Genomic DNA, 122,760 nt, shown 5'->3' on the forward strand with positions numbered 1-122,760 from the left:
CCCAGATCACTTCGCACCCGACCCCTATGGCCCCTCCCATGGGTGGTGAGCCCATTGGAGGGGGGACCCACGTGCCTTGTTCGGGCTGCGCCCGACCAGGCCCCATGGGTGTAGGCCTGGCCGCCAGGCGCTCGCCATCGAGCCCCACCCCCAGGCCTGGCTCCAGGGGGGGGCCCCGGTGACCCGCGTCCGGGCAAGGGAAACCGTGAATCCAAGATTTTTCTCATCATAAGGGGTTTTTGAGCCGTACTTCGTCTGGTTCCTCACCCAGGACCTGTTTGCCTTGGGTGACCCTACCAGGGGCATAAAGCCCCAGACAACATAGCTCCTGGGATCATTGTAACACGCAAACCCCTCCACCACGATAAGGTGTCGGCTCCAGGAGGGGTATCATTATTATGTACAGTCTTAATATTTTTCTGATTGACCTAAATATTTGACTTATATACTGACCTAGAGAACAGATCTAGTTTGTAATCCAAAGACTGCCTGTGTTTTGGTTACATTTTATGCATCAAATCAAATGCTCCGTCTGCTTACAGCCTGGTGACAGACAAGCAGGGGCCCAGGTATCTTGTCCCTTGTGCTCCCCAGGATGAGCTTCAGGCTGCCTACCTCCCTGTGCTTGATAAGCAGTTCCATTATAGGAATGAGAATAATAACATTGGTGTTTCTGCCCAGCAAGCCACCAACCCATTGACATATTTAACCGGTACTCTCTGGGGCCTAATACCATATGCATGTATAAAATGATACAGACTTTCCTCTGTAATTAATAACCAGTTATCTATAATAAACTGCTAAGCACTCCAGGAAACCAAAATCACTGTCCGTTCTGTTTTTCCATAAATAAACTTTGTCGTTTACAGTAATTCTATCCTATGAAAGCACAATTATTCAAGTCTGCTGTTACTCCATGAAGAAATGCTCTCCCCCCATGAAGGAGACATAGAGCTGGTGGGATGGAGTATCAGTTTAAGGTATGAGGAGTAGCACCTGAAGCCATTTAACTCATATAATTTTAGGAAGCTCTATCTGATGATCTTTGAGCAACGACTCAACGACTTTTGGGAAACCTGACCCTTGTTTTTAGTTAGTTACCCCTGTGTCAGACTTGGTCGATACTGCCAGCCAATGTTTAAGCTTTATCAAAGTTAGCAGGTTCAGAGAAGAGACAACTACTAAAATAATGGAGATGACTGAACTGGAAAATGGATTTTGTCAGCTCATTCCACGACATCTTTACAATTCAGTATTAAATCTGGCCTGCAGGTCGATCTCTTCTTTTCTACAGAAAAAAACAACAATATAACATTATTCTAACCTGCCCCCCCCCCCCCCCCCAAATCAGATAGTCCTTCCTTTATGTGTTGTTTTTCTGTACAGTTCTGTAATTGGCTTTTTTACTATTTACTTGTTCTCTGTGTTCAACTATAACAATAAAAATTCAAATTTCTTCATATTGCATTAATTGTGTTTAAGTAAGTTTCTATGGTAACACGTGATTTTTTTTTCAGCTAAAAAAAGATTTAAATTTAGGTCAAAATAATCAAAATAATTGAAATTATTGAATTTAATCATGATAGAAAAAGATTTCCGATTATCAATAATCATAATCAAGTGACTTACTTTTATAAACCTCCATCGCTTGATAAGCCTACATCCATCCATCCATCCATCCATCCATCCATCCCATTTCCAGGAAGCAATGGGCACAAGGCAGGGAACAACCCTGGATGGGGGGACCAGCTCATCGCAGGGCACACTCACACATCATTCACTCACGCACACCTATGGGCAATTTAGCAACTCCAATTAGCCTCAGCATGTCTTTGGACTGTGGGGGGAAACCGGAGTACCAGGAGGAAACCCCACGACGACATGGGGAGAACATGCAAACTCCACACACATGTAACCCAGGCAGAGACTCGAACCCGGGTCCCAGAGGTGTGAGGCAACAGTGCTAACCACTGCACCACCATGCCGCTCTATAAGCTTACATATTTACCAAATATCATACCCATCCTCCCTGGGTGCCTCTGACAGCTGCCTGGTAGGAATTTCTGATTTTGGATGGTTGCAAGGACAATGTCAGGGCTGCAGGGGGCTCACCCTCAGGAAATGTGCTGACTGGGGCGGGTCCCCTTGGCCAACCAACACAAAATTTGACTGGGTTACAGTGATTGTTGATTGCAATGATTGTAGAACCACAAAAGGGGGGGCACTTTCAATCGCTTGGGTAAAAGGGGCAGAAGTGCCCCCCCCCCCCCCCCCCGTTGTCCCTGGTTATGGATAGCAGCAGCCTGTCAGGAACTCTTATGGTCTTAGAAGAAGGTTCCTCTTTCCAGTCCCAGGCCCCAGCCCCACACTCCTACAATTCATGCTGCACTGAGATGCTCATCTAGGTGCTGCATCTATAACATGCTCTTCAGGATCCACCACAGCAATAAACGGAATCCCTTAGCAATATGCCTGGAAGGAAATGATAAAAAGCAATAAAAGATAAAAGATCAAAGTGCCTTTTAAGGATCTACCAGATCTGGGTCCCCAGGGAGCATCTGTCAACACAGGCTTCCCGACCTCCAGGTACAGTCATGCTGCACCCTCAGGAAGTCACTCTGGAGATGGTGGGGAGGTGAGGGGAGAGGGCTAGAAATGCTGAAGTACACCTCAGTCCTCAGGTCCTCCAACAGCGCCAGTGAAGGTCAGGACCTAGGATGTCTTCATGCACTGGTTTTCCAACATAAGGCACAGCACAAGCAGGAGGCAGCCGGGGACTGAGGTGTAGCTCACTACTGCCATGGACATCAGGTCTTCAAGTACTGATTCATTAATTAATTGATGATTAGTCCATCTGCTGTCTTGTTTTGAAATTCTGCCTCATCAGTGTCACCCTGTATCTCCCTGTTTCTATGACAATTTGGACCATTTATTGTGTCAATAGCATGAGGGGGGGTCAGTGACATGTCCTTGGAGAGATCTGTAGCTTGGGGACTGTGTGCAAAGCATGTCACCTCTAAAGGTCATATTATTGACATTAACAATCACTTTCCAGCATGTACGTATGCGTATGTGTGTGTGTGTGTGTGTGTGTGTGTGTGTGTGTGTGTGTGAGCGGGTATACAATGTCCCCATAACGTGATAAATATCCGTTTTTTTTCCCTTATGGGGACCGGTTTCCTGGTCTCCATAAGGGAAAATGCTATTTTTATAAAAAACAGTGACTGAAAATGCAAAAACTCTTGTATTTTGCTTGGTTACTTATGGTCATGGTTAGGGCAGGGTGGGGGTTAAGGTTGTCATAATTAGCATTAGCATTTTTCCCATAGAAGTGAATGAGCGGGCCCCATAAGGATAGGTATACTCTACATGTGCGTGTGTGTGTGTGCCTATGCCCTGCAATGGATTGGCCTGCACAGGACAGTGACTGGATGATGGATAGATGAAATATTAATGCTTAGTCAGTGACATGGATTTTCAGCCTGCCTGGGTTTTTATGTGTCATTGTGACACCTTGCAGAAGAGCAGAAGACCTGAAAATATTTCAGTCTACCTTAAATGGCACCATGTGCCAACCACCTCATAACTATGCAGGACTTGGGTGTTAGGGGGACTAAAACTGTTCCAGTTTTCCAACATCCATCTATCCATTACCAATACTGGGAGAGGACTGTGTTGCCCTCATCTCCTGAAGCACATCCTAGCACTCAGAGGTGATGAGGTCAAACTGACTAAGGATTTGCATCCATCTTTATGTGTCTATTAGACCAAGCTTCACCTTAAAGAATAAACTGCACACTAATGCTAATTGCATTTTTATTCAAAAATCAGACCTGCAACCAGTTTTACAAGTATTACCTAAAACCATAGAAAAGTAATTTCTAAAACAATTAAAATGACAGTTAAGGCACATACTGTTGGCATGTAATAAGGCTCAGACTGATCCTCCGTTAAAAGGAGCTCTCCATCTCGACAGCGTTGCTTGTTCTAATAGCCATTGTATCCTTGGCGCCCGGTTTGACGGACAGCGCAATCTCCGTCTCCGGGGAGCTGCACTCCACCCGGTTGATCTTGGAGAAGCTCTGGCTGATCTCCATGAAGGTCTTGTTCTTGGTCTCAGGCAGGATGAAATAGAGGTAGCCAGCTCCCAGAAGGCAGAACACGGTGAACACGAGGAAGCAGTAAGTCTGTAGGGCTTCCTGTAGCGGCAACATTAGGGCAGCAGAGGGCAGAATGGTTATGGGCTAAATATGAATATATTTATGAAGATATGAATCAGTTAACAATTACGATATTAAAGGACTGGCCTCATGAATTTCAGGGTTAAAATGAACAAGTATTACATTATGGTTTACGGCTAAGCACTATATTTAAAACATATGAAATTACAAGACGGTTCTCTGCCCCTTCTCCATGTGTGGATTTTGCAGGTTCTCCCCATGTTACCATGGGGATTCCAGATACTCCAGTTTCCCCCCACAGCTGAGGTGAATTGGAATTACCAAACTGGCCATTGGCGTGATTGTGTCTGTGTGAATGGTGTGTGAATGAGCCCTGCAATGGGTTGGCGCCCCATCCAGGATTGTTCTCTGTGTTGCATCCACAATGCTACAAATCTGTACAGGAGAACCGGATATAGAAGATGGATGGAAATTACGAAATGGAAAATGTTCAGCTGCAGCAGTGATACCAAGAACTTACCAAGCGAGAGCAGTTCCCTCTGGTGGCATTTGTTTTTCATTAAAATATTCATTATATACTTTTTCTTAGTTTTCAATTAAAATCATAACTGATTTCCATATAAAAATCCAAATGTAAGTTTATGTATAAGAGCCAGAGGATATATTCACGGGAATCTATTCAGATTTCACATTCCTCTGCTTTGTTGAGGTTGTCCTTCTTCATCAGATGCAGATTTTTCACGTTGCCCTTCCCTGCATCCCATCCCCACACCAAATATCATGTATGTTTCTGCTGTGTCTCCCAGTATTCCTGTAGCCCTGGAATGACAGATGTGGAATGACTATGTTTGTGAACATCTACTATATCTGCCCTTACAGCAAGAAGGACACTGAGGTTTTACATCTGCCAAATCATCCCACACACTGTCAGAACAGAGTTCCCTTTTGGTACCTTTGCTTCTCACTGGGGCTGTTACCCTCAAGAGTCTGAAAATTGTACCCTAGTTGTAGGCAACATTAAAAATTAGGTGAATCGAGACGAGTGACTCCTGTCTGACACACTCCCCTCACAATGTGCCCCAAAACACCTGAACCTGGGGGTTGAAATGATGAGGTTTAAGGTCCTACGTCTCCCCATCACAGGCCTGAAAATTCAGCAATGTCAGAGGCACAGCCTGCCTCAGTGCAAGAAAAAGGAGCAGGAATCACATCCTCCATGTGCATTACTATCGGAAGATCAACTCATCAAACAGCCCTGTCCATATAAAAATGTGTGTCGTCTCATTGTCGATCCAACATCTTCCTGATAGATTATATCATGGTAGATTACAGACTTGGGGGTCAGTATGATCAATCTTGAGCCAGTGGATTTGCAGATTTAATTGAAATGAATGGATTTAACAGCGGCCTATCAGCAGCTGGCTGCTGGTTGAGAATGTGATGGGTCGTTCCATCATGCGACGTGAATCATGTTGGGCTGACCCACAATGGCTGACCTCATGGGGGTCATGCTATGGGGATGCTGGTGGTCAGCTGGTCAATAAAGGGGGTCGTGGGCCAGTGATGGGTACAGTCTGGCAGTGATCTGGGGCGGGACTGTTACCATGACACCAGGAGGAACAAAGTGGATCAAGGTCCAGGCACATTTAATTTAGTGTGCCTTTCCACCAATGATCTGCCATGAAAAAGTTACTTCAGCCTTTGTCTGCCAGAATTAGGCTACAATTTTCCAGCAAATTCCATCTCGAGTCAGAGTGAGTGTAAACATTTTGGCTACTTGCTATTCCACAGAGGTAACTGAGGAAAGAAGAACAATTCATACCTGACCTGAAGCCTGTCATGCTTATTAACATCAGACATTTCTTTGCTAATTTTTGGCACAATGCTTTAAGCCAGCCTCCTTCAGTCAGCTTGGATGCGGGGCTGATATCAAATCACCAAGCGCTGTGCCCTCCAAGAAGCATTGGCAAAATCAGGTGCTATCCGTTCTGGATCTTTGAAATTTTCATCAGTCATATAATTAGCAGGAAAATACAGAGTGACACACCTTACATGACATTCATCTTCAATCTATTATGGCCCTTAAGGGGACAGTTAAAGGGGTGTTCAACCATCTGGTTGAGAACTAGAGTCATCCAGCTGTGTCAAGACGGGAAATGGGGGCTGATGTAGCTGGCTGGACAGAACCGGGTCCATTCGGATGCTGTTCAAGGACAGACCCAGATTTAATTCCGCACCCCTGAGACACTCTAGCTGTGGCTGCATTTTTCATGGCCGTCCCCAGCCAGGTTCCATGGTCAGTGGTGACATTTCCCCGTGCTCTCCATCACCACCCTGCTGTCGCGTCTCCGGGGATTTTTCTTTTTAATTCATTTTTTTTCAGGACAGATTCACCTCTCAGTCTTCATTAAATGCAAACGTCAGATGCACTACAGCCGTCTGGACGTCCTTAGCACTCCTTGACATTCCTCTGCTTGCCCAGTTGCTAACCCCCACAAAAGGTTCCAAGCAACCCCCCCCCCCCACCCTTTTCGAGATAAATAAAGCTCATGCCGATCCAACTCATTTCACTCCGATCGCTTTGCCATGCCAGTATGATGTACCTTCAATTTAGGGAAAAGGGAAGCCAACAAGAGTTTCTTGGACAGTGATTCCTGACATAACTTTTTTCTCTTTTTTTGCTTGTGTGCCCCACCGAAGGTCGTCTCCTGTAGGTCTGACGGTGCAGATGACCATCCGCCTCTTTTATACAGCTCAGCACTTTTTTCCATTGGAATGCCACCAGAAGCACTTTACATAAGTAATTCATTATCTCACAAGGGCAGGAATAAACAGGAACAAAGCAGACTATTGACAGTCCGGCTGATATTAAGGATGGTATTAAGCTGGCAGGATGGCTGCAGGGATTTAGGCAACATTCTGGGCAAACTTTTTAACAGAAAGACCTGTCATTCACCGGCCTATCAAACAGACAGAGATGCAGAAGATCAAACTACAGGATAAACTATCTCGGAACATCTAGGAGTCCAAGGAACAACATTAATGGAAATGGAGGCTGAACCTTCTGACATAGTCAAGTTAATGTTAACTAGCTGCTGTTAGTGGTTGCTGTGTTATGATATACTACTTAAGCTTAAGTATCTTGCTAAAATGAAATTTCTTCAGCTAAAACAAATTTAGCTAATAAGTGTGCAAAATAAAAAACACAATAATTTCTTAAATTACTCAGTAATTATGGCATTGACTGGTATATATTTATGCGATTCTGCAGACATGTGTGCACTTGGAAAAACTGTAATTCACATCGCTCAGAGCCAATGAAAATCAGGAGGCTAGTGTCACTCTGTCTCCCTATTGGCTCTGCCACTTGCCACTGGCCTTACACCCCCTGCCCGCAGCACAAGATGAACTGGATGTCTCCACCAGCTGGCAGCTTTACAAACACTAATGACAGAGCAATGAAGAGTAGCCGATGTCTCATTACACGTGACAGGGATAACCACCTGAGCCTCCAGCACAAAGGTCCAGCCTCACTACCACCCAGTTTCCAGTCCTCCCAGCTTCCATTCCTTCTAGCTTTCCAAAGTTACAAGTTTCCCAGCCTCCACTCCTCCCTGCCTCCCAACTTCCACCCCTCCCAGCTTTCCAGCCTCCTTCCCTCGCAAGCAGCTCTGCAATCTCTGCTCTTCCTTTCACCCCATTTGCCAGCCTCTGAGTCACTGATATTTTTACCTTATTTTTCCTCTCTTCTCTGCCATTAATCACAGCCGGATATGGAGAGCAGGTCCTTCTCCAATATTTCCGATAGCAACCTGTTACCAAACTTTACCAACAGTAAAATCCGGAGTGGGAGTCTTATTGTATTCTGAACATCATATTGAGTCCCCTGCTAATTATCTGGCAACCCTGGTGGAAGGCCCACAGTTTGAGAACCACTTCTCAGGAGTTACTAAATGGAACTTTGGTGCCGTGAGCCTCAGACAGCATCCCCATCAGCTTCCTCTAGGATGGACTCCCAATAGGAATATATGTTCATGAGGATAAATCCCAGCTGGGTCTGCTGACACGTCCCAGGGCACTTGACATCCCCATTGCTCAGTAACTACATATGTAGCCTAGGTGTCACAAAGCCATAGCCTCATGCATCCCAGACATTACAAGGTCAGTCAAACTGGTACAGCACTTCCAGCATGAGATCTGAGAAACAAAACATTAATTATACTGGATTCACCAATTCAAAAAGTAGGTCCATTAGTCTGTGGGCAGTGGTGGTTTAATGCTTAGGGAAACACACTTGTAATTGAAAGATTGCTGGTTCCAATCCCTGACCAGCAAGGCACCACTAAGGTACCCAGAGCAAGATGCTGCCCTCAAGTACGGTTTCCTGGGCGATGAATTAACTGCCCCCTGCAATGTCACATATGGGTTAAATGCAGAGGACACATTTTGTTCTTGTGTGCTGTGGTGCGTCAACAATGACCACTGATCACAAAATTTTATTTGTACATCTATGAGATTCAGACACTCACCTCTAGAAATATGTCTAGACATCCCTGTCCTAGTGTAGTTTGTGTGATGATGGCACAGGGCCAGGTACTTGCCCACCCCTCAATGGAACACTGCCTTACACATATTATGGTGAGCTCACAGAATCTGTCTTTTTCAGAGACAGCTCATGACTGCAGATCCAGTGACTGCAGATCCAGTGACTGCAGATCCAGTCACGCAGCACGGAGCATAGTGGCAGGAGACAGAAATCAGAGACCGGGGCCTCACACACCTAACAACCACAACCCTGCAACCGGTCATTGCTGATATTCCCAGCATCCTTTCCCACTTCGCAAAGCATGTACAGAGTCATAACGTAAACCACAAATAAAGTATTACTCTTTAGCACTGATCCACTCTTTAAATAGATACTTGTGCCCTTTGTGTATGCCACCTGGGGACACAAGTCAAAATAATACCAATTAGCTTCTGCCTAGACACTGCACTAACAGAGTAACAAAGTTACTGTTTTTCTCACAGCATGACAGTCTTTGTTTGCCTCTCCTCCTGTTAAAGGAAACTGAGGTTTTATTATATTATACATGCTGGGAAAGTCACCCAGCCAGGTGGTGAGTTTGATATTACAGGCCGGCACAGCGGCATCCTGGGAGGCAAGCCGCAGGCGATCTGCTTGATCTCCGTGTCCAATGAGACGTGTCGCTTTTCCCCCTAATTTTTAAATTCTTTTTGTTTTTTAAATTAGCCACTGTTCCTTCATCCTCTGTGTCCCAATGGCTCACTGCACAGGGTCAGAGGTCACGGTTGGCATCGCTTTCAGTCCTCCCACTTCCTGGGGATTTGTTCAGGCATGATCAGTTCCATGAAGGCAAAGGACCGGATGAGCAGGATATTGACAGAAGAGTCTGAGATCAAGGAGGGGAGGCTCTCCAAGGTGCGTTTTTCTCAGAAAACTCACCGTAAGGTTGTGTGATTTAACCCCAAATGGGCAGGGAATGTAAATTAATGGACATTTAATAAAAGTGAAGGTGCATGTCTGGGATGAGAGTAGGAAGTCAAAAGAAAGATTCATAGCCTGAAAAAAGACAGGCTTAACTTAAAAGGGACATTTTTAATTTTTCAGAGGGGGCAGGAGGTGTGGGGGGGCTGGGCCTTCTTGGAGCCCTCGGGGATGTGACTGAGGCGGTAATCTTCACTGTCTGCTCTATTTTTGGCCATGCCAATTAGGAGTCAGACACACGCTCCAAACGAATTACAGATAAGTGCCTTTTATTATACCCAATTTGTGTACCTCTGCATGGGAGGGCTTAATTAAAACTGGGGTTTCACAATTGGGAAAATGGAAAAGGCTCCCTTCCTGTTCAGCGCTGGAGCAGTGGGGGATGGGGAGGGGGCACGTCTGACTCTCCTTCATCAAAGCGGGTGGGGGATTTAAGCGAGATCCCCACAGAGGAAATCCTCACTGACGCATCAATACCAAACTGACAGAGCGGTTGAGTGTCTGAAGGGCAGCAGACTAATTAAAGCTAAAGTATCCAAAAACAGAAGCAATGGTGGGTTTATGGGACTGAATCTGGATATCTGACAAGTCTGATAACTATAACTCTGTCTGAAAGACTCATTTGTAAAGGTCACCATGGTTTGCATGAGATTAGAACCCATATTCAACTCTAACTGGTCTTGACCTGGATGGCTTCACACATAACATGACCCAGAGCCAGATGGCATGTTAGGGGCATCGATATCCTTGTGAGTAGAGCACTCAGCTATGGGGTCCCCTCCCCCCACCCCCACAGGGATAAACGATTTCCATTCCCTACCATGGAATCATTACATATTGAACAGAGAATCCCAGGAAATTCGGAATGGCAGGAAAAATCAAAGTCCAGTCGCAGCTGCCCGTCACACGGCTGGATCACAGCCTTAAGGGGACCCGACACCTGCCTTTGACACAGAGGATAAAGTGGGTCAGACTGAAGCCATTCGTTCCAACGTAAGTCCAAGTGTACGAGGAGGCTGTACCTTAACCCCCAACAACTTGTGGGCCGGTAGGGGATAACAGCATTTTCCTAGCTGGTATTTCTGCTTATTCATTTGGCAGCTGCTTTTAAAGCCTTATGCCTTTATCTACCAGGCAACCCTGGCATGTCTTTCCCAGAAGTACACAAATCATACCTGCCCTGTGTGGCCAACTGATTTCTCTGCCCAGTCGGCATCTGACTCTCATCCTGAATCTCATCATCATTTCCAATATACGTCTAGATCTGCCCAGGCAAAGAGAAAGACTATTTGTTCTGTATTTGATGAGACAAATCTCTGTACCGGAAGCAATTATACACATGAATGCATCCATTCATGGCTGATAGTTAAGCAGTCGTGAGACAGAAATGACCTTGACACAGGAACCTGTCTTACATTTAGTAGTGGGGCAGGCTGTTGTCTTTCATATTGTATGGGGAGATAGAGTTAGACTAAGGTGAAAAGATTCCTACAGTGCATTTTCCTGTTAATGGGGGGGGGGGGGGGCAAATATGCAGAGCTTTTGCTACCAAGTTATAAAGGAAACACCTCAGTCATGGGTATAGGAGAGTGTTTGAGGTTGGACACAATTTAATAATTCAAATGCAAAGGTTTAATTCTCTGAGGCGGAAAACCAATCCTGCCATTGCATCCCGCCACATTTACAGATACTCACGACGCGCAAAAAGATATAAGTTATCACAGAGAGCAGGGGGGGGTCTGCAGAGCAATACGGGGAGAGAGACAGAAAAAGAGAGACAGAGATTATTTTTAGAAAGAGAATAGGAGATGAAAGAAGATGAGATGTTTCAGACAGACAGATATAAATATGAGGGAAACATAGAGGGGCGTGTGACATCATAAGAGGAGCGACACCCACGTCACCACTGCTATTATCCTGCTGTGCTCAGCTTCATGGGGACACCTTCAGAGGGCATGTACTGTAGGTACAAATAATGCAGGAACGAGGAAGACAAAAGGAAGATAGAAGGATATGTAAATTCAGATGGAAGACTTATCAGGATGGATCTCTGTCTGACGCGTCAGAGATGCCAGGTGACGTCGAGCATTTCCCGGGGGGCGGCTGTTTTCATTTGAACCCCCCTTCCTCAGTTAAGGCCCCAAAGGAGCATGAATGGCTGGTGTTTTTCAGCAGGAAGCTCCAGAACATCGCTTAACAGTAGCCATTTCTTCCTGTTGCTCAATCTTGCTCAAAATCAACCTCTCGCTGTCAGGAAAAGTTGCGTCACTGATGTTTTATTGGGAGATGGGCTGCAAATATACAGTTAATGGTTATTTAATTGTAAGTCTGCTCCCCCTCCCAATCTCTGGATCAATCTCAGCTGCTCTCTGCTCGACCTGCTCCACCCCGTTGGCCTTGAAGAACCTCCCTCCCCTATGGAGGGAGCTGTGGGGCTGCAATGTGAGATCTTTTTTTAACTGCCCTGTGCTTTTTAAAGCTGCCCCAGGGTTTGTAGTAATATAAGTTTATGGTGGAAACTGCAATACGTGTGATATACAGGAGATTCCAGTGAAAATTTAGCCCAGCATTAACAAAACTCTGAGATTTTTCTGCACATATAGGAGGTGCCGTTGGGTAAATCTATGCAGGTCAGGTAATCATAAAAAAGCAATTTCACCTCTATCATCTTCCAGTATGTATGACTAGTCCTGAGCTCTGTATGCTTTCCTTGGACTGAGCTAAGCTAATCTGTCTCCCAGAGAAAACACCGGTGTTGCTGTCTATGGGACAGAGAAGGCATAAATAGGTAATTTCAGCTCTGAGAGCAGCGAGCCGGCTGACAGGCTCTGCAGAAACAGGAATGCAGCCAGGCTTCTTTATCTGGTTATCAAATTATGCCACTGATTTAAAGTGAAAAAATTTCCGCTGTCTGATCAGCTCTTTAAATACATCGCCATCTGCTGTCAGATGGCCGCAGTGTCACCGTGTGCTGTCTGAGATGGTCCTCTAGGCAGCTCAATCAAAAATCATGAGTGACCAAGTACACTAAGGACTTCACGGGAGATGGGATCAGCTAGAATCTGCAAGGTTCTGGGGCAGGACCAAGGGGGTGGAGAGAGACAGTGACAGTCCAGACATTTAGGGTGATGATGAGAATCCTAAACATACAGTTTTTTTCATGGGTTACACATTTCAATGTTTCTGCAGTGTCATTGAAACATATTTACAGTGAGCCCCCGCTAGATGCTCATTGGCTGCGATGGCAACACCGGCGGACTCAAAGCACAGAGGTGGAACAACCAGGTAAATCATTCCTGTCAAACAGTGAGACTCATTGAGCAGAAAAACCTCAACACTTGCAGTGGGGGCTTTTGAATGGTTTAGCATTGGGACAGACACGATTCCTGGGTCAGTATGTCATGATCCAAATTTACGATAAAGTTTTGGGGGGTGGCAATGATAAAAGTTCATTCAGTAATCATGTTATGTTTCAATACACCTTTCAACAAAGATTTATATAGTCATGGTCATGGAATATAACTCACATACTGTAAATAATTCCAGTGCCCAGTTTTTGGATGTAAGTCAGGTGCCTGACTACCTGCAAGTGCATGGTTCATTGATGGTGGATGTTTTCAGAACCGTGCTGCCTAGCAGTACATCTCTGTTCCCTGTTCTCACTGAGGCATGCATGCTCTTGTCAGTAGAAGATCAGGCCTAACATGTATTATCTGAAGCTGCCTGATCCTACACGCTGGTACGTTCTTACAGTATTTCTGTGTGCTTTTATGAGTGTTCCTGCAGGGCTGCATCTCCTGAAACACAACAGGCCATCACTGCTGTTTACACATTTCAATCCCCCTACCTTTCAGTTAGGGAATCCATGGTATTGTTATCTGTAAGCTGCATGAATGTAGAGAGCGCCTGAAAGGTGTTCATAACCACACATGTGTTCATCCTCAAACTCCTCAAACTCTCACTCTAACAACCAAACAAAAAAGCTCTATAAAGCCAGTTTATATGATGAACACTCTGTTGTAGTGAAAGAGAGAAGTAATCTGAATTAGCTTGAATGATGCCGGATTTTTTGGATACTCATAGCTCATCTGACAGCTGCAGATGCTTTGGTTGCACAGGGTACAATCTTTGTCCTGAGGGGAAACTTTTTTCCAGCACATCAGAGTCAAACTCAGGATCTCTGTGAGCAAAGCACGCAGACCGGCGGTGAGCAGTGAGCCTCAGATGGTAGCTTGAAATCCTGTCACTGTCCCCCGACGCATCAGGAAACACCACAAACCTTAATGTTATGTTCAACAGCGGATGCTGTTTTTGTCCACCCACTGTGAAACTATCTTTTGATTCATATCTGTGAGTTTAGCTTCCTCCAGAAGATACATGTCGCACTGCCTCCTGCTTTACGAGGGAATGCCTGCACCTCCAGAGCATTTGCCTGAGAACTCGCCACCCCAAAAGGCTTATAATGTCTGTCCAAACATCCATCCAATCATCCATCCATCCATCCATCCATCCATCCATCCAATCATCCATTTTCTGAAACTGCTTGTCCTAGTCAGGGTTGCAGGAGGGTCCAGAGCCTATTCCAGAAGCTATGGGCGCAAGGCAGGAAACAACCCAGGATTGGGCACTATCCTATCGCAGGGCACACTCAACACTCAACTCAATATTAATAACATCAACATTAGCAATAAGTGCAAAATGACATTAAATTCATGTAACTGTGACAATGACATTTCCTACACTGACTCTTTGTGGCTCACACCTGCTTTAGTGTATTGAGTTCTCTTGGTTATGCAAGAGAAACCATGGCAACATTAAGGCAACCGTCACCGACCATAGCGACATAAGGACGACTCTCACCAGCCATAGCAATGTTAGAATGACAGTAATGCAGCCAGGAGCATGACATGACGCGTTAATTACGTGTCTGTTTCTCTGAGACTCAGACGATGTGCAGACTGCGGTGAACATGAAGCACCCGTGGACAGATAAATCCCACCAACACATACTGCACATCAGAGGGGCCCCTGTTTCTGTGTATGACACACCAGGTACAACGGAAGACTTATCCCATTGGCAAAATAACTGTGTTATATTAAACATCTGGCGGACTGAGGGACCTCTCCCATTAGCAGAATAATTGTGTTATATTAAACATCTGGCTGATTGAGGGACCTCTCCCATTGGTAGTGACTGTGTTACATTAAACATCTGGATGATTGAGGGACCTGTTCTGTTAGTAGAGTGACAGTGTGATATCAAACACCGGTATAATTTAGGGAATGTGTGATATTAAACACCTCCGCTGTGGGTGGAATTCTTTACAGTATCTGGAACATCGAATATTCTCAGCTGTCTTGGATGTTGCATCAGGCCCAAGGGGACAGCATACGCACCTGGATGAAGGGAAACAGCAGGCCCACAGAGAAGTTGGACAGCCAGTTAACGGTTCCGGCAATCATGAAGGCAGCAGATCGATATGACTGCTCAAAGAGCTCTCCCGTGAGGATGAAGGGGATCCCACCTGAGGGGGGAGGGAGAACAAACACTGTGAGCTCACCAGGCACCTGCATTCTGCTCAAACACCCCCCAGCCAATGTGAAAAGTAGGGTTAATTCAACACCCCCAGCCACCTCCTGCAGATTCCCAGCATGAGAGATAGTCTACCAGGGGACAACAGCTCTGTCAACGGTATTTGGTCGCAAAAATTTTGAACTCTGCACCTTTTCCTTGTACTCATAAATATTCATGAGCAGCCTCGCCCAAAGCACATTTACATTCCTCTGATTGGTTCCTTGCTTCTATAATTCACCACAGACTACAGCAGTAATTAAGGTCAGGAGCACACAGACAGTCATGCTAACAGCTGTCCTGGGTATAGCGTCACAACCACATACAATTACATGGCTTTGAGAACTATCTGTACGTAGATACAGGGCAAGCCATGCATGACCATCTCATGGACTTGTCCTATATACAAAATGTCCACAGGTGTGATTGCCTGAGGCCCAAATATGATAACATAGATAACAAACAGAGTGACATCAAGATACTGCATTGGGAATTACATATGCACACCCCAGGCACTGGGCAAAACCCCGTCACTGACAGTCAGTATTGGTCCTGATGTGGCCTTTGGGGCCATACTTTTTGTACGTACGCACATTTTACCGATTTTTTGGACCCCCCCCGTACGCACACATACGCTAGGTAGTTGACCCCCCCCCCCCGCGCGTACGTACGCATGGGCGATAGCTAGTCAGTAGACTTATGCACTGCTTTTTGGAGCTACAAACATTCCTGTTAACTTTAGGGATAACAAAAGAATAATCATGAGATTTACTGTAATAAAATCACTTTCAAATAAAACAAAATGGGTCGCCATTTCCATAACGTTACAGCGCCTTTTAAAGCAGATATTTCGGAGATCCGTGGTGCATTGCAAACCTGTTTTTTTAGATCATTTATGAGATATTGTTTAAACAGAGACCGATCGTCCTAAAAAACTTATGTCGCACTCAGGAGCTGTGGCCGTGTAAAAGCTAAACATGATGTGGGGAAGCCCCGACCGTGGTCGTTTTGTCTGACGGCGTTTGCACTTCCCACCTTAAAGTCATAAACTCGGCCCCATTGTCATTTGTTACATTGCATTCAGGGGCAATGGGGCTCGGCTGTAAGAGAGTGGTAATTTATAACAGAATAAAAATAACGTCAAACTTTCTATTCAACTTGTATTTATTCGACTATGTATGTCAGGCGAACAGTTGTTACAGACATTAATAATAATGGTTAGTGTTGCATGCTTATAATTCTGCTTTCGCGTTGATTCGATGTTGATGGACTATCCGCCGGCCGGCCGGCTGATGATCGGGAGATGAACTAAAGACGTTTTGAGTTATATGCACGTATGGAATGCAGTCCAGCAGGTCAGGTATCGTGAACGAAACACTTAACTTTAAAATTTCTCAAGTTGATTAACCCCCCCCCCCCCCCGCCCCAGCATACCGACACGTACACAAAATTCTGTGAAATTTTTAGACCCCCCCCCATCCGTGCGGTACGTACTAAAAGTATGGCCCCTTTTCAAGTTCATCATTTGCAGTAAGATAGGCCAGTGATGAAAGAAGTACAATGTCGACGCGGGATACCTTGGAGCCAAGACGAGTTCCCTGCTTCTATAATTCACCACAGACTTCAGTAGTAATTAAGGTAGCAGCCACAGCTGCATACTTCTTACTCAGAGGATTTACGTGTATTGGACTTGAACATGACAATTATGTATGGAAATGCTGAACAGCTGAGCTTCATTTTCAGAGGAACTGATGCCTTCGAGATTAACTTTGCAGTAAAAAAATCATAGTCATGCCTTTCATTGACTTCAAATTCCTGCTTTTTTATCTTATAACGGGAAATATTAACGATATTAAAGCCGACTCAATGCTGAAACCTCAGTTTAATAAGTGATGTAATAAGAGCAGTGAAAGCCAGTTCCCGAGGTCAGCATCTATACCAAGCCCCCGCATGAGGCTGCCTCATGGTCTTTGAACTCGCCCCCCGGACGCCCAGGGCCCCTGCTTATCTCTCAGCTTCAGTTTTAGAAAGGACCTGACTGCCAGGGAAGTCCAAGTCGCAGTAGGATTACTCAGGGCAAATGAGACAGCCAGCTTGTTTATTGTAAACCAGGGGATTCCATTTAACAAAATTAATGATTGGGGGTGGGGGGGGCTGTTTAGGGTGCAAGAGGATGGGCATGAGATTGTTAACTTGCCAGATTGATGGAGGCAAGATTTGGGGACATGATGTGATGTTATCTTTGTTCAGTTTGCTGCTGAAGGAACTGCACCCAAAGCCTGACATTGCTGATCCCATGGAGGATACTGTGTTTGGACCCTAGAGTTCTGGGAAGGTCAGACATAAATTCTGCATAAATGAGTAATGCTATGTAAATTACCTTTCCTACTAGTGACACTGAATAACTATAATAATGTTAAACTGCAAAAAGGATAAATAATAGATGGTGAGCAAGTGGCATCATTCTCCAGCACAGGACAACTAAGATATGTGTCATATGTGATAATAAATGCGATCACACTGCAGATGTGCGGCTGCCTGCCTCATTATTCAGTCACCTGGAGCGCTGTCACTCCCCCTGCTGGGGACACACCACAGTGGACCTGGCAGCAATGGGGAGTGGGGAATGGCAGGTAATGGCTGTGGGTATACAAACACACACACACGCTGACAATCACATAGGTGACGGGGCTTTGAATCTCAGGGGAAATGGTGAGTGCAGGATCCAAGCTGCCTGCATGCATTTTTAACAGGAAGTGCAACTTTGTTGTCATTTTCAGCACTTCCTGTCCCAGAGGCATCGACTTTACGTCAGCAGCTGTCAGGTCCCCACTCTGGCTCCTGGAGAATCTCACCCAGATGATTTTCCCCGTGGAACTGAGGGCTACTTCAGTGTTTTACCACGGGGCAAAATTCTCAGAAAGTTCCAGCCACCTTATTTTACATCCCTTTAAAAACTTTCCATCTTTATCAATTTATTATTTTTTCCAATTTTTCGGAAAGAATGCCGTCATATCCTCCGTTTTATATGAGATGTTTTAATTCATTAAACTCTATTAAATTCAAGCTTTTCAGACACTGAATAATACATACAGTACTATTAAATAATAAATGAGATATATTTTTTGCCTCAGTTTATCTAATGCCATTTTAAATTTAAATAAGACATTCAGTGATCTTACAAGCTGATCCAACATTTGATTTACAAAAAAGATTATTCTTGCATGCACAGATCAAACACCCATTCAGTCAACTACAAGCGGAAACTATGAAATTAAATTTGATGTTTAGCTATTCCCAGTGAGAATTACACTTCTTTTAATTGTGCCCTCTATGTCTGCATTGCTGCGCCAACTCTTTAGTCTTTTGAGTAATTAGAGCTGTTGTCTATAAATAGCTATGACGTAATAATAAAAAAAGACTCACAATACCTTATTTGGGTTGAGCTTCCCAGAACAGAGGTCAAACAAACTGTCTCGCTACATGTAACCGTCAATCGTAGAATGAGAAAACCTCACGGCAGGCCTGGCTTGTCCGCTGCAAAGGCCGTGTATTCAGTCACCACTCACACGATTTGGGGCAGTACTCCAAAGCTGAGTATTGTTCAAGCTCGGGGTAATGCTGATGACCCCCCTAGTGGCTGTAAGCTGCTATGACGCTGGGAACAACTGTTGCCTGACTGAATGAGTGAACAATGTACTCATTGTATAAGCAGCACCATGTGCACCAATGTCATGGTGACTCAAGGTGTCCTTCTCTGTACCTAACTTCAGACAGCCTCATTAGACTCAACTCCTGTTCCTAATCATTCTGATTTGCTCCTGACTGACCTGAGCCCGAAAGAAGCATGAGGGACAGGAGGGACCTGCATGTGTGTGTGTGACTATGTGTGTCACTATTACAGTCCCTCCCTAATAGTGTTCTCGGGGATCTCTGATAGTGAGGGAGGCTTCCGCTTGGGGGGCAGTAGCCTGGCAGGACTCTGGATGTCAGAATGCCTACATTCAGGGAGATGGATAAGAGCTGTGACTCCTTTAAAAAGCTTTGTCCTTCCTGACATCTGTCCATCCAATCATCCATCTTCTACACTAACTGCTTCTCTGAGTCAGTGTCACTGGGTCACCCCGGACGAGAGGCTTTTATTTACCATTTTCCAGCCCAATGCCAGGACCTCCTGGACCTAGACCAAGATACACAGTTGGAAGATAAACGAATGAATAAATGTTACATTTATATAGTGCTTTTCAAGACTCTCAAAGAGCCAGTGGGGAGCCACTTCAACCAGAAGCACTGTGTAGCAGCCACCTGGATGATGCGATGCTCATCACATGGTAGCTAAGGTGGTGAAGGGGCAGGAGAGAATTCACCAATTAGATACAAGGGATATAGGGGACTAGGAGGCCAGATTTGATAGGGCCACAGTGGGCAATTTTCACCAGATCATCGGGAAGCACCCCTACCCTTCTGAAAGATGGATGGACTGATTATCTACTGTATGATACTCTAGTGAGCCCTGAATGCACACATAGCTGGATGAATCTCAGCAACGTGAACAACCTCTTATCACACAAAATCAGAAAATTTACCCTTGAAATCCTGACAAATGCACCCAGTCAGTTTACTCCTACGACTTTTTGAACCTACTTGCCTGGCATCAAAACCACTTTTGCTTTCTTCCTGCCACTGAGATGATAAGATGTTTCAGCTCAAGGAGCAAATCAGAATGTGACCTTGAAGAGAAACAGTTCCTACAAACGAAAACCCTGAAATCTGCAGCCTCCGCCTGAGCTGCGGAGGAACCCTCGCCCGTTCACGGCTCCTCCAGGAAATTTCAGGGCTTTGAAATTACACACAGAAGCGTAGCCTAATAGACCAAGCGTGGCTACAGAGGGACCCAGCCCGCCTACCTCTGGGTGAAACGGTCCCTCTGTGGACTCACAGCTCCACTAAAAGCAAGCGCTTTTGAAGAACTCTGAGTCACTAGAAGGGAATGGCGCAATCAAGCCAGTCTGTCACCATTATGCAGTGGGGGGCAGGCCGGTTATCAAAGTATCAAGCATACAAAGGTGAAAATGGGTGCTTAAAATGCTTTAAATTCAGATTCACACCTGGGGGAGGGTGGTTTGTAGACGGTGGTTTATACTTCTGAGTGTCTTCGCAGAGGGGGGACTGCGAATGCTGAGAAGCACAGGGGAGGTGACCTACAGGTCAATCCACACACACCAAGGAGACACGTGAACAGTGGAACGACTCATGGGGAAGGTCATTGCACTGTCTGTCCCGCAGTGCCTGGAGTGGAGCGGAGGGGGGGGTCTGTAAACAAATAAACAGACAGTCTGGTGGTGCCATCTCCAATCTCCCTGTCTACCAGCCTGTCTGTTCATCCACAGCAAACCGGCGATTCTTCATCTCTGGTCCGGAGTCTAAGATCCACAGCAAAGCTGCTAGGTCTTCTTTCTCCGCTGAGAGACCCCTCAGTCATCCCCCTTAATCCCCATCTGTTCCACACTGTCCATTTCTACTCTACACCATCCCTGAACCTTCCTCTCATACCACTGGGAATGACCCAAATGAACAGAACTGCCCATGAGGCACTTGTGAAAGAAGGGACCACATCTTACTGCTGGCAATGGAATATTACTGAATATTATTGATTGAAATGAACTTTGCACCACTGACCTCGAAAGGGAAAGGTCTCCCAACACTAATTCAAGGCTGTGACCCCTGGACTAGTTGTACCGTATTTCTGCTGACCAGACATAAGACCTTGAACACTGTGGTGCAAAGGGCCACCAAGGAGCAGAGTGACTGAGTGGGACATGCCATGCAGTGGGAGAGGCTGAAGCTGAAATGATTATGGGCTTAAACAAACGTCTTATCAAATGGACCATGACCGGAAGGGTGGGGGGTGGGGGTGGCACTGTCTCACAAAGCTCTAGGCAGAATATCTCTCTAGGACGCTATCGCGAGCCCCCCTCTATAAAACTTCAATGTCTCTGTACGAACCCTAGCAAAGAGGCACAGGAGGACTCCAAGTCGTCTGGCAGGTGACTGGTGAAGCCCAGCAGCCGCATTTGCATTTTATGGGTATGTGGGGTCTGTGCTGTTAAGGTCTGTGCCTTTCATATTAACTGTTGCCTTCAGTTTTGCCTTCTACAGTGATTAGTACCAGTCAAGAAGCCTCTTAAACTAATGGTGTCTTAAACCAGATACTGGATAACTGTGACAGACAACAAAACAATCAGCCTCAGATATCAATTGATAATCAGAGACAGTCAGACAGTGGACAAAGGGATTTGGTGGGTCACAGAGGAGTAGCCACCCTGCAACAATATAACTGTGAAAGTGCTTAATCAGTGGTGCTGATTAAAAACCTGAGGAAATTATGCTAATTTCGCAAACCCATTGTCTGATGACCATTGTTCGGTTTTAGCTGTGTTTTCCTGTCCTGTGTGTGGCCAGAGTAAAAGGGAAAACAAAGTAAGGTGCTTATCAGTATACATTTGACAGCTTATAATGGATTCCCTGCAAATGCAGATGAGTGTTTTTATGAAACTCAGGTATTTCAATGAAGCGCAAACACCATGAAAGCCTAAACATTTATATTGACTAACTGTTATTATTGTATAATGGAAATCTAACTGAGAAAAGGCAGTTATAATAAAGTTTGGTGTGAAATTTCCTTTAGCATATTGATCCCACTAAAAAGTTGATACGTTTTCTTATCTACAGACTGATTTTTCTTTCTGTGAATCAGTGAAAACTTGTATATTTCAAGCACCTTATAGGGTTCAGCACCTCACCTGCACCCAGGTGACTGAGTGAGAAAGGTCTGAATAACACGACCAGTCAAAGGGAATGATATCCCTCTGTATGTGTGTCTCATAGGAAACTAAGATGGGAAGCCTGGATTTCACTGCACTTGCCACCTGTACAATGACAATAAAGGAATTCTCTACTTTATAATAGTGTTAACATTCTGCATACGAAGGTACACTGAGTCAGGATCAGAAACTAAACACATTAAACCTTTAGAGTGCAAATCAAAGACAACTTTTATGAAGCATCTGTTGCTAATTGTAAATGTGCATGTTGCCAGTGCTCTGAAGGTGTTTCAGAAGCTTTATTTATGACTCAGTTGTGCATTTTAAATGCTGTTAGCATCAGACCTGTGACCCGATAATCTGATTTAAAGTATAATTACTGTATTGCTCTGGGCAGGTAGCAGCTCGCAGCTGTAAGGGCTCTACGTTGCCTCACTGTCAGGATCCTGAGGGCGGTTTAAGGATCTAGACGGTGGGAAACCACTTTACTCCATTATCTGTCCTTATAATCTGTGCAGATTTTATTCTCGTCTAGGGACAGTGATAGGAAAAAAATAGCAAATTACTTGTACCTAGAGAACTTCAGATCATCATGAAATACGCCAATGTTTTTTCTAAGAATTCAATAAAAGTTACTCGAGTGGGAAACAAATCTCTCCTGATGTTAGTGTTAATCGTTTCCCAGATTAAATGTTATTCTGAAAGCAGCAGGGCTTGTGACCTCTCCGGTCAAAATGCCCTCTGCTGAGATGGGAACAGGCGTCTGACGTTTTCGCACAAGCAGACAGGCTTATACCCCGAGTGCTTTTAAAGCCCCCAGAGAGTGAAGCACATTTTTGATGAGTGTGTGAAGAAAATCTTGGCATGTGTCACAGACTCAGGTCACACGTTGCTATGTACAAGGGGCTTCAGTTTCTTCATGAGTGGATCTTACTCAGCCCCTCCACAGAATGGCCTCCCATGCAATGAGCTTGCAAAAGAGAGACCTGTCTCTCATTGCACCTGTCCTGACTGCCCTTACACTTCATTTTATTTATGTCTCTCTGCCCATTTATTTAATTTCCCATTGAAGATTACATGTTTTATTTATGCTTTATTCACCTGTTCACCCTGCCCCTGCCCAGCCTCTTGGGAAATGCCCTAGGTCCCGACCTTCATGCAAAGGGCCACCAGCACAGGCGAGGGGGCCACAGCGGACACGACACGACTGAAGGACTGCGAGGAAACTCGCAACGGGTTGGGATTTGCCTCTGAGGCTTGCTCCCATTTAACAGACAGGGAAGAACATACGATAACTGGTAGCACAGCAGCTCGGATTGCACCCATTACGCAGCCAGCAGGTAGTGCGACACCAAGGAACCTGGGACACTGGGAGAGTACAGAGGACAGTAAGGCCTCCATCTGCTGGGGAGAGCAGAGGGTCTGAGGCGATTACTGATCCGGCACTACTGGATGCTAAGCAAAGCTAGAAACAGGCTGTGGGAGATAAAGGCCCCCTTCATGGAGGCTAAAGCTGTTAGCGGTTTGCTGAACATGTGGCAAAATAGACCATGTATGGAGGGACGCCTTCATCCAAATTGAAAAACTGTAGACAATACTAAACTATTAATCTGATTATATTATATGCTGATAAAATCCCCACTGGGAACCTTCCTTACCCCACTGCCTAACCACTGCGCCCCCTTGTGTCCGTGCACACAAGGCAGTAGCAGGATTCTCACAACAGAAGCTGAACCTGTATCTCTATCTGTATCTGTACTCCATCACAGTGTTATATCAGGTGCAGGATGGGGGGTGGGTCATATTAATCATATTGATTTGGGAGACATTAACCTGTTATATTGTGATTATATTGCTATAAATTGCACCTGTATTTTGTAATCTGAAGTAACATTTGGGGTGTTATGTGAAACATAACAGGCACCTTTATCTCCTATTACACAATTTGTACTAATTCTGCATTTGCTGTTATTTTTAAAGCATCTTTCAGATTTATAAACCTGCCAGACACTTTGAACTTGCAGATGTTCTGTCTTACAATATCTTTGCTTATTTCTTGTACAGGAAGGGGTAACTTAATGTTTGCACTGGAGATACACCGTAAAATGCTGACCCATTAGCCGTCAGATCACGGAGAGGACATCCCACTCTTCAAAGAAGAAACGGGAGGCCTGGCTGAGTCTCCCGTGAAGAGGCACAGCCTGGGCCATCAAAGGCCGTTTTATGCCTTTTTTCCTGAATAAATAACCGGCATCTTTATTTTAAAAGGTTTGAAATCATTTTCTGTGGTCACGTTGAAATATTGAAAATAATTCAAAAAGGATTAGCGGATTTTGAATTTCACAAGGCCAGCCCATGTACTCGTTCTCTTTTAGGGCTTCCCGAATCCTCTTGGAGCTAACCCGTGTTCAGCCCCCCCCACCACTGGAGTTATCACACTGCCACATCCTCATTCATTCAGAGGATGTCAGATGAAGCACAGGGTCACACTCCCAATCCAATCATATCACTTCCTGCAGGTCGTAATCCGACTGTCCAAGCACAGCAGTGCGGGAGACCGTATCAATAGAGTCTCCCCACTGGACGCCCTCATTACATGTGGCATAATCCCCCCCGGACGAGCAGGGCATCCACGGGACCCTGATCTGGCCTCATCCATTTATTTCCTGCTGAGAAATTAGTTTTGGGATTTCATAGGGGCGGAAGGGGGATAAAATTACAATAAAGCATGTTACCCCGAATTGCTGCGAGACTCTAGGATGGCAGGAATCGGGGGGTCCGGACAGAATTGGGAGGCTATTTAAAGGCCTTGTTAAAAGGAGCAGAACAGCACACAGTGGGATGGGGGGGGGGGTTCACAAGCAAACTGTCGGCTACAATGGCCCTACAGGCAAGCTGCACTCGGCTGGGGATCTACCGCTAGGTTTTAATGATCATAGCCCCATCTTCAGGGGCTTCCTCCCAGCATGTAGGGGCTGCTCTGCTTCTGCTTCCAGCCACTCTCAGCAGTAAGCGACGTCAGCAGGTCACGCTCCTCCAGCTGTGACAATTTAAGGCCCCCTACCAATGCAGCTGTTTCAGGGCACCCCAACGCTGAGTTTAAATCACAGAGACCTCCCACCCTCCTTTGACCAAAATGAAAGGAAATCCGGGTGATACTGTTCCCTGATCCCCTCTGCACATATGACTTTGGTGTAAATCAAGGTGTCTCTGAATAGACACTTCTGGAACATCTCTCTGCTAAACTGGTCGACCTGCTAACAAGCCAGCCTCGTTAAAACTGATCCTCCAGTTAAGGAACATATAAATCACTAAAGAGCACTGAATCCTCTGTGTCATTCCATCACAAAGAGCGACTCATTTCAGAATTCAATTTTATTTATATAGCGCTTCTGACAACAGTCATTGTCACAAAGCACTTTACATTTAACTGGCCCGAACCCCACTGAGCAAGCCTGAGGCGACAGTGGCAAGGAAAAACTCCCTCTAGCAGGAAGAAACCTTGAGAGGAACCTAGACCCAGAATAGGACCCCATCCTCCTCTGGGCGAATAAAAAGTCATCCATCTTCTCACTGCTTCTGCAGTACAGAGTCATGGGCGGATTAGAGCCCATCTCAGGCAGGAGATAGGCAGCGGTCAACCCTGGCTGTGACCCGCCCACTGCAAGGCAATAACAAATCAGAGTAATAAAAATACCGTCAAATCTATCAGCTGTCAAAGCTGCCAGGAGACTTGTGAGAAAGTGCTGAACCACCTTATTATTTCACCCAGCTGAAAGGAGGGGCTCAAGGGCGGCTGATCTGGGAAAGGTCAGCGAGGGGCACGGCCGACTCACTGACATTTTGACTTTATGAATAAATATTTCCCTACTGAGAGAACTCAGAGGCATAGAATAATTGAAAGATTTCAATACAATCATCAACATGAGTAACCTTACAGTCAGTGTCACTCATTTACGGAAGGCCAGGTACCAGGAGAGGAATACGGACCTGTTTACACATGGGGAATTTCTCACAGCTTGTAGAGTTATTTGGGGGGCTGTCTGATTAGGGAGCTGGACCTGTGGCAGGCAGGAGGGCTGGTACTGGCTATGCAGGAGCAAACGCTGAAGATGCTGAGGAGAGAAGGTGCAGTGTGTTTCCTTACCATCCAACACCATTTACTCAGCTAGCATTAGCACCATGTTACTAACTCTGAACATCCATTTACCAATAAACAGAAAAGTTCCACCATGCAGCATGACCCCAACTCTAGACTCCTTTCCAACAAACACTTCCTGTCTGACATCTACAAGCACCCCCTTGATGTTGGCCATCATACCTCCCAGATATTTGCTACCTCTTTTTACTGTGAAAACAGGCATGTTCCATGCAACGCAGAGCACCCCCAGCCCCATGAATAAAGGGAGAGAATGCAGGAAGGGACAGTTTAGTTGAAAAAAGGTTAGTCCTGTATTTAACTGCCATGCTGGGAAGGTTCTCCATGTGACAGGGCACCATTACAGCTCTGCTACGTGGTCATTCCCAGATCAAAGCATTTAGCGCATAAACATGACATGGTTTCACGGCCCACGGATCTCCACACTGGCATCCTCAGGGAGAGCCCGAGCTTTGGCAGGGTGCCACACAGGCCCATCCGTGGGAGAGAAACACATTTGGTGCAGGCAGATTCATGCCTCTCACAGTCAGGCCGGCATGAGGTCATACGAGATTTAGAAGGTGCCAAAATGAGTCGCACACCTACATGTACAGCAAAAGCTTGGAGTTCTGACACATGATTTGCTGAAGCCTTTTCACACTGTAAACAAAAACCATTGAAAATGGCCGATTTGCAAAACTCCTGAAGTATAGGCTGGACAATGAATTAGCCTCATTGAGCACAAGTGATACAGACTTTGCATGATGATGTCCTGCTTTTCATGGGACTTTCATTCTTCATCAGTGTTAACTGATGCAACCTGAAACAACTATTTGTGGTTTAGTAAAGTCTAAACTGCACACCATTCAGACTAAATCCCAGGACCCTCTCAGGAACTCCAGGTGGGGGGGGGGTGTCCATCACGGACTCAGGGCATGTACAGTCAGAAAAGGAAGGTGATGATCCACTTGCAGCTCCACAAGATAAACAGGGGTTTTATTACAGAAACTGATAACACTACAAACAAAAACGAGGGGTTAAAACTGAAAAGGGGCACAAGTAAAGTAACAGAATCAAAAATACCTACAAGGGGTAAACTGGTAACATAGAGAACAAGCAAGAAAACAGAGAACACAGCAGATCAGAATAATCAGCATCAGGGAAATTATGAAAACGGACAATGACTCCACTGGGGAACAAAGCAGGATCGGGTACTTAAATACAGAGGGTTAACAAGACAATGCAGGACAGGTGAGAACAATCAACAAGGGTCGGCACAAGGAATCTGGCAACAGGTGGAACTAAAACACAGAAACTAGACAAATACCAAAAACACTAACTGGGAATAGAACAAAAGAGTAATTAAACAGAACCAGAAAGGAAAAAAGCAGAACAGAAGCAGGGGAAAAAAACCTAGGACAAGAAAACTAATACTAAGGAAACAATATTTAATAAATATAAAAACAGAGGAGGTTAGATTCAAACTCACAAGTACAGGGTTTATAGGTGCACACTCAGTCCATCGAGCCATGCGACACTCAAAGGAGCTGGGGAAACACTCACAACAGGGAGGACAGGATGGCCAGCAATACCTGCTGGTCAAAGGGAGGGGTATAGGGGACAGACACGAAAGGCTAGAACAGACGGGTACTGACCCTGACAGCCCCAGTTCCGGGACTCCAGGAAACTAGACTGCACCCTTCTGGTCTGATGACTTCTATCACATTTTCATAAATGCCATCCTCCACATTACATCTGGCTTATTCCTATGCATCACAGCATACCCAGCTATGAAACCCCAAACACTGAAGTATTTCGACAAGGCACTCTGGCTCAGGGTGGTACAAACTCCCGTCTCCTACATAGCATCTTAGTTTACCTGCTTCAAAATTTCATCTTCCACCACTACAAGCTTCAGGCCTGGAAAGACAACAGCCCTGCTAAAGGCACAAACTCCCCCTAGCATCACAAATTTAGGAAATCATTTTAGAAAGTCCCCCTAAATCATAAGTGTTGCCAGTCAGACAGAAGAAGGTCACCCTAAAGGGATCTCAGCTGCCGCTGCTAATTCCCAAACCAGAAACATGCAGCGATAAAATGAGCCATGGCTGGCAAACAATTCTCTCCCCAAGCTGACTAACTGAAGCGACAGACACACTCCTTTGGCTGCACTATACAATAGCAGCCCAATTAAACTTCTGGGGTGTCATTTATCAAACTTAAATTTAAAAGTTGCACACATATATGTAGGCAATTTCCTGTTGATAAATCAGAATTATCTCGGCAACGATCCTACGTGCACAAGCCTCAGACCACACCCAGTCACCACCCTCAATTAGCCATATCCAATCGTGCACAAGCCTCAGACCACACCCAGTCACCACCCTCAATTAGCCATATCCAATCGTGCACAAGCCTCAGACCACACCCAGTCACCACCCTCAATTAGCCATATCCAATCGTGCACAAGCCTCAGACCACACCCAGTCACCACCCTCAATTAGTCATATCCAATCGTGCACAAGCCTCAGACCACACCCAGTCACCAACCTCAATTAGTCATATCCAATCGTGCACAAGCCTCAGACCACACCCAGTCACCACCCTCAATTAGTCATATCCAATCGTGCACAAGCCTCAGACCACACCCAGTCACCACCCTCAATTAGTCATATCCAATCGTGCACAAGCCTCAGACCACACCCAGTCACCAACCTCAATTAGTCATATCCAATCGTGCACAAGCCTCAGACCACACCCAGTCACCACCCTCAATTAGTCATATCCAATCGTGCACAAGCCTCAGACCACACCCAGTCACCAACCTCAATTAGCCACAGTCAATCGTGCACAAGCCTCAGACCACACCCAGTCACCAACCTCAATTAGCCACAGTCAATCGTGCACAAGCCTCAGACCACACCCAGTCACCACCCTCAATTAGCCATAGTCAATGCAAACTGACTGCCTGCTAACATAATATGCAAATCAAACAGTTCTGCATGCAAGGTACGGTGACAAAAGACAGGAGAAAAAAAGAGAATTTTGACCAGTGTGAGGTAGACGTCTTGCTCTTGGAGGCAGATGTACAGAAAGATGTTTTATTTGGGGGGCTAGACAAAGGCATCACAAATTTAATAAAAAGTTTTCTGTGTGGTAACAAGTCGCCGTAGCAGTTAATGCTGCCAGCTCAACAAGACGCAAGACACCCGAGCTCAGGAAGAAGTGGTCCGATATGAAGGTGGCGGCAAAGAGACGAATTGCTGCATAGTCAGCGTCACTGCAACCTGCTGGAGCAGAACTACAGCTTCACCCTGTGGGGATGGCATCAATGACAGGAGATGCCCTGGGATGAGCTGGAGCATACAGTATGTGGGACACTGATGCAGAAGGCCAAACAACTGCAGAAAAAAGTATTAATAAAAAGGTAAAAGTAATTCTTTCCTGAATGAAAGATGCTAATTTCCATACATTAACAAAACTAATGCGTAGATAATTTAATGGCTTTGATAATCATAAAATAACTCTTTCCCCCAGTCATGGTTGTTGAAAATGAAGCAGGACTGGCTGATGAGGGCTGCAGAAGACAGTGAAGCTATCTCCATGTGTTCCATCAGCCCCAAGCAGTGGGGGCAAAGGGGGACGATAACCATGATCTGAGAGGTGGCCAGGGAAGCTCGGTGACATCAAATGCATATTACATGACATTTAGGTTTCATTAAAATAACTTGCTAAAAGATATCTCTGATCTTGTTCTTCAGAAGAGACACATCACGTGCACACACAGTCACCCAGCTGAAAGAGCATCAGACTCATTTGGGGGCATTTATACTCGATGCTCGCGATAAATTTGTTTACGCATCATGGCTACTGCGCATGTCCTGCATTTATTTCACACGTTGTTTGTGCAGCTACCCATCAAATGAATACTATGCATATATGACATGCAGTACCGCCAAAAAATCTTGTGGGTATTATGGTGAACTTTTTCATGGGACTAAGTGTCTATATACAGTACAGTTGGTATTAAAGTAGCATCTTCTAAATATAAATTTACATCATTTAATGGCAGTTAAACTTTCTTCTGCTTCCCAGTTCAATCTGACTACAGACAATTAACAAGACAGTGCAACATTACTGAACAAAAAATAGTAAGTAGGGCTGGGTGATGTACAATATTAATATCGACATTGTAAATTATTCACATGCAATTTTTACATCATGACCGTGATAGTCAGCTTCATACTGTTTGGACATCATACCGCAGTATAAGGTATTTTCATAAGCAACATTATTTTTCAATGCAGTTTTGGTATTCAGAAATCTTGCTAATTAAATTGGCTGACAGAGTGGAGTTTATGCACTGCTATTCTGTCACAGGAAACAAAACTTATCAATCATTGTTCAAGATTATCTAACACGTTTTTCTTTTCTTAAAGTTTACTGTCGCTACTTTTGCATAAGCTCTGAAAGTGCTCTCCACGCCAGGCATAATCATTTATATTCTTGCTGTTTAAATCACTCGTACATGGGTTTGAGAGAAATTTATATATTTACAGTACAACTCCTTTTTTGCTTTTAAATATTGCAATATTTATATATTTATTTTTCCTCCAGTATCTTACAGCCATAAACCTAAGTACAAAAAACTAACTATTACGAGATATAACACATAATACAACATTCGACATAAGGTAGTAAAGTGATATGGTGCTTTGTTCATATTCTTGCAAATATAATAAGCATCACTGATGTTTATCTTTGGTGACTTGTGGTGGCAATGATTGTACCACATTTTAGGTCAACTTAGGACAAATAAGTAAGACTGGAAACAATGGAGCTAACCAAGATGGTTTTGTTGTACTGCCCTCTAGTGGACATAACTTTTAATCCTCCAGATTGACGTAAACTACTCGCGCAAGTAAGAGCATCAACACTGCTTGAGTAGCAACTGTAAGCATAAGCGTACACATTTCAAGCGTCAAGTACAAATCAACCCTTATGTACATTAGGCTGTAATTCAGGGTCATCTGGCTGCACCTCAATGGTGTCAGGGGTTGGCAGGTTGTTCTGCACATGCGACCATAATACTGCACACACCTTGGCTGGGCTGTGCAGCATTCTCCCAAGTGACGCATGCGAACACTACCACCTGCACTGGAAGAGCCTTATTATGCGCTCTACCACTGAACACACTACTGCACACAGATCATTGTAGCACCTCTCTCTCGTGCTCTGGGAGTGACAGGAAGGGATTAGGAGCCAGCGTCTGAGGGAGAAATGAGGCAATGATTAATGCTGCCATGAGTAAAACGGCTGTCAATCATTTTATTTATAAAGCACATTCAAAAACAACATATGTTTACCAATGTGCTGTACGACACAGTGAATAGACAATGTACATATCATCCTACCATAAAATATATAACAGTAAATCGAATAATAGCAATCACTATACAGAGAATCCAACAACAAAATGTAATCTCATGATGACATGAAACACTAACATTTAAGGTGGAAATGTTAATGAGTAAAAATAAGTCGTTAATCTGGATTTTAAAACTGTGACTGATGTATCTGATCTAATCCGAAATGTACTATTCCAAAGGGTCAGAGCAGCAGCTGCTAAGGCACAGTCACCCTTTTCACTGAGACCATGGGATGGACAACAGCAACTGATCGGATGCAGACCTCAAGGTTCTGACAGAGACTTAAAGGTTAGTAGATCAACAATATACGATGGGGCAAGCCCATTTAAGGCTTTGCACACAGAAAGTAAAACCTGATACTTGACCCTAAAATTCGCTGGAAGCCAAGGTAAAGAAGCTAGAACTGGTGTGATATGATCTCTTTTCTTTGTGTTAGTCAATAATCTTGCAGCAGCATTCTGTACAAGCTGGAAACAGGACAGCACTGCTACGTACAATGCATTACAATAGTATATGTGAAAAGAACTAAAAGCATGAATAGGTTTCTCAAGATCGTAAGGAGAGGAAAAGCTTAACCTTAGCTACCCTCTTCAACTGAAAAAAAGCTTCCGTTAACCACTGAATTGATTCATCCATCAAACTCCAGTTATGCATCAAAAATTACTCCAAGACTTTTTGCTCATGGTTTAACATAAGGGGGCAGCTGACTAAGCTTCAATAAGAGGGTCTTCATGAGGGTCAAAATCATGCATCCTGTAATATTCAGTCATCTTACCAACAAGCCAACCATCATGTCCAGCCCCACCTGTCACTCTTCTGCGATGATGCTGTGCCTCAAAATGAAGGAGTCATGGCCAGACCTGGGCCATTGAGCTACAACATTTGTGACTATCATGCTGAGATCACACTAATTTACACACTGATTGAAAGAAACTGCTGTTGATTCACAAGAGCAGATCGTGGGCACTGGCTGCCCTTATTGTTTCCTAACTACAGGTGATCCCCGATCACAATGAGGAATCCAGACATCCCTGCAAATTTGGTTTCCACCCCTATCTGATCAGCCGCAGCATAGGGAAACCAGAGGTAGTGCTCTGCCAAATGGGTAATGCCACCCAGAATGACAGGCATAAAGAAACAGTAAAATGGCTGGGATACCCCTGCTCTGCCGGCCAGTTCTGTCTGGTAGGTGCCTGTCGCCATGAACCCAGCCATGGCCAGAACCCTTACATGGACAGGAAAAGCCCCAGTTGGAGTGGTTGCTTGCTCTACTGCAGGCCCCACTTCAGGACATAATTGCAATAGCATGGCTCTTGGAAGACTAAATCGGCTCATAAACCAATTATCTGTGTATAATGAAGGTAGACGGGGAGACCCTCTCATTGGCGAGTTTTTTCCAGCAACTTCTGCAGGTATTTCTCCAGAGGGATCATGATCCATTCTGGGGCTCTTACCTAGCATCTTATTGATAACCCCACCTTGCCTTCACAATTGGCTGAGGGTGTTGTCTGTTACAGAGCCCACTAGATGCTCACAAAACTCACCGAGGTGGATGATAGTGAAGCATTCCTCACTACCTTTGAGCAGACAGCCAAGAGGGAGAGGAGCCTGCATTGTGACTGGGCAAAAATCCTGACCCCATCCCTAGCTGGGGAAGCTCAGGCTGCCTAACATGCCTTGCCCTGGTTGGCCTTTGATGCTTTGAGAGCAGAGATCCTTGTCTGCTCAGGTTTGTTAGTCATTATGGTCACGCAGAAGTTACATTACTGTGTATATATGAACAATCAGCCAATACAGGCTCAGTTCAGCCAGCACTTCCAGATTATATAGAACTGGCTACAGCTAGACTGGCACATTCCATCACAGACTGTAAAGAAAGTCACCATGGACCTATTCTTCCTGGCCCCCACCTCAATGACTGAAGTGACAAATGCCAGAGGCAGCTAACCATGCCCACCCTCCCCTGCTCAAAGAGGATGTAGCCCTCTTGATAATCCAAGGGAGAGGAGAACTCAGGAGAGCCCCCATCTGTGAAAGAACAGTAGCTTTGATTTTCCCCAAGGCAAGCTTATACCAACGGTCTGGGGTTGGCATCAGTCACCAAGACTTAGATCATCAGTCGCAGCATCAGCGGCAGCATTCATCAGCCTTCCACCATACTCATGATGAGGATCCGGGCCCAAGGCTGCCACTACCAGGATGCCTGTCAACAGGAACCACCCCATTCCGAATCTACCTCTCCAGCTAGTGAGAGAGGGGATCTCGATATTGAGCCTCCTGCCTTTAACTCTGAACAGCTTTCAGAGTTCTTTCAGTAAAGGTATGCAAAATTACATTAATGTGAGGTCCCCAAGCAGGCAGAGTGAGGGTGGGATGGGATGCCCTAGGTGTGTCAATAAGTCTTCACAGATCCTTTGCAAGTTACGCATATGTCAGTACTGATCCCCATCTGGAACATCCTTTGCCTTGTGTAGTGTGTTCTGTGTAAAATTTTGTACTGTAATAGCTGCAAGTTGGAGTTCTGAGTCATTCTAAAGGTATTCAAGAAATTTGCCTCCAGAAGTTAGTGTCTGGGTTGATGAGTAAATCCCTTTCCCGTTTGTGGGTAGGGAGTGAGAGCATTGCATTAGATTCTGCTAGATGCTCATAAATCCTAAACAGTTTTTTAGTTGGAGTTATTAAGAAGTTTGCTACTTTAACTGAAAGCTCCAGATATAATTGCTTACAGCACCATCTATTATGTATTATTGATTTAAGCTGAAGATATTCTAAGTATTTGTTTTTCTCAATGCCATAGGTTTCTGCTATATTATTATATATCATGCGATTCTCTTGGATTATATGTTCAAGGCGCTTGATTGCTTTATTATGCCATGCAAGGAAGTTTATCATTTTTTATTTAACAGGATGTCAGGGTTGTTCCAGATGGGTGTTAGTTTGCATGGGACCAGTGAAATTTGGTTCATTTTAAGAAATTCCCACCATGCTGTCAGCAATGTGCTGATGTTAATGCTCTTAAAACAGCAAAGTTGTTTAAGTATGTGACTGATAAATGGCAGGTCCTGGATTCGAATATCGTTACAGAAAGTTTGCTCAATATCCAGCCAGTTAAGGTCTAAGTTGTTTTGCGGAGTCCATTTTAGGACAAATATCAATCTATTGGCAAGAAAGTAGTTGTACAAATTAGGAAGCTCCATACCTCCACAGTTTTTGGGTTTCTGTAAAGTTTTCAAACTTATTCCTGATATCTTGGATTTCCATAAATATTTTGAAATTAAGGAGTCCAGTGATTTGAACCAAGTCAGCGGAGGTTGACTCGGAACCATTGAGTACATGTAGTCAATTTTGGCAAGATCATCATTTTGATTGTTGCTACTGTTCCCATAATTGACATTGGCCTATATTCTACCATGCAAAGTCACCTTTTTAAGCAGAGGACTGTGATTTAATCGCGTCAGAACAGCTTGGCAGATATGTGAATACCAAGGTATCTAATGTTTCCAGATTGAAGTGGGATAGTTGGATTGGACTGGAAGTCACAAGATATTGGAAGAATAGTTGACTTGTTCCAATTAATAGAGAAATCTGAGATTGAGGGGAACTTATCTATGAATCTTATAGCCTCAGAGAGAGCCCTGTGTATTTTGAAGAAAAAGTAATACATCATCCGCATAAATTTTATGGGTTATTTTGCTGTTTGGATACCTTTGATATTATTATGTTTCCGAATTGCTGCTGCCAATGGTTTGATAAATATAGCAAATAGTCATGGAGAAAGTGGACAACCTTGCCTAGTGCCCCATCTGAGAATGAAGCTTGGGGAGATTTGGTCATTCGTTTTTACGCAGGCTTTAAGTGAACTGTATAAAATTTTAATCCAGGTTACAAAGTTCTCGCTTAATCCAAATTTTAGTAAGGCTGCCAGTAGAAATTTTCAATTTACCCTGTCAAACGCCTTCTGTGTCCAATGAGACGATTATGACTTCCTTATTTTGAATGTTGCAGTAGTCTATCACGCCAATTAGTCTCCTCATGTTGTTAGTGGACTGTCTGCCTTTAATGAAACCCGTTTGATCTGGATGTATTATATAAGGTGTTACTCTTATATAAGAATTACTTTTTCAATTGTACTAGCCAGAGCCTTGCTGATGAGATCCGCATTTATGAGTGATATTGGTCGATAGCTAGAGGGGAAAGCAGGGTCTTTGTCAGGTTTGAGGAGCAGGTTAATATCTGTACAATTCATATTTGGAGGGATGCTGCAAGTTTCTTTAATTTCTATAACCATTCTACGGAATAGTGGTGCTAGCAGAGAGGCCAAAATGTTTTGTAAGATTCTGCTGGAAATCCATCTGGACCTGGGGCTTTCCCGTCAGGCATATATTGTAGTGCATCGTGAAGTTCCGCTATTGAGAGAGGTAACTCTAATGCCGTTATTTGTTCATTATTTAATTTTGGTAGGTCGATGTTGTTTAAGAACTCTTCTATTTCAGAATCAGTTGGATTAATATTAGGTGGGTATAAAAGGGAGGGTTACTGATGTGTCCTCCACAATGGCAGGTTGCACTGCAGTGGTCCATCATCATATTGATATTCCCCCTGGTGTGATTGTGAGGCCGGAGGGGCAAGCTATAATCGAAAAATTTCTACAGCTTCTACAGTTTCAAAGCTCCTAGCACAGTTCATTAGTGATGCTACCAAAGTCTGACAGGTCTTTATGGTTCTGCGATGAATCGCAGAGGCTGAACAAAATGGCAAAATTTGAGCGCTACCCCCTTCCTCGGTTCGATGAGCTGGTGGAATAATTAGGTACGGTAAAGGCTCCAGAAGGTCTAGGAGGCCATCAGTCGGGCAAGCCTGACCTGTAACCCAGCCAAACGTCACCTTGGCTTGGTGTAGGCCCATTACCTAAATGGATATGGCCTTTTCTGAACACAGATTTGCCGCCTGCAAATATCCTTGGCCAGCCACCAAAACCCAAGTACAGACTTTTCTAGGGTTGGTGGGATATTATCAGTGCTTTGTTCCCCTTTTCTCCTCTAGAGTCAAACCCTTATGAGATCTCAGGAGGAAGCGACAGCCTGCCCGGTTTATCTAGAAGGACCAAGCTGAATGAGCCTTTGCCAAAGTAAAAATGGTGGTAACATCTGACCCAGTGATCAGGGTCCTGGACTTTGGTTAACCATTTTTCCTGCACACATGGCCAGGATGTGGACCTGGGGGCCATATTCTATCAGGACTTTGGAGGAGAAAAACACCCCATCCTATTTCTCTCCAGGAAGCTAAATGCCATTATAGAACGTGAAGCCGTGACTGTCAGCTAGGCCATGAAAGAGCTCCAGCATTATAAGTTAAGATAAGATAAGATAGGATTTTATTGATCGCACAGTGGGGAAATTTGTGTGTTAACGCAGCTCCAGACAGATAGCAAGAAAGAGTTACAAGAGTAAAGAATATAAAAATACAAGAATAAGAATTCAGAATAAAAAAATAATATAAAATAAGATAGAACACTGATACAATAGTAGTAATAATGCCTATGTACACTCATACACCGTATGAAATATGGATAGTGGGTTATGGAAAAGTGCAAGTAATAATACTGTAGATATCAACTATGAGTAAAAGTATCTCCTGAGTAAAGCCTTCATGCTCATCACTGAGCCCCCTACAGTGGATCGAACAGGGCACCAGCCCCCATGTCACTGGGTGGGTCCTTGACCAACAGGACTAGCCCTGCACAGGGTCAGGCAGAAACAAGGTAATGCCAAGGGATTGCCCAGAGCCATCAATTCTGTGCAGGACCATTGGCCTACCCACGCTCCGGTCACCCCTGCCCGGTGCTTGTGGATGGCATTGTGGCACTTGGGGGTGCACCTGTTGAAGGCCAGACAGTAGAAGGTCACTTTTCAAGCATTTCAGCCACGCAGACAACTGCTGTTAACTGCCATACCAGAAATGTGTGGCAGCAAAACGACCCCCTGTTGGCAATCTGCCACTTCCATTCCCACCCATTGTGGCTCTCCCTGAAAGGTATTTAAACCATTTCAGAGAGATCAGAGGGAAGGGAAAGGCCAGGTGGCTATTTAGTAATGGGTTTTTGTTTTGATTTTATTGCGCTAAACATAGAGCTCGTAAGCCTGCTTACATAAAATCATGAGCTGATTCCAATACGCAGCACCTCAACAGATTCAGCCATAACTATAATTGTTTCTCAGTCTCTCTCGTTATTCTGAAGCGACCAGTTCATTCCACCGGGGATTGACCTCACAGCGCTACCACCCGCGTTCCTTCCACAGCCATTTAGGCAGCCACTGAACGTGATGCGGTGCAGATCCATCTCCAGAGTTGCCGAGTTTAGTCGTAAGGTTTTTATTTGAGACAAGTTTAAACACTCATTCACATGTAACTTGTAAATTGTGTGTAAGGTTTGCAAACTACCCCAACACTTCTGATGTATCTAATTTTAGGTTTGTAATGGAATAATATCGATTTTCCATAAGATTTCTTGTGTGAGCGTGACACTCTGAAAGCATGAGTGTCACGCCAGGTGCATAAGAGCAGCAACCCTGGATACCAGGCCCAGCAAATTACAAATTACAGTCTGAATGCGGCGAAAATTGCAGATGATAGTTACAGTCTGCTGACTACCCCTGCCAATCTCACTGCATTAGACATGACCCCGACACGTACAGCTTCAATAGACGCCCCTTCCTAGCCAAGCAAACCCTATAAGCAATATGACGAGCATTATAGTAAAATACAGGAGAGCCTGAGGTGAAGTCAGGTGACAACCACATTCTTTCACTTCACTAGTAGCTCATCATCATATAAGACTGAGTTGAGGGCTCTCTAATTTCCACTAAATGCACCAAGATGTTTAAGTCCCCACCCTTTCTGTGACAGCTGTTTCCTCCTGTGTGCGGATGCCAGCATGGGGAATATGCAAATTTCACACACACTCATATAACAATTCAAACCTTCTACCTTGAGCCTCCATGTACCCCTTAGACTGGACAGGAGCACTAGAATTTTCAGGAACAACATCCTTTTCAAATGCATAAAACATTAGACAGTCATCCGAACCACCCACACACCGGTAAACATGAATCACATGCAAATTATGGCATATGTAACAAACGAAGATACATGAACTTTGCTAAATTTTAACAAAAAAGTGAACAAATACATGGCGCAGTATTAAAATTTGGATGTAGCCTTGTCCTGTAAGTCAAGAAAGCATTTTACACTTCCAAGTTATTATGAGTTTTTCCATTTGTGATCTTTCTATAGGCAGGTTAATGGAGGCCAAAGAAAGGTTTTGTGACAAACTGATGTCTGTAACAAGAAAATGTAACAAGACTGTAACAATGTAACAAGACTGAAATGTTTAACAATGCGTCCAGTTGTTACACAGTTCAGCTAATTGGCAAACGCTGGCACTAGACTCAGTTCTGCAGTCCAAGCCCAACCTTTTAATCTTTTTGGTGCCCGGTTTTGTGCATTCTGCCGCTGTCTCTCGGTTACCATGGTGACGTCTTGAAAGAGACTGGGGGGGGGGGGGGGTGCACTGAGGACTTCCAAGAAGACGCCCTCCCCTACATTTAAAGTCTTCAGGTACAGAAAAATGCCACCATTAGCTGTCAGAGACTTCATCTTCATCAGTGACATCACCTTGGCTTGTCGGGGTCTAAGCTGCGTCACTCTGCCCCCCCAGAAGCCGCCAGTGGCTGCCCTCTCCTGCGATGATGGTAACTGGGCCCGACGAGAACATTATTAAGGGGCATGTCATGTTTGCCAGCTTGTCGGCAGTACTAGGGTGGTGCTATTTTAACATCTAACAGGGATCCGATACTTGTTTGAGTCCCCCCCCCCCCTACCAGCAGGGTGATCGCCCCCTGCTGTGGTGAAATGGACACTGCCACTGAAACCTGCTGTGTCGCTGTCTCTTTTCTGCTACCTGACTGTGGTCGGGGGTGCGGACTGTAATTATCAGTTCAGACAACACAGGCGAGCTTTGGCAGTAATGAGGGAATCAGGGAAGTGTGGGGTACTGAGCTAAGCATTTAAACCCTAACATGTCAAAGGCCCAGACCTGTACTGGGGGGGGGGGGGGGCAAGTGTCATAAATACCTAACGAGGCATTGGGGGGGGGGGCAGGGGGTCTGGGGGATACAGGGGGTCCAGACAGGGACCAGGGTGGTTACGGGTGATTTAGATAATGGTGGCAGATGAACACATTTGGTAAAAGGCGAGGGGGGTTTCTGTGTGACAGATGAGCCCCCAAAACGCCACCTACCTGGACCAGAACAGAAGGAGGCGATGACAGCCAGGATGCAGCCGAAGCTAAGGTACGCCATCCAGGGCACCCGCGCCTGAGGTGGGAGGGAGAGGGGAGGGGATAGGGGATAGGGGATAGGACAAGAAATATGGGATAGGGGAGTGGAGACAGGGGAGAGGAGACAGGGAATATAGGATAGGGAAGAGGGGATACGGTATTGGGGAGAGAAGATAGGAGACAGGGTATATGGGATAGGGAAGGGGGGATAGAGTATAGAGGACAGAGGAGAAGGGAAAGGGGAGTGAGCAGAGGGGACAGGGGAGAGGGTAGAGAGAGACATTAGAAATGCCTGAATGTGATAATAATGTGACAATACTGTGCTCATCCCCTGGCAGTTATGGAATAATCCCATCCAAGGCAGGCTGTTGTGTGACGTAAAATATGGTAGCATGGTTCGGTGGCCACATACTAATGACCTGACGAGACACTCAGCTGCACTCATTAAAAAGGCTGGAATGAGAAGAGTGCCCCCTAATCTCCTCAGGGAATTCGGGGCTAAGGACGCTGACCAGATCCTCCAGCTAAAGGGCTGGGACTTCCACAGTTTATTACAGCCAGAGTGATTATTCACGCTCGTTAGGGCTGGAGGGGGCATGCTTTTATGAGCTGGCCTCATTGAAATTATTAACCAGGCAATGGCAAGCTCACTCTCACCAGACCAGAAAGCACACTCTGCAGTGTAATATTCAGTGTGTCCGGTTCACACTCGCCAGCAGAATGGAAAGCCTGCTCAGACATCACTGGGTCCTCATTCACAAATGGTCTACGTCTCAATTACTTGATTAAACTTTGAACTGAAGTACAGCTGTGACAAAACTATTTTGACAATGCGATTGTCTGTCGATTGCTCACCTGACAAAACATTTGTCTGTCAATTCAACTTTAATCTGTACTTTTGTCGACTTGTGAATTATGCTTTGTCGTCTGACTGCATCTTTATGCATGTCATCCTGATATATTGTCTGACTGTCTTATTGTCTTCACGTGTTGTTTGTCTGTGTTGTTTTGCTTTTAGTCCTGCTGTATCGTCCATAAAAACACAGTCAAGCGACAAGGAAATATATATATATATATGATTATTCATCAAATCAACTGCATATTACTCAATGATTAATATAATCGATAGTGAGAGCCCTAGTGTGGTGGCCAAAAGTGACATTCTGGAAGGTTCTGAGTGATCCCTGCTGGAATGATATGGCGTGTATCTGTTTCCATGCCAGTGACATAAGCAGTTCTTTACTGGCCATGTGTCAGGCCCAATCCACATACCAGCCACAGAGATGCAGTGACACTTTTTGGCTTTTTTCCAGTGCCCCATGCTTCCCTGCTAACTTACCTGCAGCCCTATATCTGGAGCCTGTTGTCTTTTCAATAGCAGAAAGCTTACATTTGTTTTTCAAAATCTGTACTTTGTCAGTCTAGAACAGGCGATTTTTTTATTCTGACAATAAAGTCCGTTAGACTGGTTAAACCAAGCTGTCCATCTCCTCTGTCCCGCCTCTACAGTAGACCTCTGTGCCATGATTTGCCCTCGAAATCTCACATTTGTTACTCATTTACCTTCTCTCACACAACACGTACATATTCTGCAGCTTAAACCAAATTTACTTTACTGTGTCCCTTGAATATTTTTTTGCAGTATAACCAGGTATGACTGTTGGCCAGTGTGCATGTTGAGCTGACATTTTGAATGTGAGATATCTATGGCCAAACACAAGGTAAGGTGTCCAAAATCTTTACCTGGAGGTTGAGAAAAATGGTGAGCAGGCTGAAAGAGGCGGCCATGGAGCTGAAGCCAAAGATGAGGAGTGGTCTCCGGCCAATGCGCTCGATCACGAGCCCCTGTGGTGTAGAACCATAAGGAAGAGAAAGGAGAGAGAAACCTCAAGAGACTCTGCTAGTTAACATGCATATCCCATTGGAGGAAATGACCAATGACCAACCAATAAGCACTCAGTAGAGGTGGGTCTCACCACAACAATGCATGAGGTCAATCTCTAACAAACAATAGAACATTACATATAAACCCAGAGCTAGAAACATTAGGAATCTCGCCGACCACACAATAATCATCTGTAGCGAGGATCTGAGGCCAGTGGACCGTTTTACCCACCACTCTGACAAAGTGTCCCCCCCCCACCACCGCTGTCATCGAGACACCCAAGAAAGCTGCCCACTCAAACTGGGATGGCAGCAGAAATGATTTTTCCTTTCAGAAATAATGAAAAAGGTACAGTGTGATGCTGCGATGTTTTCCACACTCCACCGCCCACCCCCTCGTCTATCAGGCCCTGACAGACCCCCAAAACAACAGCCCAGCCAGAAGACGCGTGTGCACCAGGTCTGGGTGTCTATTTCTCTCTGTTTTTCTATGTAAATCTGTGCACATCTGTGTTACTCACACACACACACACACACACACACACACACATACAGTTCATATATTTCTAATATTGTGGAGACTTTCCATTCAGTTCCATGGGCATAATCCATCATAACCCTAACCCTAACCCTAACTCCTACCCAACCCTGACCTTAACTATAAGTATCCACACAAATCAGGTGACTGGCAATTTTAGTTTTATTTTTTTATTGTAATCAGTTTCCCCTCGTGGGGACCAAAAAAATGGTCTCTACAAAGTAAAAATAAGAGGGTTTTAACACGATATGAGGACATATGGTCCCCACAGTATAATGTATACATAACCCACACACACACATACACACACACACACACGCACACCCACACAGAGCAGCCCATCATGCCCCCCAGCCCAGACGAAATGTTCCAGTGTGTGACAGCTGTCACCCCTCCATGCAGAAATGAGGAAGAGCTCAGCGTTGAGACAGGTGACCCGTGTCTGAATGACACTGAGTAAAAACTGGGTAAACCAACCCAAGGCGGGGGGGGGGGGGGGGGGGGGGACTGCCGCTCTGTGGCTCAGCCCACTCTGAGGTAACACCTGTCGTGGTCAATCGGCCTCAGACGTTCTGGGGGAGGGAGAGGGCTCCCGGTAAGGGGGAAGGCAGGTGGGCGATGCAGTATGCACCACGCCTGAAAGGAGACACAGCCGGACACCTGCCCCTCCCAGCCCTCCCTGCAGGAGAGCTCAGACCAAGTGATGTGGTCCACCTCCCTGTCCTGTGCACTTGTGTATTTTTATCTCATTTCTGCTATCCTGTCTACTCGCATGGTTCAGTGAGAATGGTGCTTTGCTGAGTGCATCTGTGCGCATGTACACATGCCCGCATCTGCCTGAGAGGCGGGGCCATACCTGAGGGGCGGGGCCATACCCGAGGGGCATGGTAGTGCCATCTGGCGGCACAAGGTTTTCATTTACCGTGTGATTCTATGCACCCCTGATGTTCAGTTATTTACTTGTTCTTCAGGCCTCAAAAGGCTCCCATTGTTACATAGGGTAGCAAACTGACTGATCTGAGGACATTTCCAGCAGGAGTAATGTAAGAACATGCAGAGGAGCATATGGGACACCTCCCAGTCCCACATGGCTAGCTCATGTGACAGCATTTTCATGCCCCACTGATGCCCTCTCCTGGTTATCATAGATGAATGCTGATGGATGGACAACAGGTCCATCACCAAATCCCCTGCCACCACCTAAAGTGACCTGGCACCCCTCCCATCAGAGGTGCCACTTATTCCTGTGCCAGAGACTTCTTAAAAGCTTGTCCGTTGACCTTTTAGCCTAGGCTCGCATCATGGTGCAATCAATGACAGGCACTTTGCCCACAAGCACAACCTACTGGATCTCCATCAGAGTCCTTTAACTACTATGCCCCCTGCTGGTGCAAAGAGCACATCCCTAGAAGCAGAAGATCTTAAGGTGCACATCGTCCTGCAAATACATGCCAGACGTCAGACTCCCCCTGCCATAGAGAAGCTAATCAACCCTTGAGTCAGGCTGCAGTTTCCATCAGCTCGCGCTACAAATATCTGGCTCCAGTCTCCCCTGTTATTTGGGGAACTGCCCTTCTTCCCGCACTGCCGTGGGAAATCTGTAGGGGCGCCACCTGTGCACAGCAGCCCCGAAACAACAGTGGCAACAAGTAGCAACGTCACATATTTTTGAAGGACGGCTAATTAACAGATTGCTTATATGCTGGGAGTGCTGTTACTGTCACTGCGGTGTCACTGCTGGGCTGATGGGCTCCACCCTAGTTGTCACCTCGATGTGACACCTAATAGGATGACAACAGAGCATGAAAGCCTCCAAAGAGAACAGTGTTCACTTAAGGTTAGGCAAATAAATTACACAAAATGCTCTGTCCCTGGAAGCTGCCTGTTGAAATAGCAAGTGAGTTTAATTAATGGAAACCTAAACAAACCAAGGGGTTGGCAAAGGCACATTATAGTTATTACCTGATGTATGAGAAACACTCAAGTTGCAGCACATTGGGAGGATTCTGGGGTGTGAAGATGGTTTAATGTAAAGGTGTGGTTTCATGTATGTGAAGGTACGTTTAATGTAAGCAGCGGGGAGTTTCCACACTGGGAAAGAGGCAGGCTGTGTATTTAGAATACGGGGTCTGACGTGGGGGTGGGGGGGCATGTTCAGGGGGTTGAGGGATGAAGAGGAGCCCAGACTTATCAGGCACGGGAACAGTAAAAGAACGGGCTGATCATCGCCAGGGGAACAGCCGTGAACCTTTTCGACCAAATCAAACCAAAACGAGCAGGCAGAAGGCTGAGCTTTCAGGTGCATTATGGGTACAGGAAAAGTCCAGTCATCCTTTACACCATTGGTTCTCAACCTTTTTTGCACTGTGAATCATTTTTTACCATGGCAGTTACTGTAGGTCACAACCCTATATCAAGAATAGGTGTAAAGTAATGATATGATCAAGCATGCAGTGCACTCTGCAATTTACGGCAATCAATGCAAAAATCTGATTGGGTGTGCCAGTGAACTTTAAATTAAGCATCTGTGGTTTGGCTTCTTGGATTGGTTGAGTTTTCACTAATTTTGCACTAAGCATTTGCAGACCCAAGACCTGTTTATATGGGTCAAATCTAGGACTGGCGCTGGGAAATCTGATCATGGATCAGCTTAGAAGCTTGCTGGTTTTAAAATGCTTACATTTCCAACTCTGCTTCGCGACCCCTTCAGAACTTGCCACGATCCAGATTTGAGAACTGTTGCAATTCTACAATTCCCTGAAAAAGAAGATACTGAGGACTTACGGGGGTGTTTTTATGAAGGAGCTGTATGAAGAGCTGGTTTTGCACTCTGACTGGCATGGTTTTGGGGGGGGGGGGAGAGCGCATCAGGGGTGAGGAGACAGGTGATAAACACAAAATCTCATCCTGAAAGTGACCCCATGGGGTCTGTCCAGTCAGAGGCCAGACAGCAACAGAGCCCCTCCCTGTCGTACCTCCCGCTGGCTACGGATCTCATCTTCTGAAATCCCAGAAACATTTCCGCACATTTTCAGATTCGAGCCCGTTGCCCATATTGTCAGAGGTCAGAAAAGGTCTGTGGTAAAATCACGGTGCACTGCTTTGATGCTGAATTAAAACACAGTGGCCTGGCTGAGCTCTGTGGCGCAGATTCACAGACAAAAGGCACCGCCCTGCACTTCTGCATGGGGGGAGTGGGCTTACCCCTGGTACATCTGTAACCCCAAAGCAGCTAAAATCTGCGTATAAAACACAACAGAGGTGATGTGAAGCTCAGCTGGTTGCGCACTGTTTACAAAACATGAACATATGACTTTGCAAGCTTCAGATTGCCTGTCTATTTCTATGATGCGTTGACGTGTTCTGTGATGATGATTGATTTTGATGCTATGTTTTGTTAACACTGTTTCCATATCCCAACACATCACAGAGCATTTTTTCTGACCCGTGAGCTCTGATGCTCCCCCCCTGCAGGAGGCGCTATCACGGACGACTGTGTGACTGTCCATCCGAGGACAAGCTTGTGACCTACTGCCCATGAAATCTTCACGTGTCACCTTCTTGCCATGTTGTCGTTTAAAGCTCCCTGAACAGGTCCCATTATTGGGGATCCCACCAAAGTCTGACTCAGACTGAACCTAGACTGACTGGACCCACCATCAGCTCTGTTTTAAATGTCACAGCTCATGAGGTATATGCAGAGGGTGCGCTGTAACATTTTCGACTGAAAGTACCTTTTGAGGTTCTGAGCGCAAGTCTGCCCATTAAAAATCTCTAAAGATTACCTCAGTTTTAGGTACATAACAGCATATAACACACGTAACAGAGCACATAACAAATGAAAACTCCCTAACACTCCTGCCCTCCATAACGACATCTCCATAGAGACGCGTCTGTGCTCCAACAACCAAACAGAGACTCAGTGGAAAGAACCCAAAGGCCCCTTTCTGAAAAGTACCATCTGCCAGCGTTAACGACAACATGACCAGCGGATGACTGACAGTAGCGGCTGGTATTACTCACAAACGGATCACTAAGGGAGCTTTTTAAGGTTCCATAAGCAGGCGCACTGAGGGAAAATGAGCTGTGAAAATGGAATTCTGCCAGGACATTTAGGTCGCCGATGCTTATCCACGCACTGCTTAAAAACAGCCCTGAACAGTTTAATCTGCAGCTTTGCGAATGTCTGCCTCCCTCTTTCTCACCTGGGGAAAGAGCTGGACTTTTTGAGAAGAGGGCAATTTGAAAAGAGGAAGAGACTGCACAATTTAGAAGAGATCTGGCTGAAAACTGGAGAGAGAAACACCCCCCACACACATGTGGCTGGGATTGTGTGGTGGTTGGTGTTTACTGCAGCCAGCAAGGCTTGGAGTAGAACTCTGAGCTGTGGCTGCTCTCCCATGGGAGGATTTCACCAAGAGCATCTGATGTTAGCAGAGCTCTTCATCAAACGCAGCCCACAGACGCGTCGCCGGGCCGAGATCCCACTAACCGCCGGGGCAGCAGCGCTGGTGACTGTCAGGCCGGCCTTAAAGCTGAGGGTCAGTGGGAGCTCAGAAGCTGCGTTCTCACCACAAAGGCCTGCCGGCTCAGTCTCTGGGGGCGCCTGCTCTTGTACCTTTGAGCCTTTGCAACCTAAGTTTCAGCACAATAGAAATGATAAATAAGAAACCCTAAAGCATCCAGTGGGCCAGCACAGACAATGACTGCAAACAGGCTGCATCCTTAATGATTTTCCTAATGATTTTTTCAGATGATTTCAGGTCTGCAATGCCTGTGTTTGTCCAGGGAGAGGCTCATGTGGGATATATTTCTGATCTGCACCCCCACCGATCCGTTTCTTCATTCATGCACTGACTAATCTAGACTGAACTGATTGACAGACACTGCATGATTAACCTAGACAGTGGTCGACTGAGACAGCACTGAATATCCTAGACTGGAGTGACCCTAATTAACTGTGTTAAATAACACTGAGCTGGTCTTCAACCAAATGTCAATGGAGAACACAGGTGCATTTTGGGTAGGACAACGCCATTGCCCCCATGTTTGACAGTTAATTGTACATTGGGATCTCACCTGGGAGCCTTAATGGTCACTGTGAGCCCCACTGATGTCTGAAAAACCAAGGGACACCAAGCTGTCATTATGTTAACAGGGAGACAAAAGCAGAGGGTGTGAATGTGTAGGGTTAGCTAAGGACACCCAGAGCAGAACATGTGGAACTATAAGTATTTCAGTGGCAAATCCCATAATGCACTGCATCACGATTCGAGTAAAGCAGACACCTGTACCTGTAAAGATGCAGATAAAGGTGGCGTGCCCCACAAATCCAACTCAGAAAGCCAGCAGATGTGATGGCCTCCTATCAGGATGTCTTGAACTATTATATCCTTAAAACTTCTTCAGACTTGTTTGTTTTTTATCAGTTCCTCTCTGCAAATTGCTCATCCCATCTGAAACCATTTTGATGGGGGGGCAGTCCTTATCTTTGTGGCATTTATTTTCCATAAGCCTCTGTGATGAGGGGGACATGACTCACGGCCCAGTGACTCAGAAGTATGCACACAGGGCAGCTGACGTGAATTTGCTTATGGATTTTCCGCTTTTCACTGAGTGGAAGGGACAAGGCACAGGTCTAACCCATTCCTGGGACTGGACTGCCGTCAGAAAACGCAACATGTCGGAAACTGACCTTTCCGTCAGGGAAGAATCAACAAGACATTGTATGCAATGTGACATACGATGCTAACATTTCACCTCAGTGATGTCCAATCCACAGACGCCATTACGGCAAGCCAAACATTCAAGGGACATCTTGGCGTAACCAATAAAGGCCTGAAATTGTAGAAGTTCTACAAGAAGAGAAACAGTGACCTTCGACCTTTCAAGTTCATCTGTGGTTCGCTGTGGAAAGTTATATGTTTTGTGTGCATCCAAGCACTGCTAATGACTGTGTTAACAGGCACTGCAGCCCGGAATAATAGTGGGTGGGGCTTCTCACAAAGGCAAGCTAATCCATCAGCTAGAAAAGGGAGAATGGATGGCACAGGTGACCAATGAAGCATGAAGTGTGAATGGCCAGTAAATTCACACACTTCCGTGCAGATGCCCGAAGAAGGCTGCCAGGTCAAACCCTTAACCCTTAACAATAACCCTTAACCCTTAACTTCTCCAGGGACCGTCGAACTCTCTTTTCTTAATGGTACATCCCTTTGAATAAAAGCAGCCCAATAAATAAATGCGCACACATGTTGGTGAAATATGGTGTTATGGTCAGATTGTGCGAATAAGGGATCATGAACATGATCATCTGTGACTCACGGCATGGAGCCAGGCCGTCACCTGCAGCATGATGTCATGGATTTTTCCGGAAACCTCTACACATCTGTTAAGAAAAACTTCCTTTGCCCCATCACTCACTCAAATGCCACTCCATCCGGGCATGGGGGAGCCGAGCCACACTCACCGAACAGATGGCCGCCAGGGTCTCCACACCCCCTGTGGTCAGGGTGATGTAAGGGATCGTGTTCTCTGCAAAGCCCGCCTCCCGAAGGATCCCATTGGTGTAGTACCAGATCTGTTAACAGACATGAGAACACAAAGGCACCCAATGGATTTGATTCAGGTATTCACAAAACCAGTCTCCCGCACATTCCCACTGATCCATGGCCATTCCTCCAGAAGCACATTTGTGAGGTCAGGTAGTGATGTTGGACGTGAAGGTTCATTGCAAAGGTGCTTGATGGGGTAAAGGTTAGGACTCAGTGCGGGCCAATCAAGTTCTTCCACACCAAACTCACACAACCATGTCTTTAAGGACCTTGCTTTGTGCACTGGGGCACAGTCATGCTGGAACAGCAAAGGGCCTTCCCCAAACTGTTCCTACAAAGTCAGAAGCAAAGATTTGTCCAAAACGTCTTGGTATGCTGAAGCATTAAGAGTTCCCTTCATTTTTAACTAAGGGGCCCAGCCCAACCCCTGAAAAACAACCCCATACCATTATTCCTCCTCCACCAAACTTTACAGTTGGTATAAAGCAGTCAGGCAGGTAACGTTCTCCTGGCATCCGCCAAATCTAGATTCATCCATCAGACTGTCAGACAGAGAGGTGTGATTCATCACTCTGCAGAACACCTTATCACTGCTCCAGAGTCCAATGGTGGCGTGCTTTACACCACTCCATCTGACGTTTGGCATTGAGCTTGGTGAGGTGAGGCTTGCATGCAGCTGCGCGACCATGGAAGCACATTCCATGAAGCTCCTGGTGCACAGTTTTTGTGTTGGGGTTTGGAACTCTGCAGTCACTGAGTCATAAGAGCTTTGGCAACTTTTACACGCTATGCGCTTCAGCACTGGCCCTGTTACTTTACGTGGTCTGCCACTTCATGGCTGAATTTCTGTTGTTTCTAAACAATTCCACTTTGTAGTAACACCAGTTACATTTGACCATGAAATATATAGCATGGAAGAAATTTCACAAACTGACTTATTGCAAAGGTTCCATTTATGCCAGTACTACGATTAAATTCACTGAGCTCTTCGGAATGACCTATTCTTTCACAAATGTAACCTGACTGCATGGCTGGGTGCTTTATTTTGTACACCTGAATGAAACACTTAAATTCAGTGGACTTTTGTCCCTATAGAATATATATAATTTGTAATATTTCCATAACACTATTTGTTAGACGCTGACACTTTTTTTATAACTAAATCTGTTACCTCACTCTAAATACCCTCAGGAACTGACAGCAGAAGTTCTAAGATCTCTTAAGTTGCTTCCAGACATTTTGACAAACAGGTTACCATGGAGCCTGCAGGCCATTTTTAGAGTGAGGGCAATTTAGGAAGGATGCAGAGAGGCAACTGGTTTAAATATCAATGGTTCTGCTGCAGTCACTAATCCCAAGGTCTAATTATGCGCCCAAGTCTTTGGTGTCGAGCTGGACCTGCCAATGGCTGCAGGGGTCCCAAGTTGAAAAGTTTCCCTCCTCTTCTCCATCAGATCAGTAGCTTAGGTTTGTAACTGGAACTCACAGCACCGACTCGAGAATATAAGGCCAGAACAAATGATGTCACAGCTCAGCCCTGCCCTGGTTGTCTGGGGTAAATATAATAGAAGAGTGTTAATGCAGCAGCACCGGCAAAATCAGGAGGCACTAAGAAATGTGCTTCATTACGCTGACTCTCTGTCCTCTCACCCAAGGGAATCTCTGACTTGTGAGGTTTCCAGCCATTGAAAGCCCTCTCCCCCATAGAATATAAACAACCTCCAATTTTATTTATGAAAAAATCATCCAGGAAAAATAAGCATGCATAACCATTTTCAAACTGAGGGACCTGATTTGTAAAAAATGCATCTGAAAGACACAATCGTGCTTCTCGCTGTTCCCATTACCGTGCAGATCCAGGAGAAAATTCAGACGCACATTGACTATTCATTGAATTTCTGCCATCTGTAATGCAAAGTACTGCAAAGATAAAATATTGAAAATAACTCATCTCTTTGGAATGAAAGCCAGTTCTTCTTCCATGTCAAGCAGAAGTGGTTTTGAGGCAAGTGGCCCTTCAGTGCAGAGGGGAAGGTGTGGGCAGAGTTATGTGTGGGAAGCAGGGGGTGGGGCTACCCGCTAGAGACAGAGATTGGCCAGGCTTGGCTTCAGTCTAGTTATCTGATTAGCAAGTTGACTCACTTGGGACGCCATTTTTTATAAACTGTAGAAACTCTAAAAAATGGTAGAAAAACAGCCTCCCAGAAGGTACATATGCCTACATGCACCAACCTGCAGGTGTCTCTTGGAAACCCCACAAACCATATAAATAGCAGAAACCCCACAAACCATACAAACAGCAGAAACCCCACAAACTATTAACAGCAGAAACCCCACAAACCATATAAACAGCAGAAACCCCACAAACCATACAAACAGCAGAAACCCCACAAACAGCAGAAACCCCACAAACCATACAAACAACAGAAACCCCACAAACCATACAAACAGCAGAAACCCCACAAACCATATAAACAGCAGAAACCCCACAAACCATTAACAGCAGCTTCAGGGATCCAGCCAAAGGTGTGCATGACCTGCTAAGGCAAAACATCAGCTGCCCTCCGCGGAAACTGCAGCACGTGGCGAATTGCGTGTCGGCACAGGCCGAGGGGGCTGACACCCAAAGGAGCTCACTCAGGGTGCGCTGCCATTCAGTCCCGTCCCCACCGTCCCTTAGCCTGTTCCATCCGTTTTCCCCATTCCATCCATTTACCCCTTAACGATGGCATCACACCATTTCAAAGGCATTTCTCTATACAACACTACAGTTTAGTAATTCAACACCGGCCTGTTAATTATTCATATATGACTGGCAGCTTATATTTCAATAGCTGGTGTACAATGTTTATTCGGCAATGTAGGTAAACAGAATGTCACCGCTGCCAGTTCCCATATCTGCTGCTTCGAAGCAAAACGTTATCTCATTTTTCACTGAAGTAAATATCACACTATCGACTCACAGTCCATAGCCACCGATTTCCCAGTTTTTTTCTTTGATCACAATTCACCAGTCCGTCAAGTAAACACAGAAAAGTGTTTATAAGGTTATTTTTTATTATCAAAATCGGACTAGGAGCATGGCACCGTAATTCATGGTAATGATTTCAATCACGGTTCCTGTAGTGTGACTGATAGAAGACTGAATGGGGAAGACAGTACAGCTCCAGAAGCCCGTCTCCCACAATGCACGGCGATCACACAGGAAAAGAAAACACCAATTAAAGAGAATCTTTTCCTGCTGCTTTCACAGCATGTGCGGTGAGCTGAGATTATTACCTACGGGCCACTGCTGCCTGGGCGTACAGCCTTTTGTGCTTTTGAATGAAAGGTGAGATTGTGTACAAAGTGACTTGCTTTCAGTCAGCGCTTAGTTTTGAGGATTAATCTAGTTACTCCGATCATCCCAAACAGGCAGATTCCCTCTTTCATCTCGCCAGCCACACAGGTGCCTGATCTCGTGGCTGCGGAGGGGTATGGCCTGAAATTAAAATATGCAAATGCTAATGAAGAGTCCCGTCCTGGAACAGAAGCCAATGCGACCTGGCAGCTGTGGAGAAGGACAAGAAACTGACAGAAAGGGGGTGCAAGGGGAAATGCGAGACACCGGGGGGCATCAGAAACTGGAAAAACCACAAAAGGAGTGTCCGGAGGTATGATATCCGATCATGCTTAGAGTTAGGTGAAACATGCTGGGTGGGGCCACTTTCTCATTATTTTGGTCAATCTAGACTGAGGTACCTGTTTTTGCTAGTTGTCTCTTACTACTACGGTGATCCTGCTGCACTAGTACTAGTCTACAAGGATAACTATTATGGCAAAGGCACTGGGACTGAGGAGGGAGAGTCAGGCAGGCAAGCAGGTTTGGGGAGTTTATAACTTCAGGCCTGTCCTGTAACTGACACGTGACCCCGTCAGAGATTCTGCTCCTGTTTTCCTGGGCAGCTTTTGGACAGCTCCGTCCTCGGAGACCGGCCGGCAGGTACTCACCGCGTTCAGGCCACACAGCTGGTAGCAGGCCATGGTCACCACAACCGTGACCACCTGCCAGCGCACGGCACGGCACCGGAGCAGCTGGCCCACCGAGGCAGTGCGCATGGTGGTCTGGGCCCGGCTCTCAGCGTGGACCTCCTCCAGCTCCGCCGACACGTCCTCCTTACCCAGGAAGGCCTGAAACGCTGTGGGGCGGGGGAGGAGGAGGTGTCAGGAAACGGAAATAAGCCCTTCTCTGAGTTCCATCACCAGCTCCCATGGGGCTGGACGCAAACCTAGCTCATTGTGACCCATTCGTGCATCATAACCAGCCCAATTAGCAGAGCACAGGCACACTCGTTATAGGGAGCAGGCCAACGGGGAAATCCCCTGCTGTAATTTATCCTTTAGCAAAATGTCAAAACCATTAAAATAATGGAGGCAATTTGGTAACTATGATAGGAAGGTGGGGTGGGGGGGTCAGCATACTCCTGACCTTGAAGGAAGCCAGCCTAGCGCCCCCCTCTGACAGGTTGTTCGCGGGCGGAAAGCGATACAGCACTGAACAAGTGACAGCTGAATGTCACTTTGATGTGCAGGATCTCGCTGGTATTCGAAAGCTGTGTGCAGTGATTGAGAGAGGCTTCCCTCCCTTTGTACTCCCTTCATGTTTCTTCATGTTTTCTCGCATTCTTACCACCATTATAATACCATGAAGCTGGTCTCGCTGTATCGCCCCCCCCCACTGTTCACCTTCAAAACTGCAATTTCTCACAGATACTTGCTAATGCTATTGAGACTTGGGAAGCGATGAAATACAAATAACTGCCTTATGTAACCTGCCAAAATATCCCTCTAGTCATTTTTTTCTCTCACAACTCCTAAATAATAAATCTGAAAAAGAGGGATGTTTTCTGATGTGTTTATGAAGAAGGTGAAACTGATCTCACGCCACCTTCTGCAGACACAGCACCTCTCACAGGATGTGTTGATGTTCCTCCCTCCTACTGACAGCATAAGCCCCTCCCACTGGCACATAACTCCAGGCTGCAGGCTTAACTTTCTCACCGTCAATGTGCTTTTTTCTGTTTTTTTTTTTGCCAAACCCCATTCGGTGAGAGCGAAGCGGCTGTTCCAGCTGGATGTCTGTCAAAAAAACTATCAAATTTGTGGACATTTTACAGCTATTTTGTCTTTAAGGAGGAGAGGCGAAATATCACACTGCCATGCATATTATGTGGTCCAGCTGTCAAAATCCTGGCAACATTAAGGAGCTCAACGTCAAGCTTAAAGTAACATTTAGACGTAAAACTAGACGACCAACCGCTAACATTAGCTACCCAGAGTTAGTTGGTATTATGCTCTTTACACAAAGCCTGACAGGCACATAGGCTACCTGTATATCAATATTACTTCTACAAATTAAGACAATACTGTACTGTACTTCAGTTTTATTTGTAGAGCCCAAAATCACATGGACAACACATAGAACACTGTCTGTCCTTAATCTTCCATACAGGATTGAATAATTTCCTCATTAGCGTGATTATTATTAGGCCAAACTGCATTATATGAGTACTGTTACTTGCTCTTTGCCGTGTCTAGAGGGGGAAAATGCCATGTGGAGACTTTCTGTCTCACGGTTTTTACCCTGACAGCATTCCATAATAATGTATGTATTTTATTATTTTAATAACACATGTCCTGTTACCTATCCAAGCTCCTCCCCCTATCTCTAAGAGAGAGCCCAGCCACCCTGTGGAGGAAACTCATTTCGGCCACTTGCACTCGTGATTTCATTCTTTCAGTCACTACCCACAGCTCGTGACCATCGTTGCCTTTTGGCTCAGCTCTTTCTTCACCATGACAGACCGATGCAGTGCCTGCATCACTGCTGATGCCGCACCGATCCGCCTGTTGATCCCCCGCTCCATCCTTCCCTCACTCGTGAACAAGACCCCAAGATACTTAAACTCTTCCACTTGGGGGAGGACCCCATCCCCGACCCGGAGAGAGCATTCTACCCTTTTCCGGCTGAGGACCATGATCTCAGATTTGGAGGTGCTGATTCTCATCCCAGCCGCTTCACACTCGGCTGCAAACTGTCCCAGTGAGAGCCAAAGATCACGGTCCGATGAAGCCAACAGAACCACATCATCTACAAAAAGCAGAAACCTAATCCTGAGGTCACCAAACCTCAGCACTCTCAATGCCCTGGCTGTGCCTAGAAATTCTGTCCATAAAAACTATGAGCAGAATTGGTGACAAAGGGCAGCCCTGGCAGAGTCCAACCTTCACCGTAAACTAATCTGACTTAGTGTCACCTATGCGGACCAGGCTCTGGCACTCGTCATACAGGGACCGAACCGCCCTTAAAAGGAACCCCGGCATCCCATACTCCCGGAGCACCCTCCACAGGACTCCCCGAGGGACACAATCGAATGCCTTCTCCAAGTCCACAAAACACATGTAGACTGGTTGGGCAAACTCCCATGAATCCTTCAAAACCCTGCAGAGAGTATAGAGCTGGTCCACTGTTCCACGGCCAGGGCGAAAACACACTGCTCCTCCTGAATCCGAGATACGACAATCTGAAGGACCATCCACTCCAGAACCCCCGAATAGACCTTACCAGGGAGGCTGAGGAGTTTGATCCCCCTATAGTTGGAGTCCATTTTCTTAAAGGGGGGACCACCACCCCGGTCTGCCAGTCCAGAGGCACTGCCCCCGATGTCAACACAATGCTGCAGATGAGTGTCAACCAGGACAGTCCCATGGCATCCAGAGCCTTAAGGAACTCCGGGCGGATCTCATCCACCCCCGGGGCCCGGCCACCGAGGAGCTTTTTAACACCTCAGTGACCCCCGCCCCAGAAATAGGGGAGTCCACACCCAAATCCCCATACTCTGCTTCCACGCTGAAAGGCGTGTTGGTGGGATTGAGGAGGCCTTCAAAGTATTCCCTCCACCGACCCAAAATGTCCCGAGTTGAGGTCAGCAGCACCCCATCCCCACCATAAACAGTGTTGATGTTGCACCGCTTTCTTTCCCAGAGCCGCCGGATGGTGGATCAGAATCTCCTCGAAGCCGTTTGGAAGTCATTTTCCATGGCCTGGCCAAACTCCTCCCACACCCAAGTTTTTGCCTCAGCGACCGCCGAAGCCACATTCTGCTTGGCCTGCCAGTAGCTGTCAGCTGCCTCTGGAGTCCCACAGGCCAAAAAGGCCTGATAGGACTCCTTCTTCAGCTTGACGGCATCCCTCACCACTGGTGTCCACCAGCAGGTTCGGGGATTGCCGCTGCGACAGGCACCAACCACCTTACGGCCACAGCTCCAGTCAGCTGCCTCCACAATGCAGCCGCGGAACATGGCCCATTCGGACTCAATGTCCCCCGCCTCACCTGGGATAGGGGAGAAATTCTGCCGGAAGTTCTGCACCATGGGTACATGCCTGGCCACCAGGCGTTCATCATTGAGCCCCACCCCCAGGCCTGGCTCCTGGCAAGGGAAACCGTGGATCCAATATCTTTTTCGTCATTAAAAGTCTTGTGAGCCGCACTTCGTCTGGTTCCTACTCACGACCTGTTTGCCTTGGGTGACCCTACCAGGCACATAAATACCCGGGCAACATAGCTCCTGGGATCATTGGAACACGCAAACCCCTCCACCACGATAAGGTGTCGGCTCTAGGAGAAGGTCCTGTTGCCTAATAAAAAGTAATCTTTTCACATTTCCGTACTTTTGTCTTGTGTTTTTTGCCATTGATGTAATCCAGAAGTAACTAAAACTAATTAGTTACATAACTTTTATTTGGAGATACTTAGATTACATTACTGATTACATTTGTCAACAGGCAATTGGTAACTGTACTGTATTCCATGTTTAAAGCAACTTACCCAACACTGCTCACAACTAAGTCGTTGTTTTATTTAGATTTATATAGAGGATGATTCCTTCCCCCTGCAGACCATTAGAACGCTGAGCTGTTAGGAGAGTGGGTGGCTTATGAGTGACCCCCACAGCATGAGGCGACAGTTTGGTCTCTAGAGGAAAGATGCTCCTGTCAGGGGGCTCATTCACCATCTAAACATGGTCATGTTCCTCAGGATTGGCCCAGCGGTGGGGGCTCGAAATGTGCTCAGCAGTCCCCTCAACCAAACGAAAAGAAGAAACAGCAAGGAAATACACCCTAATAGACAGGAAGATGGAACAAGTCCATCTTATGTCACTGACCAATATCTGACTATATTAAGGTTTAACTGCTGCATTCAATGGAAACGAAATGCACAAGTGACAATAAATATAAGGCAAGATCATGCAGAGCTCACACGCTTACTCTGACTCATTAGTCTGCGGAGGTCACAAGCTCACTCTGATTCATTAGTCTGCAGAGTGCCACATGCTCACTCTGATTCATTAGTCTGCGGAGCTCACACGCTCACTCTGATTCATTAGTCTGCGGAGCTCACACGCTCACTCTGATTCATTAGTCTGCGGAGCTCACACGCTCACTCTGATTCATTAGTCTGCGGAGGTCACACACTCACTCTGATTCATTAGTCTGCAGAGTGCCACATGCTCACTCTGACTCATTAGTCTGCGGAGGTCACACACTCACTCTGATTCATTAGTCTGCAGAGTGCCACATGCTCACTCTGACTCATTAGTCTGCGGAGGTCACAAGCTCACTCTGATTCATTAGTCTGCAGAGTGCCACATGTTCACTCTGATTCATTAGTCTGCGGAGCTCACACACTCACTCTGATTCATTAGTCTGCAGAGTGCCACATGCTCACTCTGACTCATTAGTCTGCGGAGGTCACAAGCTCACTCTGATTCATTAGTCTGCAGAGTGCCACATGCTCACTCTGATTCATTAGTCTGCGGAGGTCACAAGCTCACTCTGAGTCATTAGTCTGCGGAGGTCACAAGCTCACTCTGATTCATTAGTCTGCAGAGTGCCACATGCTCACTCTGATTCATTAGTCTGCGAAGGTCACAAGCTCACTCTGATTCATTAGTCTGCGGAGCTCACACACTCACTCTGATTCATTAGTCTGCAGAGTGCCACATGCTCACTCTGATTCATTAGTCTGCGGAGGTCACAAACTCACTCTGATTCATTAGTCTGCGGAGCTCACACGCTGACTCTGATTCATTAGTCTGCAGAGTGCCACATGCTCACTCTGATTCATTAGTCTGCAGAGGTCACACGCTCACTCTGATTCATTAGTCTGCAGAGTGCCACATGCTCACTCTGATTCATTAGTCTGCAGAGGTCACAAGCTCACTCTGATTCATTAGTCTGCAGAGTGCCACATGCTCACTCTGATTCATTAGCCTGCGGAGGTCACACACTCACTCTGATTCATTAGTCTGCGGAGGTCACACGCTCACTCTGATTCATTAGTCTGCAGAGTGCCACATGCTCACTCTGATTCATTAGTCTGCGGAGGTCACACGCTCACTCTGATTCATTAGTCTGCGGAGGTCACACGCTCACTCTGATTCATTAGTCTGCAGAGGTAACACGCTCACTCTGATTCATTAGTCTGCAGAGTGCTACATGCTCACTCTGATTCATTAGTCTGCGGAGTGCCACATGTTCACTCTGATTCATTAGTCTGCGGAGCTCACACACTCACTCTGATTCATTAGTCTGCAGAGTGCCACATGCTCACTCTGACTCATTAGTCTGCGGAGGTCACAAGCTCACTCTGATTCATTAGTCTGCAGAGTGCCACATGCTCACTCTGATTCATTAGTCTGCGGAGGTCACAAGCTCACTCTGAGTCATTAGTCTGCGGAGGTCACAAGCTCACTCTGATTCATTAGTCTGCAGAGTGCCACATGCTCACTCTGATTCATTAGTCTGCGAAGGTCACAAGCTCACTCTGATTCATTAGTCTGCGGAGCTCACACACTCACTCTGATTCATTAGTCTGCAGAGTGCCACATGCTCACTCTGATTCATTAGTCTGCGGAGGTCACAAACTCACTCTGATTCATTAGTCTGTGGAGCTAACACGCTGACTCTGATTCATTAGTCTGCAGAGTGCCACATGCTCACTCTGATTCATTAGTCTGCAGAGTGCCACACGCTCACTCTGATTCATTAGTCTGCAGAGGTCACACGCTCACTCTGATTCATTAGTCTGCAGAGTGCCACATGCTCACTCTGATTCATTAGTCTGCAGAGGTCACAAGCTCACTCTGATTCATTAGTCTGCAGAGTGCCACATGCTCACTCTGATTCATTAGTCTGCAGAGTGCCACATGCTCACTCTGATTCATTAGTCTGCGAAGGTCACAAGCTCACTCTGATTCATTAGTCTGCGGAGCTCACACACTCACTCTGATTCATTAGTCTGCAGAGTGCCACATGCTCACTCTGATTCATTAGTCTGCAGAGTGCTACATGCTCACTCTGGTTCATTAGTCTGCGGAGGTCACACGCTCACTCTGATTCATTAGTCTGCAGAGGTCACACGCTCACTCTGATTCATTAGTCTGCAGAGTGCTACATGCTCACTCTGATTCATTAGTCTGCGGAGCTCACACGCTCACTCTGATTCATAAGTCTGCGGAGCTCGCATGCTCATTCTGACTCATTTGTCTGCGGAGCTCACACGCTCACTCTGATTCATTAGTCTGCAGAGGTCACACACTCACTCTGATTCATTAGTCTGCAGAGTGCCATATGCTCACTCTGATTCATTAGTCTGCGGAGGTCACACACTCACTCTGATTCATTAGTCTGCGGAGATCACACGCTCACTCTGATTCATTAGTCTGCAGAGTGCCATATGCTCACTCTGATTCATTAGTCTGCGGAGCTCGCATGCTCATTCTCACTCATTTGTCTGCGGAGCTCGCATGCTCATTCTGACTCATTTGTCTGCGGAGCTCACACGCTCACTCTGATTCATTAGTCTGCAGAGTGCTACATGCTCACTCTGATTCATTAGTCTGCGGAGGTCACACGCTCACTCTGATTCATTAGTCTGTGGAGCTCACACGCTCACTCTGATTCATTAGTCTGCGGAGCTCGCATGCTCATTCTCACTCATTTGTCTGCGGAGCTCACACGCTCACTCTGATTCATTAGTCTGCAGAGGTCACACGCTCACTCTGATTCATTAGTCTGCAGAGTGCCATATGCTCACTCTGATTCATTAGTCTGCGGAGGTCACACGCTCACTCTGATTCATTAGTCTGCAGAGTGCCACATGCTCACTCTGATTCATTAGTCTGCAGAGTGCTACATGCTCACTCTCATTCATTAGTCTGCGGAGGTCACACGCTCACTCTGATTCATTAGTCTGCGGAGCTCACACGCTCACTCTGATTCATTAGTCTGCAGAGGTCACACACTCACTCTGATTCATTAGTCTGCGGAGATCACACGCTCACTCTGATTCATTAGTCTGCAGAGTGCCATATGCTCACTCTGATTCATTAGTCTGCGGAGCTCGCATGCTCATTCTCACTCATTTGTCTGCGGAGCTCGCATGCTCATTCTGACTCATTTGTCTGCGGAGCTCACACGCTCACTCTGATTCATTAGTCTGCAGAGTGCTACATGCTCACTCTGATTCATTAGTCTGCGGAGGTCACACGCTCACTCTGATTCATTAGTCTGTGGAGCTCACACGCTCACTCTGATTCATTAGTCTGCGGAGCTCGCATGCTCATTCTCACTCATTTGTCTGCGGAGCTCACACGCTCACTCTGATTCATTAGTCTGCAGAGGTCACACGCTCACTCTGATTCATTAGTCTGCAGAGTGCCATATGCTCACTCTGATTCATTAGTCTGCGGAGGTCACACGCTCACTCTGATTCATTAGTCTGCAGAGTGCCACATGCTCACTCTGATTCATTAGTCTGCAGAGTGCTACATGCTCACTCTCATTCATTAGTCTGCGGAGGTCACACGCTCACTCTGATTCATTAGTCTGCGGAGCTCACACGCTCACTCTGATTCATTAGTCTGCGGAGCTCACACGCTCACTCTGATTCATTAGTCTGCGGAGCTCGCATGCTCATTCTCACTCATTTGTCTGCGGAGCTCGCATGCTCATTCTGACTCATTTGTCTGCGGAGCTCACACGCTCACTCTGATTCATTAGTCTGCAGAGTGCTACATGCTCACTCTGATTCATTAGTCTGCGGAGGTCACACGCTCACTCTGATTCATTAGTCTGTGGAGCTCACACGCTCACTCTGATTCATTAGTCTGCGGAGCTCGCATGCTCATTCTCACTCATTTGTCTGCGGAGCTCACACGCTCACTCTGATTCATTAGTCTGCAGAGGTCACACGCTCACTCTGATTCATTAGTCTGCAGAGTGCCATATGCTCACTCTGATTCATTAGTCTGCAGAGGTCACATGCTCACTCTGATTCATTAGTCTGCAGAGTGTTACATGCTCACTCTGATTCATTAGTCTGCGGAGGTCACACGCTCACTCTGATTCATTAGTCTGTGGAGCTCACACGCTCACTCTGATTCATTAGTCTGCGGAGCTCGCATGCTCATTCTGACTCATTTGTCTGCGGAGCTCACACGCTCACTCTGATTCATTAGTCTGTAGAGGTCACACGCTCACTCTGATTCATTAGTCTGCAGAGTGCCATATGCTCACTCTGATTCATTAGTTTGCAGAGGTCACATGCTCACTCTGATTCATTAGTCTGCAGAGTGTTACATGCTCACTCTGATTCATTAGTCTGCAGAGCTCACACGCTCACTCTGATTCATTAGTCTGCAGAGGTCACACGCTCACTCTGATTCATTAGTCTGCAGAGTGCCATATGCTCACTCTGATTCATTAGTCTGCAGAGTGCCATATGCTCACTCTGATTCATTAGTCTGCAGAGGTCACACGCTCACTCTGATTCATTAGTCTGCGTACTGCCACATGCTCATTCTGACTTATTAGTGTATGGAGTTCACACGCCTATCCCTCTGACTCATTAGTCTGTGAGCCTGACTTCCACTCCTGTTAAAATGCCAGTGGGGCAGAACTGGGCTGACTGATGACCCCCCTCACATCCTCACATCTCGGCCAGAAGCCAGGACCCAATCCTTTCTCTAGACTGCAAAAAATAGCCTTAAGGGCTGGGCAACATCAATATTCAGATGAAGCCTCTCTCAGGTTGTGAACTCCCTATGGGAAATCACCTGTCTTAATTCAAAATGCAAATCAAAATCTGCGATGAAACTTTTCATACATTCCAGATGCATCAAGGAGAATTTCCCCAAAGTAAATTTAAAAGCGAGTGTCAGAGACGTAAAGCCCTTCACATTTCCAAGTAAACACAGCCAACTCACTGGACCCCCACCCCCCATTTCCCGTTTGATCACAACCAGATGGCTAATCAGAATATCTCAAATGGACAGCATGCACACCAAACATATCACTTCTTTTGTCCGAGTGATGGACATCACCGCGCCTGCGTTCACACATGTCCAGCTGGGATACCTTCAGGGTGTCAGCTAAACATCTCACTGGACAAACTGGAACAACAACTGGAAAATGGTAGGAAAAATATAAAACTAATAAAATATAAGAAAAAGCAGCTATAAAGGGCTTTTCAGTCAGTTGCGTTTCATACAGAACGTATGACCCCCAGAAGGCCGCAGGGGATCAGCACATCCCAGTCCGGCCTGACAGAATGAGGCCTCATCCTCAGATCAGCCCTGTTAGTGGCTATAGCCCCCCCTTTCGAGGTTGATGTCTAGCTTTTCTTCCTCCTTTCGGGACTGACATCTTCTTTCTCTTACGCACATGGATCTCTTTGTGCCTTCGCCACTTCTCAGTGGATAAAACTAATCTAGTGGACTGAAAAAGACTGAAGTTTTTTTGAGAGTGATAAATAATCCTGAGCATCCCCCAGGATCCCTGGGGGTGAAGAGCCATGAGGTACAGTGGACAGAGAATGGGATCACAAGATCAGCATGGCATATGTGGAGCAACAGAGCTGTGCAGGGTCTGAGCATAGCCTCAGGCATCTATGTCTGTCTGTCCACTCTTTAAACTGTATAACCAGAAAAGCATGATTTAAAAGAAGTGGAAACTGTTTTATGGACTAATGGAGCAAAATGTGCAATATTTGGGGGTAACAGCAGTGTATTTGTAAGCTGTAGAGAAAGTGAGCACATGATTGCTGCATGTGTAGATTCCCCTGTTGAGTTTGGAGGGGGCAAAGTCATGGTGTGTTACTGCGTTGAATGTGACCCCCTCCCCCATTCTGATGCCCCACTATTTATGTAACTGAATGCACAGCAGAAAGTAAACTTCACAGCGAGTTTCAGCGCAGGACATGCAGTTGCCATTCTCCCTAATTACCGTGAGATGCTGAATGTAGCCGTTAGTAGCTAAGGCAGCACCAGCTGGAATTTGTTGAATTATTTATAGCTATGCATAAGCTAGGTCCAGATGTGCAGGTTATATATGTTATATGTTTACCTGCACGGGTCTCGCCCCCCTGCTCCATGGGCAGATACACATGTTATGCATGATATACATAGCATGTTTCCTATACATGTACCTATGCAGGCCTCATCCCACTATATGCAGGTACATATATAGCCGGGGAAAACATAAAGACAACGCTCTCTATTTTTAAACAAATCTGTACTTTCCCTCCGCTCCATCTGCAGGTATATATATGTTATGTATGATGTACACTGTATGTTTCCTGTACAGGTACCTGTGCAGGTGCAGGCCTCATCCCTTCACTTCATGTGCAGGTATATATATGTTATATATGATACACACAGTATGTTTCCTGTACAGGTACCTGTGCAGGTGCGGGCCTCATCCCTTCACTTCATGTGCAGGTATATATATGTTACATATGATACACACAGTATGTTTCCTGTACAGGTACCTGTGCAGGTGCGGGCCTCATCCCTTCACTTCATGTGCAGGTATATATATATGTTATATATGATATACACAGTATGTTTCCTGTACAGGTACCTGCGCGGGCACGGGCCTCGTCCCTCCGCTCCATGAGCAGGAAGCGTGGGCTCTCTGGCAGGAAAGGCAGGGCACACAGCTGCAGCAGGGTGGGCAGCGCCACAAATCCCAGCAAGTAGTTCCAACGTGACTCCTGCAAAAGACAAAACAGTGTCAACCTCTGCCCATCTCTGCCCACTAGCCACCAGATAAAAGACCTCCATGCTAAAAAACACTCTGTGATCTTATAGAATATTTTGCATTACAGGACACATGCACCCTCTCCACAGCTCAACACATATTCATTTGGTAAAAAAGATGGACATATTTGACGAGTCAGACGTTCACCAGTCATCAAACAGATGGCACGAAGGACCTTAAGAGGACAGAACATTGATCAGCCAGATTCCTCCTTGATGCTGGTGGATGCTTTTCTTGAGGAACCTGTCAAGAGCCCCCCAGAACACCACTGTATCATTCATTAAACAGACCACAACACTTGGGCCCTAATGCCCCCCCTCCCCATTATGCACTTCAGCGGAGGACAGGATGCTGTCCAGCCCGCGGATGATCACATATAGTGCCTCTCACTTGCCTCACATCTACCTTACAGAGCTCTGGCTGGACAGAAGAGCACATTCAGCCGCAGACTGCTTTGCATAAAATGCTGCACTGAACGCCTCCGGAAGTCATTCTTCCAGACAACCCTCAGTGAATCACTCAGGAGCATGTGCAATATTCCCTATTTTTATCAATTTTATTTTATCTGCGCAATATTTGACATTATTTCACCACAGTACTGTACTTATTTTCATATTTACCCACTTATTACCATCTACATATGTCATACTTATTTTTATGAAGAGACTGTGTGTGGTACTGTGTTGTCCATTTTATTATTTTTTTTTTACAAACCATTTCCAACCAGAATAAAAGGTATTCTGATTCTGGAAGCCCCACCACCCATGAGTCCCAAAACCTTGCCACACACTCATTTGGCTGCTGACGTGCCACCCCCCCCCCCCCCCCCCCATTGGCGTGGTGGGGTTAGGGTTAGAGGGGGGCGTCTTTCCCATCACAGAAACGCTCCCTGTGCCCTTGCAGCGTGGACTGCAGAGTCAGAAAACCCCAATGGCAATCCACTGCTGGCGAGCTCCTACTCATTCGCTGTTTAGTATCCTTAATACAGTCTCATTTTCACAGGAAAGCTGCAGGTGACATGTGCATGCAGGGTCTGACTATGCTGTCGTGGTAAAGTCAGAATGGCATGAAAAACGCCTTGGGGCAACTCTGTTGTTAAAGGTGCCATATGAAAATACACTCGGAGACAAAAAAAAACATCCAGACAGGGTGGTGGAAATGAAATGAATCTGCATGTGGTGAAAGGTCATGTGACTGAATCACGATGATTATAATATCAGATCAAACGGACAGCAGAGTTGGCAGTATGGACACACTGCTGGTCCCATGTCAGTAGGGCCTGGATACATGTGGTGATATGGTGCAGGAGGGAATCGTACAGCCATTGTATCCTCTCCTGTGTCAAGTCGGCCCACAACTGTTGTAACTGACCCTCAAGATTGGCACTGACATCTGAGCTAATCCCACATGTTTGGAGAAAGATCAGGAGACCTGGCTAGCCATGGGAGGACCTCAACATGAGGTGGGCAGTCCATAGACTGACATGCCTTGTTTGGACAGGTGATGTCTTGTTGAAGGACTGTACCAGGTTGCTGTCTCAGGAGGGGTAAGACATGTGGATGTAGGATGTCACTAATATAGCACTGTGCCATCAGAGTTCCCCGAATCACTATCTGATGACCTGAAGTTATACCCTATGTCTCCCCACACCATGATGTCACACCCTATAGCTCCCCACACCATGATGCTAGGAGTAACGCAGGTGTGTCTCTCCACAACATTGGCAGGATTGGTCCTCACCCCTCGACGCAGCTATATGCACACGATAGTCATCCATGGTAATGCAGAACCGAGATTCATTGCTGAACATGGTAGGAAGGCACTCGTCATCAGTCTATGCCTCCCGGTTATAGCACACCTCCAAACGCAGCCGTCTCTGGATTGATAACAGTAGCTTACGCATGGGATGGTGAACCTATTGTCCAGCTCGTCGAGTCGTCGAGACACGGGATGACACGAGGTGTTGCAGAGAGTCCAATACCTGTGTCCGGATGGCAGACACAGATGTCATGGGGTTCTGTAATGCCTGTCGCGGAATATGACGATCCTCCCTTGAAGATCTGTCTTGAGCGACTGGAACCTTCACGACGTGTGTGGATCCCCTCACATGCCCATTGGTTCCAGCATCAGGTGACTGACATCTGCATGCCCCACATGCCGGGCAATTGCACGATAGAACCACCGGGCTTCAGGCAAACCCACAATGCGACCCCTAACAAACCCCATCAAGTGTAATGCTAATGCTGTCTAATGTGTCTGAGAGGCATCCTGTGTGTCTGGTGACTAGATGTGCCAATTCCTTGTAAATCAAATCATTTACATACCCATTGCTGGTCTGCATGTGTACCAAATTCCATCCAAATCGGACCATTATTTCTGGAGGCTTAACTTTTTTTATCACTGAGTATAAATTGAATTGAAAAACTACATTGTGCAAACCCTGGGTTCCATATTCCTCTAAATTAACTCAAAATGATAAACCTGAATTTCATAATATAACATACATTATGACATACTGTATACTGGTATAATAAAACAATTAGCCTGGATGTTTTGGAAAAAGACTAAATAAAGTATTAATAACAGGTTATGACCATAATTAAAGTGATTAAAGTCATGCACTTAGTTCTGCAGAACAAACTGCAAGGTGCTGGCAAACCTTGCCCAGGGATACCAACATAACGCCGATTTACAGACTTGTTATAATCAGCTCTGATGCCAGAACAGGCAACAGGTCGTACATGGGGGGCAGAGTTTAACCCACCAAGAGTAATACTAGTAATACTACTATGATGTTAATAATAATAATAATAATAATAATAATAATAATAATGTTAATGTTAATAATAATGTTAAAGCAGCAACTGACACACACTCACTGGTGAAGCAAATGACAAACTGACCTGTCAGAATCACAGGTAGCACCACCACCACAATGGAGTCTGTTTTTATGCTGTATATTGTACTTTTAGTTTGCATAATTAAAACTACATGCATATAATACAAATGCAACAGTTGCTAAAAAAACAGCCTATGTTTTGTTCTTAAAGAGGCTAAGAAACCAAAGTCAACTGATCCCTCATTACAGCAGAGATCACCTCTTTTCTTAGATATTAATAAGATTTAGCACATAGAGCAGAAGGGGCTTCTGGGATGGCCAACCCGATTGTAGGGAAAACCCCTTTAAAACCGCACATGGAGTGGAGAGCTGTGACCATAGCATCCTTCATAGACCACATGGCCCTGCAGGCATATTGATGCTGATCCAGAGAGGGAGGCAGGATTGATTTATTATGCCTTAAGATCAACCTCTCAAAGCACTTCATGACATTCAGGGTTCTAATCCACTGATCTGAAGTCAATGGGACTGCTGGTTGTTGCCTACTTGGGTACTGGGACAATGGTAGCACACTTCAGGCATTTAGGGACGATGCATTGTGACAGGGAGAGATGAAAGATGCTGGTGAAGACTTCTGCTAGCCGATCATCGCAGACTCTGAATGCCCTTCCTGGTATTCCACCAAGGCCGGGCGCTTTAAGAGGAATCTTCTGGTATCATCTGTCTTCATAGAGAATGACAGAATTTGGTAGCTGGCAGTGCTGTGCTCTCAGTCTCTGTCTTGTTCACTTTGAAGTGGGTGAAAAAAGCTCCTCGGCTAGTGACCCACTGCCGCTGGTGGGCAGAGCCTTTGTGGTCTGTAAGGTGCCGAATGCCTCACCATGTTAAAGGGGGATCTCCGCAGGTAAAGTGACCCAACGCCTTGTGACTATTGGCTGCCTTGCCATCTGTGACAGCTCTCTTGGGGTTAGACCTGCCAGTGCTTGTTGCCAGACCTGCAGGCGGCATTACAGTCTCTCAGCAGAGACTCTATGTCCTTGTCATCCATGGCTTATTGTTGGCAAAGGTGCGGATACACCTGTCAACACAGCTCTGTACGCAAAACAGCACAATGTACTGTACTTTAGGGAGTAACCCTCTATGTTGTGCTGTGTGAATAAGTCCCAACAAGTGCATTTCTATTTCTATTTCTATTCATCCCTAATACTGCTGCAAACACGGCCTGATACGTTTTGACCTCTTCTGGGATGTGGTACATGCTGGCAAAATTTCGGAAGGACACCTGGTCTCCAGCTAGAATAAGAATCGCATGGACGTAAATAGTCTGTTTGTTGATAGCTGTTAGGTAGGTAGATGGTCGCACACGCAGACACACGGATGCGGGCCTGGGAGCCTCATCTGGGTCCTCTCGTTTGGCCCATCTACTAAGCCGCCATGCCACCTGCTGACCCCTAGTGATCACCAGAGGGTCCTGGGGGGGTACAGGCCCAGACTCTCCCAGCCGACCTCCTACTCACCCCTAGATGAGAGGCAAGCAGGAACTGACCCTATCCCTTCCCCAGGAGGGTGAAGTGCCTTACATGGAGGCAGATTTGTGAGAGATGTCAGTCACATAGGGGGGTAATGAGCATGCTTTTCCCCTGCTGTACTCCCTCCCAGCACAGACAAGCCTGATAATAAATTGAGCATCCTCTCTCCTGTTTATAGTCAGGGTGGGGGTTATATGGAGCCAGTCCAGGAAGACGAGAGGCAGGCAGGAGTCCATCAAACTATGCTTATCCCCCAAGCTTCATGGGGGACACTGCTGATTGGGTCATGAGAGAAAACCAGACCATGTGATCGAATCCTGGACTGCTCATCAATGCCTGATTTGCCCCCATGAAGCTGGGGGGGTCACACTGCCACCTCCTGGGCCAACAGCACAACAGTCAATAAAACAAGAATTAAGGACAAAGCCTTATGAGGTCACAGAACTGTAATGTAGGACTGATCGTCTACGTCTCCTGGGACTGAATTCGGTGCAATTACCAATAGCTGGGCAGGATCTGACTGTTTCCTCCTACATTAATGCATATGCCGAAGCACAGCATGAACATGGTAGTGAACTCAGCTCATTAAAACGCAGAAACCCTCAGTATGACAGAGTGCTCACTGTAAATAACAGCCAAGGCTCTAATTACCGACATTAGAACAATCTGGCAAACTTTCCCAGTCAGCCAGATGCAGTACCATCAGCAAGCTTGCGACCCCGAAGTCGCGCTGAAGTTACAGCTGAAGTTACAGCTGAAGTTTCTGTTGTTTTAACCAGCAGAGTATGGGGCAGAGGATGCTGGGATTTCTGCATGTAAACAAGCTGCGAAGAGGCCGTTCAAGAGCCAGCGGCGCGGGGGAGAGACGCTTACAGAACAAAGTGTCTTCTTATAACAGTGGCTCCACAGCATAGTTATAGTGATAGTTATAGCATTATCCGCTACTGCACGAGAGTTACGGCATGATCCGCTAAAGCACGAGAGTTACGGCATGATCCGCTAAAGCACGAGAGTTACGGCATGATCCGCTACAGCACGAGAGTTAAGGCATGATCCGCTACAGCACGAGAGTTACGGCATGATCCGCTACAGCACGAGAGTTACGGCATGATCCGCTACAGCACGAGAGTTACGGCATGATCCGCTACAGCACGAGAGATACGGCATGATCCGCTACAGCACGAGAGTTACGGCATGATCCGCTACAGCACGAGAGTTAAGGCATGATCCGCTACAGCACGAGAGTTAAGGCATGATCCGCTACAGCACGAGAGTTACGGCATGATCCGCTAAAGCACGAGAGTTACGGCATGATCCGCTAAAGCACGAGAGTTACGGCATGATCCGCTAAAGCACGAGAGTTACGGCATGATCCACTACAGCACGAGAGTTACTGCGAGATCCGCTACAGCACGAGAGTTACGGCATGATCCGCTACAGCACGAGAGTTACGGCATGATCCGCTAAAGTACGAGAGTTACGGCAAGATCCGCTACAGCACGAGAGTTACGGCATGATCCGCTAAAGCACGAGAGTTAAGGCATGATCCGCTACAGCACGAGAGTTACGGCATGATCCGCTACAGCACGAGAGTTACGGCATGATCCGCTACAGCACGAGAGTTAAGGCATGATCCGCTACAGCACGAGAGTTACTGCGAGATCCGCTACAGCACGAGAGTTACGGTATGATCCGCTACAGCACGAGAGTTACGGCATGATCCGCTAAAGCACGAGAGTTACGGCATGATCCGCTACAGCACGAGAGTTACGGCATGATCCGCTACAGCACAAGAGTTACGGCAAGATCCGCTAAAGCACGAGAGTTACGGCATGATCCGCTAAAGCACGAGAGTTACGGCATGATCCGCTACAGCACGAGAGTTACTGCGAGATCCGCTACAGCAGGGGTAGGGAACCTGATCCATGGAGTGGCTGCGGGTTTTTGGGATGGCCTCTCAATCAGCCAATAATAAAGCAGCGATTCTCAACTCCAGTCCTTGGAATCCACTGTTATTGGCTGATTGAGAGGCCATCAAAAAACCCGCACCCACACTTGCTCTCCATTTATCAGGTTCCCTACCCCTGTGCTACAGCATGAGAGTTACGGCATGATCTGCTACAGTGTGAGAATCGCGGAGTCCTCATGCGATCGCCCAGAAAACTGCTTCAAAAATGCGATCGCTTGTTTTTTTAGTCTGTTCCTTAAAGCTCACAAACAGCAACAATATTCTGCATTTATAACTTGCATACATATACAGACAGATCTTTAGTGAGATACATACACAGCATATAAGAGGAATAAAGCTGTTGGCATGGCTGCTTAAACTGGTATAAAAAATCTGCCACACCGTAACCCTTCATATCTTTTCCTCAATGCCTACATGCATATCTCTTACTGCTTGTAAGCATGGGTTTAATTGCTTAGCTGATCCTTTAGCTAAAAAATGCAACCTATTGCTTCAACCACTCTGCCACCTGCTGGTCATTGCAAACATGCCCAGTTTAGATAATTTAGCTGGGGATCCCAAACCAAATTGCATGTATGGTGCTCACCACGCTAACTGCTGCATACTGGCATAGAGCAATCTCATTTGTTAGTTTAAAGGCAGTTTTACACTAAGAAATGCTGCAAACTAACATCCTTATGGGAACTGACTCACCATCTACTTTTGAAAAGTTGAAGACAGTCAGTCGCTGTGGGCCACAACAGAGGCAAGACATAAAACACTGTTTAAAGTGCAGTTACTAACTCCATAAAAGAAAAAAGAGGTGGATCTCGGAAGAATTTGGAAAAAAAACAAGCTTTACCTGAGTGTGCTGGGGACCCCAGACTGAAAATCGATTACCTGCTTTGGCAGGGAAGGTTTTGTTCATTTGATTCTTGAGTCAGCCCCCGGAGATGGAGAGCAGATGGGCTGTGATAGAAAGCTCTCAGGGAAAACTTAACACTCCCCCTCCACTCAACAGCTTTGTGGTGTTGGTTTTTTTTTTTTTAACTTTTGGGGGTGTGCGTCTGATTTGTATCCAATATAGATTTTGGGGCAGGGATACTGAGCTCGTCCTATGATGGTTTTCTGTCTTGAATGGCATCCTGGCACTTCTCAAGCCAGTCGTTAATTAAACATAACTCCCATAAAACAAACACAACGGAGAAGCATGGCAATAATGAATATATGCAAATATATCTGCAGAATGAGATATTTCCGCTCCCCCAGGAGAGGAAAGCCCCCCCCCTCCCCTCAGAAAAGCAAAATTATGCAGTCTTTGCTCCCTGAAAACAAATACAGGAATTCATGAAAACAAACACTGTGAAACAGCCCCCCCCCACACACACACCCCCAACATTCATTTGTATTCCGGCTGCTGTCCCAGAAGCCCTCAGTCTCTGCCCTGACTGGGGCTCAGAGCTAATGAAGTGTCAGATCAATTATGCAGCAAGAAAAGCTCCAGCATCTACTCTAGGAAAGAAATATGAAAGCAAGTTTGTCTGTCGGCCTCCACACCTTAATCGAGGCTCCATAGATCAGGGTGGACGTTAACTGAATGGGAAGACAATAATGGTGTGAGTGTCCCGTCCAGATTGAATTCCCTGGGTATACATTATTAAATCGAGTGCTTATTCCACTACATTCTGTGATTAAATCAGACAGGAAAGCGGAACAGTGCACAGTAACTGGATGGAAGAGACTGCAAGGCAAAGCGTCTGTGTTTAACAAGGATTTCTACTGTTCTAACAATAAAGACTGATCATTTCCCATAGAGGAGGGTCTTTACTGTTTGCTTTAAACAAGAATGTAATCTAAGGGCCACACCTCGGCCGTTTCTCCACCTCGGCAAAGCAGGATGTAATGACTCTGTAAATACAAAAACAGTTTTCACTGGGGGGAGATTATCCATGTGTAATCCATAATAAATCAAAAGATTCTGTCCTTAGTTTAAACTCAGAATTATTTATTATAGACATAGACTAGAAAAAAAAGAAAAAAGCACCTAATCTTTCCATCTCAGTTGTGTTGCGTACTTACACTGCTTATAGTGCAAAACCACTGTACCTCCCAGGACTGCACTTGATCCACCTGTGGGTCATTAATCTAAGACAGCCAGAGTCTACATTATGTCCCACATGGGGTGATGTGTCACACCCTGCAGGCAAATCTATTGTACATTCCTTTGTAGCATCATTTTAGATTATTCTAATGTTAATTTAAATCCCAAACACAGAAAAACTCTCATCAGAAAAGCGATCTGCAATAATCACCTGTGATACAGACACAGGCCCTGCAGTTATCTCAGAGGATCCCACAGCGTACCAGAGAGCATCCGAAGTGCGTCAGAGCGCAGAAAGAGCATCCAGAGATTGACAGAGACCTTCCAGATGCCCTTGTTATGAGGGTCCATTACCCTGCAAAGAACTAATTAACTGTTTAAAAACACACAAATGTAGACATAAAATTGTCAGCCTGTTGGGGAGGGGGGTTTGTGTCAAAGCCTGGTGCCAGCAAACTGTACTGCCAGTGATTAATTTTTTATTTTCTGTGGAAACCAATCAATTTATTCATTAGTGGGGTGGATTTAACAATAATTTCAAACCACCGGTACTTTGAGACCCCTGGGGAAGAGCTACAATACGTCTGGAAAGTGTATTAGCTTGGCCACGTCAAAACCAACTCCTACAGTCGCCCGACTATTTACAGTTATTATACTAATGAGGCAAACTAAATGAATTGAGATGGTGGTGAAATTAAATGAACACAAGGAACGGCTGGGGTGCCCCTGAGGAGAGATTTGGGAACTGAAGTGGTGCTCTAGCTATCCAACAAGATATCACTAAGTTTTTGGAGATATATTTATATATTAGGGCTGGGACTTTAACGCGTTAATTTCGATTAATTAATTATGGAAAAAGATGACGAATTTAAAAAATGAGCGCATTTTACTCACACTATTCTGTCCTTGCTTATGTGAATGCACAGTTTTTAGCTTGACAGATGGCTAAACAGGCTCCTCCAATAAACATCTGGGAGGCAAATATTGCAGTTTGAGATGTTTACTTAAAAAGGCATTGTGAAAATGAAAACACAATACATATATTACAACTAAAACAATACACAATAAATACTTTGCACTTACAAGCGGTTAAATTAACTAGCTACTAGTGGGATGCTAATATAACATTGTAAATCCCATTGGTGCGTTTGCGCGATTAGCACATCATGTTTACATTTATGTTACCTTTTTCACAGATCGCGAACCACTTAACAGCTTATCGGGTAAGTATATAAAGTAAGTAATTATACCATTTTAGATGGTAGACATAGCACTTTATCTTGAACTGTTGGAGTGTTTATTTTTGGCCAGGGATACTTGAGGGAGTTTTTGACTGAAATGGGATTGTTTGGTTTTTCATAAACGATGTTTGAAAAATGGGAGCAATTGTCAATCAGTACTTTGGCATTTTTGGTCAAAATTTCGTCTGCTGAAAACAGTTTTCTCTGTGTTTTCTACACTCGTCTATTGGTCTGTGTAGTAGACTGATGGGAAAATAAACAAGATTTTGAAGTTTAAGCTTAAATTTCTTATTTCTTATATATATGTGTGCCTGTGATGGGCTGGCCCCCCATCCTGGGTTGTTCCCTGCCTCGTGCCCATTGCTTCAAGGATAGGCTCCGGACCCCCCGCAACCCAGTAGGATAAGCAGATTGGAAAATGGATGGATATACACATACACACACACACACACACACACACACACACACACACACACACACACACACACACACACACACACACACACACACCGGCCACTTTATTAGGTACACCTTGCTAGTACCGGGTTGCGCCCCCTTTTGCCTTCAGAACTGCCTTAATCTTTCGTGGCATACATTCAACAAGCTACTGGAAACATTCCTCAGAGATATTGGTCCATACTGACATGATAGCATCAGGCAGTTGCTGCAGATTTATCGGCTGCACATCCATGATGTAAATCTCCCGTTCCACCACATCCCAAAGGTGCTCTATTGGATTGAGATCTGGTGACTGTGGAGGCCATTTGAGTACAGTGAACTCATTGTCATGTTCAAGAAACCAGTCTGAGATGATTCGAGCTTTATGACATGGTGCATTATCCTGCTGGAAGTAGCCATCAGAAGATGGGTACACTGTGGTCATAAAGGGATGGACATGGTCAGCAACAATACTCAGGTAGGCTGTGGCGTTGCAACGATGATAAATTTGTACTAAGGGGCCCAAAGTGTGCCAAGAAAATGTCCCCCACACCATTACACCACCAGCACCAGCCTGAACCGTTGATACAAGGCAGGATGGATCCATGCTTTCATGTTGTTGATGCCAAATTCTGACCCTACCATCCTGTAGGATTTCCTGTTCTTTGTGTGTGTGTGTGTGTGTGTGTGTGTATGAATATATGTCTAGTTTTTTCTGAGCAAGAATGCACTGACTGCACAGATAAATAGCTTTAGACATTTATGCTGATGATTCTGCACGGTATTGTATATAATCTGCATTGGCGGACACTCGCTAATGCACTTGACCAATCAGGTGCAGGTTCTCGCAAACCCCAGGGCACCTGGCACGCAGGCTGGCCTCACGGACACACTCACCTGTCCCAGAATTTCGGGCAGGCCGAGCACCTGCCCTGTGAACACCCCCAAGCACATGAAGACCGAGTTGAACTGGCCGATGGAGCCACGGATCTGTCTGGGGGAGATCTCGCCCAGGTACATGGGGAGGGCGCTGAGGCCGATCCCTGCAGGGACACGGAGACAAACATCCTCATGGCAACAGCAGCCATGTCTGAGGTGTCAACAGTAGCACTCAGCATCACTCTTCACATACTACAGACCAACACCCCACTAACAAAAAGCCGCCCATCAGCAGGTTTGGTGTGGAGGCAATATGGCCGCTGGGGTCACCACCAGCCAGTGTTCAAAGGCAACCGCAAATGCTATGGACCATTCCGGAAAGCAAGCAGAGGACACAGGGGCAGTTGGTCACCCACGACGAAGGATCTGCCTTCAGATGGTTTCATCTTGTTCTCTTAGATGTGGAGATTTGCTTTGTTCAAATTGGTGAGATTCTGAAGGCCTTAGAGATCTCCTGCAGCTTGATGGAACATGACCGGGGGGTTCTCCTTAATTTATTTTTTGTTAGGCTGTCAGGCAGTAGGCTTAATATCCATCATAAATAATTCTTGGCCCGGAACTCATCAATTCAGCTCGACCTTGACAGGAAGGACGGTGACGATTACCCACAGGCTGGCCGGTCTGTCCTGCTCTGTGAAGCATCTCCAAAGTTCAGCACTAAGAGAGAAAGTTCAGCACTGACGAGGTACCACGGGAACTCCCAGGCTCTGGGTCAGCATGTTGCCAGCTACCCAATAACACAGCCTAAAAGTGATGGGATTACTCTGACGGCCACAGGCTTCGAACTAGCGACCTTCCGGACACAAGCGCAGAATGCTAAGAGGACGAGTCACACAAAGAAATCACACAGAGAAAATGCAGCATTTCTCATCTGGTCCTAAAATAATGCTAAATTAATTTCTGTTGAACCCATCATTCAAGCCAGACCGGTCATTTTAGTTTGATGCACATGGTCCTTCTGGTTGCCCAGGAGACCAAGATGGCTCTGTGTCCCCTGGGTTTCCTATGGACTTGGTACACCCACTATATCCCAGATGCTCAGAGAGAACTAAACCACATAGTTACCTTGCTCTTTAAGGCAGTGACCGACACAGATGCAACTTGTACGTGCCGTCACCATGGGCAACAGAGCGTTAGACATAACAGCAGAGTATGCAGAGCGTTCATATCAAAGCTGTGCAGAGACTGATGGGCACGTGCTTCTGTGCTTGGTGTGGTCCTGGTGTGATGTGGTGGACATGAGCATATGACTACAGTCGAACCTCGTTACTACGTACCCCGGACACAACGTTTTCACCTTTTCAATGTACAAGTTTCTAATTCCCGTTTTTAGCCTATGTATTATTCCAATAGCAGCCATTGTTTACAGCGTACACCCTTACAGCGTAAACTTCGATACAACATCCAAATTTCCAGAGAAAATACAAAAACTAACCATCGTTACAATGTACAGCGCTCTCCCTGGCCACCACAACTTCTGTCGCTACATCTACCTGTATCTACCTGATCTTCGCCCGACAATGCACATTTGTCTATTGCGTTGATTTAATTTGACCAATATTTCATTAATATTTTCAGGCCAAATGCCAATTTGGATGCGAATGTTTATTTTAAAAATCCATTTTGACCAGCCGTTGTGTATTTTCGTTGCCGTTTATCGCACTAAGTAATCGTGAGTAATTTAAAGAAAATTTCAAGGATCCAAATGAGCTTGGTTGAATTATTTAACAAGTAATATTGTATTTGTTTGTTTTGTAGTCAACTTAAGGGTCTGTTATATAAAAGTTTTATCATTTACATGGATATTTAGTGAGTTCTTTCATCCATCTTGCACTAAGTGGTTACAACGTTCTATGCTTATAACGTACATGTTTTTGATATCCCGTCTTGTACGTAGTAACGAGGTTCGACTGTATATGGGAATTTGTTATGGGGGAATGACGGCAGGAGTGACCATGTGGGCATGGTTATAGGAGTGCAATAGTGGGCAGAGGCTTGTGTGGACATGGTTACGGGGATGTAATAGTGGGCGTAGGCTTGTGTGGACATGGTTACGGGGATGTAATAGTGGGCGTAGGCTTGTGTGGAATTGGTTACAGGGGTGTAATAGTGAGTGTTGGGGAAAGCGCCCGGCGTTTCCACCCCAACTCCACATTTATGAGACACACACAGGTTACAGTTTTACTTGCAAGGGTACCCACACTCTCTGCAATGCAAACTACAGCAGAATGTGTTACAAAGGGTGGTTCCCCTTGACTTCTTTATTTATAGTCAATGGGGGGCGCAAGAGAGGGAAGTGAGATTCTTATCTAAGTAGGCAGCTGTTAACCACCTACTTAGAGTACAATAGCTAAGAGTATGTGGCTAGAAGATAAGAAATAACGTATACATATATATTTACACTCATTGCTGATCATACAGAAATGATTAACAACTGTTTCTTCAACCTAACAGTGAGCGTAGGCTTGTGTGGACATGGTTACGGGGGTGTAATAGTGGGCGTAGGCTAGTGTGGACATGGTTACGGGGATGTAATAGTGGGCGTAGGCTTGTGTGGACATGGTTACGGGGCTGTAATAGTGGGCGTAGGCTTGTGTGGACATGGTTACAGGGGTGTAATAGTGAGCGTAGGCTTGTGTGTACATGGTTACGGGGATGTAATAGTGGACAGAGGCTTGTCTGGAGATGGTTACGGGGGTGTAATAGTGGACAGAGGCTTGTGTGGACATGGTTACAGGGGTGTAATAGTGGGCGTAGGCTTGTGTGGACATGGTTACGGGGATGTAATAGTGGACAGAGGCTTGTGTGGACATGGTTACAATGGTGTAATAGTGGGCGTAGGCTTGTGTGGACATGGTTATGGGGGTGTAATAGTGGACAGAGGTTTGTGTGGACATGGTTACGGGGGTGTAATAGTGGGCGTAGGCTTGTGTGGACATGGTTACGGGGATGTAATAGTGGGCGTAGGCTTGTGTGGACATGGTTACGGGCGCGTAATAGTGGACAGAGGCTTGTGTGGACATGGTTACGGGGGTGTAATAGTGAGCGTAGGCTTGTGTGGACATGGTTACAGGGGTGTAAAAGTGGGCGTAGGCTTGTGTGCACATGGTTACGGGGATGTAATAGTGGGCGTAGGCTTGTGTGGACATGGTTACGGGGATGTAATAGTGGGCTTAGGCTTGTGTCGACATGGTTATGGGGGTGTAATAGTGGGCGTAGGCTTGTGTGGACATGGTTACGGGGGTATAATAGTGGACAGAGGCTTGTGTGGGCATGGTTACGGGGGTGTAATAGTGGGAATAGGCTAGTGTGGGCATGGTTAAGGGGATGTAATAGCGGACAGAGGCTTGTGTGGGCATGGTTACGGGGGTGTAATAGTGGGCAGAGGCTTGTGAGGACATGGTTACAGGGGTGTAATAGTGGGCGTAGGCTTGTGTGGACATGGTTACGGGGGTGTAATAGTGGGCAGAGGCTTGTGAGGACATGGTTACGGGCGTGTAATAGTGGGCATAGGCTTGTGTGGACATGGTTACAGGGTTGTAATAGTGGGCAGAGGCTTGTGTGGGCATGGTTACAGGGGTGTAATATTGGACAGAAGCTTGTGTGGACATGGTTACAGGGGTGTAATAGTGGGCGTAGGTTTGTGTGGACATGGTTACGGGGCTGTAATAGTGGGCGTAGGATTGTGTGGACATGGTTACGGGGGTGTAATAGTGGAACAGAGGCTTGTGAGGACATGGTTACAGGGATATAATAGTGGACAGAGGCTTGTGTGGGCATGGTTATGGGGGTGCAATAGTGGGCAGAGGCTTGTGAAGAAATGGTTACGGGGGTGTAATAGTGGACAGAGGCTTGTGTGGCCATGGTTACGGGGATGTAATAGTGGACAGAGCCTTGTGTAAGGGGGCGTAATCTGGGTCTGGTGATGGGGGGAGAGATGGGACAGGCTTTGTTGGGCATAATGGTGGGTGTGGTCAATTGGGTGCTGTTGTGTGGGGGGGGAGTGGCTATGTGACACCATGAGTCCCAATTCGACAGTTTCCTTCTGCAATAATGATCACACCGCTGAAGCAAGCAAGGGAGCCGTTGTTGATAGGGACTGTGCTCCTGGCTTGATGATGTCTTCACTAATGGTGGGGCGGGACTTCATCAACAGGGTCAAAAAAACCCCGCACCCACATGATGGCGAAGGGGAGGGGGAACTGAATACCCCAAGCGAGGCCGCCAGTGAGTCACTGCAGCAGAGCTGCTCTGGATGAGAACCAAAAATGTCACTTTGCATTAAAGCATCAACCAAGAAGTTACATCTAAACGCAGCGACACGGATGCACCAATGATCACCAGCATCAGTCACCGGCGGGGCCACGGTGGAGGGAGACAGTTGGTCGTCACGGTGATCATTATTAACAGGTTCCTCAACAGCTCAAAACACAGTCCCATATTAATAACAACATGCTCTGCTGCAGACGAGTAAATCCAGCTGACCGTCTTCTCATTCCCATGGCAACCAAACTACCACAAACTGTTTCCAAATGCTTTTCCATCCAGCACAGAATTGCAGGAAGCAGAAGTTTTGTCCTCCATTGCCAAACTCACATAAATAACTAAGCTTTTGAAATTAAATTTTGGTCAAACTGAAGGTGGCTCCCCTCCACCTCCTTTAAAAGTGACTTTTCATTCCTGCTTTCCTGTGAAGTGAGCAGATTTTACCTGGCTGTCACCTATCTCCTTTCGTTAACACTTTCTCGCCAGGCTCATGGTCTTTGATTTTACATGCCATCAACAATGTTTACTAAATGACCCTTTTCAGCGTCATGCTGAAGGAATCCTTCTCAAAGAGGAGGACCGTGTTGGAAAAAGCAAATACACTTTATTCTGGTCACATTCTTACAAGCAGCCATCAGTCACACTTTCTTTGTTTAGACGCCTACATTTGCATTTAAAATGCACTCAGATGCCCAGCTACTAACATGTATACCCTGTTTAACAGCCCCCATCTGAATAATGCAGAGTATTTAATGCTATTTATGAAAGTTTTGTAAAAAAAAAAAAAAAAAAGAAAAGAAAAGTGTGATGTCGTGTTATATTTTGGATTTTGAGTTGAATTTTTCATACTGTGGTACTGATATTTTTATACTGAATTGTGTTGTTGTTGTGTAGTTTTGTAATGCTTTTGAAAGGTGTGTTTCACAATAAACTAATATGGCTACTCACCATTCAAAGGCCCAAAACGACGGCAACACCACTGCTCACCTGAGTCCATGCCGATAACAAAACGGCCCACAATGAGCATCTCGAAGGAGCCTGCCCGCTCGCCCAGAGCCAGGAGCACAGCGGACATCAGGGCCAAGCTGGTGTTCAGGAGCAGGGTTCCCTTCCTGAAAGCACATGGGGCGGGGGAGGGGGGCAGAGCTGTCACATGAGCAGCTTAGATCATACACACTCAAACAAAAAGCAAAACAAAAAAAAAATTGCCTCACAACCGCAGGGTAGTGGGTTTGAATCCTACCTCATTCCAAGCTCTCTTCCTCAGCGTACTCTGGGTTCTCACACAGTGTGTTTAATAAGAACTTATGTGTGAGCTTTAAATGAAACGAGTGCCCCTTCTTTAAACTTTGAGCACCTGCTCCACAAAAAGTGTCTGTACAACGCTGCTTTACCCTTCCACACCTCCACAGAATATATGAGGGAAAACTTTAAAGCAAAAGTTGGAGAGAAGAGGACACCTTTTGCCGTCCCTATCACTCGCCGGAGAAGATAAACAAGAAAAGTCCCAAAGGGGTTCCTCTGATTAGGAGATCCGAAAGGCACCGAGATCATTCCCTCCACAGCAAAAGTCATAATGACTTATATCAGCTGGCTTTTCCGAGAGAACCTCCAAAACACCTTCACCAGCACCTGTCAGCAGGACTGTCACTCAGAATCAATACTCAAGGCTAAATGGTTGTTTTTGGACAACAAAGCTTCTAAGCAAGGAAAAATCGATCCAGAGGCACTAAAACAAGATGTTTTCTGGCCAAAATTCAGTCTTGCATGATCAAAACACATCTCGGGGAATCAGATTTCCGAGAGAAATTAACCGAGAACATCTTCAAGAAGGATCAAATGAAAAGGCACTACAGATAGGGTACTGTCTGAGACCTGACACCCCTATTGCTCTCAGAAGATGCACGACCCTGTGGAGAATTATATTCAGGGTGTGTTGATCCAGAAGACCCCCCCCCGTCCCCTCCGGCCTGTGTTACTCCATGCTAATGCTGCTACAATGCTGCAGACTGAGATCAGGCTTTTTCATACCTTCATTCTGTACATTATAGTGCAGGGGTTTAAGTTCTGAAGAAAGCATTTGCAAGTCCCACCCTTAAGTACCAATAAAGTACCTCAGCTCCACCACAGAGAGACTGCCACCTCCTCAGCTCTGTCAGAGAGAGGCGGTCACCTCCTCAGCTCTGTTAGAGAGAGGCGGTCACCTCCTCAGATCCACCAGAGAGAGGCGGTCACCTCCTCAGATCCGCCAGAGAGAGACAGGCACCTCCTCAGATCCGTCAGAGAGAGGCGGTCACCTCCTCAGATCCATCAGAGATAGACGGTCACCTCCTCAGATCTGCCAGAGAGAAGCGGTCACCTCCTCAGATGCGCCACAGATAGGCGGTCACCTCCTCAGATCCGTCAGAGATAGACCGTCACCTACTCATCTCTGCCAGAGATAGACTGTCACCTCCTCAGATCTGTCAGAGAGAGGCGGTCACCTCCTTAGATGTGCCAGAGATAGACGGTCACCTCCTCAGATCCGTCAGAGATAGACGGTCACCTACTCATCTCTGCCAGAGAGAGGCGGTCAGTGATTGGACATGGGGGATGGAGAGATGTGTGTGACTGGAAAGGCAAATAGGTGAATGTGATGTTGGACATGGGGCATAGGTGTGTGTGTGTGTGTGTGTCTGTGTGTGTATGAAAAAGAGAGAGAGTGACAGAGAGCACTCTGAAGGTCTCTCTCCTATAATCCATCATCCTCCTCATTTCCCACTAATTAACAGTGGTGGAAAAGTCCCATCACTTCTAGAAGGTGAATTTTAATTCCACAAACAAGCCACCTAAGCCTGCTTTCTTGCTAATGGGGGAACTGTTGCCATGGTGTGCATCTAGGGGGCTGAGGAGTAAATCCCTGCAGCAACCAGCCCCTATATGCATAATACACAAGCTCTGCTTTCATATGCATGTATATTTGTACACCCTCTTTATTCTTCACTGTATCCACAGGGTCACTCTCATATGGTCACTGGACTTATGAGGATGAAGAAAGTCAAGCCCTAGAAACAAAGATTGCGTGAGAAAGGTCCCTGATCCGTGGCTGAAACATCCCTGATTCCATGGGCCGGCATGCCATGATTAAACGGCTGCACCACGATCACTCTCGCCCTCATGGCCGGTTTGGAGATATCGCATTCGTCTCCCGCAGCTTTCGATTCTCCGCTACTGTAAGCATCCATCCACCTCCCTGGCTCCCAAGGTGCCGGGAAAGATCCCTATGGAGATCGAGGTTTCTCTTTGCCATTCATTCTCTTCTTTCTCATTTCCATCTCCCCTTAGTTCTCTCCTCTTGTATTTTTCTTTCCCATTATATATAGGTAAACGTACACCAACACACACGGTCACACACACACACACACACACACACACACACACACACACACACACAGTGTCAGGCCTGTCCTTCATAGTTACGCACAGTTTGCATGCATCTTCCACACACACCACTCCACACACAGAACCCTGGCGGAGACTCGAACGCATAAATATTGCTTAATTATGCATATTGGTTTTGTCATTGCAGTTTTGAGCTTGAATGGTTTCTTTTAATTCTTCTGTTGTTTTGCTTTTCCTTCCAAGTAACAGTTTATTCTCACCTTGTCATTAATAAAAAAAGAAAGGAAAGAAATCGAGAAGAGAAAGGTGCTGGAGAGAATGAGTGAGCAGCAGATGAGGATGAAGAGGATGAGGAGAAAGGACATGCTTCCTGAGAATCTGACCTACCTTCCAAGGATCTTCATGAGCAAAGAGGCCCCCAGCGCCCCTACGAGCCCCCCAATGGCGAAGATGGAGACGGTGACGGACCACAGCAGGGTGAGCACCTCCGGCCCAGCGGGCTTGCCATACCGCTGGATCCACGTCTCGTTGTAGAACGCCTTAATATACTGAGAGTGGAGAGGGACATGGGTCACTGGCACTGGGGGTCATTACAAGGTCAATCCCTAGAGTCGGGCATCAAGAAAACATGTTGTTCTGATGGGTCAGAGGAAAAGATTTGCTTTGATGTTGATTAATAACAAGATTAATTACAGAAACAGAAAGTATAGAAAATAACCATAAACCAATCAAAGGCCCAGCAGGAACCACACCATAGTGGAGGCGTAGCGCAGATGTGATACCCGCAAGCTGTAAATCCTCAAAGAGGCGAAGCGGACCAAAACATAAGCGGAAAGACTTAACCACGCAATCAGCAGGGGTGGTACAGACTAAGGGAAACCTGCAGTGTGGACCGACAGATGGAAGGACAGACTGAAGGGGCTCCATCCAGCCATATCTCACATGTATGAACAACACAGCGACTGCACACAGACAGAAGAGTAATGAAGTAAATAACCCGAACAACTAAAACCACACAGAATGTCAAGCGCCATAGAAAACATGTGCATCTCTCCTGGGAATTCTTTGCTTTATTATTATTCCATCCATTTTCCAAATCGCTTATCCTACTGTGTCACGGGGGGTCCGGAGCCTATCCCGGAAGCAATGGGCACGAGGCAGGGAACAACCCAGGATGGGGGGCCAGCCCATCGCAGGGCACACTCACACAGGCACACCTACGGGCAATTTTGCAACTCCAATTAGCCTCAGCATGTTTTTGGACTGTGGGGGGAAACCGGAGTACCCGGAGGAAACCCCATGACGACATGGGGAGAACATGCATTCTACCCCCCGCGACCCAGTAGAATAAAGCGGTTTGGAAAATGGATGGATAATAAGTTTGTTTTTTTGCTGGGGGGGTTTTTTCTCTGACTGCCTCACTGCTTGTTAGAGGGTTACACAGTGAAAAATATAATGAAAAATAACCTGTATAGGACACAGTTTGTCCCGTATTTCTTAAGAATGAAAGTGGAAACTCTAATTGCCTGACACTGTATGTTCTAGTGGGTGAAAATGCTTCCCGTGGTGAAGGAAGTTTGAAATATTTGCAGTTTTTGCTGGCACACATTTCTGGCAGAGTTTGCAAAACGCAGCACCAGTCTGTTGTGTGTCACACTTTAAACTGCAAAAGCTACAACCACCCCACCAACATCATTTTACCTTGTTTATCCATAATATCTTTTTTTAAAAGATGTTCTGGCTGCTGAGCTGTTGCTTTCATCACAGACACCTGAAGGTTCCTGTGAGGGAGGGCTTCTCTCTTCCATGATATTACCAAAATAGTAATGTGGCTCCGCTAACTCAACCAACCTTGCAGTGCGTTTGTTGGGCACACATTGTCCATTCCTAAAAGACTACCATATGATTGGTTGGAACTGCCTTTGTTTCTGTGATGTGATAGGCTGATGTGTGCTATCAAACAATGAGTCTATAATGAAATCCCAGAGTCGTGACTTTCTCACAGAGTAGACGCTGGAAACCCAGAACCCAGAGAGGCTACAAGTGTAGACAGAGACACCAGTTCCTGGTTTCCTGCCATTATCTGGGTTATACACTTAAAACACACCAATTTCTACTGGTTATTTATAACAGTGATATAACAGTTAACCAAGGTCAGGATTAGCTAGTCCACAAAAAGCTTCTTTGCTAGGTTTCATCGCAAGCGATTTACGCAGAATACCCTTGACCCATTTCCACAGCTGGGAGCTGTTACTGCCTCCATTCCTGCTAAGCACCTTGCGAAGCTCCTGGTTAGAGACAGCTTATTATCCACTCTGCCACCTGCTGTTAAAACGTATGAAGTGCACCACCACATTAACCTCCTCTGGTTTGCAGTAAATATTGGTGTTATACCAGTAACAATGTCTATAATAATACCTCTGTTACCCGTAGACTTGGCTTTTCCAAAAAATTTACAGACAGGAAAACATACTAATTCATTACAAAACCTTGTTTCTTCAATCCCCAAAAACACACATTTAAAATGTAATTACCTATGAATCAATACATTTCACACATTCTAGTAATGCTTAATGAATGGTGTCGACACAAACACATTTAGAAGTACAAGCAGTGAAGCTGCTCCATCAATATTGTTTTTTGTTTTCTTATTTTTTTTAAATTGTAGACAAATTGTTACACTGATTTTTAGCATCCTGAGTTTACCCTCTTTGGTGATGCTAAAAAATCACACTGTCCAGTTAATTTAATGGAGAGGCTTGTCTTTCTATTACAACCTGAACATCTCTGCAACCTACCGAAGAAGCGTTAACTTCAGGGTGAAGAACAGCTCCAGCTGCTAATCTGTTACCCGCGGAAACAGGACTGTGACGTCCAAGGAGTGAGATAAGAGTGCTTAATGGTGTAGAGCAGTGTTTCCCACCCTGCTCCTTGGAGATCCCCAGATGGTTCACGTTTGTGCTCCCTCCCAGGCCCTCATCCAAGCAAGGGTTTGTTTCCCCAACACTGAGTTGCTAACTACATTGGTATGAACCACCGTTAAGTGACACAGGTGTTTCCCAATACTATACTTCAAACGAACGTTCACAAGCGCTTTGGTTAAGTTCCAGCTGCAGCTAGAAGCTTAGTTTTTGGTGTGAGTCATCAATGGAAGAAGACATCATCGAAGAAGAGTAATTAATCGTGATTAATCGGAAAATATTTGATGATCCTGCAGTACAAACATGCATAATACCAAGAGCTTTGAAAATATAGCTGTAAAAGAACTTTTAATTTATTTCTCTGTTCACGAGTATAGCATAATTGTAGTGTAAACCCAACATACAACCGGTCCCAGGATTCCTTTAGTCTGTCTAAATCTAATTTGTAGGTAAGTCGGGAAAAAAATAATACAGCACAAATATTAATAATATCGCCAGAGTGCTCGTGCTCGTATCTTCTGCGCAGTGATCCGATTGGTGTGTGGACTTTGGTAGAAGAAAACAGTTCCTACATTAAATTGCTCACTACAAAGTCTGTGGTTTATCTTGAGTAACGGGTCTTGATTTCTGGTAAAAGAAATCGCTGTTGGATTTTTTCAAATGTATTTTTCCGGCGCTTTAATCACTCCCCATTATATTCGAGAGAAGTCCAACATTTCTATGGCCGATATTTCTGAAACTAGGCAACTCCCAGCAAAACAACCTAAATGGATAGACAGCAACTAATGACCCTCTATATCAGGGGTGGGCAATGTTATCCACAAAGGGCCGGTGTGTATGCGGGTTTTTGGGATAACCTGTAGTTCAGCTGTTCAAATCAGGTGTGAGTACTCTTCAATCAGTCCTCTAATTAATAATCTAATTACGGAGTTGCAGCAAAAACACACACACACACACAGCAGCCCTTTCTGGGTAAGATTGGCCACCCCTGCTCTAAAACATACATTTTTTTTCCAGTTTTGAACTGTCCCTTTAAATCACAGAGCTTTCATTGCTATTATGAAAAGAACACATCACTGCTCAGATTACAAACCCATGGTTGTGTGTGAGAGGAATCATGTCTACAGTACCGAGGCGAAGAACCAAATGTGCCTGTCTGTCCCACTGAGGCGCTAACACACTGTTCAACGGAATCGGGCCAGGAGTTAATAAGTGTTTAAAGTCCGAATGTTATTTAAAAACTTAATTACAGATAGAGCCTAATTCACAAAATGCAGTGTTAATAGTTCTATTTTTTCCTCTAAAAAGCTTATCATATATAATTTTATTATTATTAGGCTTTTGCTAATAATTATAATATAATAATTATTGTCGACACACCCCCACCTTTCCAGTTGACACTTTGTACCACCGCCAACCACAGTTGATATGACCTTCTATCAAACACTCATCTCCCCAGATTACTTTCTTTGTAGCAGTAGCTATGTAAACTCTGGTCTAGTTAAATACAAAACCAATCTATCTGTCTTACTGTATAAATATACCAACACAGAAACACATGAACCAAGATCTATTAACTGATGTTAATGAAATAATTAGCAATATAATACACAGAATTTAATTACTGAAAGACAACAAAACACTTTGTATACATCACATTAATCACAGTCCCACACTTCCCATCGTAGATTACAGTTACGAGGATCTAAGCTTTAGCTGTGGTTCCGACATACATTTTCTCCATGCCAATACAGGCAGAAAGGCCCAGGGCACAAAATGTGACCTCTGACCTGTCCCATATCCTCAGAGCTGCCCCATGTGAGCTTGTGTCTGGGGTAGGGGTGCGTGTCTGGCTCCAATGGCCTTTTCCCCATTCAGAGCTCAAAAATGCCCTTGAGTCAGGAGGAACCTCTGTTACTCTGTAGTCTCCCTGCTCATTAGTGCTAAAGTAACACAACTAACGAAAACTAAGAAAACAAATAAAATGTCAGGCCTGTGTATCAGAAGTTAGTCTCCATTGTTACCCGACTCCTGGAACAGCCCTCCTACCCTCCCCAACACAAGTCAAGGCAGTGGAACAGTTTATGTTGCAGCATTTCATGCTTCGCCGAACATGCCAACATGCTAACAGACTCGAGCTATTGTGTCAGCAAATGCCACACGCACTTATCACCTTAAAAATGGGGAAGTGGCCCATCCGTCACTGCCTAGACTTCTCACAGTGTCTCACCGCAAAAGACGCCAAGCCGCCTCCCTGTGACTAACACACCGTTGGAACTGGAGAAATTAGCGACGACGTTACATCACAGCAGTTGTGCTCTGTCTACATTACTTATTTATATACAGAATAGATACTTGCTTATCATGTGATTTCGCAGGCAGCAGCAGAGTTAGGGGACGAGGGGATGAGGTGTATGGAAGGAAAGCAGAATGCTAGCTAACCCCGCTAAATGAAAAGACTCTGCATGATGTAATTCTACTGCGGGAAGCCAAGGGTATCCGAGCCATATTTTGTTTTCAGTTAGAGTTGTTTTTGCTTGCAGAAACACTAGGGTTTGCTAAAATGTATTCAGCTGTGAGTTAAATCCTCTTCATGCAGGGAACTGAAACCCATCCTTGTTTTACTAACCATTCAGACTTTGATGATAAGAAGAATTAATTAGCTGCAAAACTAAACACGGTTGCAAAAGCTCAACAACATTCTGCAAAGTTTAGACTTAAGTATCTCAAGGTTGTGCAGCTGTCTGATATATCCCAAAAGCCCCTATAATTGTCCCGAGGAGCTGATCTGTGATCACTGCCTTAGCACTTGTTGATGCGTGTGTGTGCAGAGCTGAACTGCCAAGCTAAAATTAAATATGGTCTTTGCTTCAGGACTCCAGTTGAAAGAGCTACAACATCTGCATGTCCATTTAGGTGCTCCCCATATCCACCAGGGGGCACTGTCACTAATCCATTGGACGGTGATGGCAGCCTGGACCATGGCACCTCTCTGACAACCTGGCATCCAGCATTCCTGAGGTCACCTCAGCCACGCCACAGCACCCCCTCCTTCCTGCACTGGATCCAAAACATTACCGATCATGGAGCTTGCGTCATTATACGCCTGACGTATGTGTATCAGCCATAATTATGCATCCCGGCGAGGTGTCGGGCTTCAGTCTGAAAAGAGGAGCACGTCATGGTGTTTTAACACTTGAGACCCGTAACCATGACAAGCCGTCACGCTTTAGGCCTTTATTTTGTAACGTTTCTAAGCTTTTTGCAGTTACCATTTGCACACGTGCTCGCCCCACTCCAACTCTGTCCCAGTCTGACCTCAACCTGGGAAAGGCCACCCGCCCTCCCCCGCACAGAAAGCCCACATGAAGCGTGACTCATGGCTGACATGGGGACTTGCTCCCTCCAGCTCCATGTGCGTTTGACCCAATAGCTATTTTAAGGACATGCTTCAGACCCCAGCCAGAAATTGGTGCCACTATGCTAAACATCAGAGAGTTAACATGGAGCCCTGCTTATGTGCACAGCCGTATTTTTACCGCCCTGAAGCGAATCTTAGAGAGGATCGTGCCAGTCTGCAGTGATTTAAGTGACTTAAAAAGGAGGCGATAAGGAGGCGGACAGATTTTTAACGGTACAGAAAGCTAACATTGAAGACACACTAGCAGGGGCCCATCTGCTGCTGCTGCAACTAGGGTCAGTCGATCCTCTAGGTGACATAGCTGGTCATTTAGAGCAGTGTTCCTCAACCCGGTCCTCGGAGGCCCCTGCACAGCTGCGCCGCCTGCTGGCTGTTGGTGGTACTCACCCGAGCAGGAGCATTGACCACAGAGAGGCTGTAGCCATAGAGGAATGAGGAGCCAAGGCAGCCGAACAGGGCAGCGGACACCAGGCAGACTGTGAGGCGCTGGTGGAAAAGAAATGGGGGGGGGGGGGGGGGGGGCAAAAATCAGGGGTGGGAGTCACTTCACACACCATTCAGCAAGACCTTTATATTTAAAACACAGTCACTGCCCTGGATTACAAAAGATGAGCTTATGGACAGAAATAAAGAAATAACTCCTGTTTAATGGAGAAAGCTTCTGCCAGCAGGGGCAGAGTAACTAAGGAAGATGTGTTGGCTGCTGGGCACACAGCACTTTTGAGTTGATGGCAGTGACCAGAACCCTTCCTGGCATTCCGTGAAAGGTGCCCCACATGTTCCAGAGCTTAACTACTGCCTCCCTTCTCCAGCAGGTTACGCCAGGGGCAGTGTGCTGGATGACATCATTGAAGGAGATGCACCATTTGGAAACAGTGCTGACTGTGAGGTCAGGCGACTGTGAGGTCAGGCGCCCGGCAGCATGACAGAGGTGTCAGGAGTGACAGCAGTCAGGTGACTGTGAGGTCAGGCACCTTCAACATGACCCATCTCCCTTAAACCGTCATGCTGACTCACGCTGTTACAGCTGCACCTGTGACAGGCCTCTAGCTCGTCCCTGAGGTGACCTAGGAGTTCAGCCTTTCCCTACAGAGATTGCAGCTTCAGGTCCATGATTAAGCTTCTCGTTACAGCTCATGGAAAACTTAGCGAATCTGTGTGTGCATGTGCACCTGCGAGTATGTGTGTTTGTGTGCCCGTGTGTGTGTGTGCCTGTGAGCTCATTTTAAGAGAGATCCATGTCACCAGGGACAAAACATCTCAGAAAGATGTATTATGCTCTGCAAACCGAAACAGAATCAAGAGAGAAGAGTAAAATTTGTGGATGCTGCCACTTTTAATAAATAGAAAGGTAATCTCTGTGTCTGGCAGGGACTCAAAGCGGGACTAGAGTTGAGAACCATTGCTTTGTTATTGACTGATTGAGAGGTCATCCCAAAAACCCACACCCACAGCAGCCCTCCATGGAATAGGTTCCCCACCCCTGTCATAAAGGGAGGGCCTGAGTAGTCAGCGATGGGGGGTTGGGGGCAGGCCATTGAAGGAGAGGGCAGAGACAAAGGGACAGCACAGCAACTGGCTGCCTCTGTAACAGGTCAGCAGCAGCAGAACAGGTGATGATAGGATTGATTCAGATACAGAAACAGCGCGAGTCATTTCCCTGCATTTGGCAAAGAAAAATGATTTCTGCTAAAAAAAAATATGACGTTACAGTGGATTTAGTAGTGCTGCTACCTAACAAACTGGCCTCTCTTCTAACGAGTTTCTTAATTAATCTGTTCCATTTCAGTATGAGTGCGCCGCAAAAAAATTTGCATATCTCAGGGAGAGCTAGAGAATCCTGTCATTTCTACTTTGTACTGTGGATCCGCCTCATCCCGAAGATGTGAACAAAAAAACAAACAATTTTCACACCCTGCAGTTAGCATTTTCAGATATCTACCCAGGTTTTTCAGCTCACATATTTAATTCAAGGGTACAACAGCAATCCAGGTTCTTGCACTGGGACACAGAACCCACTGGTCACCAACCATAACAAATCCATGAAATAGGATGCTCCACTGGTGGAAATACCTTAACTGTTGTGAATGGCAGGAACACTCAGGAAAAATTCTGAAAAATCATAAAAGGCTGATAAAAATCACTTTAAAAAGTGATCTCAGGTGGAGACTTTACTCTCCAGGAAGAACTTTGAAGTGCTTCCCCTGAGCTTAATTTCTGCCACAGAAAGATTCTGAAAGAGCAGGGAAAAGTATACCAGGAGAGCAATTTTCAGCTCTCTAGCATGCTTAGAAACGAAGATATGGTCTCCTGAAAACCCTTACAAATTACATGCGTGATTCGCGAGTGCAAAAAAGGGGCGTGGCACCCAAATTTGAAAGGGCCATAACTTTGGACTGCTTCAGAATTTTTCAATAAAACTTGGGGAATTTTCAGTGTTCTCTATAAGGATCGAAATACCAAGTTTTCATCAAAATCAGGAATGATGCCCATGAAACTTTTCTGGACATTGGTTGATTTAGCATGGACTGACCCAGGAATTTTGAGCAAAAAAATTACGCATCCCTTCCAGACAGTTCAGGTTTTTGCTCCCAGAAACACTCCAGAAGACTGAACTATAGAGAGCAGAGTGCAAACTGAGTCTGAAAACACTCCCAGCATCAGTCCAGAGTTCCTCCCCATAACAGAATAATTCATACGGAGTGCAAGGCAGAAAGTCAGGGACGGGCCCCCAGTCCATGGCAAACCAGCAGTGATCTGTCCATTTCTGATGACATGTAATTGCTGTCACGCTCCGGTTCGGGCGAACAGGCGATGGTGCGGGCGGTTGGCCAAAAATCAGGCAGACGCGGCAGGATCGGGGAGATCAGGGGTTTATTAGGGGAAAGAAACACCGAGAACATGGAAACTAAGGGAGACCAACTAACATCACGCACAAGAGTCACGCAATGACGAACGAGGGTAACAGGCAAGACCAGGATTTAAATAGGACATGACTAAATCAAAATAATCGGACACAGCAGGAGACAATTAGAGAATCACACGTGGGTAATCAGGGGGCGTGGCACACACGAGGAGCGGACGAGCCGGGCATCACAATTGCCCACTCAGAAATGGGCTACCCCACGGTGACCATGACAGCGATCGCCCAACTTAGCGAAGGGGCTGATCGCAGCGAGCACCTCATCACTCATTCGGGAGACAAGCCAGTCCCTGGCGGAGAGCACTACAGCGATGGGTCTCACTGAACATGAGAAAGCTAACGTGGCACCTTCGGGGCTGACTGTGGGGGGTACATGGATGCAGCAATGGGGCATCTCACCTTTTCTGTGGGCTTCGGAATGTCGGCCTTGTGATTTCCAGTATGCTGGCTTTCCTGAAATTTATCCATTTTTGAGTGTCAGAGCACTGGGGGAAAATAACAAAGAAAAACTCACACTGTAGCACATCTGAGTGTTTACTCAGCGCAAGCGGACCAAAAACAGAACATGTTTTTTTTTGGAACATTGTCAAACCTAACATTTACCATAACAACAGACTTAGCACCCTCTCTAAAAAAACGTCATTAAAATGAACACCTAAAAAATTTGCTGTACCATTTTACTACAAGTTTAGAAAAGGGTAGCCAACTTACGAGACAAGTCCGCACACACATTTACATGTATGTAACAATTGTATTACATAGTTAATATTAATAGTCCGTACGGTTGGCAAACTATCCCAATGTTTTTAATGTATTAAATGTTCTAGGTTTTTAATGGGATAATATAGATTTGCTATTATATTTCTTGTGTGAGGGTCTGAAAGTGTGTGACACCAGATGTTTGAGATTTAGCAATCCTGGTTTAATACAACATAAAATCCAAGAAAGTCTATAAATCTTCAATAAGCTTCTCTCAAAGAAGGTCGCAGAGAGGTAGAAAAAATCACAAATTAAATGCTTATTGATGTTTTGCAGTGAGGTTTTCAGTACTTCCCATACCAGCATGGCAATTGAATTCACTACTGGAATTCAGTACTTCAGTCCATCCTAAAGGCCACCACACAGACACAGTGCATTGAGGTACATAAGTAGCCTGCCACTCTGTGGCAGTTTATGGAATTGCCTGCTTCTGTTAGGCTAAATCAGGAGTGACTTTTCTGAGGAATTGAGAAAACGAACAGATTTTCAAGTTCTGTTTTTTTTTATTTTTTTGTCCATAGATGAGGACCATGTTACCAGTGGACCATGACAGGGTTGAGATGGAAAGTAGAAGTGCATTGTTTTCTTTCACAAAATCCATTGATCCGTATTAAGTCATTATTCATTAGTCTTATGTTTTTCTTTTTCCTCAGCGCTAGTATGGGAGAACAATACTGACCACATCATAAAGGAAGCACAGAAGAAGTACTTCCTACAGCAGCTGAAGAAATCTCAGCTCCACACAGCCATCACTGAGTCCATCCTCATGTCAGCACTGACAGTCAAGTCCATCACAACATGGGACACCAGTCTCAAATGCATTATCAATGCAGCTCAGAAGATCGCCGGCTGTGACCTGCCCTCGCTTGAAACCTTTATGCCTCCAGGGCCAAGAAACAAATTGGGATCATTCCTAACCCCTTCATCCTGCCCATAGCATCTATCTTCTGGGATGAGATTTCAGTCACAAAACAAACAGAATATCAAGATACATTTTCCTGAGCAGTGGTCGCACTGAAACAGTTATTTTACTTGCGTATGACCTTGTGTTGGCTGAAAGTTGAGATGTTTTAAGTCTCTCTGTTCTGTGTTTAGCTCACACACTCCTTTTAGGTCTGAAAGTACATGGCCAATACACCTCATTCTGAAGTTCAACCCTTGTGGGTCTCAGGGTCTAGACTTTTTTTTGTTTTGTATTTTTTTAGACCTCCAGCAACTCACAGGATTAAATTATCAGTATAATCCCATCAGTCGCACAGCAGCAGGTCAAGGAATGTGTTTATTAGAAAGTGAAAATTGGCATTCATTCTCATTACCTGACTCACGTGGCATTACAGCCTTCAGAGCCAGCACCAATAAGCAAATGATGCACCGAAAGTCCTCTATTTACCTCCAGATCTTTTACACACAGTAAGAGAAGCCATATCCCTTGTGTCCCAGGAAACTGCAGGCGCCAAAGCGCCCATTGGCGAGTCACTTAGACCCCATAACAGCCTGCCTTGTGCGGCCTGTCTAAAAACCTCCTTTAATTACAGCAACAGCATCTGGCTTTAAACACAGTATATGGTGAGACTGAGCTATTCTCCATCTGTATTTCTGTCATTCTTATTTAAACACAGTATATGGTGGGAATGAGCTGTTCTCCATCTATATTTCCATCATTTTTAGTATATGCTGAGACTGAGCTCTTCTCCATATATATTTCTATCATTCTTATTTAAACCCCCCGCGACCCAGTAGGATAAGCGGTTTGGAAAATGGATGTATTTAATTATATGGTTTTGTACTTGGGGAGGCCATTCGTGTGAAGAGGGAACATGCAATTTCTACACACCCTGGGTGTGAGGCTACAGTGCTGCCCACTGTGATCCCCTCCAAGGCCAACCTAAAGAAACATGCGAGTTCTGCAGTGCGAGCCCAGCTGAAAACTTCCCTGTTATACTTAGTCAATCTATAAATCTCATTAAGTTGTTGTCAGGAAGAATCCGTCACAGAAAAAGATGAGGAACAAAGTAACTTGCCAGATTTAGGTCACAGCTACTGTCCTTTACGTTACAGTGCCCCTCAAACCCAGGCCCGCTGGGGGGGGGAGCTCCACAATCAATCAGAGGAGTTTTTAAATGTCTTTGATTTTGTATTCATATGTGATTACCCCGGCTGGCGGGGAGTGACGTCCCCACAGGGACACCCTCTGCAAGCCAACGAGCTGCAGGAACTCAGCCACCTCTCTTCCTCCGTCACAGATCCATACTGCTGCAGCCTGCCAGCAGGAGGACACTTCTGGACCTTCAGACATCTGAAACTCGCTCATGGTTAACCGGCAGTCTGCCTGTAGCAGCCATTTTTACCAAAAGCATCTTACATGCGGATTAAAATGTTCCTCTCATTTGAGTACTGATGCAACTCGGATTTAACGGTGCACCCAGCTTAAGGACACAATGGCTGCTGGACCTTCTGGATCTTGAACATATTTAATGACTGTTTGCGTTTCATGCCATGCCATCGTGCGGGACAGACAGGCTGTGCTGTGTCACTCTACCCCACCAAAAAGCTCTGATCCCCCGCAGCCAGCAGGTTAGGGAGCAGGGTGGCCTGGATTCCCTGCCTTGCAAGGCTTATGAAGCAGGCATGGAACTGACAGCCTTCACAGCCACCAGCGGACCAGGCCACGGCAGGTCCAGTCTGAGGTCACACAGTACTGCATTCTCTCCTCTACGCAGCAGAGTCCAAATCTACTGTGTAACAGGGAGGCCGAAAGGCAGGCAGAGCTAAATACAAACAGCGGGAGCCTCCAAAGTCAAGGCCAGTCAGTACACCCTGGCAGAGAGCCAGTCACGTCGAGTTGGGGGCGCGTGCCAGACACCCAGCCGCGCACCCCCATCCCCGCCAGAACTGCAGGCGCTTTCCAATATTTTCACTGCAGCTCATTTTCATTACATGTTAAATTATGTTAATTATGCAGCTTCTGCGTCTGAAATTACAGGATGCGAGGAGAGTACGTTTTGAATTGGGCCTCGCAGGCAGTGAGGGAGGGTATCTAATGGATTTTGTGGCAGGCAAGCGACCCGGGCACGCCTGCAGGGAGCGGTGTTGCATGCCTTTTTGTAATGTTTACTTGGGGTTGGGGTGATCCAGTATAAATAGACATTTGAGGTCAAACTCTAGCCTAGAGGCCCAGTCACCTCTCCTGCAAGAGCAAGCAAACGTACTCTGCCAACCCCCAAATACTTCCCTCAATCTGTAAACAATTATATCCCTGACAGCAACTGATAAATAAAACCGGAAATGAGCTAAAATTACAAATAATATATTTTCTCTAAATGAATACAGAAACACCATGTTTGCAATGGCAAAAGGGAGACAGAAACTAAACATGATTGATCAGTTCAAGAGATCATGTGAACTTTACATACAACACCATTGGTTAACGGCACATACTGAGCATAAGCTGGGGAACCTGGGAAAGGACAAGCTGATCCACCTGCGGGAGCAGCCCCACCACGCTGATTATGGTGACCCTCATAGATCCCTTCACCTGCCTGCATTACACGGTTGTCTGGGAAACTGTGGCAATGCACGCATCTGAAGCTATCTGGGTCAGGTGCCTGGCTTGGAGGTGCACCTGCCGCTCTCCCCCAGGGGAGAGGGATCATAGTAGCACCAGTCAAAGCTTTAAACACCACCTGGCGCCCCCTGCAGGTTAGGCGTGGGAGTATGAGGTGTTTACGGTGGTGCCCCAGCCGAGCCTCTGGCGTTTCATAGGAGCACCTGTGCTCCTGGAGCCCGACGATGTCAGGTAATAAATCTTAGGCTGCACGCTCGGCCTGGCCGGGGCCGCGAGCCACCTTTACCGCGGTTAATCTCCAGCACTCACCCTGAGGCGGATCCTTCCGGAGCTCCTGTCTGCACGCTGTGTGCCAGGCCCATGGCCACCCAGCCTGCACTGCTGCCCCCAAGCCTCGCCAATGATTAACATGGCCCCTCCCCAGTCACACTATGCTGAGAGCACAAGATGAGTGGGCGTGCCTTCGATCTGCCACTGGGACCGCTTGTGCAATCATATCCCTCTCTGTTAACGGTGGTTGCCTTTCTCTGCTGTTCCGGCATCATACATCAGTAAGTCCACTGCAATTTCTGTAAAATAAAAATGTGCAGTATAATTCCTAACCTATGGGTGGCACTGTTGCCTTACATCTCCAGGGATGGGGGTTCAAATCCCACTCAAAAAGTGTTAAAATGTACAGTTGGGTAAATTGCTGGAAATAGCTTGCCCATTGTGAAAGTGTCCTGCAGTGGTCTGCTATCATTGTCAGGTTGTACCCGAGCCAGGTATGCTATTCTGCCTGGGATCGGCTCCAGCTCCCCCACATAGGATGAATCGCACACTGTTTGGCATCTTAAGTTGTTCACAACCTTGAAGTTTTGATTTTCCCCTTTTATTCTGGGAAATAGAAGAGCGTTTGAGTGCTCAGGCAGACTGAAGCCGCCGGGAATGCCAATCTCACAGCCATTAGTCACCCACATGCTCCTGTACGCAAGCTGACTTACAGAGCACACATGGTTTCATTAAAGTCAGCAGTGGTCATTTGTGCAAAAGCTTCCCTGTTTCTCACTTATTACCAGCTAATTAAAAAACTCCTGCTTTCACCCTCTAGTGGTCTGTGATGCTACATATCTACTGATATAAGGGTACAACCACCAAACCCTGACTCAGCAGGTTTTTGTTGCAAGTACACATTCTTAATCAATACGCCCCCTGCTTGTCAGACACATATCTGCATGACTAACAGGAGCACTGCTGCATGAAAACAGTCACCTGCTTTCATATCTTATTGTGAGCATGCAGGACGAAAAATATATATAAGAACAATTGGGATTCAGGGCAGTACCCACACAAGCCTGCTGCGGTGGACTTCGTTAGTCTGCTATCTCTGCACCGTTCCTGAAAAGACTGCGTGGTAAGCTTAGTCTTCATTGTGAACTGGAGATTTAATACATCTCAGCAACACCCATCTAAGGCAGAAAATAGGGAGGGAGGGAATGAAAAGGGGCAGGAGAGAGAGATGGCGTGGGCAGCCACCTAAACAACGTGCCGCAGGTGCTGTTAGTACGCTGTGCACGATGGCGGAACATCGGGACTCTGCCTGAAGAATCAATGCCCTTATCAAACGCCTGACCTCCACAGTCATTACATTAGCAACCTTTGGCGTAACACGTTTATTGTTCATTTCTAGTGTCGAAGTTCAGCTGCCACCGATAGCGTCGCTTCCCAACACGGGTTTCTTACAAGAACCACTAGGGTTACAACACTGACGAGAATTCAAATATTGAATTTCTCCATTGAAGAGCATGACTTATAAGTAGGAATCCATTTTTTAAAACTAGAAATCATAGAAGTTCTTTTGTGATGTCACTCACTCACACACACACACACACACACACTGTTGCCTCCTTGCGGCCATTTTCAGTATTGCTAGGAAATTGTACATACATAGTCTACTACCTGTTATTAAACTTAATACAACAGTCATTGCGGATGACATATAGAAACACTGTTCTTTAATAAAAAGTTTGATTTTTGGGAGAGAATTTCCCTTAAATTCATATGAGCTACACTTGAAAAAGGATAAGACTAACATCCATTCAGCGGCTGTTGCCATTGACAGTGAGTTATGCATTACTGTGCAAAATAACTCTCCTTTGTAAATACTCCGTACAGCTGCATATTTCACATGTTCCTGTAAAACTAAGGATAAGACTTCTCCGCACTTTATTGTTTTAACTATACGTTAATTAGATCAACTAAAAGTTAAATACGCTATATTAATATACTGGGCTGGGAGTACGGTATGGAATTATAGCGAGCTAGTTAATTATGGGGCCAGCTCAGTGTTGTGTTTGCCCTTCTGGATGTTTGCGTCCAGTCGGACTTCGTCTGCGAGCGATGTAAGTTAGCGGACTCACTTATGGTCTTCCAGCTGTACAAGAGGAGATGGCTCTCATTCAGCACAACAATCAGTTAAAGGAGAGAGTTAGTACGCCTTTTAGGGAGACGGTGTGTACGCCACAGGTGGGGAGGGGGGATAGTGAAGAACAGGTAGGTCAAGAGAGCTGGGTGAGCGTAGGTCGATCATCCACAGTGGTATTCTCTGGAATACTTCCCGTGCCACGTGCAAGCCAGGCTAAATTAGCTGAGATAAGGAGATTAAATGTGTGGCTAAAATGGTGGTGTAGGAAATAGGGGTTTAGATTTATGGGGCACTGGAAGACCTTCTAGAACAAGTGGGACCTGTTCAAGCCGGACGGGTTGTATCTGAACCAGAAAGGAACCAGTGTATTGGGGAGGCGTATGTGTAGAGTTGAGGAATGTTTAAACTAGGGATTGGGGGGTCAGGGAGGTTAGTTATGAATTTAGGTGGGGAGAGACGGAAAGCCCCAATAAATATTAGAAGTGGGCAGTATGAAAGGCCTACCCTTTGCTGTCTGTATTTAAATGCTAGGAGTATTAGAAACAAAATTCATGATTTAGAAACTTTAATTTCATCAGACACTTATGACATTATAGGAATAATTGAAACATGGATGAGCAACAATGATGAAGAATATAATATGGATGGTTACACGTTGTTCTGTAGAGACCGGATAGGCAAGAAGGGAGGTGGTGTTGCAGTGTACGTAAAAGAAAACTTGCAGGCAAGGGAGCTCACTGATAAAAATAAAAGTACAGAAGCTGTATGGATAAAAGTAGATGCTAAAAACTCAAATGGCCTAATTGTTGGGGTTTGTTATAGAGCATCTAATGTAACTGCAGAGAAAAGCAGAATGTTATATGACGATATCAGGATTATAAGTAATAAAAATGATGTGGTGGTTATGGGTGATTTTAATTTACCTGGGATGCAGTGGGACACAGTCCCTGGCTCTTCTGTAAATGAACTTGAGATGGTGGAATTAGTACAGGATTGTTTTTTTACTCAGTTTGTTAACACCCCTACCAGGGGAGAAGCCCTTCTTGATCTTGTTTTCTCTAATAACCAGGATTGGATTGGAAAATTAGAGGTTTTAGAACCACTGGAAGGTAGTGATCATAACATGGTTAAATTTGAGGTAAATTTTAGTGTCCGAAAAGCAAAGTTCAAAACAAAAGTATACAATGTTAGGAAGGCTAACTTTAATGGTATGAGACTGAAACTAGAAACTGTAAACTGAATGGAGCAAAATGGTTCAAGAGGCATGGGAATTTTTTAAAAGCACATTGTTGCAAGTGCAAGAGGACTTCATACCTGTTTATAGCAAAACTAAACCTAGGAAACTACAACCAAGGTGGTTTACTAAGGAAATTAAGAATAAAGTCAGGAGGAAAAGGGCTCTGTTCCACAAATGGAAATTAACTAATGATTTAAAAACTAAGCAGGAGTATCTAAGTCTACAGGTTAAGTTAAACAATACCTTTAGATACTCCAAGAGGAATATAGAAAGAAAGATTGCATTAGAGACTAAGGATGACAATAAAAGTTTCTTTCAATACTTTAACTCCAAAAGAGCTCTAAAAGCTGAAATGACTAATTTGCAGAATAGTAAGGGCCTTATGACTGAAAATGAAATTGATATAGTAAATGAGTTTAATGATTATTTTACACGGGTGTTCACAGTAGAAAACACAAGTAACTTTCTACTATTTAGTATGAATATAGCATCGTCTATGACCAATATATGTATAACTGAGGCTGATGTGGTGCTAAGCCTAGCTAAGCTCAAAATAAATAAATCACAGGGGCCTGATGGCATCTTACCTATAGTTTTAAAAGAGATGAGGGATATTATTAGCCAACCATTAACTTTAATATTCCAGATATCGTTATCTGCGGATGTGGTACCTTCTGATTGGAAGCGTGCTAATATAACACCCATATTCAAAAAAGGGGATTGAAGTAATCCAGCAAACTATAGGTCAATCAGTTTAACTGGCCAACATGGATTTAGGAGAGGTAGATCCTGTTTAACTATTTTACTTGAGTTTGTTGAGGAAGCTACAAGAGAAATCGATCACAAAAAGGCCTACGATGTGATCTACTTAAATTTCCAGAAAGCCTTTGATGTTGTCCACCACAAAAGGCTATTGCTTAAGCTCAAGGCTGCAGGGATTTTAGGATTGAAAACTGGTTAACTGACACAGTGGCACAATGTCACAGTGGGCCTGCGTTCATAGTGGGGTACCGAAGGGTTCAATTTTAGGACCACTATTGTTCCTAATTTGCATTAATGATATTGACACCAATACGTACAGTAAACTGGTTAAATTTGCAGATGATACCAAGGTGGGAGGTGTGGCAGATACTGATATAACAACAGAGAGGCTACAACGGGATCTGGATTTAACTAGTGACAAGGCTGATACCGGGCAGATGAAATATAACATAAATAAATGTAAGGTAATCCATGCAGGGAGCAGAAATATAAAGTACAGATATTTTATGGGTTCCACTGAAATAAAAGGTAGCTGATTACGAGAAAGATCTCAGTGTGTTTGTTGATGTTTCCATGTCCCACTCTCACCAGTGTGGGGAAGCAATAAAAAAGGCCAATAGGATGTTCTGTTACATTTCTAGGTGTGAAGTTTAAGTCAAGGGAGGTGATGCTACGATTACATAATTCCTTGGTAAGACTCCACCTAGAATATTGTCTGCAGGTTTGGTCACCATACCTTAAGGATATTGCTGCCTTGGAAAAGGTGCAATGTAGGGCTATGAGAATGATTCCTGGTCTTAGAGGAATGTCTTATGAGGAGAGGTTAGCTGAGCTGAATCTGTTTAGCCTCGAGCAAAGGACATGATCCAGGTATATAAGATTCTAAACAGTCTGGATGTTGTTCAGCCAAATGGCTATTTCAATATTAGTTTAAATACTAGCACTCTTGGCCATAAGTGGAAATTAGCGGAAGAACATTTAAAAATAAATTTGAGGAAGCACTTCTTTACTCAGCGTGTAGTTAGTATGGAATAGTCTTCCTGCTAGTGTAGCGCAAGCTAAAACCCTGGGTTCCTTTTAATCAGAGATAGACAAGATTTTAACATCTCTGAGCTATTAGTTAAGTTTTCCCCAAACGAGCTTGATGGGCCGAATGGCCTCCTCTCGTTTGTAAATTTCTTATGTGACGCGTAGTGGTAGCCATGGCAACAGCTTTCACTTGCTGTAGAAAGGTGGTCCATTTCCTCATTGATATTGGAGGAGATTTGGGATTAAATGTATCCGAACCTGAGATATGATGGAGCGCCGTTTCCCTCCCTCATTCATCAAGGTGTTTTTTATAAGCATGTTAGATAATCACATGGCTATGTCACACTGCAGTGTTACGCCCCAGAGTGCGTCATTTCGGCTACTGGATGGACACAACGTACAAACACACACCTATTTGACATGTATTAACCTGCAATACAAGGAATTACTAGGCAAATATGTATTTTGCCTCTTCTGGCCAACTATTTCAGTCCAGATTAATTTCCAAATAAGAATGGATTGTTTAAAAAAAAAAGAGCATGATTGGAATTTGGTCTGAGTATTTTCCTAAGTAAAACAGGAAAGCGTACATACTTTTGTGTGCAGATTTGTTAAGCAAATTATTATTACTATGACAACAGGCCAAAAAAATTAGAGTGGAAAAAACAACAGTAAAGTTAACAGTAAACTGTAATCTGAACATAATCTCCGGAAGTACTAGGTGCAGTGTGAGGTGACAGTGCTAAAATCAAAGGCTGAAACACAACCTCAACTCTGTAAGGCACACAAGCTAAACCATCAAGAATGGGCATGGACACGTCGTGAGACTGATTTTACTAAGTTTTTGCCGACAGATGAGATTAGTGTGACTCCTGAAGGAGCAGATGGCGAGGCCTGGAGATGGACACCTTCAAGCACCAGCAAGTGGGCAGACAAGCGATGCTGTGGGCTGCAGTTACCAGGCATGAACTTCTTGGATCTTCACAACTTACCATTGATAACGTCACAAATAATCATAATGAACTAAATCCCATATTCTCCGCTACCAAGTATGGTCACATATCTGTAACCATAAATACCCCCTACAGCTGTAACTAGCCTGGTCTAAATTACCTGGCACAAGTGCCTTATGCCACAGGCAGACCAACTTACAGAGGTTGTTTTTGCCTTGCTCTGGATGTACACACACTGAGATGATCGTCTTGAATGAGTCAGGTATATCAACAACGTAGAGTTCAATCTAACAGAGCCGACAAACAGTCTTGGACTTATCAGCTACTCACTCTCCGGTGTTGGTGTATTTTACTGGGTAACCAAAATGTCCCAAATCCACCAATTACGACTAAATGTTACAAGCATTAGCAATGATCATCTCACACCCACAATTATCATAATGTTTTTCATGTTGAACATCCATCCATCCATCCATTTTCCAAACCGCTTATCCTATTGGGTCGCGGGGGGTCCGGAGCCTATCCCGGAATCAATGGGCACGAGGCAGGGAACAACCCAGGATGGGGGGCCAGCCCATCGCAGGGCACACTCACACACCATTCACTCACACATGCACACCTATGGGCAATTCAGCAACTCCAATTAGCCTCAGCATGTTTTTGGACTGTGGGGGGAAACCGGAGTACCCGGAGGAAACCCCACGACGACACGGGGAGAACATGCAAACTCCGCACACATGTGACCCAGGCGGAGACTCGAACCCGGGTCCCAGAGGTGTGAGGCGACAGTGCTAACCACTGCACCACCATGCCGCCCCATGTTGAACATCTACTTGTGAATTTAAGTTCTGCTTGTGTCAATGGCTGGCTGCATCCTTCAATGGCTGCTTTCGAAGGCTAAATGAATCAGAGCAGCACCACAATTCTGTCCCATTTCAAAGGCTCCTTCAAATGAGGCCTAGGAATGAGTCCTTTTCCCGTTTCACGCAGGATGCGCCCATTCCGTGAAGGTAAAGTGGGTGTGTCCCAGTAAGGTGACAGGATCAGCACTTCGTGATGCATGGGTAAGGGCGGGAACAGCTGGTGATGCAAATAGGAAATCATACGTACGTCAGATCATCCCATTCATCCATGCTTTCTTTTTCACCTTCGAAGGCTGCAGACGCAGAATTGGGGCAAAGCGAATGAATGAATTTATGCGTTTCATTGTGCATAGTGAACCGAACATAATGCAGTAAGGCTGTAAACGGTAAACGTATTCGTTGTGTACCGTTACAGCCGTTCTATATGCACACCCCCATTTTGGTGACATGTATCAACCTTTGTCATCAAGCCATGGACAAACAGGACACAAGGTCAAGTCACTGCAAGAGTTCAGCTTGGGGGGGTTCCCAACGTTTTCTAAATAAGTAATCATGGAATACCACTGAGGCTGGTTTAACAGTTTTAATTTATCTTTTTGCAAAGCATCATGGGACTGCATATGCAGCACCATTATGCAGCATAACAAGAGAGCCACCAGCCCCGCAGTCAGCCCTTCAGAGCTGAGTCCTTTCAGCCACAGAGGCTCACAGACATCTGGGTCTCCTATACAAACTTTTGCCTTGACTGCACTCACCAGGTGAACCACCTCATTAAGAGCTTCATTAATGCAGTGCTGTGGCAGAATGAAGACCAGCAGCTACAGCAGCCTGTGCAATTATAAGTCCTGGAGAGGGTCCTCAGATTGCCCTGCTCCTCATTATGGCTCCACAGAGACAAGTCTCTAATTTATTTTCACCATTCATATCACATAGGCTGCTGAGTATTATTCTGCAAATCCTAATTTCTAATAACTGAAAAGGTAAATCTGCACTGTGACATGTAAAACTCACTTACTAAATCTTTGTTTAGGGAACCAACTTTATAAAACAGTGTTTCAGTTCAGGTCTGAATGAACGGGTCTTGAATAAAATTGCATCAAAATAACTCAAATTATTAAAAATAATTATTCTTGGCCCTTGACCTGTAGCAACTCGACTAATTTTACTAAAAAATCATTCACTCGAGTGTCTGTCCCAGAAAACTCTTCAGTTTTTTCCCTTGACGAATGAATAATAAATGAACACTTACCGGCTATATTACAGTGTCCCTTAAAGGCATAAAGTTACATTTGCTTACGTTTCAAACACTTCCAACAAGTGCTGGATTAACAGAAAAATCTAAAGGACTCGAAACTTAAATAAAAAGTTTTTCTCCATCGAGTCACTGAGGTATAACGTGGACGGCATCAGCAACGTAATACAAACGCAACTAAAATATAATACAAAGAGTCCAGGCGAAAACGTAGGAAAGAAAGTGAAAGGGACGGGACTCACGTTACTTTTTAAAATGTTTCCGGATACTCTCCTCAACAGCGTTCCCGACCCCCGGCGGCAACCTTGTGCCAGGCTCGCATTTAATGCGATTTCCGCCGTCACATGGCCATATTTCGTGAAACTCAATTTAGAAAATGCTCCAGAGATCCCTAAAGAATGGAGGCGGATCACATATGTGACTCAGGGGAGTCTCTGGAACTCAGCTTCAAGTAAAACAGCCGGTTCTCGGCTGGAGCTCAGCAGGACAATGCAATGGATGGGGGCGCAATTAAATATGCCTCGAATTCGTAACACAAAGTAGTAAAAACAAAGTAATGACTCCATGTACAGATGCGTGATTACAGGAACATGCATGGTCGATCATGCTGTAGTACACCTCGCCGTTACCTTGTGAAAACAGAACTCTGACTCCCTCTGGAGGGCAAACTGTGTATAACAAGCACTTTTCAAAACTTTCCGTGGTTCGATCATTCGGGCCCCAAGCCGGCCAACATTTTTGTCCTAGTCCGTCACCCGTACACCTGCAATTATTAAGTCATCATAAAGCATTTGCTTACCTGGATCCGGCTTGCAGGCGGTGGAACAAAACCCACAGGAGGCTAAGGACCAAATCAAAAGACATAAAAGATGTGGGAAATGCGGAATGAAATGATTGCCAAAAATCTGATCTGAAAGCAGTTTCAAATTGTTGGGTGCATAGGTGAAGCTCCGTGGGACCTCCGTTTGTCTCCTTAATCCAGCCCCACCGTCTCTCGTGCCACGTATAGTCCTTTATCATACTGCGGAACTTGACTCCACATTACTTTAATGTAGTAACATGCGCATTAATTCTGGGCGCTTTCGTAGCTAAGGAGACCACCTCCTTAAAGCTTTAGCGCTGATGTCATAAGCGTTTGCTTTTTAGTCTTGTTAGCATCAATTTATGATCACATTTTGAGAAGCGCTTCTTAGAAAAAACTATAGTTCTTCATTTCATGGGTAGCCATATAGATTATCCGCGGTTGTGTTTCTATTTGTAATTGTTTTCCGGCAAGTTACAGTCTCCTTTCCGTGCTCTTTAGGCTTTCTCCACATGCTGTCTAGAGATACATATACTGATGATGCATCAATACCCAGTACACTTTAAATAAGTAGGTCTACGCCCCTGTGCTAGTTGTAAAATTTGTAAGGGTTTTGTATGGCACGGTGCTTGAATCCATTTGCAAAAATGCTGAATTGAACACGGAAAATTCGCTTTATCCAACATATAAGCTAAACTTAACAGATCTGAAGAAAACCTTAGCAGAGGATGGTTTCGATCCATCGACCTCTGGGTTATGGGCCCAGCACGCTTCCGCTGCGCCACTCTGCTGTATGCTAACGGAACCATTTACAGAAGCATATGTACAATATTTGATGTAATAAAAAATCTGCATGTGCATGCATATATATATATATATACACGTACATATAAATGCGCACATGTGTATATATATATGCGGGCTGCCCGATAACTCCCAACCCAATAACAACGGTAACTAACGGCTCATAGAAATGTATTTATTAAAGAAAAAAATGGGCCATATGTCTCAAAACCGGGATTACAGGATGCGCGTATACCGTCCGAATTGTGCAAAAAAATGGTTTTATATTCATTTATTTTAGTCATTCATTTACCCATAAAAACACCGCAGAAACAATGAGTGAGATACAAAAAGCATTATGCGATTCTGAAAACCATACAAAGCGTCACCAAGAACACAGTATTTCCATCATAAACCTTATTTTAATATCTTCTTTTTCACTTTTCACCCCATCCCTTCCCCCAAACCCCAGTCTGAGTGTGACCACTGTGGATGATAGAGAAACAACCTGCAGTCAGAGGGGTGAGACAGACCCGGCCCCACACCAGAGCGGGGGGGCACAGCCTCTGGAATGTCGAGCACTGAGCGGGAGTGGGAAGCCCGCAGAATGACACAGTAAGTGCCGCTTACTCTGATCTCACTCATGTAAGAGTTACCCCACTACAGCCTTTAAGGTGAAGGAAAAGACATTTTAGGCACGAGCTGCATAGCGATGACGGTGGTGAGGGTGAGCCGAGGGGCCGAAATGGGGGGGGGGGTTTAAATTAAAATAAAAATGCCACGACTTCTACAGCAGTTCTAGTCCCTGACGGTGCTTCCGGCCCCAGGGCTGGTTTAGAATTTGACAGTCCACTGCTTGACGCTGGCATCGTGGGAGGCTGTCACCAGGGTGTGCTCATCCAGCCAGGCCAGGCCGCTGACATGGTGGAGGCGGTGGGCATCTGGGGGGGTGGGACAGAGGGTCTGTGAGGCTGGGTATTCACAACAAGGACTACTGTGGGAGTTTTTAGACAGATAGACATTGAACCCCAATACTGGTGTTAAGAGTTGCTCCAGCTCTGCCCAGTGAGCCAAGAGTCCAGCTTAGGTTCTGCATTTCCCCATTTCTCTATCAGAATTTTATTTTTAGTAATTAAATCTCAGTTGATTTAACTTGGAGTGATACCACAATGTCATCATTCATATTTAATACACAGATGCACATTTCATTGCATGCCACCGGTCTCACTTAAAAGGACACACAATCCCATATCTCAAATTAGATGCAGTCCCACAGAACTGGGCTGCCATCTGGATTCAGGCATACAGCTGACTGAGGGCTTATGCTAAGGGGGGAGGTCTCTGATCCCAAGGAAAGCAAGGGCTGCTGACACCCCCGCGCCATACGCCAGCCAACGCTACCCCATGGTATCGGGAGTTCCCAAGGAAGCAGACTTACCTGGGATCTTGACCCGCTTATCCGAGTCACTGACGGCCCACAGGAAGACTAACATGTCCATGCCCCCACTGGCAAAGTGCTCGTTATCCGGAGACCAGGCTAGGCAGACCACCTTGGCATGGTGCCCATAGAATTCATTCTTCACCTGGGGAGGAAGACGTGGAGGTCACAATCAAGTCTCACATTTCTCAGAGGAAAAACAAACAGCCACAACTGAGGCACGAGACGCCGATCGACTTACGGCGTATCCATCAGCCACACTGAAAACTGTGATGACCTTCTTTTCGTCTGCCACAGCCAGGAAGGCACCGTCGTTGGAGTATGCCATGTCCGTAACTGGCCCCTTTGCCTCCATCGTCTTCCCATCATCCTTCAGTGTGTTCCCTTGGATGGAGAACAAATGTACCTTTCCATCCTGGATGGTACAGAAACACTCTATATCAGAGGCCAGCAGGGGGCATAGTGGTGAAGAACAGACCCAGACATATGCAGAGTGTACACTCAGGCCTGGCTAATCCAGCATCGATGCCAACACTCCCACTGTCTGAACATCAGATGTCTAATGTTGTAGGTGTAACAAGTGATTTTATGCATCTCTCTCTTCACTGGTCCACTTACAGCTCCGCCCACTGCTGCAGTCCCGCCTCCAGGGTGAAGGGCAGCCGACTCCGGCTCAAACTCCAGGTTCTCCACAGTGAAGCACTTCTTCTTGTCTTTCATCAGAACCAGCTGTTCAGGCACGACAGAAGGAGACAGCCAGATGATTTGGCAACGTTTTATGAGTTTAAACAGGCCGCTGGACTCAGGGCCGACTGGATTACCTGCCCAATGCAAACAGCTAAAGTATATCCCCCTGGTCCCACCGAGATGCATTTGGGCTGGAAGTCCATCTTCAGCAGGTCAGAAGCACTAGAGAATAAAAGCTCCATAAGAATGGTACAAGAAACCACCCAAAACGAGACACAAATTCGCAGGCACAGAGATTCAAGGGACCTGCTATTTTCTCTGAATAGTGATGAAAACTATGGTTTGGCCAATGCCAGCCAAGCCCCCCCATCAGCTGGAAAAGGCAATAAATCACAGGTCCCAGCATTAAGCAGCCCAACTTAGGCAGGGCAGTAAAGGATGGTCAAGGCATGCAGAGATATTAAGGCAAGGAAGGGGTAAAAGTGAGAAGCTAGGTTCAAAGCATCTTTATCAGTCAGCAGCAAAGGGAAACGTTACGAGTGTGTAACATTAATATGAATCACGCTGTACTCTATTCTCCCTCATGTAGAGCAGAATATTCCTGATTGCAGGGGACCACCACAACAGCTACCTGGCTCACCTGTACTCCTTCCTTCTCAGGTCGGTGAAACGCACAGTGTCGTCCATGCTGCAGGTGACCAGCCGGCCGTCCTTGTCCACAGCCATCTTGGCTACCAGATTGCTGTGCCCTTTGCCAGAGAATCCGTCATTATCCCCAGTCTCGGCATCCCAGTAATGTGGGAAGGGTTAAGGAAAGCAACTAGAGTACAGGCCATGCTCCAGTGCGGTCGCACACCACCTAGCTGTCAGACTGGCAACAGCAATGACCTGGAAGCCTCCCCCACAGGACGGGGGTCAGGCAGCCGCCCCCCCCGAAAGGATATTGATGTGTCCGTCATGGCTCCCGGAGTAGATGTAAGGCCGGCCCTCATTCCTGTGAGTCGTCAGCGACTGGATGGACTTACTGTGTCCCTGCAAGATCACAATTCAGCATGGTGTCAGCAAGGCTGGATTTATGGCTAATCCTCATCCACAGATGGATGGCGAAAGCCCACATTTATCACAGGGATAAACGAACTCCCCCTCCCCCGAAATCCTGAGACAACCATGAACCCGGAAACTTCATAAACCGGAATAAAGAGATGAAAACAAAATCAAGAACTAAATTAAAACAAATATTGCTTCCGGAAATTTAAATGATAGTCTAAAATATATACATACATTTTGTTACATTTTTAAATACTGTTTAGCTATTAACGATTTGATTAATTACCGTTAATACCGGGAAGGTTTTGCCCATTTTATGAACAGAGTGCGTAATGTTTACCGTTTTCACACAGGATTTTTTAAAGGTCTCACGCAAACAACTCTGTCTCCACTCTGTCAATCATCCTTGGAAATAAAATTACTAAAATGTAAAACAAAAATACACAAAAACCAAATGGAATACATTTTAAATAAATTTAAGTTATATATTTAAAATTTTACTTTTTGTTTTCTATGTTTTATTAGTATAACTAGATTCCAAATGAAAACTATTTGTTTTTAAAAGAAATATCTGAATAATACTGCCATGAAACACACACAGGCACGCAGATGCACAGACCGATCGATCAATCTATGGGCAAAACCCTAATCTCAACAATGGCACCTTTAACCCTGGGAACCCATGGGGTCATATATGACCCTTATATTTCTGCCTTACATTCAACCCACTCATCCCAAGTTAAGAATGTCCCCACTTGTATATATAAAGCAATACACACGCTAAACGCCCCCCTACCCCCCCACCTTGATGATGCGCAGCGGCCGGTCAGGATTGTTCCGGTCCAGGTAGTTGATGTAGCCAGACAGCGAGATGCTGAGCAAGTGGCCCTTCTGCCACAGGCAGCCCAGCTGCTGGTCCAGGACATCGGCGCCCATGTGGAAGGTGGTGACGGCCACATTGGCCGCCACGTCCCACAGCTTCACCGTCTTGTCCCCGGAGGCGGAGATCAGCTGCGTGCTGTCAGCACTCCAGCTCACCTGGGGGATGGGAGGGGGCCGTGTTTAAACACACCTGACAGATGGCTGTTAATGAAACTGATCTCTTATGCAAATGGTTGCCTGGGGAGGGGAGGTGGAGCAATGCATGACACAGCAAACGCAGGAGAGCATCATGGCTGCTTGGGTCCTGAGGCACCCCAGTCACGTCCCACCAAGGATGGCGAGGGCTTTCACAGGTGGCACAGGGATTCATTCAGATGCTGATCTGCCCACAAATTGAGCCTGTGGCAGCCAAGCAGGCTGTATACCCTGCACACAGGTCCGGATCAGCACGTCAGCAACACAGGGTTTGTCTCAGCAGCCGCTATTGCTCACTGCCACCAGCAGGGGGCACACTAGCTTTGGTCATTCAACCAACTACATCTGCATAACCCCCTTAGATGTAATCTATAGGGGGGAGGGGAGCAATAGGAATACAAATGACATTACAACATGGAGAAGTACAGAATTTTAATCCATGATGAATAATTGCAAAAGACAGCATGTACCTCACCAGTACAGGACATGACCCAGCGAGGCTGAAATATTACTGCTGTTCATACACACAAAAAGTGGACACTGCACCCCTAACTTGAACAGGAAGGCCTCAACTGGATATTTACATGAACTACAAAAGTAAGTCAACATGCTGACTTATCATGGTGGGAACGCCCCCGATTCAGAAAAGAGGTGGTACATACCAACATAAACACATACCAAGGGTACTGACGTATCTAACCAAACTATTTTTAAAGAGGGGGAGGCCTCATGTGCATCTGTTCCCTCTTGACTGTGAACTAACACGCAGGCCATTTCTGCTCCATTAGTGAATTTATCACTTCCGGAGGATGAAACATGTCAATATCCTGAACGAACGAGGAGCTTGGCTCCTTCAGAATGGACCAAACAGGACATGTGGCCTCCATCATGCCCCCCACAGACTGTGACCCACAACACCAGGCCCAGCACTCATCTGGAGAACCTTCTACATGGCTGAGCGACTCCCCACCAATCCGGCCTCCAATCCCTCTCTGACCATCTAGAAACAAAACTCTGAACCGAATGCAACAAAACTTTGGTATTCCAGTGTCCTTGTCAGTTCTAAGTCTGGGCACCTGGTTGGTCAGGCATTTTGTGACCAGTCAGCGACTAAAAATAAACCATCTCACCGGCACAGCACGCTGCACACTCACCGCGTAAACGCCACCGTCATGCGCCTTCTCACCGCCCAGTGCTCCTGTCTTCTCACCCGTCTTTCCATCATAGAGGAAAATCTGGTTGGAGACGGGAAAAAATAAAACATTAACACAACGTCCCAAACGTGCAGCTAATTACCTCGTCAACAGGCTCCTATACGAAATCCTTTGTTTTCCACATTTAGAGACAGATTTAAAGTTACTGAAGTCATTCACTTGGGGATCTGAACCAACATCCATCCGTTTAAGAGTTCACACCACTTCCTGTCTGCAGAGATAACTGGAATGCCCACTTTGACATGCGCTGTTTTTTTTAGCCTCTCTGTGTGTGTTATTCCTCAGAGGGTTAGCTAAGAGAATGGGGGGGGGTGTTTTTAATGCCCTTCCGTTTATGGGGACCCCAATGAGCACACGGCCCATTTAGTGTGGTCTTGGGTTTTGCTGACATATAGAGAACCATCTGCAGGTACATCTCCTCCCAAAGATCAGTAGGATAGTGCTACTGTAGTTTTTGGTTGGGGGCGGGGGGTCCAGGAAGTATAATTAATGGCAAGTTAGCATCAGGCTTGTCAAGGGGAACATTTTTGAACCATGGCACTTTACATGACCTAATCTGGTAAAATATCCAGCTACATAATGCTATGTCTGGATTGATTAAAGGGTGAACAGTGCATGTAGGGTGGAGTGGGGGCTCACCTGTCCATCCGCACCTGCAGAGGCAAATCTGCTGCCATCCGGAGAGAAGCGCACACAGTTCACAAACCGGCTGTGATCCTGGGGAGATGGAATCCAAAGTCAGTCCATTTAATAAAAAAAAGATACTGACCCCCCTCCCCGCCTCAGTCCAGCACAGCTGGCTGCTACAGTGTCCATCTGGCTCATGTTTTAGAGAGAGACAGAGACAGAATGGCTCCTTTCTTTATCAGCGCAGCCCTTTGTAAACATGCATGCATATTAACAGGGCTGTGTACACCTAAGAGCAGGTTGTCCCATTACACAGCACACTCCATCAATGTTTAATAGCACCCAGCGCCCATTAAGGCGAGGGATTCCCCAGAAGGGAGCGCCCTCTCTCTGCACCACAGGGGCCCGGGTCCTCAGCACCTGCTAAGGGGAGGGATTCCCCAGAAGGGAGCGCCCTCTCTCTGCACCACAGGGGCCCGGGTCCTCAGCACCTGCTAAGGGGAGGGATTCCCCAGAAGGGAGCGCCCTCTCTCTGCACCACAGTGACCCGGGTTCTCAGCACCTGCTACAGCAGTGGTATCAAACTTCAGTCCTGGGGGGCCAGAGCCCTGTGTAGCTTAGCTCCCTCCCAGTTTCACCACAAATGGCTCAAGAGCTATGTGGTAATTAGGACAAGGCGTTTAATCCAGTGTGTTAAATAAGGGGAAACCCAAATATGTGTAGGTCTCTGGCCCTTCAGGACTGGAGTTTGACACCCCAGTGCTAAAGGGAGGGATTCCCCAGAAGGGGGCGCCCTTGTCGCAGACTCCTGCAAAGGGCTGGGATAGTCTCGGACTGTGGGCTGTGGATACCAGCCGAAAGTAGGAGGTGTTATTTATCAAGGCCTGTCTGGCAGACACAGCCCACCCAGCAGGCCTGCTGAGGACTGGCCCTGAGCCCGGAAGCTTCCAACAAACAGCCAGTGCAGAAAATCATGGGGAAGAAAATGTCCCCCTTCCTGATCTGCTGAGCCAGTACTGCTCGATCAGCCTGGATGTCAGTCATTAGTGTGATACCTGTACAAATACAGCCGGCTGGCCCCCACCCCCGCATAAACACTCTACTGCTCTACATTCCCACAATTCCTGTGTAGTGGCACTTCGGTACTACACCAGCTGTAGTGCATCCAACCCGCAGCAGATCAGTAGCTGTCAGACCCTCTACACGTCTAGGCACAGGTTACACTCGAGACATACCCAAGCTGAAAATTTGATTAATCTCACTTCTGACACTTTCTGTTCATTGATTGGTTCAGAACTACGTCCATCAAACTGCATATCCAATGAGAACAGATCCAATACCAGGAAACGTGAGAAATCAGAAAGTGGACACACTGCCAGGATGACAGCCCAACTTAGGGAACATACAAAATCACAGAGTCGAAACCACAACTCTGGAGGCCATAAGGCTCCTCACACAGCTAAAGTTTAACGTCTCATTGAAACTGAAAAGAAAAGTCTTGATTGAGGTGAGCATGGATGCCTGTCGGAGGCGGCCTGTAGGGGGCATGACTCACGCTCATGGTGAACTTAAACTTGAAGGGTGGCCCCTCGAAGAAGGCGGAGCAGTTGTCATCGCTGCCGGTGACCAGGCGGTATGGCCGTGTCTGCTTGATGTCCACGCTGTTGATGATCTTGTTGTGGCCGGTGATCTCGCCCACCGAGGAGCCAGTGTCCCACAGGAAGACGGCACCAAACCTGTCAGCACGGGGGGGACACAGCCGGGACAATTACCTCTCATTTGCTCTCAGTCCCCCTCTGCACACATCAGAAATGGCCACTCATTAAAGTAATGAAATTCTCTGCCGACCAACATTAAAAAAAATTGTTTTACCAAGCCGTTAATTAAACACAGACAAAGCAGGAGTGGGCAGTCTTACCCGCAAATGGCTGCTGTGTATGGGGATTTTCACTGCTACTCCCTAATTAGATTAATTAATTAGAGGACTGATAGGCTGAAGAGTCCTCACTCCCGAGTGTGATCAGCAGACCTAAAGATTATCCCAAAAACCTGCACACACACCGGCCCTGTGCGGGTAAGATTGCCCACCACTGCGATAAACCCACCAACTGTCACAGACACCTTAAAAAATTCATTACAGGTAACAGTCGCCAGAACTGAATTATTCATTGCTGTGGGCTACTTTTGCAATTCAAACTGCAGTATTTAGCTTAACCCACCATTCAGCTACTTAATTATTACAACACTTCAGAAATGAGATGACCTAATTTTATAATTTCTCAAAATTCACTATACTGAATGAAAACACTGACAAAATCCATGGCAATATGCTAGCACTGACCAGAGAGCACAGGACGAGACCTAAAGTTTTAATTATTATGGGATGTTTGACAGGCCACACCCATCAGCTACAGCACTTCCAGGTTGCGGAACAGTCAATGGCTGAAATACCATTAAGGATCCAGGGCACGGATTCCATTTGTCACACAGCAGTGTGACTGTGGGGAAAAAAATAAATAAATAAAAAAATAAATAAATAAATAAATAAATAAAGAGTTTGATGCATTATTGGGCTCCTGCACCAAGGGGACAACTCCAGGGAGCCACGTAACCGGCCCAAACTTCCCTGTGTTCTAGAGTCTTCGCTGACACAAAGACAGCTTCATAGCCAGAAATCCTACCAGAAAAGGAAAAGCACAGCAGATCCCTCAGAGATTAAGAGCGACGCAGAAGGCTCAGCGTGAAGCCCGGGTGCGCTCGGTTTACTGGGTCGTGGCGCAGTTTTAAAATAGACGCCCCCTATGGGACTCTTCCAGGAATGATTTTCTCAAATATTCATCATTTCATCTGACTATATCCCAGTGCTGTGGAGAGCAGTAGACGACCCTCTTCTGGCTCTGAATACATTACTGCCCTACAAAGTATTCATTACTTACTTCAGATGCAGATGGTCGCCCCTTATTTGCACTGAAACAACCCACTTAAAAGCATTTTAAACTATCTGGGCGATTCTGCATGAAATGTAACCTCTAGGCAAATTAGGATAACCTAATACTTAGAAAACAACAGACAACCCCTCATTCAAAGTATTTACACTGGCAACTGCCTGAACAGACTGTAAGCATCTGTGCTGAAGTGACTCTCGGCAGAGGGTATGGACCGCTACCGCCCAGCTGGAAAGCAGGCCTCTCCGCAGCGAGACTCACTTTTCCCTGCCTTCCCCCACCATGGCGATCCGCTTGCTGTCCTCCGTCCAGGCGATGTCTTTGACCTTGCCTGAGAAAGGCTGGTACTCATACTTCAGCAAATGTTCCTTCTGGGTGGTGTCCCAGATACGAATCTTGCCCGAGATATCTGTATATGGGAAGTTTCAAAAGTTTTAAACAAAGACCATTGAAAGAAAGTGCATTCTTGGGACTAGCCAGCACACAACCCCCTTGGAGCAGCTGGAGTTATGCGGTTTGCTCAAGAACCAAAAATTATATGATTAAGCTGCCAGCTACTTTATTTCAACAACCTTCTGAATATGGGGCCAGATCTGCGACCCACTAAGCGACATATCACCCTTAAAACATTTTAAACTGACACAAAGACTGGGCAGCCTTTTCGTCAGACAAATGAGCAGAGATTCAGAAGATGTGGTGATTACAGCAAAACAGCAGAATTACAAGCCGCACGTGTACAGCATGGCTACCCTACCTGCAGAGGCAATGTAAAAGCCACTGGGGGAGTATTTAGCCACAGTGACCTGGTGGGGGTGCTCCGTGTAAATGTCTGCGATGGCAGGATTCTAGAACACAAACTGGACGTTATCCAATGGCAACTGAGATAGGAAATTAATAATCGGGAATGAATTACATCTTATACACCCTGACAGAACTCAAGTAGAGTTGACCTTGAATTGTATCAGCAAAATTAACAGTCCTTTAACAACAGCTGAAGATCATATTATTACTACTAATACTAATTTATCATTAGTATTATCAGTATTATACCATTACAGAGCCAAAAATAATATAAAAAACAGCTTAAACAAAATACACAGCAGGGCATTGGTGAAGGCAGTTAATTTGGGGGCAGTGACCAGAGAGATCTATAATTAAAAAGTGATACATTGCACTCACTCATCCCCTACGGCAATGGTGAGACCCTGATAAAGGGACCACCTGCCATACTTTATAGCAGAGAGAAACCCGTCACCTCCAAACATCAGTCTTAAAAAAAAAAACACTCCCATTCCAGCTCGAGAGATGGGTGCCCAGAGCAGAAAGAAGTGCGGCCGAGATGCCTACATCAATGTTCCTGATGATGACGCTCTTCCCATTGGTGTAGAGGAAGTTGCTTCCCTTGGGGTCACCTCCAAGGATCTTGGAGACACCCCTCTCCATTTGGGGGAGGCTGGCAAAGACTTTCTCTGGGTACAAAGGGGAAAGAGAAGGAAGGCCGTCATCAAAAAGCAAAGCATCAAAGTCACCTGTCATCAGCAGTCAAGGTGCCCAGGCTCTCTCGCTGTGTCTGTGCTTTCAAATATGACAGCTCTTGATGCAGCCAAACAAAGTTAACAAAAAAAAAGCGCACAGTTAATTGAAGATGCACATTTCGTTGTGTAACACAACAAATGGGAGGCATTCACACTTAGTCGGGAAGCTAAAATGTGTCGTGACAGCGGTGGAAATTCAAAAAAAACTTCATGATAGCCAGATAACTCTGAAGGAAGCTCAAGGAATCGGGACAACCGGAAGATATTAAAAAGTCCCCGTTTCCTCGCAGACTTCTTTATAGGGAACTAAAATACATAAATGATGGCGTTTGTGGAAACCACATCGGATGACCGCTACTTTCATTCTCTGATCAAAGCTGGGGGACAGATTCGCAGAAGCTCTGCAGAAAGGCACCATTTTTTTCTGGGCGTTAATGTTAACTGAAAAAACACCTGAACAGGCACGAATAGGTTCGCACGTTTCCGCATTGTAACAAATGTAATCGGTTCGGCTCAACTTCAGTGGGCTCACGATCTAAATAAAAATGGCCGGGTTTGTTTTGTTTTTACAGGGATGCGAGAGATCTGACACATGGGTAACGAAACGTCGCCGGTCGGACACGCATGCAGTCTGCAAAGCCCAAGAAGAAGTTATCCGACAAGGCGAGGCTCCTAGCTCCTCGGGAGTCCGCTCGGCCGGTAGCTGCTGCCAGGATAACATAACACTTACACACTGCAAGTATCAATCACGATGTCAGGTATGCAGTAAGCCAACCGATCGGCGACTTACTCATTTCGTACGACATGCTGACAGGCGCCGCAATAAGCTCTTCGTACGGATGAATAGTCAGTAGAGCCTCCGTGCTCAGACTCCCTGCTCGAATTCCTGCACCACCGACTCGGCCCGGACTCGCCCAGCAGCACCAACGCGGAAGAAAGTGTCGCGCGCCGCGCCTTTACCCATATATGGTAAAGTCGGCCGCGGCGCGCGCGCCTGACACGATCTCTCAGGAAGTGACGTCTTCCTCGCGGCCTAGAACTGGGAAGCTATGAATGGGGGACTGTTTCTTTTTTATTATTCTTCTTTTTATTATTTATTCTTCTTATTATGTTCACCGCATTGTACTTATAAAAACGTTGTAACCATCACAAGATTACATTTTATAACACGTTCTGTCTGCAATTACTCAGGTCTATGGAAAACAAAAGGGTAATGCACTGCAATTAGCAGCGATGCCTAAAGCAGACGCATCCACAATTCTTTTTTACATTTACCATATGTCCATGACATTCGCTGTAAGAGTCAAGTTAAATGCCTTTATTAATGCTTTCAGTCCTTTAGAATATGCGTGCTCTTAAAAAGTACATAATCAGAAATGTCTCTAAAATGTTTATGGAAATTTTCAAACAAGTATAGGTTGCTCAATTCAATAACATTACATATGAATCTGACTGTTGCAGGAGAATAACACTTCATTAAAACTGCTGTCAACTACATTTTGAACTATTTATAGAAATCACTGCAGATATGTAGCCTAACTAAAGAAAAGTGTAATAGTATGCTACTAATGAACCACAATACAGGGATTTTCACTAATGTAAGAACATTATACAAAAGAATTGCCTTACAATGGGTGCCATGAAGTCTCAGTGAGTAGCATATACCTCTACAGTTGAATCTTAACTCTGCATGTAATGTGAGCATGTTCCCCATGCTGTGTGCCGTTCTTCTTGGTACTCCAGTTTCCTACTGCAGTCCAACAACTTGCAGTTAGATTAAATGGCACCTATAAATTACTTGCAGTGTATGATTGTGTGCTTTTACGTGCCCTGTGATGGAGTGGCGTGCCACCCAGAGTATTCCAAAGCCTTGTTCCTTGTGCTGGCTGAGATTGACTCCAGGCCCCCTTGCGACCCTGACTAGGACCAGTATTTGTAAACTGGATGATGAAGTAAAAACCAGATTTTTTTCCAATGGACATAATTATACATTAATAGGATTACAGTTGGTCATAATAACCGTTTGCTAAGATAGGAAATTTTTTAGCTAGTATCAGAAAGATTTGGGGCCACATATGGGCATGAAAATACAGTAAATTGCAGCCTGAAACTCAGACAAGCACAGAAAACGTGGGACAGCTGGCATTGCACCAGAGCTTGCCTTTAACTGTGATCATAATGCAGTCACTAATTCAGGAAATTCAAAGCAGCTATAGCCCATATGAAGCTTCTAGTGTCATACAACTGAATTCTGAGCATATTCAGTAAAATCATCCATCCATTATTTATCCAGTACAGGATTGCATGGGGGCCTTGTGCTTAAGGCATAAGGCCGAGGATAATCGTGGACAAGATTTCTGAGCAAAATACATTACATGGTTATTTTAATCTATTTAGCAGATGCATTTGTCCAAAGCAGATGAGGATGAAAAGCAGCTCATGGAGCAATTGGTGATATGGACAATACATATCTATCACATCTATCATACATATATTAAACCTTTTAGATCCATGGATGGGATGCTAGCAGGGCAATATCATGCAGACTCTCACACACTGGACAATTCAGAGACACCATTTCTCATGATTACATGTCTTTGGAAAGTATGCGAAACCCACACAGCACAGGGGGAACAAGCAGACCACCCACACAGTGTGGGGTTTATACCCTCAGTCCTGAAGATGTGAGGTGATACGCTACTCACTGGGCCACAGTGCCACCCAAATAAGGCCCCTGAAACACTGATTCATTTATAGGGAGGCTATTGCATAAATGTTAGCACATTTAAGTGAAGGTCATTTTATTATAGTGTCATTAAAACTCCATAATGCAATATTCTATTTTGTATCCTCCTTGTAGCTGACAGTTTTTTTTCTTCTTCTTACTGTGCCAGGAGTGGAATGCTAACAGCTCTGCTCAAAGACTGAAATAGCTGTGAGCTTTCAAATACTGCAGACGACACATAAAATGTTCAGTATGTTTTATTTTTTTCTCATTGAACAGAGCATCAAATATTTTGAAAGGTAATTTATGAAAATTTATGAATATAAAATTTGCCAAAAATAAACATTTGATTTATTATCAAGGTCAAATGTATTTATAAAGCACATTTAAAACAACCAAGGTTGATCAAACTGCTGATCAATTAAAACAATTCAGGTATAACAATAAAAATATAAATATAGATAAAAAATATAGTAAATTAAATATCAACATAACACATCAGCCACCACTCGTATTAAAGCTAATGGGAAAAAATTATTCTTAAACAGAAACTTATAAGTCTATAGAGTTATATAAGGACTGGGCTGTTCTAATCTCCAGTGGCAGCATATTCCGCATGAAATAAGTGTCATCTTTCTTTGTCTAGTAATCAAAAACCACAAACAGAATGTCTTTAATTAAAGGAGAAATAAAAACTCATCTGGAACATCTGGAAAACGTTCAGTAGCCTACATGTATGATGCTGCTTTGGAGGACGTATTATATGTCTCTCCAAGGGCACCAAAACATTTTACGTGGCTTTTCTAGATCGAGGGGGTCTGCAGCCCTAAGCCTGCAGATGTGGAAGAGTTGACTGTATAGCATATTCAGTTATGTAAAGTACATAATGCTTGATAATGATAACTATGTGACTGGTTTATGTATTCATTATACTGCACATTTTCATTGCTTTTTAGGCTATATTATATAGGTATGTAGTAGGCTATGGCAGCATTTCTCAAACTATGGGCCGCGGATTGGTGCCGGTCCGTGAGAGGGTTCCTGCCGGTCCATGGAGCCTCGCTTCTGCACTAATCAAAATTCAGTCAGATCAGGTCAGGTATAATAATAATAAGAAGAAGAAGAAAAAGAAGAAGAAGAATATCTATCTAATCTATCTATCTATGCGGATACGCTTCTGCGGGGGGGTTGGGGGCCCTTTATGTAGGGCCCTGCAGCCCCAAAGCCTGACATGACTGGTCTCCAGGACAAATAACTTTCAGAAACGCTGCCCTATGCCATCTAGGATTGTATGAGTACACTATGCTGTTCTCACAACACATTTCTTAGATCTTATCCTTCTCGTTAAGTGACGCAGAACTTCTGATAAGTGAAAATTACACTGTAAATACATGATTTCTACTTTATATAGGCTGTGTGTTTATTGTAACATTCCCATTTTTAATATATGTTAGTGTTACTTTCAGTATTATGTGCTACCTGGTGTGATTTGGTAGGTTATTTTTTTGAGTGTGGGGAAAGTTCGGTTTTTTTGTCATATAAATTAATGGTAATCGTTGCTTATGAAATGCTTCACATGAACGCTCTACCTTCAGATAACGGGGAAACCTGTACTCCTGTACACGTTCACGTTATATTTCAACTGCCTCCTCAATTAACACTTTAAGGGCACGTACATTTATTTATGAATCTCTTAATTTATTTAGTAGACATTTCTGTCCAAAGCACCATAGGAGTGAGTCAGATATTACACTGCAAGTGGGGTATCAGTCCGGACTCCAGTCCTCAATCCGGACCGCTGTTTAGAGTCCTCCTTTTTGCCCATTTGTTCTCCTTTTCCCCTCCCCCACCCCCGGTCCCAGTAAAAAAAGAAACCCCAATGCACACACAATACGGAAGCCGAGGGTGGCCGTACTTGCAATTAAATCTATGCAATGGCATTAAAAATAGTAATCGCAAGCTGGGCTGTTCTCGGCTTCCGTGCACATGCTTTACAGCGTTATGACGTATATATACATCAAAAGCGAATAATAAATACAAAAGCCAAAGCGAAAGACTGCAACCCGACTCTCACGCGTCTGGCGTGACGTTCACGCAAGAAATCTTACGGCAAATCTATATTATTCCATTATAGACCTATTAAACACATCAAACGCGTTGGGGTAGTTTGCAAACCCTGACTTTTTACTACACTATTTACAAGGTAATAAAACTGTTACATGCATGTAAATGCGTGTGCATGTGTGTGCAGACTTGTTTCGAATGGAAAATCTCACTCCAGCCAGCTGACCAAAGTTTAGAACACCGATTTGCAAGAGCAGGAAGGATGAATACCATGCCCTCTGTAAGCTGTCCTCTCGATATAGATTACATGTTTGATGCACTTTAGTATATCAGTTAATCCCTTAAGAGGCAAGATATATGATAAAAGGGGACATTATTTAGGATTGGCTTCTGTTATACCAAAAAAAAATCCTCTTATATTCTTCTTTCTACCTTAAGACTTAAGGAGTTTCTGTCGGTCCCTGGACTGTATCAGTGGATTAAGTGAATAAATGAACATAGTTTTACTGGCTAATGTGCCCTGTTTACCCTTCGTTCTTCTTTTTAGAATCATGCCGGTGGTCAGCTTAATTGAAAGTGACATTAATAAGCTTAAATAAGCAAATATGTTACATTTATTGTTGTGAACTGTTGTCTGAATTAGCTTATATATATGGTGGAACAAGGGCAGAGGGGTAAGCCTGCTTCATATGATCTTTGAGCCATCATTAATATCCAGTTCAAGTAGACACCCAATGCCTCTACTCAATGGCTTTCTAAATCAGTATGTCCAAGTCTTCAAAAAGAATCTTAATCACAAAGTACTAATATTTTGAATCAAAACACATAAAATAAGCATTACACTGTGCAAACATGGTTATAATAAATAACACTTTAATCTGATTATATGAATTGACACATAACACATGGATAGCGCTCCAAGTTCTTCCAGAACATTTTC

General features: G+C 45.5%; 2 protein-coding genes and 1 long non-coding RNA gene across 7 annotated transcripts; 1 reads left to right on the forward strand and 2 right to left on the reverse strand.

The window, feature by feature from the left end:
* Nucleotides 1–3,799: 3,799 nt before the first annotated feature.
* slc2a9l2 (solute carrier family 2 member 9, like 2) lies at nucleotides 3,800–106,511 on the reverse strand. Of its 4 annotated transcripts, none has more exons than XM_048970288.1 (14): nucleotides 105,119–106,508; nucleotides 96,686–96,945; nucleotides 92,452–92,537; nucleotides 89,517–89,615; nucleotides 83,175–83,335; nucleotides 80,394–80,518; nucleotides 75,099–75,244; nucleotides 63,926–64,058; nucleotides 52,954–53,141; nucleotides 48,879–48,989; nucleotides 41,731–41,832; nucleotides 39,949–40,024; nucleotides 15,084–15,211; nucleotides 3,800–4,199 (listed from the first exon to the last, which is right to left on the reverse strand). In XM_048970288.1, exons 3-14 carry the CDS (start codon nucleotides 92,518–92,520, stop codon nucleotides 3,951–3,953), a joined length of 1,587 nt encoding a protein of 528 aa, XP_048826245.1. In that variant the 5' UTR covers nucleotides 92,521–92,537; nucleotides 96,686–96,945; nucleotides 105,119–106,508; the 3' UTR covers nucleotides 3,800–3,950. The 4 variants fall into 4 exon arrangements, with proteins under 4 accessions (XP_048826245.1, XP_048826246.1, XP_048826247.1 ...); XM_048970291.1 differs by lacking the exon at nucleotides 3,800–4,199 and adding an exon at nucleotides 4,207–5,000 and having other exon boundaries at nucleotides 105,119–106,511; XM_048970289.1 differs by lacking the exon at nucleotides 96,686–96,945 and having other exon boundaries at nucleotides 105,119–106,509.
* A 132-nt stretch (nucleotides 106,512–106,643) lies between these two features.
* wdr1 (WD repeat domain 1) lies at nucleotides 106,644–117,979 on the reverse strand. Of its 2 annotated transcripts, none has more exons than XM_048970286.1 (15): nucleotides 117,822–117,979; nucleotides 116,844–116,965; nucleotides 116,251–116,341; nucleotides 115,758–115,905; nucleotides 114,107–114,287; nucleotides 112,564–112,641; nucleotides 111,865–111,945; nucleotides 110,438–110,671; nucleotides 109,529–109,618; nucleotides 109,227–109,381; nucleotides 108,721–108,808; nucleotides 108,518–108,628; nucleotides 108,141–108,314; nucleotides 107,900–108,044; nucleotides 106,644–107,402 (listed from the first exon to the last, which is right to left on the reverse strand). In XM_048970286.1, exons 1-15 carry the CDS (start codon nucleotides 117,835–117,837, stop codon nucleotides 107,296–107,298), a joined length of 1,821 nt encoding a protein of 606 aa, XP_048826243.1. In that variant the 5' UTR covers nucleotides 117,838–117,979; the 3' UTR covers nucleotides 106,644–107,295. The 2 variants fall into 2 exon arrangements, with proteins under 2 accessions (XP_048826243.1, XP_048826244.1); XM_048970287.1 differs by having other exon boundaries at nucleotides 109,227–109,378; nucleotides 109,526–109,618.
* Nucleotides 117,254–118,828, forward strand: LOC125704573 (uncharacterized). Its single transcript, XR_007381182.1, has 2 exons — nucleotides 117,254–117,502; nucleotides 117,604–118,828. It is a non-coding gene; the product is annotated as an uncharacterized LOC125704573 (long non-coding RNA).
* Nucleotides 118,829–122,760: the final 3,932 nt, after the last annotated feature.

Source organism: Brienomyrus brachyistius, chromosome 12, assembly GCF_023856365.1.
Source record: "Brienomyrus brachyistius isolate T26 chromosome 12, BBRACH_0.4, whole genome shotgun sequence".
In the NCBI taxonomy this organism is placed as follows: Eukaryota; Metazoa; Chordata; class Actinopteri; order Osteoglossiformes; family Mormyridae; genus Brienomyrus; species Brienomyrus brachyistius.

Excerpts from the sequence above, each read along its gene's own strand:
- slc2a9l2 (XM_048970289.1), bottom strand. The coding sequence starts at position 92,520 with ATGGATAAATTTCAGGAAAGCCAGCATACTGGAAATCACAAGGCCGAC. Across the intron at positions 80,519-83,174 it reads CTCATGAAGATCCTTGGAAG|GAAGGGAACCCTGCTCCTGA; the intron begins GTAGGTCAGATT and ends ATGTGCTTTCAG. Across the intron at positions 4,200-15,083 it reads TGCTGTTTCCCTTCATCCAG|GAAGCCCTACAGACTTACTG; the intron begins GTGCGTATGCTG and ends TTGCCGCTACAG.
- wdr1 (XM_048970286.1), bottom strand. Across the intron at positions 110,672-111,864 it reads ATGACGGTGGCGTTTACGCG|GTGAGCTGGAGTGCTGACAG; the intron begins GTGAGTGTGCAG and ends CCCATCCCCCAG. Across the intron at positions 109,382-109,528 it reads GCCATGACGGACACATCAAT|TACTGGGATGCCGAGACTGG; the intron begins ATCCTTTCGGGG and ends CCCTTCCCACAT.